We start from the raw sequence: 144,179 nt of genomic DNA, 5'->3' as shown, positions 1-144,179 counted from the left end.
GAAACAGTGTGAGAGAGCATTACCCGGGGACAGCCAAGATGTGCAGCTCTGTGAGAGTAACGTCCAGTGGCAGCGCCGCAGGGGCAGCATAAAGCAGGCAAAGCACTATGGAACAGCCTAAAATAACGCGCCAGCACTTTGGGATAGTGAAAGCTAGCCGCCCGTGGCACTGCATGAAGTTGAAACTCTGTGAAGGCAGTTTACCGTAGCAGCAATCTGGCAGCAGCAAAGAGCTGCACTATTGTTAGAAAAGCATAAAGTAGAAGCCGCCCCGGAGCAGTGAAAAGCAGCAGCAACTTGAGAGACTCAACCCTGGTTCCCCAGCTCCAAATTTGGCAGCTCAGGCCCTACGCCACGACAAACCTATCGCACTGTACATGGAGCTCTGCAGAAGAGGCGTGAACCCACTAAACTGCGCAGTCAGCTATTTTCTTTATTTTATGCATTTTTATATAGCTCAGACTTTACCCAAAGGTGTCAGAGCGCTTTACAATAGAACCAAGTATGATACATGAGGAGATTTACAAACAATAGAACCAAGTACGTTACATGAGGAGATTCACAAACTTACAAACGGGATAGTTGAAAAAGTAAAAGAAGAGATGCCAATCACAACAAAAAAGACACATACATTAGGATTAGGTAAGTGCAGGCATAGAATACATATTTACAACATTGTACGCACTTACAACATCTGGAGAATGCCAAGCGGCCTTGAGGGACATGAAAAGGGATGTATTAAGTCTGGAAATGTCTTTGGAAGAGACGATATTTGAGGTTTGCTTTGAACGTCCGGGTTTGAGGTGGTGATATGGAGAAATGTAGGAAGCGAGTTCCAGATTCTAACTGCATTGCCTGAGAAGGATTGAGCCATTGATCTTTCTCTTTTGAAGGGAGGGGGCTCAAGCAGTACGTTTTCAGCATTACGTGAAGGTCTAAAGCCTCCAGAGATTTTAAGTTTATTTGCCATGTATTGAGGAGAGGAAGTGTGCAAGGCTTTGTGGGTGATACAGGTAGTCTTGTAGAATGACCTTGGTCGATGGGAAGCCATCGAAGAGAAAACAGTATGGGTGTGATGTGGTCATTTCTTTTGGCCCCATAAACAAAACGAGCCACTGAATGGAGTACGGATTTAAGAGGGAAAATGTGCGATTTGGGGAGGCCAGCAAGGGGAGAGTTGCAATAGTCCAATCTAGAGAGAACCAGAGATTGGACCCAGATTTTTAGGCCTTGCTCCGGAAAGAAACGTTGAATACCCCAGTGAAGGCGCAGTTGGTAATGTGCATTCTATGCAATGGAATTGATGTGGGAGTGTAGATTGAGCCTTTTGTAAAGTATGACACAAATATATTTAGCGCTGTCAACAACAATAAGGTTGTTGTTAAGTAAATTCAGCTGATCCAACCAATATTGAACAGGAGGAGGAGAGAGTGTGGTAAAAAGAAGGAAGAATTTAGTTTTGGAAGGATTCAAAAAGAGTTGATAAGCTGACATCCAGTTTTGGATGGTAAGTAAGTAGTTTATTGTACAGTAAATTAAAACTCACAATTTAAAACTTTCAATCAATCAATCAGGAGTTTCTTAAAGCGCAACTACTCACCCGTAAGGGTTTCAAGGCGCTAGGGGTGGGGGGTGCAGGTTCCATTCCATCATGGAGAGGGTCTTCTGAAGAGCCAGGTTTTGAGGTTTCTTGCGAAGATGGGGAGTGATGTTGTCTGTCTGAGGTGGAGCGGAAGGGCGTTCCATGCTTTGGCCGCGAGGAAGGAGAAGGAGCGGCCTCCCGATCTGGTCTTTCTGGTGTGGGGGACCTCGGCGTAGGAGAGCTGGGCTGATCGTAGGGTCCTTCAGGGTGCGTGGAATTTGAGCCGGCTGTTCAGGTATGCTGGTCCGGTGCCGTGGAGGGCCTTGTGTGCGTGGGTGAGAATCTTAACGGTGATTCTCGCCTCGACGGGGAGCCAGCGGAGTGTGCACAGGTGCTGGGAGATGTGGCAGTGTTTTGGTAGGTTGAGGACCAGTCTTGAGGCGGCGTTCTGTAGCTTGCGGATAAGGTTTTTGTTTATTCCGACGTAGAGTGCGTTGCCATACGCAAGTCTGCTGGTGACCAGGGCGTGAGTGACTGTCTTTCGGTGTTCGAGGGGGATCCATTTGAAGGTCTTACGAAGGAGGCGGAAGGTGTGGAAGCAGGAAGATGAGACAGAGTTGATCTGGCGGTCCATTTTGAGCTCGGAGTCCAGGATGATTCCCAGGTTGCGTGCGTGGTCTGTGGGGGTTGGCGGGTTTCCGAGGGCGGTGGGCCACCAGGTGTCGCTCCAGGCGTCGGGGTTTGGGCCCATGATGAGTACTTCTGTTTTGTTGGTGTTTAGTTGTAGGCAGCTGTTTTTCATCCATTTGGCGACGGCTTCCATGCCTTTTCGAAAGTTGCGTCTGGCGGTGTTGGGCTCGTTAGATAGGGAGAGGATGAGCTGGGTGTCGTCTGCGTATGACACGATGTTGAGTCCGTAGGTTCTGACGATGGGGGCAAGTGGAGCCATGTAGACGTTGAAGAGCGTCGGGCTGAGGGAGGAGCCCTGGGGGACTCCGCAGGTGGTAGGTGTGGGGTCTGAGAGGAACGGGGGGAGTCTGACCCGTTGCGTCCTGCCGGAGAGGAAGGAGCAGATCCAGTCGAGGGTCTTGTCCTGGATTCCTGCGTCGTAGAGTCAGCGTATTAGGGTGCGGTGGGAGACTGTGTCGAACGCCGCTGATAGGTCTAGGAGGATGAGGGCTACTGTTTCTTCTTTGTCCAGTAGGGTGCGGATGTCGTCTGTTGCGGCGAGGAGGGCGGTTTCCGTACTGTGCTTTTTTCTGAAGCCGGATTGGGAGGAGTCGAGGATGTTGTGTTCTTCAATGAATGTGGCGAGTTGGCTGTTGATGGCTTTCTCGATGAATTTCGCTGGGAAAGGGATCAGGGAGATGGGTCTGTAGTTTTTGAGGTCGGTGGGGTCCGCTGAGGGTTTCTTCAGGATGGGGTTGACCTCGGCGTGTTTCCAGTCGTCGGGGAACGAGGCGGTCGCCAGGGATGGTGTGGCAGAGCATGGGTGCGATGGTGTCAGCGGCTCTGTTGAAGATGTGGTGGGGGCAGGGGTCTGTGGGGGCCCCTGAGAGGATTGACTTCTTTGTCTTCAGTGTATCTTTGGTGGTGAGGGCTGTCCAGTCATCAATCGCTGGTTTCCGGGTGTCGGGGGTGGTTCGTGAGGGTTCAGTGTGTTGGTTGTCTTCGCCGAAGTTGTCGTAGATGCTCTTGATTTCGTGGTGGAAAAAGGTGCTGAGTTTGTCGCAGAGGTCTTGTGAGGGAGGGATGTCAGTAGACTCGCTGGTGGGTTGGGCGAACTCCTTGATGATGCTGAAGAGTTCCTTGCTGTTGTGTGCGTGGGTGGAGATTCTGTCTTCAATCGCTTTTTTCCTCGTTTCTCAGATGAGTTGATGGTGAGCGTTGGTGGGGGGCTCTGAAGTTGTTGTGGGCTTCTGTGGATTTGGTGTTTCTCCAGGCCTTTTCGAGGCGGCGGCATGTGCGCCTGGACTCTCGAAGTTCGGTGGTATACCATCTGGCTTTCTTGGCACGGGTATTGTTGTTTTTCCTGAGGGGGGCTATGGTGTTGGTGCTGTCCGAGATCCATCTATTCAGGGTTTGGGCTATCTGAGCGTTAAAAGTACATAAAACAATCCTTGTCTCAATTTACACTTTAACATTTAAAATACAATCTTCCAAGCTCAGCTGGTTAATGTTATGCTATAGGTAGAGGTCATATCGAGTCTCGGTTTTATCATCTATTCAGTCCTTTTGAGGTGGATAAAAGCAGGGACAACATGATTGTACTTCAGAGTGCCTATTCCAACCTTTTGAAGTGGGTAAAAGCATGGATAAAGTGCTTGTGCTTCAAGGCGTAAACATGGGATGGACGAGACAGGACCACATGTATATTGGCTGTTAAAGTGCACAATATAAGTAATCTAGCTGCTTGCTTTTCTGCTGTCGCCTGTGGCTGGAGCTTGAGTCTTTCAGCCACTATATCAAAGTACTTTGTAAGTCGGCAGTTTAGCTGGATCTCTTCTGGATTAAAACACAATTTTGCAGCATGCCTACAGGTCCTGATGCCCTTCTGATTCAATATTGGTCGAAGTATGGCCATCAGGCTTGGGCAGATGCAAATAATATATATATATCAGGTCCTCATTTCCTGTTCCACAAAGACAACAGGACTGTTCTTCAGGTCTCCTTTTCCAAGGTGGCAGGTGAGGGAGAATTGGTAAAATGCCAAAGAGCAACTTACATTTTTTTATTTTATCTTCTGTTCTACTCCCGTTTTCCAATAAGCTTGTGGCATAAGAGCTTTATAATCATTAAGTACTATCCATCCGTGAGCTCTCTTGGCCAAAGTTTCCTTGTCTTCTGTTATGGATATAATTTTTGTTACTTTGGTTACAACCTTTTTAAAGCTCCTATGATCTATGGAGGATTCCCAGAGGTTGGTCAATTCAAGCCTTTCCAATGATTCGACCAGGTACTCTCTGGCAGGTGATTTCTCTCGATAATACAGCTCAGTCCATAGATGCGCATTTAGAGATCCTTGCTCAGCGCCTCTGATCTTGTGCCAGCTTTTTTTTATAGGCACCCCTTCTTTCACTGATTGCTTCTGAAGGCCGAATTCCAGGCACATTTGAGCAGGTGATAGTTAAAAGATTGCTCTATATGTGCTACCAATTATTTTATCTAAGACTATTTCATCTTTCCCTTGCGTTGGTTCGCTTCCATATGTGGGCATTGGCTGCAATCATGCTCAAATCCCCTGTAATAGGGGAATAGGGGATCTCATGTTCAGTCTGGTAGAACTTTCTTCAGGGGCCTCATTGCAAGGTAGCTCATGGTGCCCTTCCGATGCAGGGCCTTCAATTGGGGTTTGTACGAGCCTCTGCTATCAAGTAGACCTCCGCCGTACTTGTAATTGTTTACCCGGTCTAAGCTGCACCCATCCCGGTACCACGTGATTTTCTTGGTCTTATTGTAATTCACTGTCATGATTTTTGTTTTCTTTAATTTAATGCGTAATGCATTATATTGCGAGAATTTATTAGTGATTTCCAGCAGGTGTTGGAGACCTATTGTGGTCCGGTGGATTAAAACCAAATAATCCGCATATAGAAGATTGGACAGCAAGATTTTTTCCCAAGCTTGGGGCATGCAATATACTGTTGTCCAATTCCCCTGGAGGGTCTGCTAAAAAGAGGTTGATCAGCATGGGGGCTAGAACACACCCTTGTTTTAGGCCTTTGGAGGTGTTAATTCGCCTTGAGAGGTGACTCCCGGCTCCCAGCTTGCTAATGACCCGGGTGTCAGTGTGTAATAAGATCAACTGATTTAGGAGAGGCTTAGGTATTCCCCACTTTTCCAGCTTCTGCCATAGTTTGGCGCATTCTACGTGGTCAAATGCTGCACTATAATCTATGAAACATAAAAATAGCGAGTTCCTTGCTGCTTTGGCTGCGTCTATCAGCAGGGTTAGCGCCATGATGTTAGTCGTGGTACCTTGTCCTCTGCAGAACCCTGTTTGATTTGCAGGAAGGATGCATTTTGACGATGCCCAGGATATTAATTCCTCTAGGACTAGCCCCGCGTAATACTTTACCTCTATATCGATTAAGGTAACGAGTCGATAATTGTTAGGCTTACTCCTGTCGCCCTGCTTGTAAATTGAACTAATTATCGATCCTTTCCAGGATACCGGGCTTGTTCCTGTTTTCTGAATGCCCTTGAACACCGGGACCAGTGTTTTGTTCCAACATTCTGCATCATGTTTATACAATATTAGGGGTATTACTTTTGGACCAAGGGCTCCTGCCAGCTTCCCTTTAGATATTTGTGACTTGATCTAAGCTGCTGTTATTAAATTGCTAAATTATTTACTGTTTGATGATGGTCGAGAGCCCATTGTACCTGCCACCCAGAGGTCTTATTGTTTACATGGGATCTCGTTGTGTTTGGTGCACTCGGTGGTCCTTTGTCTAGTACTATCATTGTTGTTATCACTCATATTCCTCTTGGTGGTCCGCGGTTTTCCTTCAGCTGAATTCCCCTCTTGATTGTTGTCATTAAAGTGGTTGTAAAGATGGTTTGCCCAATCGGCTTCTTTTATGTGTGAATTTATTCCTTGATGGCAGGCCGTTGGAGGCTATGGATTGTCAGCTAGAACCTAGCACTGTTTTCAAGTTTTGAGTCGTGCTGTATCTTTGCCCAGAGTTCTTTGTTTGCTTTTCTTTTCTTTTCCCAGTTCATCTTTTTTAACATTGCATCCAGTTTCCATAGCTCGCTTTGCAGGACTAGATTTTGTGGTCATTTGTGAAGCTGTCTTAAAGCTTGATTTATTTTCCGTTTGAGGTTTTTTATCTCGGGTGAGATTGCCTTTCCTGGTAAAGGACCCCGTTTTGGATAGAGTTGAGAGTAGTGTTGAGGATTGAGATGTCTTGTACGGAATACACCTTAAGGTATATTTGGGTGTCATCAGCATAGAGGTGATAAAGGAAACCAGATTTACTTAAGAGATTTCCCAAAGGTTTCAAATAAAGATTGAACAAAGTGGGTGCGAGCATAGATCCTTGAGGGACGCCTTGACCTAACGCCATTGAAGAAGAAAGGCTGTTTGCTATTTTAATCACTTGAGATGTATCCGAGAGGAATGAAGCAAACCATTTAAGCACTCTGCCTTCCAAGCCAATTCTTTTTTAAAGTGTTTAGAAGAGTGTTGTGATTAACAGTGTCAGAGGCAGCAGAAAGGTCTAGAAGAATCAGAAGACAATACTCCCCTGAGTCAAGAACACGCAGGGCATCATCGATCACTTGCAGTAGGGCTGTTTCAGTGCTGCAGTCTTGCATGAAGCCAGAATGGAATTTGTCGAAGATTGTTATCTTTGATATGTAGGAAAAGTTGTTTAGCTACCTATCTTTCTGTGATTTTCGCAAGAAAAGAGAGGTTGGTGATGGTGCAGGAGTTGTTGAGTCATTCTAATCAGCGGAAGGTTTTTTAAGAAGTGGGGTAACCTGACCTGCATTAAGGGCAACAGGAAGGGATCCTTGGCTTAGCAAGAGGTTAACCAGTCTGGTCCAATAGGAAAGAGTGTGGGTGTAGAAGTAAATATCAATGTCACTAGCTATAATAAGATGCAGCCCTACTGCCTGTTTCTTTTCTTTTGAATGGGGAGGAGTGGGCAGCAGAAGTGACCCACAGAGGAAGCAGGTGTGCAGGCAGTGCACAAGATCACAGCGTTCTCCTTCTCACTAACATAGGACCTTCGAAGCAAATGCTCTGCTGGAACCCCAATGCGTTGCAGGGAGGTAAACAGGTTACTTATGTCTATTCTATACTCTCGTAAACGTACCAGCTATGTGACGGACGCCGCATTATCTGGACGTAGATCATCAGCCGACCGCCATCCGTTGGAGAATTTTCCTCGGGGGCTTTAGAAAACCCGTGGACTCGTGTTACCTTTTACTGCCGATATAGACGCGGTGTTTGGATAACGACGTATTACCTTTCAGAATTCTCGAGCCCTCTGGACTCTATGTATATACCGTCAACGTCGATCTGTTCAGGAAATTTGTTTTCCTGAAGTGACCCAGGAGTTGTTATATCTCTTCTTGAATTCGGCCGGGATCTTTTTCATCTTCAGTTGTCTGAACTTTCAGCTTCAGGATTGGTACTCGTCTTGAGCCCTCCGCTTTAATTATTGGAGCCATTGGCCCTTCTAGCGTGTTCAGACTCCGCATCTGCTGTTTTTCATCCTCGCTTCATTTGAACCGTATCTTAGGCATTGTCCTTGCCCAATTTATTTTTTGATGGAACGTCCTGATTTGGAACTCACCTTATTTGGGATCCGTGCCTGTCTCTGATTTATTGCCACTTTGAACTATTGCTGTTGTTTTGTGCTGTTTGCAAAAAAATGTTTTTTGTTCTCCCCACTTGAGGTCCTGAACTACAGAGAAGTGTATCTTTAGTGCCCTGAGGAAGGTGTTGGCTACGAGGTAGCCTTGGCACCGAAATGCGCGTCGGCTTCGTGCAGGACAGAGACATTTGGTCATGGACTTCCAGTAAATGCTCAGACTCTATTGCCCACTCATAGTATTTGATTGGGGTCTCTGTTCCTGTTCTGTTGTATATATGTACTAGCAGCCCGTCCCTACGTTGTCCGGGTATGAATTGCTGCCGGCCAGTAGTATATTGTTTTGTAGGATTTCGTTTTGATAGCATTTTCTATCTGTGACAGGCCTGTGAAACGCTCTGATTCGCAGTGCACTGCTGATGCACTTAAGAGTTGCGCGTTCAGTAGTGTGTGAACTCGAGTTTCCCTACTTTATTTTTCCTTGCAATATTATATAGCGCAAACTCGACAACATGGCGTGAGCACAATTTACATTACAGAAGAACACATTCATTTGTGGTAGGCACGGGGAGACAAAGCGATTTGCCTGGAATCACAGGATGTTGAGCTGATGCCGATATTCGAACGTAGCTCCCCAGCTCTAAAGTTCGCAATTCTAGAACTTGTGGCGGGAGGTGTCTAAAAGTGTATGTCGGTGCTGGCCATCAATGAGAGAGACCTGTGCATTTTTCAAATCGGTGGTGAAAAAGTATGAGTATGTTGCTGGAGATGTGGGCCGCCATGCCACCAATGTACTTACCTGGGGAGGGTAAACACCCATTATTCCACAGCTTTCTTTCCCCATACCATCACTCCGCATACTTTCATTACGAAAGTACCATGACTCCGCAATGCCATTATAACACATGGCATTACATTTTATATGCTTTTACCACGCATACATTTACAACGAAATTCTTTGTAAATGCATGAATGGCAAAAGCATGTTTTTTTTAAATGTTTGGATAAGGTAAGTATGGGTACAGGGGTATATGTTTTGGGATACTTTGGTATATGTTTTGGGGTGTTTGGGTATTTTAAGGGTTCAGTTATAGTTTTGGGTTATGGGGTACAATGGTAGTTTTAGGGTTTAGGGGTAGGTATGGGTTTTGGGGTACAGGGGTATTTTTAGGGTTCAGGGCTAGGTTTGGGTTTTGGGGTACAGGGGTATTTTTAGGGTTCAGGAGTAGGTTTGGGTTTTGGGGTACAGGGGGTAATTTAAGGGCTCAGGGCTAGGTTTGGGTTTTGGGGTACAGGGTTATTTTAAGGGTTCAGGGCTAGGTTTGGGTTTTGGGATACAGGGGTATTTTTAGGGTTCAGGGCTAGGTTTGGGGGTACAGGGGTATTTTTAGGGTTTAGGGATAGGTTTGTGTTTTGGGGTACAGGGTATATTTATAGGGTTAAGATGGGTTAGTGTTTAAGGGTGTTGGGGTATTTTAAGGAGTAAGGGTGGGTTATGATTATGGGGTGGAGGGGTATTTAAAGGGAGCAGGGTGGGATTAGCACACAATATGAGACATGGCATGAAGGGGGGAACGTACCACACGCCTCCAGCGTTTGTCACGCCCCCAGCACACGCCCACAGCACAACGCAGACACGCCCACAAGGGACTACTTTGCTGGCACGGTTCTTTTACCTTTTAAATGTATATGGTGGGCATCTGCATAGCCTATGTCCTTCTGCTGCAACTGCCCTTTCCAACGCTGTATCGGGTGTTGTGATTGGTGCTGTGGTTCCTGAGATTACTTGCCTCAAAGGTTTGGGCTCTCTCTTTATTATATTAGTATATATATATATTTATAGTGTAAATACTGAATGTGAGTGTTTCTGACTGAATGAGTAGCTAGATGAATGGGAGCTTTTTATGGGTATGTCTGAGATTTGCTTTCTATTGTCTGATATCTCTGTTTGTGGGTACATAATATTTTGATTTGTTTACGCAAAAAATCATTAAAACACTTGTGTGTGTTTCTTAGGATTTCTCTTTGTTGAGCACAACATAGGATTTTCGTATGCATCCTTATTTGAGTTATTGAAATATTTTTTTTTCTATTCACTTAGTATATTCATTGTATCTCTAATAAATTTTGCTTGATTTGTATTATTGATTTTTGTTTATTTGGCACCACATTCTCCCTGTTTTGGACACATGTAGACTTGTTGCGCTTTATTATTCCTGAGACGTTCTTATGCTCTATTACCATCAGTTGGCAGGTGACACCTTTTCCTCGCCTTTGCGAGGTAGAGTTTTCCTTGCAAACGCTCCCTCTGCCTGATCACAGCGCTCTCCTTCTTACTAACATAGCACCTACGAAGTGAACTCTCCCTCTGCATGTCTCACATCTTCAAAACAGCATCAGAGGTACCCCGGGGTTGATCGTAAAATGAGTGGCCTCTCCAGCAGTAATAGACATACGGTGATCCTGTGTGTGTGATTGTGTGCAGGGAGGGCCGAAGGGTTGAAGCAACATGAGGGAGGCGAGAGAAACATGGGCAAAACAGAGGAGTAGGGAAATTAGAGGGGCAGAGAACCATTGACGCGAGAGAGGGAAATACGGATGTGGGTTTCACAGAAACACACCGCCTCGTGGAGCGCGAGGGTTAACATAAAAAAAAGTGCAGACAGGACAAGGATACACCTAATAGGCCAATACTCCAGGGAGGAGCAAGACATAAGAAGGTGGGACATACAACGCTAAGCAACCATACAGCAACAAGCTTTTCAGAAGGACATACACTTTAACCAATCAGCAGCGAGGGCATGGTCAAAGCCCGTAGAATACAGAATGCCTTGCAGGGCAGCGCATGCGCAGTGCTAGACTCGACCTAAAAACAATTCTAGCTATCTCGTCAAGAATTTTACATTCCATTAAGGACACGTATGCGAGGTTTAGGCTTCTCTTTCTGTGTTGCCAAAATTACAGCAGCCAATCAAAACAAAGAAAAGCTTTAAACTGCATATCCAATGAACCACGATGGCCCTGATGCCATGTCTCTACCAATCAGAGGCTATCAGTACTTGTATAATTTCCTTATACAATGTTGTCCTCTTTCTTTGCAAACACGTAACAACTTCAGATGTGCATGAATGACCTATCTCCAACGTGGATACCAGGAACCAACTGCTACTTCTCACCAACGGGCGATCCCAACATTACACCTCAAGAGATGTAACATCAACAGTGATCTTTCCATCTTGATCTTTAACTGCTGGTGCCCGAATGTCATCTAAGCTGGTTTGATATCTGAACCTGCTGATAAGAAAAACAATCTTAAAATTATGCCTCACTATAAAGGTAGCTGAAACCAAAGGGTGGGTTAGAAGATAACATAATATCAAATAGAAAGCCCTCAAGGTAACAATACGAACAATATTCTTCATAATACACATTATTAATCATAACTTGGGGTGGGATAATCCTCGTCTCTGTTTCCTTAATAGAACTGAAAATGCTTGACGCAATAGCTAGAATTTTGTTATTCTATGTCAGAACCGAAGGCTTCAGATTATGCTAGTTTACAGATGTGCCACCACCAATGAAGTGACATCGACAATCGGTTTGTGATAAAACACATTACAGGTGGACAGTCTGCTGCTGCCATACTGTTCTCAAATCTAGAGCCCATGGAAAAAGCTTTAGATGCCATGGCACCTCAAACTGAATGAGCCCCGAAAGTGGCTACATCAATTCCCACTTCCGCCGAAAGCCATGTGACTCAATGAGCCAATGTTGTTGAGGTTACAGGACAAAAGGGTTTTTGCAGAGAAATAAGCAATTGACCTACTGGATCTCTGCGAAATTCACGGGTACAATCCTCATTAGCTCTAAGGCACCTTACTACACACAATTTATAGTTATCAGGAATAGCTTGATAAGTCACAGTACGTGAATCAGCGTTAGTTTGTTTGGCTATTCGGAAAGAAACTTCTGAGGGAGTAAATATCTGCTATATCCATAGCTTTCACGTCGGAAACTCGCCTACTAGAAATTAGGCACAGAAGCAAGGTCACTTTAGTTGACAGTTGTTCCTTTGTAAGGCCCTCATTTGCTGACCAAGCTCTTAAAAACCGAAAGACCGCATTTACATCCCACAAAACTGAATATTGCCACTGAGGGAGATGAACCAACTTGATACCCCTAAGGAGTATACCAATTAACAAATGCTCTCTTACAGAACTACCATCTACCCGTGGATGACCTGCACAAATAGCAGACCGAAAATTATGAACTGTTCTATTGGTTAAACCTTGTGTAGCCAACTCTGATAAGAAATTAACAATTACCGAAACACTTGCCCCCAAGGGATCAGTCTCCTGCTCACTACACCAATTAACCCATCTGTGCCAGAAGGCAACATATAGTTTGTGAGTACTGGGGGCCCAAGACTGGGATAAGAAGAACATAGCCTGCTCTGAAATGGCCAGCACTTTCCACTGTCTCCTGAAATCCTCCACACCACGAGGGACAAGCAGTCCTGGATAGCCAACTAGTGTGAGAGACCCAACAGATCCGCAAGAAGGTGCCGGGATGTTTGAATCTGAATTGGTGGGGCGCAAGATTGCGTCATCGCCACCCCGAACCAGGATTGAGCCTTCTAAAAGGTGGTCACAAGAATCAGATCCATGTTCTGACGACGAGTTTGAGATATAACCCTCTGGATCATCGAGAAAGGGGTAAATACATAAAGCACTTTCTCCGACCAAGATTGGAGAAAGGCATCTGAACTCACCACTTGAGAATCCGGCCTCCAACTGTAAAAAGTTGAAAGTTGTGTTGAGCCATAAAGCAAAAAGATCCACCTCGCAGGGCCCCATAGATTGTTGAGGGCTCTGAAAATGCATGTATGCAGAGTTCCAATCTGCCACCTCATTCGCCCGACCAGGAATGTATTCCGCTGTCACAGATATGTGATCTTGAAGCCAATAATGCTATAAGTCTTTGACAATCTCCACTAGGAGACGCAACCTTGTCTCCTCGAGCCTGTTTATGTAATGAACCATTGAAACATTGTCCATCCGAAGCAGGATGCAACATTTCACCTTGTGTGGAGTCAAAGTTCATACCACAGAGGCCCCCACCAGAAGCACCAGGAAATTGATATAAAGACTGAGCTCCTCTGGAGATCATCTGCCCCTCGTTTCTACTGGGCCTGATCTCACTCCCCAGCCCCATCTGCTGGCATCTGACTCTATTAAAATCTCCAGGACAGAGGCAAAAATGGCCTTACTGTGTAGGCATCCATATGGTCCAACCACCAGGAGATTTCTATTCTAGCGGCCTCCGACAACCCTACGTGTTTCAAATAGGATAAACCTTTCGGGAGATGTAGTATCTTGAGGCATTGTAACACTCTATAGTGAAGGGGACCTGGGAGAATGGCTGAAGAGAAGACGCAAGAAGGCCAGAAACCTGGCCAAAATCCTCAATGATAGAGTTGAGAAAGGCCCTTCCCTCTCAGACTATTTCTTCATGGATAGCATCTTGGCAAGGGGCAATTTGAGAGGAGCCAATACTGAATCCACTTAGAATCTGAAGAATTACCAACTCTGAGCTGGAATTAGGAGAGATATCTCCCCATTGATGATGAATCCCAAATCGTGGAGAAGTTGCAAGAAAGGTGGGTCAAGACTGTCTCCCTGCTTTGTGCCATAACGAAGATATCATCCAGGTAAATAGTCATATGCACTCTCTGGGGAATTGGACGTAGTATCTTGGTGAAACACCAAGGTACCAAAGATAGGCTGCAGGGCAGGGGGGTAAACTCATACCACTGGTGACACCAACAAAACTGCAGAAATAGCCGGTGTATGGAAAAAATAGGGATTGACTGATAGGCATCCTAGAGGTCAATCCGCACCATCAAATCTCCTTCCTGTAGGATGTTTTACAGAACATGGACGCCCTCCATTTTGAAATGCTAATATACCACCCAAGAACCGAATTGTTTGAGACTGAGCACAGGCAGAAACCTCAGCCACATTGTGTTATATGGCCGTTTAGGATCCGAGCGAAATTTACTGATTCATGCCCTTATATAGGTACAATTCATATTGCCCTTATATAGGCATAGAAATCATAACCATATTTGGACATAGCCCATGCTGTCCAAATACAGGCATGGCTACTTGCACTCGTTCCAAAAAGCCACAATGATTTCTTGGAAAACTCGGCTTGAGCAGTCAGGGACATCCCCTTGCTTGAATATTGATTTGTCCAAGAATTCATGGAGTTTTCAAAGAACTACCATTCCCTTGGGGTTCTTTGATGACGTTATTATGCCCGACTTTAAGTCAAACTAGGCACCTTCAAGGTATAAATATGCCTACACTTGCTCTAGCAAAGACACAGTGGTTCAGAGCAGCTCGACTATCTACTTGCCCGATGCAGCTCGCTACAGCAAGTGCCGAAGGAAGCCGACCCTCCAGCTGACGCACTGATCGAGAGGCTGCATTTCTCTCGGCGAGAATCCAGCTCCAGTGTTTCCAAGCTCCCCTCGCGGGGTGTTGGGAAATCAAGTCCCGAGACAAAGGTACCAGACCTCCTTCATTCTAAAACCAAGGTACGGAGCTGATAAGATCCTAAGAGAAATCTTGGATAGATTCTTGGCAAAGAAACTAAACCTATGCTACACCACACTTACTTCTTCCCTCGTACTAGACTTAGTTTAGGTACATTGGGGTAGGCGTATTTTAGAAGCACCAGTTGAGTACTTTTAGCCTTTGTTATTTATGTATGTATTTATCTATGGTTTAGAAACCATACAATGCTTCTACAGTATTATTTTATAATACTCTTCTTGCTGTACGCATTATACTTTGCAACCAGTATTACAATTGTAGCAGTTCACTTAAATTGCATGAGAAAGAAGACTGTTCAATAAATCCTTTTATTGAAAACGCCCGTCTCTCTATTTTCTCTGCACCTCTGGTGAAACGAAGCATGCACGATTGACTGGGGTAAAATATCTATTGATTGTTTTCAACGACTCTGAAGATACATTTATTCTTGAGGAAACAAAGTTGTCATGTTTATACGGTAGTCAGAAACTAACCCCTTCTTGTCTATTCGAGAAAGTTACTAGTGACCTCTGAGGTAGCTGGCACTCACAATTAAGTCTAATATATTCGATAGAGACCTAGTCGACCTAAGTCCTACGTCAAAACTATAGGATATATTATTCCAATGCGCAGGGCCTATAGGGAATATAGGAACTACACTCCAATTGGAATATTAGGAAAATTGTGCTTATGAAGTCTTGGGCGTGAGGGAGCGAGGTGCTATCCCCTCTATGGTGAGTAAGGCTTGGATTTCGACGTTGATAAAAAGATTCTCTGATTGGGAAAGAAGGAGAGGAGGAGGAATGTTCTCATGTGAAGTAGTCCCATAAAAGTCTAATTTGAACCCCTGCACTATTTCCAGGACCCAGGGGTCCTGAGTGATCGCCCGTCAATTGTGCTGGAAATACCTGACCCTGCTCCCAAATGCAACCTTCGAATAAGAAATTAGTTTTACTTGAATATGAAGCATCTCCTGATGTGTTTCTACCACGGTAGCCACCCTGTTGGGGCATCCTCTGCCTCTTCTACTTCGTGGCAGGTAGAAGTTATTAGATTCTGAGTAGGACGCTGCACCTCTGCCTCCGTGAGGGCATGCTCTGGAGAAGGTCTGTGAGTAACCTCATCCTGGAGCCGGACCTCTGAAGCATCTAGCCCTTGCAAAAATACCAGTGTGAAATACCTTTTTATAGAGGATTTAGCCTTGTCCATTGCTGAGAATGTGGAACGTACTTGTGCAGATCCTTCACGAACCTGTCACAAAACAGAAGGCCGTTTGCCGAAGGGCATGCTTCAGTAGACACCAGTTCGGTCAATTTAGGGTCGATTCTCATCAACAGGGATTTCTGGCGCTCAGCTGATATGGCACAATTTGTATAAGACAGAGAGCCCATTTAGACCATTCTAGTAATATGTTCGGATCAATAGTAGAATTCCAATCTTTGGCTTGTACAGCCAGCTTTAAAATCTTTGTAAGTGGGCCGGAGAGGTCTAATAATTTGTCCTAACAGCCATGTCAGGGACTATCAATCGCTTTAGCGAACTTCTTTAGGAATGTCGTCATATTTGGGTCTAGCTCCGGGGTGTCTGCGATCTGGCTTGTAAGCGACGGTCGTGGGCATTCAGAATGTAAGGTGTTGCGCACCTCCTTCTCAATCCCTTGCATAAATGAGCTTGGACAGTCTGCAACCTCAGGGAAGGGCACCCAGTCTGTAAAGCACGGATGAATGATGTAATCCGGGTTAAAGAATAGATTCAGACTCCAGGGTTCTGTTAAGGCAGTATTGGAATGACGTGCGCTTGCACTTTGAGGCTGGTTGAGACTCTCTTTGAGAGTGTTCACATGTCGAAGTGTTGAGAAGATTAAGAGGAAGAGTCCTCCATGCCTTAGTCCTTTCTATTGGGAATTCCAGAATGTCCCAGTGCTGATGAGGCCCCATAGTCACGGTCCAATTAAACCGAAGAGCTCATCTGCTTCCCGCCTCAATGAAGCTGTCCACAAGACCCTTTCCAGGTCTACCAGTGTTAGTGGTGTTCACCTCTAGAGGGGTGGGGACCCCAGAATGGCCAGTACTTAATTCCTTCTGCCATAGCTAATGAGAGGGTGTGTAAAGGGACGAAGTGCCTGAATCAAGGCTGTGTTCACAGAGTCTTGCATATGGTTGTCTAGTGCTCCGACCAACCTTCCCTTCCATCTGTTGTTCATATGAGATATCAGTATATTCCCCAAAGGTCTCATTCTCAATAAAATATTTGGACATATGGTGTTTTACACCATATAAGTTGATTTGAGACTAACAATGAAGGTGGAAGTTAGATAGGGGGAGTGGCACCACAGGGGAGTATCTGTTGGCAGTGATGACTGCCCATATCAGCCAATAAGTTAATGAGTGGAGGGAGCCACCTGTTCAACTCTTTTAGGGCAGGGCCATGATTGCGCTATTTTTGCCCTGTCTGACGTTCTTGGGGCAGCACAGAAAATGAGAGGCACTCGGTCAGCTCCCAAGCAGTTCAGCAAGCCGATTGAGAGGATTCAAGAACAGTGTGTTAACAACGCGCATGCGTGGGCTCCACATAGAAAAAGAACTGAATTCCTCGTTTCGGAGCCCGCGTGCACTCACGAAAGTCCCCACTCTCGCTCCACACATACACAAAATGGGGAAAAGGGGAGCATAGTCCCTCGCAACTGCGCCCAAAGGCCGATCCCTATAGATATAAAGATAACTGTCAGTATTTCACCTCACGTGCTACAACGTGCAAATAAATACTCCTTCAACTAGAATGCCCCAAAGACATTGGAAATATGTCGATTTTCAGTTGTCTCAGAGCCGTGGATCAATGGATGATGTGAAGCCATCTCAAATTGAATGCTGCCAAAACAGAAATACTCATGTGTGGTGACTGGAAACATTATGACCTGCTTGCTGCTCGGCCTGATGATCTGGGAACACCGCCTAAAGTATCGAAGGAAGCAAGAAACCTCAGAATAATCACGGACTCCAAGCTATCGATGAATGCCCAAGTGGAAAAACTAGCAAGATCAAGCTTTGTTATCATAAAACCTCTGCAACAAATCTTCCCCCATTTGAGATTTCCACATAAGGTCCAAGCTACCATCTTCCTTGTTCTGTCCAAACTCCATTATGTCAATAGCCTCTACCACAGATCACTTTTAACAACCATGAAAAGACTACAAAGGGTTCAGAACTCGTCTGCCTGGCTATTCTTACATATGAAACCACAAGACCACATCGCCCCTGCCTTGATAGCCGTGCATTGGTTACCGGTTGCCAGAAGTTCCACATTCAAGCTGATATGTATCCTCCACAGAGTGATACAGGGAACGGGACTGCTTTTCATCAGGATTAAAATCACCAAACACATTCAACAAAGGAACCTCGGCTCTAGAGTTGCACCTTGCCTCAAAGTCCCATGATACAAGAAAAAAAACATAGGTGGCTCATCTTTCTCTGTTCAAACAGCCAAATGAGGGAACTCTTTACCCTCAACATAAGATCCGCTGATAACCGCCTTATCTTCAGAAAACTACTCAAGAATTGAAAAGAAAAAGCACCATATGCTAACAGAAATATACTGCATATCGCTCTGTTTTTAAGCATTTATTTGTAATATAGACATGTACCTATATATATGTATTTCTTTGTATAAATGTGTAGAATAATTATGTTTTCAAAATATATAAATATTTATTCATTAGTTATGCAAAACAAATGTACATATTACTGATAGTTACATTATTCTATGTTTTTACCATTTATATAAGTGACTGCATAAATAAGAAAATCTTCTATCATAACTATTTATCTACTATTGCTTCACTATTGAATTACACATTTTTTTATATATAAACTAATAAATAAATTAATTTTAAGTACAACAACCCTTGAATTCTGGAGTTCCTTTAATGCATATTTAATCTACATATACTTACTTCCTTTATGCATCTATATACCTTCTATGTACTTATGAATCTATATATGTATTACTTTTCTTCTAATTCAGCATATCCAATGCACTACCCTATTTCTCACCCTATACCTCACTCAATAAATCCTCTACCTCAACTCTCTGTCTCATCTCAAACCTGTTTCTACTACTCTTTCCAATGCACTACCCTATTTCTCACCCTATACCTCTATCAATATATCCTCTACCTGCACTCTCTCATTCATCCCAACCCCCATACTACTACGATCCCCAAAATAACCCTCCCCAGACTCTTTCCTACTCTATCCCTACTTGCATCATCTCATAGCTCTTTTACTATTCAGATCTCCCAAAAAAGCCTTTCTAAACCCTTCCCTCTGACTCTTCCCCCTCCACACCCTTTCTACTCATCCAAAACCTCCTACTACTGCTATGATCTCCAAAATAAATGAACAAAAAACCCCCAAAAATGTTTAAATCAATCCCTCTTCTATACCTCTGCTATCCTTTTCAATCCAAATAACAGTCTCGCTAGAAAAGAGCTTCAACACCTCATCAGGGGTAGCAAGCGCTATATAAATGCAAGCCTTTTTCCCTCTTCTATCCCGCCGCTATCCTTCTCAATAAAAATAACTGACTGGGGAGCCTTCTGTGAACCGGAGAGCTGCCTACGGCCGGGCTTTGCTCCGCTGTCCTGTCTGTTGCTGTGGTGAGAGGAGGGCCGGGCTTTGCTCCGCTGGTGGCCTGGCCGGGCTTGGCTCCGCCGGGCCACGAACAAACCACAACCCCCAGCAGCCCCTTGCGGCAAGGACGCCGCCGCCGCCCTCGGAAGCAGGAAGTGCCTGGGGGCATAAAGGATCCCTTGCGAGGGAGTGCTGCGGGAGCCTCCTGTGAACCGGAGAGCTGCCTACGGCCGGGCTTTGTTCCGCTGTCCTGTCTGTTGCTGTGGTGAGAGGAGGGCCGGGCTTTGCTCCGCTGGTGGCCTGGCCGGGCTTGGCTCCACCGGGCCACGAACAAACCACAACCCCCAGCAGCCCCTTGCGGCAAGGACGCCGCCGCCGCCCTCGGAAGCAGGAAGTGCCTGGGGGCATAAAGGATCCCTTGCGATGGAGTGCTGCGGGAGCCTTCTGTGAACCGGAGAGCTGCCTACGGCCGGGCTTTGCTCCGCTGTCCTGTCTGTTGCTGTGGTGAGAGGAGGGCCGAGCTTTGCTCCGCTGGTGGCCTGTCCGGGCTTGGCTCCGCCGGGCCACGAACAAACCACAACCCCCAGCAGCCCCTTGCGGCAAGGACGCCGCCGCCGCCCTTGGAAGCCGGAAGTGCCTGGGGGCATAAAGGATCCCTTGCGAGGGAGTGCTGCGGGAGCCTTCTGTGAACTGGAGAGCTGCCTACGGCCGGGCTTTGCTCCGCTGTCCTGTCTGTTGCTGTGGTAAGAGGAGGGCCGGGCTTTGCTCCGCTGGTGGCCTGGCCGGGCTTGGCTCTGCCGGGCCACAAACAAACCACAACCCCCAGCAGCCCCTTGCGGCAAGGACGCCGCCGCCGCCCTCGGAAGCAGGAAGTGCCTGGGGGCATAAAGGATCCCTTGCGAGGGAGTGCTGCGGGAGCCTTCTGTGAACCGGAGAGCTGCCTACGGCCGGGCTTTGCTCCGCTGTCCTGTCTGTTGCTGTGGTGAGAGGAGGGCCGGGCTTTGCTCCGCTGGTGGCCTGGCCGGGCTTGGCTCCGCCGGGCCACGAACAAACCACAACCCCCAGCAGCCCCTTGCGGCAAGGACGCCGCCGCCGCCCTCGAAAGCAGAAAGTGCCTGGGGGCATAAAGGATCACTTGCTCCCACGTTCCGCGGGACGCGCGCGGGCACGCCCGGGAGAAGCCCGGGACAAGGGCGGGGCCGTCTGCGGCCGTGAGAGGCCATAGGAGGCCGGGCTGGGCCACGGACTTTGGTTCCTTATTTCAGGACTATGGACTTAGAGTAAGCCCTATTATTTTTAATCATTGTTTTACGTTTGTTTCAGTTATCTTGGTCTTATTGTCTTGATAGTTCTTCCCGCAATAACTGGCTTGGGTTTTGCCATTCTACATACCCTACTACCATCACCTGTAGGGCCCTATTATGTCCAAGCTTAGGTCGGCCAAACCAGCGGCAGTAAATGAGGTTCGGACAATGGATAATTATCTTGTTAAGGTAGTAAGCAAAATTAACAAAGACAGGAGACTATCACTAAGTAGGGGTAGTCCAGATAGTTCTCCTACAAAGTTGAGCGCACCTACCACACCGCTGCCTCATATAGACAGCGGTCTGCCCGCTCCAAATAATGATGACTCAAATAATGATGTATCCATTATAGTGCCAACAGAGGAGCGGGACATCGTAATTGAAGCTACCCCAAGTCAGAGATCGTCACCCTCCCCAAGGCCCTAACCACCTCAAACACCTGCACGGAGGATAGTGCGTGCTTGCAGGAAGGCACCTGTTAAAAGGGTGGTTGAAAGGAAGACCAAAAAGACAGGCCCAACATCACATAATAGGGAAGACAGCCCGAGCCTGCAAACACAGTGGGTGGGAGCACTTTACATCCAGCCCACATTGAACTCTTGGTCACCATCATTGAGACAAAACTAGAGGCTTTGATTAGACCATTGGTGGAAAAGTTAGATCTAGTTGCCAGTGAGGTCTCTAGACTTGGGGGTCTTTTAGATTCCCACATGACCCAGCTTCCTATCCAGATGAGTCCTCAAATTGGCCCACAAGGTCATTCGGGTAACATTACAGAGGGACCTGTAGCTCCAGTATCGGTTAGCTCTAGGGTTAGTGGCTTAGGGGTTACAGTTCAGGCCCCCACAGTTGTACATGCACCGAACATCCCAACTATAAACCCACCAATAGTGGCAACACCTATAGCACAAACTCCAGTACAACCCCAAGCAGCACTAAATGGTAGCCAAAATAACTTAGTAGGGGGAGACACTGCCGGGAGAAGTAGGATTAGGAGGAAGAACTCTGTCAACCTCCCACCGGAGTGTGTTCCATACACTGGGGTTTTAACAAATGTGCCTGAGGTTGACTCCTGCCTAACAGATCCTAGGCTAGAAACACATGCTGCCTTAAAAAATAAAACCCTTGCCTGGCTGAATAGGAACTGTGGCTTTCTGTATGCCTTTTCTAACGATATAATATCCACATGTAGCGTTAGTTGGATTGGCAATGGTAGGAAAAACACAAGTGGGGACTGTATAATTGTAAATTTTAAACATCCGCAACACGTTGCAACAGTCCTCCTTAGAGCTGCCTCCCTACCAAACCTTGAAAATTCAGTATGTGCTAGACCTCTTGGCTTTTTCTATAATCATTTGGACAACTCCCAACATCGAGCGCCTCATAACCAAAGGTATCCTGCACATGGGCACGGGAGGGGAATGGCTGGTTGTGTCTCGAATGCGCCCAGCCGGGCCACGGAGGGACACGATATAGGATCAAAGCGGAGCATTCTATAGACACAAATTGTGACAGGAGTGACTCCCCCCTGTGCCCCGAATCTCTGGACCTTCATATCTAGCGATGATTTTTTCGCTTCAACCAAGGCGCCTGTAATTGGCAGCCGTGCCTACTTCCTTTTTCCACACACTTTAGCGCGTGTGTTGGATATCAAAACACGTGGCCTTCCTTTTTGCCACTCACTCATCCTGGTCCTGAAGAAAGTCCCGTTCAGATCCCACAGGGACTGAAACATGTAGACCGCGACCATAAGACAACTGAGTAATCATAATTCTTTTACTACTAGTTGCATCACATAGTTTTTTATCCACACCCTGGGCCGCCACTAATAAATAATTTGGCAAGGATCCCCAGAGGTGTATTTTAACATTTCACTTTCACCTACTTCACATTATTGCACAACACCTGCTCCGCTGTAGTCAGGCGTCGAAGCACAACCAGGCGGCACTCTGCTGCCTGGTTGGACCCCGATGATGAAGCATGACACCAACCAGGTTGGTGTGTGAGGGGTTTCTAAACAAAGACGTTTTGTGCCTAGCTGATATAGCCACACTCACAGGTGACATGGGACACTAACTAGTTCCCATCTCTTCAATCCAGTGGGCTAGTCCTCGTTGTTTATTTGACTATACCTTAGGGGTAAGGACTCGCCCCTTAAAACCCTTGCTCTCCATCTTTGGTTACTCTACTAGAAACACATGCTGCCTTAAAAAATAAAACCCTTGCCTGGCTGAATAGGAACTGTGGCTTTCTGTATGCCTTTTCTAACAATATAATATCCACACGTAGGGTTAGTTGGATTGGCAATGGTAGGAAAAACACAAGTGGGGACTGTATAATTGTAAATTTTAAACATCCGCAACACGTTGCAACAGTCCTCCTTAGAGCTGCCTCCCTACCAAACCTTGAAAATTCAGTATGTGCTAGACCTCTTGGCTTTTTCTATAATCATTTGGACAACTCCCAACATCGAGCGCCTCATAACCAAAGGTATCCGGCACATGGGCACGGGAGGGGAATTGCTGGTTGTGTCTCGAATGCCCCTTTGAATGTACCCTTGCAACACAATAGAGCGGACTCCTACTATTATCAGGTGGCAAACAGGCAGTTTGATCATACTTTACCTCTCTATAATCGTTTTTCTGCCTTGTCATCATTAGAGGAAAATGACTGACTGCCCGTTGTCCCGGAGAACCCTAGCCAGATATCAACTCCGACTTTTAAAATTGTTACATGGAACATTGCTGGCCTAAAGAATAAAACTGGGAATGTTGATTGGCTAAAGTCTTTAAAATCCTATGATATCATTGCCCTACAAGAGACTTGGGACCAAACAAATAGTTTTCCTTTGGATGGATTTTGCCATTTTTTCAACCCAGCCAGTAGTAGTGTGGCAGGAAGATCTAAGGGGGGCCTGTTAACCCTTTTCAAATTGGACATAAAAGGAACCCTAACCCAATGTTCTTCGGGCTCGGAAAACTGCCTGATTGTCAAACTATCTATTCAGGACAAAACCAAGATTATTTTTGTTAACTTTTATAACTCACATGCAAATGAGCATACCAGTCAAAACTTGGAACTATTGGATACATTTTTGTCAACTTACAGTATTAATGTAGATGCCTTTGAATTGATATTATTAGGGGACTTTAACATCCACCCATGTACACTACCATGCATTATTCATGATACTGATGGTCCCCCCCTCTCCTCACCTGTCCATCTGGAACATACCAGGCGAGGTGAGCTCCTTGAAACATTCCTTGCAAGATGGAATCTACATGAGTCAGGATGTGGGGATGGAAAAGATAGGTCCCCTACCTTTAAGGGTAAAGACGTGGTACTATTATAGATTATATTTTTGTGTCTTCTTATTTGTTAAATAATGTGATAAAATATTACACAGAGGTGTCAGTTTTTAGCGATCATAACCCTGTTTTAATTGAAATGAAGCATACGGATTTAATTTCTCTAAAAACAGTACAAGTTAGAGGGGGACAAAATGTTATGGTAAAAGATCAAAACCATAGGCTGAAATGGGCAAAAATAGTCCCTGAAACTTTTCTTTGAGAGGTTTTGTCTAAAGTGGAGGATGAAGTTGCAATATGCTTAGCGAATAGAATAGAATGTAAGGATGTCATAGTAGCATTTGATAATATCTGTATAGAAATCAATCGTAGTCTGCAGAAAAAATCTAGGCAGCACCCGTTACTGGGTAAAAGATGGTTCGACAGGAAATGCTCGAAAGCGCATGGTGTGCTATTAAAAACTCTGAAAGCTATCCCTAAGAACCGTGCAGATATCACTAATGCCAGGATTGCTTATAAAAAAACTATCCTAGAAAGGAAGAGGGTCCTGAAAAACAACGCTTTGGCCCAACTTCTTGAACCAGAAACTCTAAAAGATAGTGGCCTTTTTTGGAAAATTATAAACCAGCCACTCTTTTCTGATGACGAACATACCCCCCTAGAGGCAAATATCCCAGATGAGGGCTGGATTGAACATTTTAGTCAAATATACTCGGAAGCTAGTAGTGTCACCACCTCTATTCCTATCTCAGAAGCTGAAGAAATGGTACCACGCACCACAGAGGATGCTGTCATCTTTGTGGCTGCAGAAGTGGGAAAGACGATAGATTTGACTCTAAAAAATAAGGCACCGGGTCCTTACGGGGTACCAGGGGATGTTTTTAAAAGTTCCCCGAAATTTTGGTCTAAGGTCTTATGTAATGTTTTTAATGCTCTTTCAACTGATAAAATCCCGGATTCCTGGAAAAAATCCATCATTATACCGGTCTTTAAAAAAGGTAACAGGCAAGACCCATCCTGTTACAGACCCATTTCATTGATAGATTCATCGGTGAAAATACTGGGCGGGGTTATTTTATCAAAACTGAATGACTGGTTAATAGAAAATAGGGTCCTATCAAACGTTCAGTATGGCTTTAGATCAAAAAGGAGCACAATAGATCAAGGCCTTAATTTGCACTTGTTGGTAGAAAAGTATACTAGGGCCAAAGAGGGGTCCATGTACTTAGGTTTCATGTATCTCTCGTCAGCTTTTGACCTGGTAAACCGTGCTAAATTATGGAAAATTCTGCTTGTTTGCCTTTTAGCAGACTTACACACTGACCTAATAGCCTCGGTCAGAGTTACCCAGGAGGGGCGGTGCACGAGCCACTTTAAATCAGAAAGGGGGGTTAGGCAGGGGTGTATTTTGGCCCCCCTTTCATTTACAGTCTATATAAATGCCCTGGAACCAGCACTTAAAGAGGCATCTATTGATATCCCACGTATAGGAGTACTTGGAATTCCAGTTCTCCTATACGCGGATGACGCGTCCTGCTTTCGCGTACTGGTGTTGGTCTCCAAAGACTATTAGATGCCTTTGAGGACTTTATGGGGTCGTTGGACCTAAAAATTAATGTAAAAAAGTCTCAAATAATGATACTGGGTAAGGGTACAAAAAATAAGCTCATAAAAACATTTACTTGTGGCAAACAAGAACTCTGCAGGGTTGCCACCTTCCCTTACCTAGGTATTACTTTTGATGACGGAGGCACTTGGGGCCCCCAGTTAAAAAATAGGAACATCTCCCTTGCCAGATCTTCTTCTGCATTGCAAGGCTTTTCAAAAAAATTGGGAGCAAGGCCAGTAGCAACTCTTTTAAAAATTTACAAAGCTAACTGTCTTGCCGTTGCTACATACGGAAGTGCTATATGGGGACATTGTCCCATGGAAAGTCTACAGATTAATGAGAACAACTTTTTAAGAGCCGTTCTCTCTGTACCACAGTCCACCTCAACTTATATTGTTCATACTGAACTTGGTTTAGGTTATATCTCAGACCTGACTAAAGTGGCCCCTGTTCTGGCTTGGTTAAAGATTTGGCTGAACCAAGAAATTCCCCTTAACCATATTATCCTAAAAGACTGCTTGCAGCTGGACAGAGTGAATAAAATCCAGTGGCTTGCCTACATCAAGAACTGTCTTGTCAAAGTGGGGAGACCAGATCTCTTTTTTTCCCCGGCCTCTATAACTGTTAAAGACATCGAGCTAATTAAAGGCCTGATGGGAGAAGTGTTAAGTCTGGAAAGGGAACAAGTAGAGCTCGAAAAACCAACTGTGCGGACTAGCATTATTCTGAGTACTCATGTAGGACCTGAATCAGACCTAATTATTGTAAATCAACGTTTTCATCGCTTTCTTTTAACGCGTTTTCGGTTTAATTTGATACATTTAACTCTCGGACATTTCCCAACCTGGAGCACCCCCGAAAATGCTATGCCGTGTTCCTGTGATAACTTTTCGACCCAGAACACTTTACATTTTCTAATGTTCTGTGATCACTACACGGCACCAAGAAGGAAATATTTGATCCCTATCTTAAAGGAGGCAGGTTTCATTCAGGTCAAGCCAGCGCTCCTGTTTTTACAGTTATTACAGACCCCCAGGACTATATTCCATGTTGCGAGTTTTTTAGTGGGGGCTGTTAGGATTAAGAAAAAGATTTTGTCTAATAATCCAACTAATATGATCCTATAAGAGATGAATTCAAACACTGGTCATAGGAAAATGTTTACCTCATGAATTAATATCCTGAAATGCAATATGTATATATGGTTTTTACTTACTGACCTCTTTTTAATACTTTTTAACCCCTTTGATGCTGATGACGAGCTCAGCTCGTCATCACCCACGGGTGTCGTGTGCTGATGACGAGCTGAGCTCGTCATGGTGCCACTAAAATGGCAATTTCCAGCACAGGGGGGGGGAAAACGCCTAGCAGCCAAGTGGTTAAAAAGTCTGTTAAATGATAATGTGTTTTTTATCTTTTTCTTTCCTGTAATAAGCTATAGAATGTAAATTAATTAAGATCTGATTTTGTATAATTATGTGATGTTGATTGTATAAAATTGTATTTGTGCCTATGCCTTTTTATGATATTAATTTATCGAAAATAAAGTATTTTGACTGACTGACTAACAAATCCACCACTCAAATTACTTACATATTTCCCTATACTAATTCACCCCTAATCCTTTATGGGTTCCGGAGTAGCATGCTACTCGCCGAAAAAGCGATTTGACGCCTTGTCAAGTGTAGTTAGTGCTATATTAATGCAATTACGATTAAATATTGCAGCACAGTAGAAGACCTTTTGCAGAGGTTGATTGGTCACCTTTCTGTTGCTCATTCCTATACTTTGGTATTAAACAAGTACCAATTACGTGCATCCAATGCCCAGTTTATGTTCACAAGTGTAAAAAGTGCAAAATAATGAAGTAATACGTTTAAAAAAGTACTGCATTGCACCGCATAATTTGTCATTTCTTGCCGCATAATTTGCTGAACCCTACGACGCAATTTGACCCTGTACTGTTGCATAATTCCAGTGGCCCTGCTCATTTGCAGTCAAAGAATGGCATCCTTGCTGCGCTACTGGGTCAAGACTGATTTGCATATAGCTGGGTCTGAACTGAGGGGGTTAAGTGAGCTAAAGAACGATGATGGACTCAACCCAGATCTGTGACTGGGGTGAGTGTCTGAAAAGTTTAATAAAACTCACCTCTTTTTCTATCTAACCTAAACCTCGACAAAAAAACCACACACACACACCCCGACTCCGCCCTTGAATCTTTTCCCCAACCATTATTTTTGCTACACCTTGTTGCTGCTTATTGGTTTGGGGTACGAGGCTGTACGCTGCCAGCAGAAAAGATGGAAAATTATACTGGCTACAAACAAAACAAAAGTTTGCAAATGGAAGATTGCATAACCAGTATGTGTTTTAATATTAATAAAACTGCGGCCAACAACGACCATCACTAATAACCGTTATTGTTGGCTGACATTATTTTGAGGAATGGCATGCGGGCATTCTGAGGGGAGGGAGAAGCCGGAGAGTTGAGTTGCGGTTGAGTACCCACGGAATAGGCACATGCGGGGGTTATTGCAGAGGCCGCCGCACCCCCCGCAGGGGGGGGAGGCTTGGAGGCCGGCGCCATAACCCACGCGGTGCCCACCGGTGGGGTAAACTGGTTCTGGGCGCCTGAAAGCGACCAGGAACCAGCGGAAGCGGAGTGCGCACCAGCCACTCCGACTGGAAGTGACCCGTGACCTGGGCGCCCCCAAAGGGTGGCCAATGGTCACCTAGGCTTTGTTTGAACCCCCCAATCAGGGGGGTTCACCTGAGGCCCCGATGGAGGGGTCACAAGGATTTAAGTCGCCGCCGCTCCCCAGCAAAGCACAACATCTTCGAGGAGCTGGGGGAGCGGCGCAACAGCAACGACGGTTGAAGCCCACCCACCCACACCTAAGGGACAGCAAAGTCGCAGTGCTGGACAATGGAAGGTGTTCCAGTAGTTGGTTGCCCACGCCTTCTGCGTGTCGTGGAGGGGAGCTTTTCTGTCTGGAGTTAGGTCCCCAGCTCGCTACCATTTGCGCCCTGCCGTCCGGCCGGGTCTGGGCCGCGAGTGCCGTCTCCTCCTGTTACTCCCCTCCTTGGTGCGGCCACGTCACCCTGCCGTGCGGCATTCAAAAGTGAGTGGCCCTCCTCCTACACACCGCCCGCCGGTGTGTTTCCTTAGCCAACCATTGTAGGATTTCCGCAAACGCCCCTTCCATTGTCCAGCACTGCGACTTTGCTGTCCCTTAGGTGTGGGTGGGTGGGCTTCAATCGTCGTTGCTGTTGCGCCGCTCCCCCAGCTCCTCGAAGACGTTGTGCTTTGCTGGGGAGCGGCGGCGACTTAAATCCTTGTGACCCCTCCATCGGGGCCTCAGGTGAACCCCCCTGATTGGGGGGTTCAAACAAAGCCTAGGTGACCATTGGCCACCCTTTGGGGGCGCCCAGGTCACGGGTCACTTCCGGTCGGAGTGGCTGGTGCGCACTCCGCTTCCGCTGGTTCCTGGTCGCTTTCAGGCGCCCAGAACCAGTTTACCCCACCGGTGGGCACCGCGTGGGTTATGGCGCCGGCCTCCAAGCCTCCCCCCCCTGCGGGGGGGTGCGGCGGCCTCTGCAATAAACCCCGTACGTGCCTATTCCGTGGGTACCCAACCGCAACTCAACTCTCCGGCTTCTCCCTCCCCTCAGAATGCCCGCATGCCATTCCTCAAAATAATGTCAGCCAACAATAACGGTTATTAGTGATGGTCGTTGTTGGCCGCAGTTTTATTAATATTAAAACACATACTGGTTATGCAATCTTCCATTTGCGAACTATACCCATCAATCCTACATGTCATATACAATCTATGACACCATCTTGTGATAACAGGTGTCAGTCTTTTGTGTACTCCTCAGTTCGTAAATGGCATTTGTACAAAACCAGTTCCTTGTCAGTCTATTGGTGTTCCAGTGGTTGGTTGCCCACGCCTTCATGCTTGTCGTGGAGGGGAGCTTTTCTGTCTGGAGTTAGGGCCCCAGCTCGCTACCATTTGCGCCCTGCCGTCCGGCCGGGTCTGGGCCACGAGTGCCGTCTCCTCCTGTTACTCCCCTCCTTGGTGCGGCCAGGTCACCCTGCCGTGCGGCATTCAAAAGTGAGTGGCCCTCCTCCTACACACCGCCCGCCGGTGTGTTTCCTTAGCCAACTATTGTAGGATTTCCGCCACGCCGCAGGGAGGCTCACGTCTTTCTGCGGCTCCCCCTCCTGCCCCTCGCTTCATGGCTCCCCCTCTTTTTTTTTATATACAATCTGCGAGCGCCATTGCACTCCACAGATTACCCCAGAAGACACTCATTCCCTTGTCGGAAAGGTGTACCCCGTCCTGGTCATAGAGCTCCGGGCGTCCCGGGTGGATGAGGCCGTGCCTGATTGACTCCAGGCCATTGGTGGAGCAAAACTTGTGCATTGCAATGTTCAATTTTCTCCTTGCATTATCCACCGCCTTGTTGGAGTCAGCACCTCTCCAGTGCCTCCTGCTGATCATTTCCGACCAGACCACCGTCGTGGGGACCAGCCATGTCGCCGCCTTGGTAAGGTCCCTTTGGATGGCTTGCCCCACCGCCTTGCGCCCTAGTTGCGTAAGGTTGTTGCCCCCGAGGTGAATGATCAGGACATCAGGCAGCCACGCCGAGTCTGCCATGAGGCTGTCCAACGTTGGCAGTAGTTGCTCCCATCTCATACCCGGTTGCCCTATCCAGCGGATGTACGTCGCTTTGGGCCTGCTTGCTTTGTGCCCCGACCGCCGCCACCAAGACTCCATTCTGGACACGAATGAATGTCCCACCACCCAGACCAGCGGCGGGCGTCTCCCTGCCAAGAGAAAGAATTCCGTTAAGGTGGCCTGCTGCGCACCGGGTTTGGCTGAGAGACAAGAGACCGGATATGGTGGCGTGCTGCGCACTGGGCTTGTTGCCGGTAGTGTGCGGGGGAGGGGGCATTCAGTAGGAGGGTGACCCCCCAAGCACCCTGCCGTGCGGCATCCCAAAGTGACTGCCCCCGACCCCCCCTTTTTCTTCTTGTTTTTCTTTTCTTTTTTTTTTTTTTTTTACCAGGTGTGGGCGTATGTATGACTTGTAGGCCCTGGATCGCCATCTGCCCATGGCCTGGATCCTGTCCTCAGGCATGCCATGCTGCGATGCCGAGGTCGCTGCGCCGATCCTGAAAGAGTGAGGGGCAAAAGACGCCGAGTGAAACCCGGCTTTTCCCAGACCCTGGCGCATCACTGCCGTGAATTGAAACTTGCTCAGGTTCCTTCCATCCTGGTGTTTAAAGAGGGGGCCCTCGCCAGCTGGGCGGGCCAACATGTACTTGAATAGCCAGCATACTGCACAAAGCCCAGCCTCTGGAATGCAATGGAGACGTATCCTCGCCCCCTTTCGTGCCCTGTCCGTCTTGGACTGCCTCAGTGTGAGTTCCACGGCCCTTGCCATCGGTTTGATGTCCCTAGCCTGTAGGCATCGTTGTGCTGGGCCTGTCTTGTTGGGCGCAACTATCTCGCTGATGTGGAACGCGCCGAAGAAGGCCGTGGTGAATGCCGCCCTAAATAGCAGTAGCTCATACTCATCTGAAATGATTCCTACTAAAACTCCCAGGAGCTGACCCAGTTTGTCAAAGTCAATGGGGCGCCTGTTGTCCTTCTTTGTCCCTTCAACCCTCCTCCAGCCCTTCAAGGCTGTCTTTAAATAGGAGGAGGCCGTGGGATCCTCCCCTGTGTGGAGCCTGGCAAAATGGGCAATGGCGGACAAGTGCGCCTGTGCCCAAGATCTTGTTTTCTTGGCGTTGAATGCCCATTGCATGAACTTCTCTACTGCTGTGCGTGTCACTGCTTTGTCTTCGAGTGATTTTATGCCCCCGACTCTCATTACTGTGCTTGCGTAGTTCCTGTATCTCCTCTTTGCTTCCGGGGTGAGTGAGTGCCCAATCAGTCTGGACAGGTCTACCCCCCCAGGTCCCAAAGGTATGCTGGAAAAGGGGTCATCTCCCTGTCTGCCCCAGGGACCAAATCTCTGAACCGCTTCATTTGGGACCGGGATAGTGCATCCGCTGCCGTGTTCTCTGCCCCTGGCACGTGGCGAGCCTTCAGCTCCAGGTTCCCTTCCAGCTGTAATTTAATTAACTGCCGCATTAGCCTCAACATGTCAGGGCATCTCGCTGCGCCTCTGTTAATGGCCTGCACTACTCCCTTATTATCTGACCATAGGGTGAGTTTCAGGTCTTTTATTTCCTCTTTCCAAATGGTCAGTGCCACTATTATTGGCAACAGCTCAAGGAATGTGATGTTCTTGGTGAGCCCCTGCGCATGCCACCTGTCTGGCCACTGGCTCGCACACCATCTTTTCCCCAGGACTGCCCCGAAACCCAGGCTCCCGGCTGCGTCCATGAAGATGGCTATCTGCTTGGCCGTCACCCACCCTTCTCTCCAGATCAGAACCCCGTTGAAATATTGAAGGAACTCATCCCACAACCGCAGGTCCTGTTTTACACCCGCACTCAACCGGATGTGGTGATGTCTGTGGGTGACGCCTGCTGTCAGCCCTGTCAGACGCCTAGAGAATACCCTGGCGGTGGGGATTACCCTGGCTGCAAAGTTCAGCCTTCCAATCACTCCTTGGATGTCCCGGAGAGTGGCTTTGTTCCGGCCCCGCAACTTGGCCACCTCTTCCCTGAATTCCTTTACTTTGTCTGCGGGCAGCCTGGCAGTCCCTGCAATGGAGTCCAGTTCTATGCCCAAGAACGTGAGTCTCGTGGTTGGGCCTGTCGTTTTTTCCGTTGCCAGGGGGACCCCAAGGGTCCTGGCCAAAACCTCAAAAGCTGCCAGCGTGCTAGCGCACATGGGGGATCCTGCCGGGCCTGTGAACAGGAAATCATCCAGGTAATGCAATTTGCCGCCTTCTTGGTGACCCTCATGAAGAGCCCATTCCAAAAAGGTAGCGAATTGCTCAAAATAGGCACACGATATGGCACAGCCCATGGGCATGACCTTATCGATAAACATGTCTCCCTCCCACTGGAAGCCCAGTAAATGAAAACAGGACGTGTGGACGGGCAGCAGGCGGAAAGCGAATTCGATGTCCGCTTTGGCCATGAGGGATCCCTTTCCTGGCGCTTTAACTGACTCAATTGCGTCCTCCACCGACGCATAACCCACTGAGCAGGCTTCGGGATCGATTCCGTCATTCACGGATGATCCTTCGGGAAATGATAGGTCAAGTCAAGTCAAGTCAAAGATTTATATAGCGCGCTACATACCCAGAGGGTCTCAAGGCGCTTGAAGAAGGGTGGGGAGTTACTTGTCGAATATCCACGTTTTGAGTTGTTTTCTGAATGCTAGGTGGTTCTGAGTAAGGCGAAGGTCAGTGGGAAGTGAGTTCCAAGTTTTAGCTGCTAGGTAGAAGAAGGATCTACCTCCCATGGTGGTTTTGTTGATGCGGGGTACAGTGGCAAGGGCTTGGTTGGAGGATCGTAGCTGGCGGGAGGGGGTGTAGAAGGATAGTCGTGTGTTGAGGCATTTGGGTCCGATTTCGTAGAGTGCTTTGTGTGCGTGGGTTAGGAGCCGTAAAGTGATCCTCTTATTGACGGGGAGCCAGTGGAGGTTTTTCAGGTGATCAGAGATGTGTTCTTTACGCGGGATGTCTAATATGAGCCTGGCTGAGGCGTTCTGGATGCGTTGTAGTTTTTTCTGGAGTTTTGCGGTGGTGCCGGCGTAGAGGGTGTTTCCGTAGTCCAGTCGGCTCGTGACCAGAGCGTGGGTGACTGTTTTTCTAGTTTCGGTAGGGATCCAGCTAAATGTTTTTTTGAGCATGCGAAGAATGTTGAAGCAAGATGAAGAAACGGCGTTGACTTGTCTGTTCATCGAGAGTGAGGAATCCAGGATGACGCCCAGGTTCCGTGCGTGGTCCGTTGGGATGGGTGCTTTTCCAAGGGCCTCTGGCCACCAAGAGTCGTCCCAGGCGGAGGGGGAGGAACCTAAGATGAGGACTTCTGTTTTGTCTGAGTTCAGTTTCAGACGGCTGTGCTTCATCCATTCGGCTACTTCTTTCATTCCTTCGTGTAGGTTGGTTTTGGCCGTGTTAGGGTCTCAGGTGAGTGATAGGATCAGTTGAGTGTCGTTGGCGTAGGAGATGATGTTGAGGTTATGTTGGCGTGCGATGGCCGCGAGGGGGCTCATGTAGACGTTGAAGAGGGTGGGACTGAGTGAGGACCCTTGAGGTACGCCGCAGATGACTTCAGTGGCCTCTGACTTGAATGGTGGAAGGCGGACTCTCTGCGTTCTTCCGGAGAGGAACGAGGTGATCCATTCCAGTGCTTTTCCTTGAATTCTGATGTTTTTGAGGCGCTGTAGAAGGGTGCTATGGCAGACTGTGTCGAAGGCTGCGGAGAGGTCGAGGAGGATGAGGGCGACTGTGTCTCCATTGTCCAGTAGAGTTCGAATGTCGTCTGTTGCTGCGATGAGGGCGGTTTCGGTGCTGTGCTTGGCTCGGACGCCGGACTGTGAGGAGTCGAGGGATTTGTTGGTTTCGAGGAATGCGGCGAGCTGGTTGTTGACAGCTTTCTCGATGACTTTGGCTGGGAATGGAAGGAGTGAGATAGGGCGATAGTTTTTGAGTTTGGTGGGGTCAGCTGTGGGTTTCTTCAGGAGGGCGCTGAGTTCGGCATGTTTCCAGCTTTCCGGGAAGGTTGCGGAGTTGAGGGAGCAGTTGATGACGTCTCGGAGGTGCGGTGCAATAATGGAGTCTGCTTTGTTAAAGATGTGGTGGGGGCAAGGGTCAGTGGGGGATCCTGAGTGGATAGAGTTCATCAGACGGATGGTGTCCTCAGTGGAGATTGGCTTCCAGTCATTAAGGATGTTCAGGGGGGGTGGGGTTCCTGCAGGGGATTGGGAGGGTTGGTCTCCGGGTTGGTTGTCGAAGCTGTTGTGGATGTCTGCAATTTTGTTGTGGAAGAATGAGGCTAGGGAGTTGCAGAGGGCTTGGGAGGGGGTGATGTCGTTGGAGTTGGCTGAGGGGTTGGTAAATTCCTTGACGATGTTGAATAATTCCTTGCTGTTGTGGGCGTTATTATCCAGACGGTCCTTGAAGGCTGCTTTCTTGGCATTTCGGATTAGTTGGTGGTGTATGCGGGTGGCGTTTTTGAAGGCGTCCTTGGTGCTGGTGGTTGGGTCTTTTTTCCAGGCCTTTGAGGGAGCGACAGAGTTTCTTGGATTTCTTAAGGTCATCGTTGAACCAGGAGGCCTTCTTGCTGCCTAGTTTGATTTGTCGTTTTTTCAGTGGTGCTAGGATGTCGGCGCTGTTGGATAACCATTGGGTGAGGTTGGTGGCTGCTTGGTCTGGGTTTGAGGAATGGGCGGGGGGCTTTTGAAGAAGCGATGAGGAGATCTGGTCGATGGTGATTTTGTTCCAGTTTCTTTGCAGAGTGGGTTGGGGGTGGTTGTTGGATGTGGGCTTGTTGTAGGTGAAGTGAACGCAGCTGTGGTCAGTCCAAAGGAGAGCTGTGGTGTGGCTGAAGGAAACATGTTTGCTGGAGGTGAAGATAGGGTCGAGTGTGTGACCTGCGTTGTGGGTGGAGGTAGTGACAAGTTGTTTAAGTCCGAGGTTTGCGAGGTTGTCCAAAAGGGTGGAGGTGTTGCGGTCGTTGTTCTTTTCAAGGTGAAAGTTGAGGTCTCCCAAAAGGATGTAGTCCTCGGAGGGGAGCGCGTGTGGAGTGATGAAGTCCGTGATGTCTTCACTAAATTGTGCGCGGGGTCCTGGTGGCCTGTAAAGGAGGGTGCCTCTGAGTGTGGTCTTGGGGTTGATGTGGATCTGGAAGTGAAGGTGTTCCGAGTTGGCGAGATTGATGTCTGAGCTGGTTGAGATGCGGATGGATTTCTTGTGGACGATAGCGATGCCTCCTCCTGTGTGGCCGGTGCGGTCCTTGCGAATGATCTTATAGCCTTTCGGGATGGCAATGGTGATGTCTGGGGCAGAAGTGGCGTTCATCCATGTTTCTGTTAGGAAGGCGACGTCCGGAGAGATGGTGTCGAGTAGATTCCAGAGGTCAATGGCGTGCCTGTGGACCGATCGGGTGTTGAGCAGGATGCATTGTAGGTGGTTGGGGTCGGATATCTGTTGTGTGTTCGTAGATGAGGAGTAGTTCTTGGTGGCGTCGAACTTGCAGGAGTTGCAGGAAAAGGGTCCATGGGTGTGGCCAGGAGCAGCTTGGACGCAGGTGAGGGATCGGCCGGGGTTGAGTGCTAGGAGGGTGGTGGCATCGTAAGTAATGCGGGAGGGGTGGACTTCACGAGGACCAGGGGGTCTGGCGCTGGGCGCGGTCCAGGCGCGGACGGGCGTCGACGGGCTTACCTTTGGCGCACCTTCGGCGTGGCCGTAGCGCGTGCGGACATCTGCCATAAATGGAGAGAGGATGGGGCGGAGCGTGGGAGGGGCAGCAGCTGGGAGGCGGTAGCAGGGAACACACAACAAGATGGAGGGTCAAAGGGAGAGTAAGGCAGGGGCAGCAGATGCACCAGGGCACCGGGGCACAAACCAGTTCCCAGCCTGATGCACAAGTAATAACAAAATCACTGCGCTAGGTAAATTACATACATGAAACACAGCGCGAGGCTATTTAAATAAATAAAACACAGCGCGAGGCTATTTAAATAAATAAAACACAGCGCGAGGCTATTTAAATAAATAAAACACAGCGCAAGGCTAAATTAAATAAATAAAACACAGCGCGAGGCTAAATTAAATAAATAAGCAGTTACAGCTCTGCAGTCTCGAAGCAGTACCACCAGCAGGCCAGATCGTCAACAGGAGCTGGGATCAGGGAGCGTGGGGGGAGCGACCGTGCTGGATGAGGTCCAGGTGATCACAGCGCGTCAGAGGAGGTAGGGAGCACTCTGTTCGTGGGTGGGAGGGGCAGCAGCTGGGAGGCGGTAGCAGGGAGGAGGGGCGGGCCAGGGAACACACAACAAGATGGAGGGTCAAAGGGAGAGTAAGGCAGGGGAGGCAGATGCACCAGGGCACCGGGGGCACAAACCAGTTCCCAGCCTGATGCACAAGTAATAACAAAATCACTGCGCTAGGTAAATTACATACATGAAACACAGCGCGAGGCTATTTAAATAAATAAAACACAGCGCGAGGCTATTTAAATAAATAAAACACAGCGCGAGGCTAAATTAAATAAATAAGCAGTTACAGCTCTGCAGTCTCGAAGCGGTACCACCAGCAGGCCAGATCGTCAACAGGAGCTGGGATCAGGGAGCGTGGGGGGAGCGACCGTGCTGGATGAGGTCCAGGTGATCACAGCGCGTCAGAGGAGGTAGGGAGCACTCTGTTCGTGGGTGGGAGGGGCAGCAGCTGGGAGGCGGTAGCAGGGAGGAGGGGCGGGCCAGGGAACACACAACAAGATGGAGGGTCAAAGGGAGAGTAAGGCAGGGGCAGCAGATGCACCAGGGCACCGGGGGCACAAACCAGTTCCCAGCCTGATGCACAAGTAATAACAAAATCACTGCGCTAGGTAAATTACATACATGAAACATAGCGCGAGGCTTTTTAAATAAATAAAACACAGCGCGAGGCTATTTAAATAAATAAAACACAGCGCGAGGCTAAATTAAATAAATAAAACACAGCGCGAGGCTAAATTAAATAAATAAGCAGTTACAGCTCTGCAGTCTCGAAGCGGTACCACCAGCAGGCCAGATCGTCAACAGGAGCTGGGATCAGGGAGCGTGGGGGGAGCGACCGTGCTGGATGAGGTCCAGTGTGTTTATTACAGAGACCTGGGCAGACTCTGCTTCTGGCCCGGATTTTAAAATAGCCACTCCTGGTGGCTATTATGTCACCCAACTAGATAGATCCTCTGGAAAAAGAGGGGGTGGTCTAGCTATCATACATCGTGCTAACCTGGCTCTAAAAACGGAGCCAATGATCCATGATTCCATGGAAGCCTTATGTTTCACCTTTACACTTTCTTCCACTCAAACCTTTAAAGGAACATTACTTTACCGACCTCCCACCTCACGCACATCTTTTTTAGAAGCTCTTAATCCTCTATTAGAACCAGTAGCCGCCTACACAGAATATACAATACTGGGTGATTTTAATTTTCATCTAGAAAATCATGCTGATAAAGATTCCATCAAGATTATCTCTGATTTTTAGGCTGCAGGCTTAGAACAACGAGTCTCCTCAGCCACTCACCAAGCTGGTCATACCTTGGACGGATTATTCACTAACAACTCATTTATGAATCAACCTACTGTGATTCCACTCACCTGGACTGATCACTCGGCAGTCATATTTTCTATACAAATCAGGAAACGCAAATACTGCGTGCCCTCTGCACGCTCACAGATCAAATGTCGTGACTGGAAAAATATTGACCACCATGTCTTTAATAATGCACTTAAAGCCACTAAACTTAAAGACTCAAATGACCCAGGTGAAGCATCCAATAACTATGTGCGCTGGTTGAATAATGCACTAGATTATGTGGCACCTGTCAAAAAACTGCAGCCTAACCGTAATAAACCTTCTGCTCCTTGGTTCTCCGAACTATTAAGGCTCGAGAGACAACGATGTCGTAACCTAGAGAGACGTTGGCGTAGGAATTACGACAATAACGATAGAGAGAGATATAAGACAGCCCTGCATAACTATAAAAAACTTATTACTAAGGAAAAATGTAATTTCTATACCACACAAATAGAATCAGCTCAAAATTTGAGCAAACAGTTATTCCAGGTGGTAAAAAAGCTATCCAACCCTACGGTTCCCGACTCCATAGAACCTTCTCAAGCCTTCTGCAATGAAATTGCGGATTTTTTTAAAGGAAAGGTCACAGACATTTTTAATAACTTCACGAAAAAAACTTCTGATGCCATAGCTGGCCCAGTTGCTCCTCATATACCCACCAGGCCAACCCTGGAAACATTCTCCTCACTCCCTCAGGCATCTATAGAGGAAATTATGAATACGGTCAAATCAGGATCTCCTACGGACCCTTGCCCCCCAAGTATTCTTAAATTAGCATCTGACCAGGTAGCCCCGGTGCTTACCCATATTTGCAATACGATGTTCCAGACAGGTGATTACCCTAAAGTCTGGAAGAAAGTCATCGTGAAGCCCCTTCTAAAAAAATCAACACTAAATCCAGCAGAGTTAAAAAGCTATCGATCCATCGCCTCGCTTCCATATCCTTCTAAGGTATTCGAGAAGGCAATTAATCTACAACTTTCAAGCTTTATTGATAACAACAACCTACTAGATGATACCCAATTTGGGTTTAGAAAGGGTCACGGCACCGAGACCGCCTTGATAAAAGCAGCCGAAGAAGTCAGAATAATTCTGGACCAAGGCGGTACAGCAATCTTAATACTCTTAGATCTATCGGCTGCCTTCGACACGGTCGATCACAACATCTTGATCGACCGTGTCGATGCCATGGGCATCCAAGGCAAAGCTAAGACTCTTCTGGCATCTTTTTTTATCAGACAGAGAACAGTCTGTGAAAATGGGTAGCTATTACTCGCCTGATTTCACCTTGCCTTGTGGAGTTCCTCAGGGCTCCTCGCTAAGTCCGACGCTCTTTAATATCTATGTATCGGACTTAGCGAGGGTGATCAAGTCATTCGGCATTGGAATAACATCATACGCCGATGACACTCAATTAGTCCTGGCTATTCACAGAAACGGAGCTGCAGTGGCCGCTAACTTCCAGGAAGGAATGAGAGCGATCTGCACCTGGATGGACCAGAACTGCTTAAAATTAAACTCCGACAAGACGGAGGTCATGCTTTTTGGTGACTTGACCCCGTCTTGGTCACCAGTCTGGTGGCCAGCAGAGCTGGGAGATCCGCCTCTCCCGGTGTCAAAAGTCAGGAATCTCGGAGTTTTATTCGATAATAAGCTTACCTTCCACAGCCATGCTAACGCAGTGGTTTCTTTTTAGTATGAAGGAGTTCGGTCCTTAGAATGGGGAAGGCTGGACCTGAAATACAGTTTTACATGAAAAAAGTGCCCGCCCACTACTTATTTAAACTAGCTTTTAATCATAAGCAACACATCTACTTGAGTTAGAGGTGTTTGGTATATTTATTTGTACCTTAGATTCATCAATTAGTCAAAACGTTCAAAAATTTGCATGTCAGGCAAAAAACACAACAAATATAACATATACATATACCAGTTTGAACACAATATTACAAATGAAAACGATGAGACAAATCAACAAGTCAACATGTGCATATACTATACACAGCCAAGCATTCACGTCTGTATTCAGACAATTCCACAAAAAATTACAGTAACCAGTAATGAAAAATTGTTATTTGGACAATAATGGACAAAATCACACATGAAAGGAGATATCACGACAAATAAATTGTAATAATCATTACAGAACACTAGTTCCTGGTCGTGTTAATTGTTTTTTATGGATGATTATGATTTCTATCCCCTTTCTTGCCGACGCGTTTCGAACTTCATACGTGAATTACGAGTTCTCTTCAGGGCCTTGTCAATACTATCTTCAGAGCCTTGCCATTACTATCTGCCTGTGTGTAAAGTAAAAAGATTCTTTCAGTGTCAAATAGTGTGCCTCATCTCTTAGGATCTTGTGCATTTTTAAGAAAAATTGTACCTGAATGGTAGCCAGAGGGTTCTCAATGTCTTGTTCTGAGAGAAGACGTGTCTCAGTCTAAAAAAACGTTAAAAACCAAAGTAACGATTTAGAGTCAAAGATCAGGAATGGCCCTACAGTCACATCGGCCGGGAGCATTGCGGGACATACCTTTAATTTTGTTTGGGGTGCGGAGGGGCGTCTCCCTATGGCACGGTGAGGCTTCACTTACCTGAGGGAGGGGGGAGGAGGGAATCAGTACCTGTACATTTTGCATTTTTGTCATGAGCCAAAAAGTTGGATTAAACAGGCTAAAAGGTTAGCCTTACCTCAAAGGGTGCCCCACGGGCTTCAGGAGAGGCTCACTTTCTGCCAAGCAGTTTTTGGGTCCACGTTATTCAGGAGTATCGCGTACTCGCGTTCAGTCACCCTCCGATCTCACGCGCTGGTAAAAGAGATCGGTTTCGGTTTTAGATACTAAGTTTGGCAACCTATTTTAATTCAGCCACACAAGCCCTCCGCTCACCTTTCCACAAGCGGTGCACTTTCCAAATGATTCGGTCTCGAGGGCGGCGGTCGGGTTGCCAAGCAACTAAGTACGGTCACATGACCGAAGGTTTTGTGGGAATTGTAGTGCTAGGTGCGCGCGGACCCATTACGTGGCTCACAGGTTTCAGGGGTTACAGTGTTCGAATTACACATCCTCCTCTTGTGTCCTTCTATCACGTGGGAGATCAAGGGCCCCCTTGGAGTCCCATACAACCTTAAATTATAATCTGGACACCTCGGACAGAGTGTTCAATCCAGTTTGTGCGCTATTAAATTTGAGGATCAAATATGCTTCTTTTCTTAACAGGGTTTCCTCAATATCAATCGGGCCCTTATTTCCTGATGGCACTACTGTGCACAATACGGTCCACTTGAAGTCCATTTCGCTGTGGTCTGAATCCAGAAAGTGTTGCACCATAGGGGCACTCTCCACTCTCTTTTTGATACGTGACCTGTGTTGGGTGATGCGACTGTTGACCTGTTGTGTCGTTTTGCCTATATATAGTTTTTGACAGGCACAGGTGATTGCATATACCACATTTTGGGTCTTGCAATTAGAGAATCCATTGTTTCGACATTTGATTCCCCTATGTTCAAATTCCGACCCTTCGATTGTAGATTCACATGATATACAGTTTCCACATCTGTGGTGCCCTATTATTGGCTTAAGGCCCCATATCGAGATCAAATCACTTTTGGGCTTAGGAGTCAATACATCAGCCCTAATCACGCTTTGGCCAATGCTCTTACTTTTCTTATAGGCAAATAACGGTCGCGGGAATGAACATTCAAGTTCCTCTAATAGATGCCAGTTCTTGAGTACCAATTGTCTTACTCGATGTGTGTCTGGCCCAAAAGTAGACACACATACCAGTCGGTCCATTTCTGGTTTTTGTGTTCGCTCGAGTAGACACTCCCTCGGAGTGTGGTGTGCCCTCTTTTTTGAGTTGCTGAGCAATTTCTTGGGGTACCCTCTGTTTTGCATTTCTTCACAAAACCTGGTCGCATGTTTGTCATATTCAGCCACTTCCGAGCAATTTCTTCGAATACGAAGAAGTTGCCCGTAGGGCAGATTGTCCCTCAGGCTTCTGGGATGAGCACTTCGATGATGAAGGATGGTATTTTTGTCCGTCTTTTTGCGAAAAAGAGTGGATTTCAAGTGTCCGTCTGTGCATGTTATTTCTAAGTCTAGAAATGTCATTTTTTGGTTGCTGGACTCCAGTGAAAATTTAATGTCACGGTGTCTCTCATTGATCCAACAGTGGAAAGCAATCAACTCCGCATGGCTCCCCTGCCACAAGAGCCACACGTCGTCGATGTATCTCCACCATTGTTTGATGTGTTTATTATAGGGATTATCGGAGTAGATGAATCTATTCTCATACTCTGCCATGTAGAGTATGGCCATCTCCGGCGCATATGGACAGCCCATGGCCGTACCTTTGACCTGCATGTAGAATTGGTCATTAAACCTGAAGTAATTCTTTTTGAGTGTAATTTCTGCCAATTTGAGGATAAACGAGGTAGGGACCTGGTGTGGCCTGTCCCTCTTCTCGAGATATAATTCCAACACTTCCAAAGCCTCATCTTGAGGAATTTGGGTATACAAGGACGTAACGTCCATTGTCACCATTAGTTCTGTAAGTGGATCGAACTGTGTTCCCTCAATTTTCACCAGGAAGTCAGTGGTGTCCTTCAAGTATGATTTGACGCCGCTGACAAAAGGCTTCAAAAAGAAGTCAATATATTTAGAGAGTGATTCCAAACAAGAATCGCACCCAGAGACAATGGGTCGTCCTGGGGGCTCTTTTGGATTTTTGTGAATTTTCGGCAAGAAGTAAAGGATGGGCGTTCTTGGAAATTTCTTTACCAAGAACTCACTCTCCTTCTGGCCCACGAATCCTGCCTCCACACCGCTCTTTATTATTTCACAAATTTGGCCCTGAATGGCCCGGACCGGGTCATCTGGGAGCTGTCTGTACCATTCTGTGTTGTTCACTTGTGTCAACCCTTCTTTCAAATAGTTCTCTTTTGACCAGATCACGACTGCTCCGCCTTTATCGGCGGGTTTAATTACAACAGACGAGTCATCTGAGAGATTTTTAATTGCTAGCCTTTGGCCTTTGGTGATGTTTGGTTTCACATACTTTTTGCTTTTTTCTAATTTGTTGATTGATGATAACATAATTTGTTCAAATGCCACAACCTGCTTCGGGATGTTCTGATACGGGATGAAGTTTGATTTATTCCTTAACCCTGTTGTTTCTGAGTCAGGAGCAGCTGGTTTATTGGCAAAAAAGGCTCGTAGGCGGATCTTTCTACAGAACGTAATTGTTTCCATTTTGAGTCTGGTGAAATCCGTTCGCTGACTTGGGACAAATTTTAAACCTAGGTTGAGGACCGATTCCTCATCCCTGGTTAATGTTTTGGTCGAAAGGTTCACTATTGTTGACGGGGTGGGCTCTAGGATTTGTAGAAGTTTCTGCGCGTGTGCATTTCCCATTGGGGTTTGAATCGGGTTTTGGCCTGTTGGCCTTTCTCTAAAAAAGGCCCTTTCTTGTTTGGATTGTTCGCTCTGTCCTCGGGACCAGATGAGTTCGAGGAGGATGATGTATCAGAAAAAGTCTTGAATCGATTTCTGGAACGTCCCTGAAAGTTGTAAAGGGCTCCACGTGACTCTGTCTGAGTATAATAATCCTCCTTGAGGAATGGGTAGGCCCTCTCTAGTGTAAAGGATTTGGAGTCCCTCTCGTATTGAGCAGATTTGGAATTAATGGTAATGTCTCTAAAGGTTTGTATATCTTTCTCAATCTTTTCGAGCAATGTCTTGGCGTCAGTGATTGCTGGGCTATCCTGAAGACTCTTTGTTAAGACCTCAATTTCTTCCAGCTCTTTAACACATAGTCGTTGGGCTGTTTCAATGGTATGGACCATGAGGTCCCGGCTACACTTAGTATTTATGCAACTAAATCCTTTTTTGTACTCACTATCCTCCGTAAATATCACAGGGACATTTTTAACCTGAAGTCCCCATGGGATGGTGCCACCCCTGAGGTGCTTCAGGAGGAAATGACCGTGGAGTTCTGTTCGAATGTGTTTTTTCTTGAGTCTAATAAGTTTATCTGACTCGTTCTGTTGTTGTGCGGAGTTACTAAGAGTAATGTTGTCAAAAGCTGATGAGGCACATAAGTTCTGTATATGTGCTTCTGAAAAGGACAACGTGTCTTTCTCTGCCATTAGCTCGGGAGGACCAAACGACCCCCCCGCGATTATGATGATTAGTAGTTAGGGCTCAATTTAAAATGCCTGTGTACTACTCTCGCGAGTATGCACCCGCCCTCAACTTTTTAGTATGAAGGAGTTCGGTCCTTAGAATGGGGAAGGCTGGACCTGAAATACAGTTTTACATGAAAAAAGTGCCCCCCCACTACTTATTTAAACTAGCTTTTAATCATAAGCAACACATCTACTTGAGTTAGAGGTGTTTGGTATATTTATTTGTACCTTAGATTCATCAATTAGCCAAACGTTCAAAAATGTGCATGTCAGACAAAAAACACAACAAATATAACATATACATATACCAGTTTGAACACAATATTACAAATGAAAACGATGAGACAAATCAACAAGTCAACATGTGCATATACTATACACAGCCAAGCATTCACGTCTGTATTCAGACAATTCCACAAAAAATTACAGTAACCAGTAATGAAAAAATGTTATTTGGACAATAATGGACAAAATCACACATGAAAGGAGATATCACGACAAATAAATTGTAATAATCATTACAGAACACTAGTTCCTGGTCGTGTTAATTGTTTTTTATGGATGATTATGATTTCTATCCCCTTTCTTGCCGACGCGTTTCGAACTTCATACGTGAATTACGAGTTCTCTTCAGGGCCTTGTCAATACTATCTTCAGAGCCTTGCCATTACTATCTGCCTGTGTGTAAAGTAAAAAGATTCTTTCAGTGTCAAATAGTGTGCCTCATCTCTTAGGATCTTGTGCATTTTTAAGAAAAATTGTACCTGAATGGTAGCCAGATGGTTCTCCATGTCTTGTTCTGAGAGAAGACGTGTTTCAGTCTAAAAAAACGTTAAAAACCAAAGTAACGATTTAGAGTCAAAGATCAGGAATGGCCCTACAGTCACATCGGCCGGGAGCATTGCGGTACATACCTTTAATTTTGTTTGGGGTGCGGAGGGGCGTCTCCCTATGGCACGGTGAGGCTTCAGTTACCTGAGGGAGGGGGGAGGAGGGAATCAGTACCTGTACATTTTGCATTTTTGTCATGAGCCAAAAAGTTGGATTAAACAGGCTAAAAGGTTAGCCTTACCTCAAAGGGTGCCCCACGGGCTTCAGGAGAGGCTCACTTTCTGCCAAGCAGTTTTTGGGTCCACGTTATTCAGGAGTATCGCGTACTCGCGTTCAGTCACCCTCCGATCTCACGCGCTGGTAAAAGAGATCGGTTTCGGTTTTAGATACTAAGTTTGGCAACCTATTTTAATTCAGCCACACAAGCCCTCCGCTCACCTTTCCACAAGCGGTGCGCTTTCCAAATGATTCGGTCTCGAGGGCGGCGGTCGGGTTGCCAAGCAACTAAGTACGGTCACATGACCGAAGGTTTTGTGGGAATTGTAGTGCTAGGTGCGCGCGGACCCAGTGGTTTCAGCGTCCTTTTATACCTTGAGAATGGTAAAGAAACTTCTCCTTTTCCTACCTCCAAACTCAGGTAAAACCCTAATGTCTACGCTAGTCCTTTCAAAGAATGATTATTGTAACGGACTATTTCTGAATGCACAGGAACAAGTCATGAATAAACTACAGCTAGTGCAAAACGCTGCTGCAAGAATTCTAACCGGTACACCCAAATTTTCACCCATATCTCCCATCATTCGCCAACTTCATTGGCTGCCCGTCAGAAGCCGCACAAAGTTTAAGGCTTTGTGCATCATTTATAAATCATTGAACAATACTGGACCGGACTTCTTCAAAAAATCCATTACTCTCTACAAACCCAATCGTTCCTTACGCTCTGCGGCATCTCAGCTACTTGATATCCCACGCACTAAGAAAGCAACATGGGGCGACAAACGCTTCACAGTTGCTGCCTCCAAAGTGTGGAACAAGCTCCCCCCGAATATTAAATCAAGCTCTTCCTTATTTATATTTTGGAAGCACATTAAAACGTGGCTTTTCAACCAGTAAGTCTTGTAGGAGCCCTCTGCAATCTCAACGAACTCTAGCGCCGAGACACCGGAAGGTATTTGTGCGCTCTAGAAATTTTATAAATAAATGTATTAGTCTAAATTGACCCTGCTCCTTCTTGGGGACCACCCCCAGCGGAGAGACCACTATGCCTCCGTGTAGTTCCTTTGGGAGGGGGCCATCGATTCTGCCCAAGCTCTTTTCCTTTGCTATTTTGGCGCTTACCACTTCCGGGTGCTGCATCGCTGATTTTAAGTTATTCGCCCCCTCTAGTGGTAATGGGCCCTGGAATGGGATGACAAAACCCTCCTCAAAACCTTCCACCAGCACCCTGGCGTCCACTCTGTTTGGATATTTGTTTGCTAATCTGCGCAGCTGTTGCGTATTAATGGGGGACCTGGCCAGCTGGCAATCTCGAATGTCTACCAGGTCACCGCTTCTACCTGCCTCGGGGCTAGTGCTTCCTGTTCTTCTCTTTTTTGTCGCCCTTTGACTCACGCTTGGCCCCCTTGCATGCCGCCGCGGCGTGCCTGCCTCCACAGCTGGAGCATGCGTGTTGGAATTTACAAGAAGAGCCCCATGAGCAATCCCCTGCATCATATCTCCAACAGATCGCTTTGGCTTTGGTTGGTGAGTAGGATCTCCCCGTGGTCTGCCTCTGATAAGTTCTGTTCCTACCTTTTTGGTAAGAACTCCGAAAGGACTGGTCGTTTCTACCTGCCCAAGATTTCACTTCTTTGGCTGTGAGCATTTTGTGGATGAACCCCGAGACATCCTCCTCATTCCACTCCATCTCCGGATGCCTCTGCATTTTTAATCTAAAACCTTTATCGTATTCCAGCCATGCCTCCCCAGGGAACTGCCTCTGTGCTAAATGGATATTGGCTTCGTATAGCCATAAATCAGCTGCGCAGTGGGGAAACTTCTCTACTATAATACATGCCATAATTCTGAATGCATCTAACCAATTCTCAAAATTACACTCCTTTCTGGCACCGCGCCTTTCTTTCCTGTCCTCTTCTTTCCTGTCGCACGTGGTGAGGTCGAGGCCCTCAAGCTGTATCGACAGTAGTGAAAATATATCTATGAATTCCTTGCGCCATATCCTTTCCTTCACCGCAAGGGGGATGAGGCATGCTAGGCCAGTGGCTTTTGTTGTCAAGGACGCCGGGCCGGGGGATGGCCTGGCGTAGGGGTCAGTGACTAGCCCACCCAGCGCTGGGGTCCCTGACGTGGGGCTGTACCCCCAACCTGATACCGGGGAAATTTGATCGCCCTGTGCTGACAGGCCCACCTGCTCCTGCACTCTTGCCTGTCGTGCCCACCCTGGGTCGACCATATGCCACGCCATGCCTACTGTTTCCTCTGCACGCTGCTCCCTAGGCCCCGCTACCCCCTGCCCTGTACCATTAAGCAATGCTGGCGCCAGTGACTTTAAGCACTCTTTTACGTTGGTACTGATATGCTCACCATTCACTGCTCCGCCAGTCGCCTCGCCCTGGTCCCCGTCGTCCAGCCTTGGCGGAGGGGGTTTCTGGCGCTCTCTCTTTGGGGGGTTCTTCTTGGATGCCTTCCTCAGCGGCGTGCCTTAGTGCTTCTTGGGTGCTGAAGGGCCTGGTTCCTCCTCTGCCTGGTCCTCTGGTCTGTTCTCCTTCCCCTTGTCCAAATGAGGCTGCAGCCAGTCGTCCCCGTGGATGGCTGATACCTCTCGGATCCTCTTCAGCAGCTCTGTAACCTCTTCGGGCTGACCCTCTGCCATGGTTCCTTCATGTAGCTGCAGTCACCCCTTGCCGGACGTTCAGCCTCTTTGTGGCTGTCTCTGACGTCTCAGCGCTCCTGCGTCAGGCCGTTTGCTGTGGCACCGCACGATGCGTGTGCTTTCACAGGGCTCTGAGCGTACTGCTCCCTTTCTGTCGAATGCTCCGCCTGATGCGTGGGCCGAGAGGAGGGGGCGGGCGCGTTCTTACTATGCGCTCCGCTCCCCGCGTGGTCGGCGGGGGTGTGTGTCCGGGAGTGCGGAGTCCCTGCGGGCTGTTTGCTCCGCCTGATGCGTGGGTTCCGGTCGCGAGGAGGGGGCGGGCGCGTTCTTACTATGTACTCCGCTCCCCACGTGGTCGGCGGGGGGTGTGTCCGGGAGTGCGGAGTCCCTGCGGGCTATTCCTGCGCCGCCAGCCGCTCGCCAAATCAAAGTAGAAGCCCTGGCCCGGGACTGCGGGGGAAAGGTATGCGCTCTGCTCGCCTCTTTTTATGCAGGGGGATGTCGCCGAGGCGGGAAGGGACACTGTGCCTACCGCTGCAGCCGGAGAGCGGGGCGTGCTGGCAACCGATCTCAGGCCCACCCGGATTTCGCCGCTCGTAGAGGTCCCCCCTTTGTCGTAGCGGCCCGGTGCGCGCTATGTCCAGGGTGGGGGGCCTGCGATAAATTCTTCGGCCCTTGCCTGGCTGCGATGATGTTCTGGATGCGACCTTTCGCGCTGCTGCCTCGAGGAGATGGGGATAAGTTCGGCGCACTGCACGGCTGTTATGTCCTCGTCGAAACCGCGACCTGGAGTTCGCCGACAGGGCCTCGCCTTCCTTCTGCTTCGGTTGTCCTTCAATCGTCGTTGCTGTTGCGCCGCTCCCCCAGCTCCTCGAAGACGTTGTGTTTTGCTGGGGAGCGGTGGCGACTTAAATCCTCTTGACCCCTCCATAGGGGCCTCAGGTGAACCCCCCTGATTGGGGGGTTCAAACAAAGCCTAGGTGACCATTGGCCGCCCTTTGGGGGCGCCCAGGTCACGGGTCACTTCCGGTCGGAGTGGCTGGTGCGCACTCCGCTTCCGCTGGTTCCTGGGCGCTTTCAGGCGCCCAGAACCAGTTTACCCCACCGGTGGGCACCGCGTGGGTTATGGCGCCGGCCTCTAAGCCTCCCCCCCCCCTGCGGGGGGTGCGGCGGACTCTGCAATAACGGCCACCCGAGCCCACAAGGAACAAATCCGGTTTGCGCAGGTTAGCACCACCAGGAATTGCCGTGTGGCGGAAAGGCGCCCGAGGCCCTCCCCAAGAACAAAGGGAAGAGGGGAGGGGGATATAAGGCGACGCTCCCCCTGGGCAGCTCACCTTCTTCATCAGGGAGCTGGGGGAGTGGCACCAACGAATTTTGAGTCTGCTGCGGCCCAGAAGCCACCACCTCCCCATGCAGCCACGAAGGATGAACGGACTCTCGCGGAACCGAGAGATGGAAGTGAAGGTACCCCCCTCCTCGCAGGACAGAGGAAGGACTTGCCACAGCAGCGAGCAGGAGGACCCCATCAAGAGCAGCGAGGACATCCAAGCTGCACTCGGCGAGAACCTGGTTCCAAGGGGTCGCGGACCAAAGACCAGCTGTGCGACAGGGCGAGCGGCAGAGCAGGGGGCCAGAACGGCTACCCGAATGCACCCGAGACCAGAACGGCAGTGCCCACGAGAACTCGCTCTCCACTCTCTCCTGGGGCACGGGGAGAGAGAGGTCGAACCCTCCCGACAGACCCACTCCCAGAGTGATACACAGGAAGCGGCTCGCCATATCAACCAGGCCGCCGGCAGGGCAGGTTCCACAAATGCACCCAAAGCCAGAACGGCAGTCCCAAGGGGGAGCTGCCATCCAGGAGTAAGACACTTCAACGTGGGGCGACTGGCGTCCGCTTTGTCCCGCTATATAGGCAGGAAGGTGCCCACGAGCCAGTAATGGCGAGGCAAGTTCGCGCTCATACGGGTAAGCGGTGGCTGTGTAGGATGGCAAAGAGGCTGCGTGGCACTAGGCCAAGGGTAGTGCGAGTCAGTACAGCATATGCGGTGCACAAGAGCAACGCCGCAAGTAGTGAAATGTCAAATATGTTAGAGGCGGCTTCGAGGGGTGCATTGTTTCTGTGAGGTCTGCACTGGGGTATCCGGTTCCTGCAGATGAAAGGAGGCACGCACATGATATTCCTTGGTAATTACACTCTGCCTCGAGCGTGGCTGGGTGCAAGAGGGAGGGCTAAAGTATCGACCAGGGCCTGGGGCGAGAGAATGCTGCAGGCTCCAAGGGGCGGGGGTGGGGGGATAAGACGGACTCGACCTCCTTTCAAATACGGTGGAGGCTGGTCAATTAGGTAATAGCCACACGCTTGATCTGCATGAGTGTCACATGTGTCACAGCGGTCCTTGCGAATGATCTTATAGCCTTTCGGGATGGCAATGGTGATGTCTAGGGCAGAAGTGGCGTTCATCCATGTTTCTGTTAGGAAGGCGACGTCCGGAGAGATGGTGTCGAGTAGATTCCAGAGGTCAATGGCGTGCCTGTGGACCGATCGGGTGTTGAGCAGGATGCATTGTAGGTGGTTGGGGTCGGATATCTGTTGTGTGTTCGTAGATGAGGAGTAGTTCTTGGTGGCGTCGAACTTGCAGGAGTTGCAGGAAAAGGGTCCATGGGTGTGGCCAGGAGCAGCTCGGACGCAGGTGAGGGATCGGCCGGGGTTGAGTGCTAGGAGGGTGGTGGCATCGCAAGTAATGCGGGAGGGGTGGACTTCACGAGGACCAGGGGGTCTGGCGCTGGGCGCGGTCCAGGCGCGGACGGGCGTAGACGGGCTTACCTTTGGCGCACCTTCGGCGTGGCCGTAGCGCGTGCGGACATCTGCCATAAATGGAGAGAGGATGGGGCGGAGCGTGGGAGGGGCAGCAGCTGGGAGGCGGTAGCAGGGAACACACAACAAGATGGAGGGTCAAAGGGAGAGTAAGGCAGGGGCAGCAGATGCACCAGGGCACCGGGGCACAAACCAGTTCCCAGCCTGATGCACAAGTAATAACAAAATCACTGCGCTAGGTAAATTACATACATGAAACACAGCGCGAGGCTATTTGAATAAATAAAACACAGCGCAAGGCTATTTAAATAAATAAAACAGCGCGAGGCTATTTAAATAAATAAAACACAGCGCGAGGCTAAATTAAATAAATAAAACACAGCGCGAGGCTAAATTAAATAAATAAGCAGTTACAGCTCTGCAGTCTCGAAGCAGTACCACCAGCAGGCCAGATCGTCAACAGGAGCTGGGATCAGGGAGCGTGGGGGGAGCGACCGTGCTGGATGAGGTTCAGGTGATCACAGCGCGTCAGAGGAGGTAGGGAGCACTCTGTTCGTGGGTGGGAGGGGCAGCAGCTGGGAGGCGGTAGCAGGGAGGAGGGGCGGGCCAGGGAACACACAACAAGATGGAGGGTCAAAGGGAGAGTAAGGCAGGGGCAGCAGATGCACCAGGGCACCGGGGGCACAAACCAGTTCCCAGCCTGATGCACAAGTAATAACAAAATCACTGCGCTAGGTAAATTACATACATGAAACACAGCGCAAGGCTATTTAAATAAATAAAACACAGCGCGAGGCTATTTAAATAAATAAAACACAGCGCGAGGCTAAATTAAATAAATAAGCAGTTACAGCTCTGCAGTCTCGAAGCGGTACCACCAGCAGGCCAGATCGTCAACAGGAGCTGGGATCAGGGAGCGTGGGGGGAGCGACCGTGCTGGATGAGGTCCAGGTGATCACAGCGCGTCAGAGGAGGTAGGGAGCACTCTGTTCGTGGGTGGGAGGGGCAGCAGCTGGGAGGCGGTAGCAGGGAGGAGGGGCGGGCCAGGGAACACACAACAAGATGGAGGGTCAAAGGGAGAGTAAGGCAGGGGCAGCAGATGCACCAGGGCACCGGGGGCACAAACCAGTTCCCAGCCTGATGCACAAGTAATAACAAAATCACTGCGCTAGGTAAATTACATACATGAAACATAGCGCGAGGCTTTTTAAATAAATAAAACACAGCGCGAGGCTATTTAAATAAATAAAACACAGCGCAAGGCTAAATTAAATAAATAAAACACAGCGCGAGGCTAAATTAAATAAATAAGCAGTTACAGCTCTGCAGTCTCGAAGCGGTACCACCAGCAGGCCAGATCGTCAACAGGAGCTGGGATCAGGGAGCGTGGGGGGAGCGACCGTGCTGGATGAGGTCCAGTGTGTTTATTACAGAGACCTGGGCAGACTCTGCTTCTGGCCCGGATTTTAAAATAGCCACTCCTGGTGGCTATTATGTCACCCAACTAGATAGATCCTCTGGAAAAAGAGGGGGTGGTCTAGCTATCATACATTGTGCTAACCTGGCTCTAAAAACGGAGCCAATGATCCATGATTCCATGGAAGCCTTATGTTTCACCTTTACACTTTCTTCCACTCAAACCTTTAAAGGAACATTACTTTACCGACCTCCCACCTCACGCACATCTTTTTTAGAAGCTCTTAATCCTCTATTAGAACCAGTAGCCGCCTACACAGAATATACAATACTGGGTGATTTTAATTTTCATCTAGAAAATCATGCTGATAAAGATTCCATCAAGATTATCTCTGATTTTTAGGCTGCAGGCTTAGAACAACGAGTCTCCTCAGCCACTCACCAAGCTGGTCATACCTTGGACGGATTATTCACTAACAACTCATTTATGAATCAACCTACTGTGATTCCACTCACCTGGACTGATCACTCGGCAGTCATATTTTCTATACAAATCAGGAAACGCAAATACTGCGTGCCCTCTGCACGCTCACAGATCAAATGTCGTGACTGGAAAAATATTGACCACCATGTCTTTAATAATGCACCTAAAGCCACTAAACTTAAAGACTCAAATGACCCAGGTGAAGCATCCAATAACTATGTGCGCTGGTTGAATAATGCACTAGATTATGTGGCACCTGTCAAAAAACTGCAGCCTAACCGTAATAAACCTTCTGCTCCTTGGTTCTCCGAACTATTAGGGCTCGAGAGACAACGATGTCGTAACCTAGAGAGACGTTGGCGTAGGAATTACGACAATAACGATAGAGAGAGATATAAGACAGCCCTGCATAACTATAAAAAACGTATTACTAAGGAAAAATGTAATTTCTATACCACACAAATAGAATCAGCTCAAAATTTGAGCAAACAGTTATTCCAGGTGGTAAAAAAGCTATCCAACCCTACGGTTCCCGACTCCATAGAACCTTCTCAAGCCTTCTGCAATGAAATTGCGGATTTTTTTAAAGGAAAGGTCACAGACATTTTTAATAACTTCACGAAAAAAACTTCTGATGCCATAGCTGGCCCAGTTGCTCCTCATATACCCACCAGGCCAACCCTGGAAACATTCTCCTCACTCCCTCAGGCGTCTATAGAGGAAATTATGAATACGGTCAAATCAGGATCTCCTACGGACCCTTGCCCCCCAAGTATTCTTAAATTAGCATCTGACCAGGTAGCCCCGGTGCTTACCCATATTTGCAATACGATGTTCCAGACAGGTGATTACCCTAAAGTCTGGAAGAAAGTCATCGTGAAGCCCCTTCTAAAAAAATCAACACTAAATCCAGCAGAGTTAAAAAGCTATCGACCCATCGCCTCGCTTCCATATCCTTCTAAGGTATTCGAGAAGGCAATTAATCTACAACTTTCAAGCTTTATTGATAACAACAACCTACTAGATGATACCCAATTTGGGTTTAGAAAGGGTCACAGCACCGAGACCGCCTTGATAAAAGCAGCCGAAGAAGTCAGAATAATTCTGGACCAAGGCGGTACAGCAATCTTAATACTCTTAGATCTATCGGCTGCCTTCGACACGGTCGATCACAACATCTTGATCGACCGTGTCGATGCCATGGGCATCCAAGGCAAAGCTAAGACTCTTCTGGCATCTTTTTTTATCAGACAGAGAACAGTCTGTGAAAATGGGTAGCTATTACTCGCCTGATTTCACCTTGCCTTGTGGAGTTCCTCAGGGCTCCTCGCTAAGTCCGACGCTCTTTAATATCTATGTATCGGACTTAGCGAGGGTGATCAAGTCATTCGGCATTGGAATAACATCATACACCGATGACACTCAATTAGTCCTGGCTATTCACAGAAACGGAGCTGCAGTGGCCGCTAACTTCCAGGAAGGAATGAGAGCGATCTGCACCTGGATGGACCAGAACTGCTTAAAATTAAACTCCGACAAGACGGAGGTCATGCTTTTTGGTGACTTGACCCCGTCTTGGTCACCAGTCTGGTGGCCAGCAGAGCTGGGAGATCCGCCTCTCCCGGTGTCAAAAGTCAGGAATCTCGGAGTTTTATTCGATAATAAGCTTACCTTCCACAGCCATGCTAACGCAGTGGTTTCTTTTTAGTATGAAGGAGTTCGGTCCTTAGAATGGGGAAGGCTGGACCTGAAATACAGTTTTACATGAAAAAAGTGCCCCCCCACTACTTATTTAAACTAGCTTTTAATCATAAGCAACACATCTACTTGAGTTAGAGGTGTTTGGTATATTTATTTGTACCTTAGATTCATCAATTAGTCAAAACGTTCAAAAATTTGCATGTCAGGCAAAAAACACAACAAATATAACATATACATATACCAGTTTGAACACAATATTACAAATGAAAACGATGAGACAAATCAACAAGTCAACATGTGCATATACTATACACAGCCAAGCATTCACGTCTGTATTCAGACAATTCCACAAAAAATTAAAGTAACCAGTAATGAAAAATTGTTATTTGGACAATAATGGACAAAATCACACATGAAAGGAGATATCACGACAAATAAATTGTAATAATCATTACAGAACACTAGTTCCTGGTCGTGTTAATTGTTTTTTATGGATGATTATGATTTCTATCCCCTTTCTTGCCGACGCGTTTCGAACTTCATACGTGAATTACGAGTTCTCTTCAGGGCCTTGTCAATACTATCTTCAGAGCCTTGCCATTACTATCTGCCTGTGTGTAAAGTAAAAAGATTCTTTCAGTGTCAAATAGTGTGCCTCATCTCTTAGGATCTTGTGCATTTTTAAGAAAAATTGTACCTGAACGGTAGCCAGATGGTTCTCAATGTCTTGTTCTGAGAGAAGACGTGTTTCAGTCTAAAAAAACGTTAAAAACCAAAGTAACGATTTAGAGTCAAAGATCAGGAATGGCCCTACAGTCACATCGGCCGGGAGCATTGCGGGACATACCTTTAATTTTGTTTGGGGTGCGGAGGGGCGTCTCCCTATGGCACGGTGAGGCTTCAGTTACCTGAGGGAGGGGGGAGGAGGGAATCAGTACCTGTACATTTTGCATTTTTGTCATGAGCCAAAAAGTTGGATTAAACAGGCTAAAAGGTTAGCCTTACCTCAAAGGGTGCCCCACGGGCTTCAGGAGAGGCTCACTTTCTGCCAAGCAGTTTTTGGGTCCACGTTATTCAGGAGTATCGCGTACTCGCGTTCAGTCACCCTCCGATCTCACGCGCTGGTAAAGAGATCGGTTTCGGTTTTAGATACTAAGTTTGGCAACCTATTTTAATTCAGCCACACAAGCCCTCCGCTCACCTTTCCACAAGCGGTGCGCTTTCCAAATGATTTGGTCTCGAGGGCGGCGGTCGGGTTGCCAAGCAACTAAGTACGGTCACATGACCGAAGGTTTTGTGGGAATTGTAGTGCTAGGTGCGCGCGGACCCATTACGTGGCTCACAGGTTTCAGGGGTTACAGTGTTCGAATTACACATCCTCCTCTTGTGTCCTTCTATCACGTGGGAGATCAAGGGCCCCCTTGGAGTCCCATACAACCTTAAATTATAATCTGGACCCCTCGGACAGAGTGTTCAATCCAGTTTGTGCGCTATTAAATTTGAGGATCAAATATGCTTCTTTTCTTAACAGGGTTTCCTCAATATCAATCGGGCCCTTATTTCCTGATGGCACTACTGTGCACAATACGGTCCACTTGAAGTCCATTTCGCTGTGGTCTGAATCCAGAAAGTGTTGCACCATAGGGGCACTCTCCACTCTCTTTTTGATACGTGACCTGTGTTGGGTGATGCGACTGTTGACCTGTTGTGTCGTTTTGCCTATATATAGTTTTTGACAGGCACAGGTGATTGCATATACCACATTTCGGGTCTTGCAATTAGAGAATCCATTGTTTCGACATTTGATTCCCCTATGTTCAAATTCCGACCCTTCGATTGTAGATTCACATGATATACAGTTTCCACATCTGTGGTGCCCTATTATTGGCTTAAGGCCCCATATCGAGATCAAATCACTTTTGGGCTTAGGAGTCAATACATCAGCCCTAATCACGCTTTGGCCAATGCTCTTACTTTTCTTATAGGCAAATAACGGTCGCGGGAATGAACATTCAAGTTCCTCTAATAGATGCCAGTTCTTGAGTACCAATTGTCTTACTCGATGTGTGTCTGGCCCAAAAGTAGACACACATACCAGTCGGTCCATTTCTGGTTTTTGTGTTCGCTCGAGTAGACACTCCCTCGGAGTGTGGTGTGCCCTCTTTTTTGAGTTGCTGAGCAATTTCTTGGGGTACCCTCTGTTTTGCATTTCTTCACAAAACCTGGTCGCATGTTTGTCATATTCAGCCACTTCCGAGCAATTTCTTCGAATACGAAGAAGTTGCCCGTAGGGCAGATTGTTCCTCAGGCTTCTGGGATGAGCACTTCGATGATGAAGGATGGTATTTTTGTCCGTCTTTTTGCGAAAAAGAGTGGATTTCAAGTGTCCGTCTGTGCATGTTATTTCTAAGTCTAGAATATTACAAATGAAAACGATGAGACAAATCAACAAGTCAACATGTGCATATACTATACACAGCCAAGCATTCACGTCTGTATTCAGACAATTCCACAAAAAATTACAGTAACCAGTAATGAAAAATTGTTATTTGGACAATAATGGACAAAATCACACATGAAAGGAGATATCACGACAAATAAATTGTAATAATCATTACAGAACACTAGTTCCTGGTCGTGTTAATTGTTTTTTATGGATGATTATGATTTCTATCCCCTTTCTTGCCGACGCGTTTCGAACTTCATACGTGAATTACGAGTTCTCTTCAGGGCCTTGTCAATACTATCTTCAGAGCCTTGCCATTACTATCTGCCTGTGTGTAAAGTAAAAAGATTCTTTCAGTGTCAAATAGTGTGCCTCATCTCTTAGGATCTTGTGCATTTTTAAGAAAAATTGTACCTGAATGGTAGCCAGATGGTTCTCAATGTCTTGTTCTGAGAGAAGACGTGTTTCAGTCTAAAGAAACGTTAAAAACCAAAGTAACGATTTAGAGTCAAAGATCAGGAATGGCCCTACAGTCACATCGGCCGGGAGCATTGCGGGACATACCTTTAATTTTGTTTGGGGTGCGGAGGGGCGTCTCCCTATGGCACGGTGAGGCTTCAGTTACCTGAGGGAAGGGGGAGGAGGGAATCAGTACCTGTACATTTTGCATTTTTGTCATGAGCCAAAAAGTTGGATTAAACAGGCTAAAAGGTTAGCCTTACCTCAAAGGGTGCCCCACGGGCTTCAGGAGAGGCTCACTTTCTGCCAAGCAGTTTTTGGGTCCACGTTATTCAGGAGTATCGCGTACTCGCGTTCAGTCACCGTCCGATCTCACGCGCTGGTAAAAGAGATCGGTTTCGGTTTTAGATACTAAGTTTGGCAACCTATTTTAATTCAGCCACACAAGCCCTCCGCTCACCTTTCCACAAGCGGTGCGCTTTCCAAATGATTCGGTCTCGAGGGCGGCGGTCGGGTTGCCAAGCAACTAAGTACGGTCACATGACCGAAGGTTTTGTGGGAATTGTAGTGCTAGGTGCGCGCGGACCCAGTGGTTTCAGCGTCCTTTTACACCTTGAGAATGGTAAAGAAACTTCTCCCTTTCCTACCTCCAAACTCAGGTAAAACCCTAATGTCTACGCTAGTCCTTTCAAAGAATGATTATTGTAACGGACTATTTCTGAATGCACAGGAACAAGTCATGAATAAACTACAGCTAGTGCAAAACGCTGCTGCAAGAATTCTAACCGGTACACCCAAATTTTCACCCATATCTCCCATCATTCGCCAACTTCATTGGCTGCCCGTCAGAAGCCGCACAAAGTTTAAGGCTTTGTGCATCATTTATAAAACATTGAACAATACTGGACCGGACTTCTTAAAAAAATCCATTACTCTCTACAAACCCAATCGTTCCTTACGCTCTGCGGCATCTCAGCTACTTGATATCCCACGCACTAAGAAAGCAACATGGGGCGACAAACGCTTCACAGTTGCTGCCTCCAAAGTGTGGAACAAGCTCCCCCCGAATATTAAATCAAGCTCTTCCTTATTTATATTTTGGAAGCACATTAAAACGTGGCTTTTCAACCAGTAAGTCTTGTAGGAGCCCTCTGCAATCTCAACGAACTCTAGCGCCGAGACACCGGAAGGTATTTGTGCGCTCTAGAAATTTTATAAATAAATGTATTAGTCTAAATTGACCCTGCTCCTTCTTGGGGACCACCCCCAGCGGAGAGACCACTATGCCTCCGTGTAGTTCCTTTGGGAGGGGGCCCTCGATTCTGCCCAAGCTCTTTTCCTTTGCTATTTTGGCGCTTACCACTTCCGGGTGCCGCATCGCTGATTTTAAGTTATTCGCCCCCTCTAGTGGTAATGGGCCCTGGAATGGGATGACAAAACCCTCCTCAAAACCTTCCACCAGCACCCTGGCGTCCACTCTGTTTGGATATTTGTTTGCTAATCTGCGCAGCTGTTGCGTATTAATGGGGGACCTGGCCAGCTGGCAATCTCGAATGTCTACCAGGTCACCGCTTCTACCTGCCTCGGGGCTAGTGCTTCCTGTTCTTCTCTTTTTTGTCGCCCTTTGACTCACGCTTGGGCCCCTTGCATGCCGCCGCGGCGTGCCTGCCTCCACAGCTGGAGCATGCGTGTTGGAATTTACAAAAAGAGCCCCATGAGCAATCCCCTGCATCATATCTCCAACAGATCGCTTTGGCTTTGGTTGGTAAGTAGGATCTCCCCGTGGTCTGCCTCTGATAAGTTCTGTTCCTACCTTTTTGGTAAGAACTCCGAAAGGACTGGTCGTTTCTACCTGCCCAAGATCTCACTTCTTTGGCTGTGAGCATTTTGTGGATGAACCCCGAGACATCCTCCTCATTCCACTCCATCTCCGGATGCCTCTGCATTTTTAATCTAAAACCTTTATCGTATTCCAGCCATGCCTCCCCAGGGAACTGCCTCTGTGCTAAATGGATATTGGCTTCGTATAGCCATAAATCAGCTGCGCAGTGGGGAAACTTCTCTACTATAATACATGCCATAATTCTGAATGCATCTAACCAATTCTCAAAATTACGCTCCTTTCTGGCACCGCGCCTTTCTTTCCTGTCCTCTTCTTTCCTGTCGCACGTGGTGAGGTCGAGGCCCTCAAGCTGTATCGACAGTAGTGAAAATATATCTATGAATTCCTTGCGCCATATCCTTACCTTCACCGCAAGGGGGATGAGGCATGCTAGGCCAGTGGCTTTTGTTGTCAAGGACGCCGGGCCGGGGGATGGCCTGGCGTAGGGGTCAGTGACTAGCCCACCCAGCGCTGGGGTCCCTGACGTGGGGCTGTACCCCCAACCTGATACCGGGGAAATTTGATCGCCCTGTGCTGACAGGCCCACCTGCTCCTGCACTCTTGCCTGTCGTGCCCACCCTGGGTCGACCATATGCCACGCCATGCCTACTGTTTCCTCTGCACGCTGCTCCCTAGGCCCCGCTACCCCCTGCCCTGTACCATTAAGCAATGCTGGCGCCAGTGACTTTAAGCACTCTTTTACGTTGGTACTGATATGCTCACCATTCACTGCTCCGCCAGTCGCCTCGCCCTGGTCCCCGTCGTCCAGCCTTGGCGGAGGGGGTTTCTGGCGCTCTCTCTTTGGGGGGTTCTTCTTGGACGCCTTCCTCAGCGGCGTGCCTTAGTGCTTCTTGGGTGCTGAAGGGCCTGGTTCCTCCTCTGCCTGGTCCTCTGGTCTGTTCTCCTTCCCCTTGTCTCAGCGCTCCTGCGTCAGGCCGTTTGCTGTGGCACCGCACGATGCGTGTGCTTTCACAGGGCTCTGAGCGTACTGCTCCCTTTCTGTCGAATGCTCCGCCTGATGCGTGGGCCGAGAGGAGGGGGCGGGCGCGTTCTTACTATGCGCTCCGCTCCCCGCGTGGTCGGCGGGGGTGTGTGTCCGGGAGTGCGGAGTCCCTGCGGGCTGTTTGCTCCGCCTGATGCGTGGGTTCCGGTCGCGAGGAGGGGGGCGGGCGCGTTCTTACTATGTACTCCGCTCCCCACGTGGTCGGCGGGGGGTGTGTCCGGGAGTGCGGAGTCCCTGCGGGCTATTCCTGCGCCGCCAGCCGCTCGCCAAATCAAAGTAGAAGCCCTGGCCCAGGACTGCGGGGGAAAGGTATGCGCTCTGCTCGCCTCTTTTTATGCAGGGGGATGTCGCCGAGGCGGGAAGGGACACTGTGCCTACCGCTGCAGCCGGAGAGCGGGGCGTGCTGGCAACCGATCTCAGGCCCACCCGGATTTCGCCGCTCGTAGAGGTCCCCCCCTTTGTCGTAGCGGCCCGGTGCGCGCTATGTCCAGGGTGGGGGGCCTGCGATAAATTCTTCGGCCCTTGCCTGGCTGCGATGATGTTCTGGATGCGACCTTTCGCGCTGCTGCCTCGAGGAGATGGGGATAAGTTCGGCGCACTGCACGGCTGTTATGTCCTCGTCGAAACCGCGACCTGGAGTTCGCCGACAGGGCCTCGCCTTCCTTCTGCTTCGGTTGTCCTTCAATCGTCGTTGCTGTTGCGCCGCTCCCCCAGCTCCTCGAAGACGTTGTGTTTTGCTGGGGAGCGGTGGCGACTTAAATCCTCTTGACCCCTCCATAGGGGCCTCAGGTGAACCCCCCTGATTGGGGGGTTCAAACAAAGCCTAGGTGACCATTGGCCGCCCTTTGGGGGCGCCCAGGTCACGGGTCACTTCCGGTCGGAGTGGCTGGTGCGCACTCCGCTTCCGCTGGTTCCTGGGCGCTTTCAGGCACCCAGAACCAGTTTACCCCACCGGTGGGCACCGCGTGGGTTATGGCGCCGGCCTCTAAGCCTCCCCCCCCCTTGCGGGGGGTGCGGCGGACTCTGCAATAACGGCCACCCGAGCCCACAGGAACAAATCCGGTTTGCGCAGGTTAGCACCACCAGGAATTGCCGTGTGGCGGAAAGGCGCCCGAGGCCCTCCCCAAGAACAAAGGGAAGAGGGGAGGGGGATATAAGGCGACGCTCCCCCTGGGCAGCTCACCTTCTTCATCAGGGAGCTGGGGGAGTGGCACCAACGAATTTTGAGTCTGCTGCGGCCCAGAAGCCACCACCTCCCCATGCAGCCACGAAGGATGAACGGACTCTCGCGGAACCGAGAGATGGAAGTGAAGGTACCCCCCTCCTCGCAGGACAGAGGAAGGACTTGCCACAGCAGCGAGCAGGAGGACCCCATCAAGAGCAGCGAGGACATCCAAGCTGCACTCGGCGGGAACCTGGTTCCAAGGGGTCGCGGACCAAAGACCAGCTGTGCGACAGGGCGAGCGGCAGAGCAGGGGGCCAGAACGGCTACCCGAATGCACCCGAGGCCAGAACGGCAGTGCCCACGAGAACTCGCTCTCCACTCTCTCCTGGGGCACGGGCAGAGAGAGGTCGAACCCTCCCGACAGACCCACTCCCAGAGCGATACACACGAAGCGGCTCGCCATATCAACCAGGCCGCCGGCAGGGCAGGTTCCACAAATGCACCCAAAGCCAGAACGGCAGTCCCAAGGGGGAGCTGCCATCCAGGAGTAAGACACTTCAACGTGGGGCGACTGGCGTCCGCTTTGTCCCGCTATATAGGCAGGAAGGTGCCCACGAGCCAGTAATGGCGAGGCAAGTTCGCGCTCATACGGGTAAGCGGTGGCTGTGTAGGATGGCAAAGAGGCTGCGTGGCACTAGGCCAAGGGTAGTGCGAGTCAGTACAGCATATGCGGTGCACAAGAGCAACGCCGCAAGTAGTGAAATGTCAAATATGTTAGAGGCGGCTTCGAGGGGTGCATTGTTTCTGTGAGGTCTGCACTGGGGTATCCGTTTCCTGCAGATGAAATGAGGCGCGCACATGATATTCCTTGGTAATTACACTCTGCCTCGAGCGTGGCTGGGTGCAAGAGGGAGGGCTAAAGTATCGACCAGGGCCTGGGGCGAGAGAATGCTGCAGGCTCCAAGGGGCGGGGGGGGGGGGATAAGACGGACTCGACCTCCTTTCAAATACGGTGGAGGCTGGTCAATTAGGTAATAGCCACACGCTTGATCTGCATGAGTGTCACATGAAGTGGTTTATGAGGGCATGTAGTCATCTTACAACGAGATATATTTCTCGGGGGCAGGTACTCAGCGGGCCTCGCCGGTTCCGTGTACAAGAGCAGTACGGTCACTTTGAGGTTGGGAGGCCCCTGGGTTTATATCACAACGTCTCTGTTGGTTTGCCCTGCCTATGTGACCACGACTGCCCCCACGCCCCGTCGATTCGCCTCCTATGTGACCGCGACTGCCCCCCACGCCCAGTTGATATGCCTCCTATGTGACCGCAACTGCCCCCACGTCGAGCGCAAGGCAGGGGGCAGCATACAAGGGACTGATTTCTCCTCAGTGGTAACACCAGGCTTTGGGAAGGGAGGCGTAAAACTGTAGGAGTAGCATAACCAGAGAATACCCTAGCCATCCCAGAGGATACGACCTGGGAGTGCGGGCCAGAGTTCAGGAAGTCATATTGTGCCTAATCGGTGCAAATTACATGTGTGTGTGCCGTGCTTGTCCCCGAGGAAAGCAGAGAGCTAACTAATCTATGGACCAGGATGGCTGCGCTGGGGTCCAGCAGAGACCAGGCCGACACCAGGCGACACTTGCAAGGGGCGGAGGTATTCGCAAGCAGGCAGCGCTAGATAAAACTTGGAGCAAGGTGCCTACAGGCAGCGCGGTGGCTCTTGTGGGGTGCTGGTGGCATGCAGTTGAGGAAGCGCCCCTTGCTGACCTCCTTCATAAGACCCCTCTCATGTCCAAAAAATACAACATTTTAGCCGCCGAATAGAGTAATGTATAAACTCCTACAACGACGGCCAGACCACCGCTGAGGTGCCTGGTCTCGTAGTCTAAAGCAGGGTCGGGCCAGGCTAGGATTGGATGAGAGACCGCCTGTAACGCCAAGCACGGTGAGCTCAAGCGGCCTGCTCTCATGCCCTTAGCAGCGTCAGTATGTCCTCCCAAATTAGCTGCTTGTTGATAGCAAACGCCGAGCAGCTGCTAAAAAACGAAACGAGAATCTGTGTGGCCTAATGATTCTGTGTTAAACAATAGGCAGTGGAAATAAAGCAGTTGGATTTGAATACACCCTGCAGTCTGGGCAGAAGCGGCCGGTCTACCAGCACGAATAGGGGGGAGAGAAATAATATTATGACAACAGTGTCCTCTAGCGTCGTCTGCCTTCAGCATACCTCATTATGTAGCGAGGTTGGGCAACTAACCTGCAGTGTAGATCTCGGTATAGCAAGACAGACCTAAACTGGGGCTGAAGTGGGCCAGATAATAAATATATATATCTAGACATATTTATAAAATAAATTGTCAGCCGAGACTGAAAGGGGCCAGGGTGCAGAGGGAGACAGATGTGTGCACTCTCATACGTAGCCCCCTGTGACAGTGGTAGTGCGTGTACTAGGGGGGGCTCGCACACCATGTGAGGGAATTGCGCCATTACACATGCCTAGACGGGCAGGACGGTAGAGGAAGTGAGATTTCCGCGTGGTCTCGCCAAATGCTCACATTGTATGTGCACTTGGAACCCTGGAGGGCGGCGCGGGCACGCCGATGCGCATATCACTGGACCTGAGAAGGGGGGCGGAGGGGGGGGGGGGGTCACCCAAATGCAATGGAGGCTATTCAGCAAAGCAGACCCTTTAACATCGCAGCCTGCAGTACAGACGGTAATTCAAACACTGACCCAGACCTCACCTGTCCTCAGCAGGAAATAATGACGGCACTGTGGACAGGAGGTGTAGTAAATATCCAATGGGAAAGTACCTCAATGGAATATACAGTTCCGCAGTGATAAGGTAGCCACTGCAGTAAAGAGGCAGCAGCACTAATAAAAAAAAAAAGTCAGCTGGGGTGAAGGGTGCCAGAGGCCAGAGGGGGATAGTATCCCACTCCCTCGCCCTTTGAAACGCAAGGGGAACACAGTTAGTATAAAAGCCAGAGCCTGGGCAGGCATCCGAGATTAATAAAATCAGTACCAGAGTGTGGGGGCAACAATAAGCATCTGTTATTCAGAGCAAATATATCCTGGGGGAACAGGAGTTTTACAAATATGACTGTTAGGTGCCTGCCACCCCGGTGGGGCCAACCTGTGATGCCATCCATCCAAGTAAGAAATAAGTACAGTTGATGGGTGGGGTAGCATGTAAGGAACAATGCCACATGTGGAAACACCACAATGAAATGCGCAAAGCAGCAAATGCAATTTCAAAAGTGTTTGGAAAAAAAACCAAGCATTTACAATGCAATGGTCTCGCCTTTGCAAAAGTTAGAGCTATTGGTATTGTGAATGACAAACTTTTTATTTATGTGTTGGTTTTGAAAACAGATAAATAAATGGCATTGTCATTTACAGCTCCTCCTGGCTGCCGGTCTGTCCAAGATGGCGGCTGACTGACCGCCACGAGAGAGCTGTTTCTGTGCCCCGCTCCTAACCCAGCTGTAATTGCGAAGGAAAGAAATGGGGCTGATCAATAATGGGGAATTATGATGAGAAATTCCCCTACCTGGTGAAATATAGGACCTCAGCATGGTCTGGAGTACTTTGATGGCTGGAGTGTCGGACTTTCTCTTTATTTGGAAACGCCACAGCATTGGTGGTGTCTGTGCGAGGGAAGCTGCTCACTGCCAGTGGCGCTGAGGCACAGCCGAGAGAGCAAAGGAGGCGGAACCAAAACACCGCTAATGGCCACTGGACAGATGGGCGCCGGAGTGTGACTGCGGGGGATCGCAGTGCGAAGCAGCCACTAATCACAGTTTTTCGCAAGGGACAGTGCAGGAAGTGGTGATTGAGGCGGATGATGCGTTCCTGCCTCGGGGTGACTCACTAGTGAAAGGCAATGCCGGTGCCGACTCTCAGGAATTTGCTGCTGTCTCTACAGCCATAATTGCACAGGATCAACAGGCAGAGCAGCTGGATAGCTCGGCTGGAAAAACACAGCTTGTCGGAAAGCAGGTGGAGCAGCCTATCGGGCAGTAGGGAAAACAGACTCAGACACTGAGTGAGCAGCTCTGGAAGCTGATGGAGGACAGCTTGCACATATGCCCAGGTAAAGATGCACTTTCTACAGATAGTGTGTTACCAAGTGTGCCTATGATGAAAGACACTGATCTCTCACTTAAAACTGTGGCAGGGGAAACAAGCACGAGCAGCAGCAGGGGGTTGGAGGGGGGCTGTGCGATTCACTTGCGGGAGCGATAATTGCTACCATATGGCAGCGCTCGCTCCCGCAAGTGAATCTCTACACGTGCACGCGTTGCCATTGAAGGCAATGGAACACGTGCGTGTGATTGGCGGAAAAGCCGAAGCGCTAGCAATAGGTCATTTTGCCTAATCAGCGCATGTGCGCTGCGTCAGCGAGACCAAAAAAGGCTTGATCCAACTCAATTAGTAAATCACCTAGGATGGAGATGCACCTCAAATAGGAACAATCTTAACCCCTGACCATATCGAGACTGCACAAGTCTGACCCCATTAAAATGACACATGGAAGTGAAAGTAAAGCAAACAGGAGACCGTGTCAATAAATAAATGAATAATTAGAATGGAAGGCCTCAAAGAGATACACAATTGGTGGATATTTGCTTATCAGAGCAGATGGCCCAGCATTTATTTCCAGCAAGTTTCAATCCAAGCACTCACACCAGAGTAAAAGTGAGACTGGGAGTACTCACTGATCAAGAGAACCAGTTACTTAAAAGGAAACTGGTTGCTTGAACAGCTTCCAGCTCTTGTTCAAAAGTGACTGTACCCATTCCACGACTCTTGCAGTCTTGGTCTTCTTTTATATCCGCTCGTTTCACAGTTCCTGCCATGCTAAACACCTCTTTCAGCTTCTTCCATCCAACTTTAAAATCAAGCTGAAAAACAAAACATATATTATGACCCTTTAAAAATGCTGCCCAAACTAACCTACTGCTGTGAGTGATATAGGAGGGTTGTGGGGGTGTGTGTGGTGGGGGGAGGATTTACAATGCAATAGGTCTCGCATTAATTAAATGCAGAGCTTTTGGCTTTGCAAGTGTAAAACAAATGCAGTGTCCCTATTTATTGACTTTTGCAGCAACAGGCGACATGTTGCGCTTTAAATGTTTAAAGCTAAAGTGTGGCACTCTTGCTACACAAGGCAATACATAGGAAAAAAATTATGCGGCAGCTGTATTGTCTAAATATTGACTATCAATTAGCTTATGTTTAAAGCTAAAGCACGGTGTGCAGCTATTGCCACAAAGCAGAAAAAGGTGTGCGCTGCACTTGAAAATGTTACCCTTGCACACAAATGCAACAGAAACCTGAAAACTGCGTTACAGCAGGGCATAGCTGTAGTGCCTGCAACCGCAGCCACGCCGAAGAAGTCATTAACTAAAGAGCGCTCACAAAGTGCAAATGAAATGTAACCTCCCTATGGACTGCCCCCATTTGTTTCTCGGTACAAGAGTAGGAAAAAAGGGACTAATAGGCAAAGTAACCAAACAATGAAGCATTTACAAAGCACAGTCACGAAAGCCAATTGAACACATGGGCGGGGTTTCAAGCCCATATCGTGTTCACAGCATGTCTCAAAGACAGGTGAAACTTAAAAATGTTAGTTTTTTTAAACGCACAGCCCATTAGCACAGGATGCCTGGGTGTTTGGAGTGGACATCTATACTAATATAATAAAGAGAGAGCCCAAACCTTTGAGGCGGGTAATCTTAGGAACCCCAGCACCAATCACAACACCCAATACAGCGTTGGAAAGGGCAGTTGCAGCAGAAGGACATAGGCTATGCAGATGTCCACCATATACATTTAAAAGGTAAAAGAACCGTGCCAGCAAAGTAGTCCCTTGTGGGCGTGTCTGCGTTGTGCTGTGGGCGTGTGCTGTGGGCGTGACAAACGCTGGGGGCGTGTGGTACGTTCCGCCCTTCATGCCATGTCTCATATCGTGTGCTGTGGGCGTGTGCGGGATTACGGAAAAAAAGCGAGAGTTGTGCCCAATATTTCATTGTATTTTCTTCCCAGGTTCTGTACATTCCAGCTCCGGGTGTCCACCCTGCTCCCTTTAAATACCCCTGCACCCCATAATCATAACCCCCCCTTACTCCTTAAAATACCCCAACACCCTTAAACACTAACCCATCTTAACCCTATAAATATACCCTGTACCCCAAAACCCAAACCTATCCCTAAACCCTAAAAATACCCCTGTACCCCAAAACCCAAACCTAGCCCCGAACCCTATAAATACCCCTGTACCTCAAAACCCAAACCTAGCCCTGAACCATAAAAATAACCCTGTACCCCAAAACCCAAACCTACCCCTGAACCCTAAAATACCCCTGTACCCCAAAACCCAAACCTAGCTGTGAACCCTAAAAATACCCCTGTACCCCAAAACCCAAACCTAGCATTGAACCCTTAAAATAACCATGTACCCCAAAACCCAAACCTACCCCTGAATCCTAAAAATACCCCTATACCCCAAAACCCATACCTATCCCTATACCCTAAAAATACCCCTGTACCCCAAAACCCAAACCTAGCCCCGAACCCTATAAATACCCCTGTACCTCAAAACCCAAACCTAGCCCTGAACCATAAAAATAACCCTGTACCCCAAAACCCAAACCTACCCCTGAACCCTAAAATACCCCTGTACCCCAAAACCCAAACCTAGCTGTGAACCCTAAAAATACCCCTGTACCCCAAAACCCAAACCTAGCATTGAACCCTTAAAATAACCATGTACCCCAAAACCCAAACCTACCCCTGAATCCTAAAAATACCCCTATACCCCAAAACCCATACCTATCCCTAAACCATAAAACTACCCCTGTACTCCATAACCCAAAACTATATCTGAACCCTTAAAATACCTAAACACCCCAAAACATATACCTCAGTACCCCAAAACATATACCCCTATACCCATACTTACCTTATCCAAACATTAAAAAAAAACATGCGTTTACCATTCAGGCATTTACAACGAATTTCGTTGTACATGTATGCGTGGTAAAAGCATATAAAATTTAATGCCATGCGTTATAATGGCATTGTGGAGTCATGGTACTTTCGTAATGAAAGTATGCGGAGTGATGGTATGCGGAAAGAAAGTTGCGGAATAATGGGTGTTTACCCTCCCTGGTAAGTACATTGGTGGCACGGCCGGCCACATCTCCAGCAACATACTCATTTTTTCACCACCGATTTGAAAAATGCACAGGTCTCTCTCATTGATGGCCAGCACCAACATACACTTTTAGACACACCTCCCGCCACAAGTTCTAGAATTGCGACCTTTAGAGCTGGGGAGCTACGTTCGAATCTCGGCATCAGCTCAACATCCTGTGATTCCAGGCAAATCGCTTTGTCTCCCTGTGCCTACCACAAATGAATGTGTTCTTCTGTAATGTAAATTGTGCTCATGCCATGTTGTCGAGTTCGCGCTATATAATATTGCAAGGAAAAATAAAGTAGGGAAACTTGAGTTCAACACACTACTGAACGCGCACTCTTAAGTGCATCAGCAGTGCACTGTGAATCGGAGTGTTTTACAGGCCTGTCACAGATAAGAAATGCTATCAAAACGAAATCCTACAAAACAATACACTACTGGCGGCAGCAATTCATACCCGAACAACGTCGGGACGGGCTGCTGGTATATGTATAAAACACAACAAAGAATATCCTGCTAAGCAGCACCATGGTCGCATTAACAGCATTGCAACCTCTTCAATTTTCAAAACTTGAGTCAAGAATGCAGGTCCTTCAACACAAGAGACACATTTGAGGACATTTATTATACCAGACTTACATTTGCAACAAAAACAGTGTTTCCGAGTTGACCAGCTTGCAACGAGTTAATGATCTCTGCGGGTATGTTGGGATGATTCACAATATTAGGAGGTAAATTCATCATCCCCTGTGAGATATCCGCACTGTGTCCAGCTGAGAATCCTCCACCACTGCGGCTTAAAGCACGGCGAGCATTTTCGCCTTAAAAATCATGGAAAGGGGGGTGGGGAATCACCAACAAGCAGTTGAAAATATCTACAATACTGCAAATGTGACAAGTCTTATCAAGAGTGCCTATTACTAGAATCGGATAACGTCTAAGGGAAGTTGGTTTAGATGAGTTATGTTCCTTCCAAGTACTCTTTTTTTCCCAAGTGGGACACGGAGCAAAAAATGAGTGATAAACTATCAAAATAACAGTTAAAGGCATGATTGAGCACAGCTTTGGAAAACCTGCTTTAGTGGCGTATCTTGACAAAATCAACAGCCTCACCTCTTTAATGTTCAAGGGTCTTCCACTAAGATCGTGCTTGGCCATAACTTCCACTGCTTTCTTGACAAATTCTGCATCGTTGATCTCAACCACACTGTAGAAAACAAAATGTTTATCAACCAATAGAACGCACAAATGTAAATAGATATACAAATATATATTTATATTGGTTACTTACCCACAACCCTACAGCAAGGGATATTTTCAAATACATGTAAATAAATAAAACAAATTGGTAAGCGAATATCGGCATACAGAATAGCTTGCAACAATGTATAGGCCTACACATCTGCCATGATGTCGCCTTTGGGAGTCAGAGTTCCGCAGGGCTTTGTGTTGAGCCCGACTCTTTTTAACATCTTTATGACCCCTTTGGCGGCGCTGGCTGAGTCTTTTGGGGCCCAGATCGTTTCCTACGCCGACGATACCCAGCTCCTCTTTACGTGCAGAAAAGGAGAATATTTTGATGGAGAGAGTATCCGTGAGTGCCTTGGGGCTGTTTTCCAATGGTTGCAGCTTAACTGCCTCATGTGAAACTCAGATAAATCTGAGGTACTCTTCTTCGGTTGTGCATCCGATCCAGATTGGCAGGAATGGTGGCCGGTCGGCATGTTCCCTCCAGCGGGCTCGTCCCAGCTGGCAAAGAACTTAGGGATCAAGATTGAGAATGGTCTGGCATTAAAATCTCAGATCCTTGGTCTTACGGGCACATGCTATGGCCTCCTCAGGATGCTCCGGAAGTTCCTTCCCCTGCTTTCTGAGGAGCACAGGAAGATGACGGTGCAGGCTTTAATAGGCTCAAGATTGGATTATTCCAATGTCCTTTATCTTGGCCTACCAGAATATCTCTTACAGCAGCTGCAGGTGGTCAGAACTCGGCCGCAAGGGCCATCTTCGGTCTGCACAGGCGAGCCAGAGTTTTTGGTCTTCTGCAGTCGTTGCATTGGCTGCCTATCCATAAGCGGATAATTTTTAAGGCTCTGACCCTGGCCCATAAGGCGCTTTACGCCTCGGGAGCCAAATATCTCCAGAAGAGGCTTGCTTTTTACCATCCCGCCAGATCTTTGAGGTCTGAAGCACTCTTCCTCGCTGTGGTCCCACGAGTAAAAAGGGCTCGGATTGGAGGTCGCTCTTTCAGGCTGCTGGCGCCACAGCTTTGGAATGCTCTGCTCTTAGCTCTGCGGAGCACCTCTAATCTGTTGAACTTTAGAAAGGGCCTTAAAACTTGGCTTTTTGCCCTTTAGGTTGCTTTTTCCTCCTCTGGCCTGGTCTGTTATTCTACTGTGTTGTGTTTTCTCTTTTGTTACTGGTTCGTTAATTAAAAACGCCGGGACACTCCATGGAGTAGCCGTGCGCTATAGAAAAACCAATATAACATAACATAACAATATAACATTTAATTAAGCTACTAACCCTGCCTGCTTAAAGCAGTCAGCTGCATGTAAACGGCTGTCAATATAGAGGTGGGCTGCCCTCTAAGTGGTAAACATATTCCAAAACACGTTCGTTTGCTGCATCCAGTTCACAGGTAACCTGGATGGCAGCTTACTGGCGAGCAAAGATGCAGGAGCAGCATATTAGTTTGACTTTTGAAAAAAAAAAGCTGTTCTGAGGAGAGTAGCATTTGTGTGTTATAAAGTCAATACAATACAATAATACAAAGATACTTTATTCGGTTTTACATATGTTAAAAAACATAAAAGCAACCTTACAAGGGCATTGAAAATGTAAAAAAGATAGGTAGCATGATCTTTACCCCATTTTATGTACAATCCATTTCATTTACAAGGATGTGTAAAATGTATCAATAAAATACAGAATTAGTACCACAATTAAACAAGCATTGGAAATGCAATTGGTCTCGCATTAGAAAAGTTGGAGCTATTGGTCTTGTAAATGACAAATATTTTATTTATGTGTTGGTTTTTAAAATAGCTAAATTGATAGCTTTGTCATTTACAATGCCAATAGTTATAACTTTCGCGAATGTGACACCTATAGCACCTGGTAGGGTGGAAGAGCAGAGGTGACGTGAAGAAATATGCTGACACCCAAGCCTGCACTGCATCATTGACCTATGGAACGGCTTACAGAATTTCTTCAAATTGCGAGTTTCAGGATCTTCACACTTTTTTATTTTTACTTTGACATTGAGGAATAAAAAAGTACAAGGATAAATGAAACAGAAATTAAGGACTAAGTTACCTGTTGGGGCCAGACCTTAGCTTCTGATAAAAATGAAAGAAACAAGTTAAATAAGGAGACACGGCCTGGCGGCTGTGAAACTGAAAGCACGGCCGGCCGGCCGTGAAAGCCTTTGATGCAGCAGGGGGTGGAGCGGGAAGAGCTGCTGGCGGCACAAGTTAAATAAGGAGACACGGCCTGGCGGCCGTGAAACTGAAAGCACGGCCTGCCGGCCGTGAAAGCCTTTGATGCAGCAGGGGGTGGAGCGGCACCAAGCTGGGCAGCGCCTGATTATCTTAAGTATGGAGTCTAAATGTCCTCTCCTAAATATGATGCATGTTTATAAAATACATCTCTATAATCAGGAATACTGCAGCAGCAGCTCCTGTAATTGCAAAAATGAACGGTGTTTCAAAATTGTGTCGGCCAGCTGTAGATGAAGACGAGGGAATGCTTTATGGATGACCACTGCTAGAGGGGCATCTCAGTACACAACTATACCCTCACTATCATACACAAGGCCTGCTAGGAAATCTACATGTGCGCAATTCTCATACTATATTAGACCTTCTGACATTAGTATGTTCTACTCAGAATAACCAAAGTACCGAGGGAGGAAATACGGCAACGCGGTCTACAGGCTGTAACAGGTTTGCATCTCTGTAAAATAGAGCGGCATGCGTACCTGTCGCAGTCAAACAATATGTAAAGCTGTTCACAAAGTTACTCTCTTCGGCCTAAACGTAAGTGATCAGTTACAAGCTGTATGCCGAACTTGTAAGAACGGATAAACAAAAATAAGTGGCCGAGCAGGTTGAATTACAAAGAATGCATCGCCTGGTCAAATAAATTACTAGGTTGGACAACCATTACGTTGAATCGATTCATATTTTATAAAGCAATTTTTTTGAAAAAATATTTTTCTTATGTCATCAAAAAACAACAATTTTTTTTTAACAGATACATACATACATTCAATACAATGAAATAAACATGTCAAACGAATCATTTTTTACACAAAGGAATTGTCACATAAAATCACATAGACAACTGTGCAATGCCTCAGAAGAATTAATTTTGAGGCACCAGTCCTGAATAATGATAAACAAGTGGACAAACTGATAGTTACATTCGCCTACTTGTCAACACCAACACAAGATACATATTGTAATTCATAATGGGGTGCTAGTAATAGGAATAACACATGAAGGACTAAGTAATTACGAGTGTATTATTTAATTCCTATACAGCCCCGTCTGTTTTGTATCTTGGATGGAAAGTCAACGCGTTTCGAACCCAATTTGATTCTACGGGTTCTCCTCAGGACACGGACTGGGGGGTCGCTGTCACTGTGAAGAATAATTAAAAAATTGGTATCAGTAAGAAAGCTGCCTCTAGGGACCTCACCTCTACCAGACTCATACACTCTTGTGGTCAGTTACCTTATTCATAGGGTGGCAATTAGAAATTCATGCGCCATTCCCCGTTAGCTGTTCTCTGTAAACAAATAAAATCAAAAATGTCTGTTTTAAATGCTGCCTTGCTGACCAAATTGCGTTCAACTGAAGCACTCCTGAGACCAAGACATACCTCATTAGTGAGCACTATGGGTGGGGGGCGGATGCCGGATCGTTTTTGGTGTGTGTTCAGTGTTTGTATCTTTTAAACTTCCGCACGACCGCTGCAGAGAAAGCAAGCCTGAAATTATTGCCTGTCTCAGTGCGCGGGTGGATAGATACAGACTTTGTAATCGGGCTTCCTACCTTAATGGTCGGAGGAAGATTGGCACGGCTGCACGCGCAGGGAAGCGGCAGCCGCCGCACGAGGTTGCTGACTGTAAACGCAAGGGACACGCTGTTAGAGACTTTCTGCATTTGGATTGTGGTAGTGATTCTAAAAATAAATCTTGACAGGGAGCTTACTTGTGAGCGGTTTTAAGACTGCTTCAAAAGATCGAAAAGATCGAGAAGGAATTAATAACATTTAAGGATCACACTATCAATTTAAAAACATCAAAATTTGAAAAGGATCAAAAAACCTTCAACCTAGAGACAGTGTTTCCTTACTTGAAAGAAGATTTTTACACCCGGCCCGAATCAACCAGACATCTCAATACGTATCAAGGCAGATCAAAAAAGAAGTTCCTCACTTTCTCGGAAACATCTTCATCAGAATAATCGACAGAGTCAGACCCCGGAGAGGGAGCATCCAACAGGAACCAACAGACGAAGCATTTTTTAGGACAAGGCCAACAACAATCACGGAGCAAATTCAAACCTCAACAATGGGAAATGACCACGCGCAAGCAGAACTACAAATCGTAGATAATTCCTCGATCATCAACCTCTCCAGTAGAATTCTTACAAAAGCTGAAGAAGAGGTACTGCAGCTGGGTCTTTCATATGTACCAGGTACTCACATAGATTTCACCAAAGTCAAGTTGGAGGTGATTGAATTCTTCAGGAAAATCAGACTGAGATGGTTCTTCAAGGATGCAGTGAACCAGCCATAGATCGAGGTTTCTGGTCTCAGAAATAAATCATCCTTCTGTCCGCCGAATAATAACATGGCCAAAAATATCATCACTTTCGAACATAAGGTTCTATCTTCACTAAATGTACTGGAGAAAAAGAGATCGTTCATACATACCAATCTCTCTAAAAGTCAAAGAGAAGCCATAAGCACACTAAGAAATCAGCAAGAGGCAGTCATCCGACCAGCAGATAAGGGAGGTGCTGTGGTACTGTGGTCCAAAGAATTATACAAAGCTGAAGGCAGGAGCCATGTGTACAATCAGAACTGGTATCGCCGTATAACGCAAGACCCTACAGCTGAGATTACCCACAAAATATCACGAATGGTGAAGGAGGCAAGGGAGATTGGAATACTGGGCCCGAAGGAAGCAGAATTCCTGGTAAAAAGATTTAACCGGGTGCCCCATTTATACTTTCTCCCAAAAGTACATAAAGACCCTAACACACCGCCAGGCCGGCCCATTGTGTCGGGATGCGACTCGGTGTTGGAACCGGTTTCCAAGTTTGTTGATGTGTTTTTGAAAGAATTTGTCGTAGAAGTACCTTCATATCTTTGAGACACAATGGAATTTATAAACAAGGTTGAGGGCTTGGAGTTTGACCCTACCTCACAACTCTTGGTCACAATGGACGTCACGTCCTTATACACGCAAATCCCACAGCAAGACGGAGTGGATGTCATCAAAATGTATCTGGACAAGAGACCTCGTCCCCACAGAGTACCCACTGAGCTGATTGTCAAATTTGCATCATTGGCTCTAAAAAAGAATTTCTTTGTGTTCGAAGAAGAGATGTTTTTGCAAATCAAGGGTTCAGCGATGGGCTGTCCCTTCGCACCGGAGATGGCAATACTATACATGGCCCAGTACGAGGAAAAATGTATGTACAACAATAACCCATACAATGCACACATCCGGCAATGGCTCAGGTATATAGATGATGTGTGGTGTATCTGGAATGGTACACCACAGTCTCTGGAAGAATTTCATGATTGGCTGAACAACCGCAATCCGGATATAAAATTCAGCCTGGCTTATGATTCCAAAACCATGTCGTTTTTGGACGTCGAGATCAAATCTACTTCGGAAGGTCTCATGTCATCTCTGTTCCAGAAGAAAACTGATAAAAACAATGCCTTATATTACAGAAGCTACCATCCTAAGAGCCTTAAAAACAACCTCCCCTAAGGACAATTCCTTAGGGTGAGGAGGAATTGTTCGAGAACGGAAGACTTTGTTACCCATGGTGACTCATTGGTCCAAAAGCTGAAAGAAAGAGGATATCCGAGTAAGCTCCTAAAACATTCTATGAAGAGGGCAAGATGGACACCCAGAGAGCATCTATTACAGAAGAAAGAGAAAGTCCCTACAGAACGCATGGTGTGTGTGTCCACCTTTGGACCACATACGAACCCAGTGCAGAAAATCATACGGAACAGTTGGCATCTAGTAGAAGAAGTCATTCCTGATATTGGCAAACCACTGTTCGCGCTGAAAAAGAATCGTAGTGTGGGCCAGCAGATTTCATCCACACGTCCCACAATGAAGAAAGAAACACAGAGCACATTGTTCAACATGAGTCCAGTGAAGGGACACCATAAATGTGGCACTTGCTCGGTGTGCAGCCTGACAATGGAAGGAACACATTTCACGGATGGCAAAAAACATTGGCGCCATGATGATTTTACAAACTGTAAAACCAGGTACGCGGTATATGCCGTAGTGTGTCCCTGCAAGAAAGTGTACATTGGGAAAACCACACAAGAGGTGCGCCAACTGATAATCCAACACAGATCTCAAATTAATAACAAAGTACTTACAGCGCCACTAGTGTCCCACTTCTTGACAAATAAGCACTCTGTCAGTGATTTGAAATGGACGATTTTATCAGTTGTCAAAAACATTGCTGGGGCTGGAGGTGATCCGGATGTACGACTGGCACAAAAGGAAGCGTATCTCATCTTGAAATTCGACAGTGCGATGTCAGGATTGAATGACCTCAAAGAACTAAGCAACCTTTAAGAATCTGGTCTGCTAAGGTATATTCTGCAACATATGTCTGCTGTGGCTTGCTGCTGCTTAAGTGACCATGAACATGCAATGTAATATGACCGACATGACCACTCCTGACAAGAAAGACACTAAAAAAAACCATGAAACTACATGTCCCAACATACATTGGTACTGCAGTTTCTTTAAATCAGAGCAGACACGCCCCAAGTGTAACCACGTGTCTCACTTGGAGAGAAGACGGATGCCGGACTGAAGCAGTCTTAAAACCGCTCACAAGTAAGCTCCCTGTCAAGATTTATTTTTAGAATCACTACCACAATCCGAATGCAGAAAGTCTGTAACAGCGTGTCCCTTGCGTTTACAGTCAGCAACCTCGTGCGGCGGCTGCCGCTTCCCTGCGCGTGCAGCCTTGCCGATCTTCCTCCGACCATTAAGGTAGGAAGCCCGATTACAAAGTCTGTATCTATCCACCCGCGCACTGAGACAGGCAATAATTTCAGGCTTGCTTTCTCTGCAGCGGTCATGCGGAAGTTTAAAAGATACGAACACTGAACACACACAAAAAACGATCCGGCATCCGCCCCCGCCCATAGTGCTCACTAATGAGGTATGTCTTGGTTTCAGGAGTGCTTCAGTTGAACGCAATTTGGTCAGCAAGGCAGCATTTAAAACAGACATTTTTGATTTTATTTGTTTACAGAGAACAGCTAACGGGGAATGGCACATGAATTTCTAATTGCCACCCTATGGATAAGGTAACTGACCACAAGAGTGTATGAGTCTGGTAGAGGTGAGGTCCCTAGAGGCAGCTTTCTTACTGATACCAATTTTTTAATTATTCTTCACAGTGACAGCGTCCCCCCAGTCCGTGCCCTGAGGAGAACCCGTAGAATCAAATTGGGTTCGAAACGCGTTGACTTTCCATCCAAGATACAAAACAGACAGGACTGTATAGGAATTAAATAATACACTCGTAATTACTTAGTCCATCATGTGTTATTCCTATTACTAGCACCCCATTATGAATTACAATATGTATCTTGTCTTGGTGTTGACAAGTAGGCGAATGTAACTATCAGTTTGTCCACTTGTTTATCATTATTCAGGACTGGTGCCTCAAAATTCATTCTTTTGAGGCATTGCACAGTTGTCTATGTGATTTTATGTGACAATTCCTTTGTGTAAAAAATTATTTGTTTGACATGTTTATTTCATTGTATTGAATGTATGTATGTATCTGTTAAAAAATTGTTTTTGTTGTTTTTTGATGACATAAGAAAAATGTTGTTTCAAAAAAATTGCTTTATAAAATATGAATCGATTCAACGTAATGGTTGTCCAAACTAGTAATTTATTTGACTAGGCGATGCATTATATGTAATTCAACCTGCTCGGCCACTTGTTTTTGTTTATCCAATAGTAGCGGTCCAGGCCGGTCAGTGATAGGACCCAAGCCTTTTTTGTATTCCTCGAACTTGTAAGAACGGCATGGACCGAGGTAATAAACCTCCCATCGTTGATACTATAATGTGTAGAAAAATACAGCGGTGGTGTAGCAAGCTCATCTGCTACCCTACTATAGAGTGGAACTGAAGTTTTTAAATCTTTAATCCAAAATGGGGACCATGACGCCCCTGTCTCAACGGCATCCACTAATAATGAACATGCATGTAAAGAGCACGCTCGCAACATTTTTATACAACAAAAACCAGAAATAAGTTCTCAGATAGTCATGCAAAGATGGTAGACGGTTTTCTGCACTATAACGTCTCAAAACACAGAGTAGGTGCTAACGAAAAACGAAACACTCACCTGTCAGTCAGTACCCCGGGCTGCACTGAGCCGTTGCCAGCGGTAACAATCAATAAGGATCAGATGGTATTTATTGCCGTCATTGATCGTTCAGAGTCATGGGACAGCCTTGTCATGGCGTCAATTTGGACGTGTGTTCACAAATAGGGTACCCGATTGGTGGAAAGGATATAAATACGGAAGTGGTAAATGTCTACTTGTTCCATATCTATTGATGAATATACATCTAACCACGTTGGTGTGTCTAGCCAAGCAGCTGATACCTCCAGCAATAGCACGCTCGCCGAGGCTCCAGCGAACAGGTTCGGGGCTGCGGGCGGTCATAATTGATTTTGTCAGTGTACTTGAATGTATTAAAAGGGTGCCCCCTTAATTATATTTTGATGGTTTTCAAGGAAAAGATTAAGAATTAGACAAGGAGTCTCTCTTGTTCATGTTGCACTTGAGTGTAAACTAGCAGTAAAAAAACTCGATTCCAAAGAAAGTGTAATACTGATAATAAAGCTCATATTAACTCGTGCTGGTAAAGTGATCTATGCATCTTATTCTGCTGGCAGACTCAAATCTCAACACACCAGTTTATAAAGAGAAAAAACGATAATGTGCATCTCTTTCAGAGGCTGACTAGCTGGCGGCACAAGTTAAATAAGGAGACACGGCCGGCCGGCCGTGAAACTGAAAGCACTGCTGGCCGGCCGTGAAAGCCTTTGATGCAGCAGGGGGTGGAGCGGCACAAAGCTGGGCAACAGATGGCTGGCGATTTGATGCTATGCACGCGCATTTTAGCTCAATGCGCTTGCGCATTGAGCTAAAAGCGCACCAGCACAGCATCAAATCGCCAGTGTAGTTAAAGTCTGTTTAAGCCCCTATAGTCTCGCTCCGCTCAATGCGCATGCGCATCGACAGGCGAGACCTAAAAAGGCTGTCAAGGTTCTCTTATGTTTCTGGATTTTAATGCTGATTTAAGAAATCCAACCGTATATAAAGTGTTTTCAGGTTTTAGCATTTGCAGGTAACAAAAGGGAGGGGCGGACCTGTTTAAAATTTAATTTTTTAAACAAGGGTTTCAGAAAAAATATCCGGGGAGTAATATAGAGGGGACAGATAAATAAAAAATGCACTAGGTCTTGCGGAGACGTATTTTCGCAGCCGCAAGGAGGTAACATCTGACCTCTATATGATCCCCTGGGTATGGCTAGTAAAAGATGATAGTAACCCAGCCGAAACCTTGTTAGGAGGAACCGCTCATGATTTGAGATGGGCGATAATAGATATGGCTCCATTAAGGATGTGGTTTTAAGCATTACAAATTTGGGTATGCTAGGTTTTGCCAGTTCCACCTCATCTCTAGCTAGTTTTTTCATTAGCAAAAAGTTTTTTTTAACAAACTCCACATCTGCGGTGACAATCAGGTCTGGATTTGAAAAAAGATATGGACGCCCCAGCCCAGTAAAACAGCTTTTTAAATATTTGAGCCAAGGTACATTAAGCATGTGATCCTGAGACAAGACTTCTCATAACAGCTGGTGATTAAGGGCCACGTCTTTATTTAACCAGCACTTCAACCAAAACAATAAAGGCCGTAGTGCTATAATATCGCCAATATAGGGTATTCCAGTTTCCTCGTGTGTTATTAGGTTAGCAGTTCCCTTAGGTACCCCTAGTAGCTGTTTCAAGAAAGTGTTCTCCCAGATACGCCAACCCTTAACGACGACACTGACACCTGAAACGGACGTCCCGGAGGCGTCCCCTCTCGAGGACAGACTACATGCCATCAAAGGTGGCATCACTGACGTATTGTAAGCGAATAAATATTTTACCTGACCCGACAGGGCCCTTACAGGAGAAATGGTCGCATGATTGTAGGGACATTGATGATTCAGAGTGGCAAGAGGTGATTGCGTCTCCGAAAGAAGTGGGCATCTTCTCGCGTTCCGCTTGGTGCAATTACGCATATTACATAGATCATATTACACTAGACACACACTGCATAAGAAGAGACAAATAGCACACCTATACTGCCTGTGGGGTTGTGGTGAAGAAGGGACCTTCTATCACACAATATGGGACTGCCCGAGAATTGCAAACTATTGGGCACAAGTGATGCGAACCATGTCTCAATCAGAGGGGGTTTCCATACTGCCAGACCCCTAGACATTGTATGTACCGAATGAGGTCGCACACTGCTCGTCCCATCAGCGTGTGACCCCGGAGCATGAAGGTCGATGTAGTCGGTATCAGCGGGTGCGCTTCTACCCGGGTCTTGGGTCTTCAGGGTATTCACTTGGTGTGCTTGCCATCCCTGGACACGTGTTTCGCGTTCATTAACGCTCATCAGCAGGGATTAGGCGTGTGTATGGGGTTGCAGCTTGGGCTGCCGAAAATGTTCGTAGGTCCAGATACCTCTTAAGGCGCGCAGATGCATTATCTCGAGGTCGTCACCTCCACCGGCTCAAGGGAGCCTGTATAAATAGTATGTACCGAATGAGGTCGCACACTGCTCGTCCCATCAGCGTGTGACCCCGGAGCATGATGGTCGATGTAGTCGGTATCAGCGGGTGTGCTTCTACCCGGGTCTTGGGTCTTCAGGGTATTCACTTGATGTGCTTGCCATCCCTGGACACGTGTTTCGCGTTCATTCACGTTCATCAGCAGGGATTAGGCGTGTGCACAGGGTTGCTGCGTGGGCTGCCGAAAATGTTCATAGGTCCAGATACCTCTTAAGGCGCGCAGATGTGTTATCTCGAGGTGGTCACCTCCACCGGCTCAAGGGAGCCTGTATAAATAGTATGTACCGAATGAGGTCGCACACTGCACGTCCCATCAGCGTGTGACCCCGGAGCATGATGGTCGATGTAGTCGGTATCAGCGGGTGCGCTTCTACCCGGGTCTTGGGTCTTCAGGGTATTCACTTGGTGTGCTTGCCATCCCTGGACACGTGTTTCGCGTTCATTCACGTTCATCAGCAGGGATTAGGCGTGTGCACAGGGTTGCTGCGTGGGCTGCCGAAAATGTTCATAGGTCCAGATACCTCTTAAGGCGCGCAGATGCATTATCTCGAGGTCGTCACCTCCACCGGCTCAAGGGAGCCTTTATAAATAGTATGTACCGAATGAGGTCGCGCACTGCTCGTCCCATTGTGCGACCTCATTCGGTACAGACCGTAGACGTTGCCTTTTGAATATATGGGAACCTAATGACCTCACACGTTCGGGACAGGGTTGGATGACACTGGGTATGCTGATGGCAAAGAGGAACATAGTACAGAAATGGGGTGGGACGGAGTCGCCGATACTAGCGGCTCGGAAACATGATATGGATGCAGCGATGATTTCAGAACGAGCAGTGTTTTGCAATAGGGGCTGTCCCCAAAAATGGAGTAAGATTTGGGGGGCATGGAATAAATATAGAGGGGACACACCCTCAGAAGATGATAGTTCCAGCTCTGATTCCGATTGATGCATTGGAAATAACGAACGTGCTGACAGCCTATGCCGTGGCTGCTGGATTCAGATATACTTGTACTTGTGACATCGCCATAATGGTTTCTGCTGAAAGAATACTGTGCACAATTTGCTCTGTATCTTTACTGAACACTGTATCGCATTGTTTTGAAAATACAAATAAAAATCTATTTTTTTTAAAAGGTGTTCTCCGCCACCTCAATGCTTTCAACTGGTGCGTACCCCCATAGTTCACTGCCATAGCTGCCCAGGGCGACACTTTTTGCCTGATATATTTTCAATAGAGCGGCTACTGGACGTTTTCCCATTTCAGCCATAAAGTTGCATATTGCTGAGTTCGCCCTTATTATCTCGCCTCTTTTCCTTTGCACCAACGGACCCCAACTTAGCTATTCATCAAACAGAACGCCCAGGTATGAGAATGATCTGGTTAATGGTACCTTCTCAGCATTTACTATGAAGGAATACTGTTTCTTTGGGCGCACTCCTATCTGCATTACATACGATTTAGTGCTATTTATGGCAAGATCTCGGTCAGCCATAAAGCCATGAAAGGCATTTAATAAAGATTGCAGACCTCTGGGGGTTCTTGCCTGGAGAACAGCATCGTCTGCGTATAGCAAGACAGGCAGACCCCTGCGCCCAACATACGGAAAATCAGCGTTGGTTTTTACCAGAGATGCGTCCAGCTCAATAATATATAAATTAAAAAGGAAGGGGGCCAATATATAACCCTGCCTTACTCCTCTCTCGACGGGAAAGTCCCTGGATACCCTAAGGTCTAGCGAGTATCTTACATTTGCCTTAGTGTCCTGATGGAGGCCCCTTAAAAAGTTGACCAAAGAAGGCTCCACCCCCATGGCACCCATGAGATCCCATAACTTCCCCCGGTTTACACAGTCGAACGCGGAGGAGAGATCTATGAACGCCATGTAGATGGTGCCCCATCGGGCCATAGTATACTTTCTAAGGACCATGAATAGATTTAGGCATTGTGCTAATGTGGAGTGGCCAGGGCGAAACCCGTATTGGATGTCCGATATTATCCTATTTTCCTCAGCCCAAGTTGACAGTCTGTTCAGGACCACCCCTCCCACAACCTTAACCACAGAGTCAATCAGGGAGATCGGTCTATAGCAAGTAGTGCTGTTCCGGTCTCCCTTCTTGAAGACCGGTACGACTGTGGATGTTCCCCAAGACCCAGGACAACCCAGGGTTGCTGCTGCGTTGAGTACTGCTGTAAGAACCGGCGCCCATAGTGCCATGTTTGACTTGTAGAGATCCGGCGGCATTGCGTCAGGGCCCGGTGCTTTATTACGTTTCAGCCACATAATGCCTCTCTCAATTTCACTTAAGGTGAAATGCGGTCGTAATACACTCTGCCCACCCTCACTCAGGTCTAACGGAGGGGTGTTGCCTTTAAATATGGAGCTAAAGTGCAGCACCCAATCATGTTCAGGGATATTAGTCAAGTCAAGTCAAGTCATAAAATTTGTATAGCGCACTACATACCCAGAGGGTTTCAAGGCGCTTAGGAAGGGGAGGAGGATTACTTGTCAAATATCCACGTTTTAAGCTGCTTTCTGAACGCTAGGTGGTTCTGGGTGCCCCGCCTACGTCAAACAGTGGTCTGTTGACTATGCCCCAAACTTTCTCGCTGTTATTCAAGGTACTGGGGTCTAAGAGTTCCCTCCAGATCATTTCTTTTAATTCAGCCTTACGCTTTACTAGCACGTTTTTGCATAATAGGCGTAGTGATCGAATCTGCAGGCAATCTCTCAGGGTTCCTTTCAGGGCTGACTTTAGCTCCCTGGCAGCCCTTGGACAGTTATGGTCAAAGCATTGTGGTACTGTAATTTCGGCGCCTGCTGTAACACCGGCTCCGGGGTCCAACACCCGTGTTCAAAATATCATCGTACCATGACGAATTTGGTATCTACGGACCGGTAATGATTAGGACATTATCCCTATGCATTTGCGTCACGATTGAGTGATGCTAACACCCTCAAATCGTAGTTTCCGTCCCGAACCCTCAGACTCCATTTTGTAAACGGCATCCATCTTAGGACTTGCCCTCATATAAGTCAATTGATTAAAGCCGAGTTTGATCTGAAAGGACACGTCCGCCGTAGCTGACTTCCTCATGACCTGGCCGAAGCTGACTCCACTGCCTCCAGCCAAGCTTGTTTGGGCAGCTCCTCGCCCAGTGGCAGAGCAAGATATCATCAAGGCACAACATGTCATAAACCATTCACTACATACAGACCATGTTTTCCATACACATACACCTGTCCATGCTTCTTGTTTATGACCCGTTTTATGATGGGAGGGTGCCCGACCTTACTGGTGTTACATCGATATCTGATGGGAATTCTGGATCTGGTAGAGTAATCCATCACAAACTGGACATCTGAAATATGTGCTGACCAGCATGACTTCGCTCTTTGTATTGTTACAAAAATATGTGTATAGCCATATCATAAACTCAAGAATTCTTGCCTACAGCTGTTATTTATGTATATAAGGGGAAGGCTGGTTCTGTAAAAACGAACAGTCTCCTGAGAACTTACGGCCCGTGCTGCCGTACTTCTAGGACACATGTTACTTGGTTGCAGCCAATAAAACTCGATCTCTGACCAGACCCCCCAGGATATAGCGGCATGGATTGGCAAATTTAGCGGCACAAAAATGAAAATTTAGCGGCACAAAAATGGAAATTTAGCGGCATTTAGCGGCATTTTATTTTGGGTTTTTTGCAACACCAAACACAGATATCGCTTCCCCCGGTCTCTCTGCCTTTGCAATCATTCACAAAGTAAAGACACTAGCTCAAATTAAGCACTGAATCACAATCAGACATCCCACAGTGGGTCAGGCCCTCCTGGAGAAGACCTGATAGCTTGCAGTTTCTCCCTGTACACCACAACCTATCTGAGCCGTGAAAGTGTCTGCTTTCAGCACTCACAGCCTCTTTAATTGATCGCAATCTGCACGTGGAAATTAAGTGTAAAAAAATAGAGAATATAGAGGAATACTTGAGTATATGTGGTTCAACATGCAATCCCACGCCCCTTTCAAGCCCCATAAATTACATCCAGCTCTTGCACATGCTCCACAGCCAGAAGTAAAGCACGTGCCATACGATGCTGGATGAATCACCACATTTGACTTGTTACAAGGAGCTATTCGTTACAAAACAGCAACACTGTGCAAGCGTTTGCATGACCTCCCTCACAGCATTATTTGTATGCCTTATAACAGACTATTAAAATATAACAAGTCATGAGGTGAATGTCAATAAAGGTGGCTGGTGTTCTTTCATGCAATTTGTCATGTTGGTGCACAGCGCAAAACTGTATTCATCCATTTTGGTCTGATGTATCTGATAGCACAAGAGCGAGTTTACTCTGTTTTTTGTAACAGAGTTTATTCGCTTTTCATCGGTATCAACAATGCAGCGAAGTTGAACAACCCTGAAAAACTCTTGTGCATTATTTATTCTCATACCGCACTAAGCTTTAAGTTTAATCGCGTCGACTGGCATATCTTGCATCTCGTAGAATTCAAGCAGCTGCTAATATTAGGTTTGATTGTGTGTTTGACAGCATGCTCTTATGAAATTTGAACAGTAAATGTCTGACTCACAGATGTAGGCAAATACAGACATTCTGGCAAAAGCGGTCGGCCACATCTCCACTGCCCCCCTCCCACCCGGGCAGCGCTCTCCCCTATGTGTGCGGTGGGCCCCCACCAGCGTAGGACGGACGTACCTGTCTTCTGTTCGCCGGCCGGCTTTCCTCCTTCTCCGAGCCCCAGTCTCTGAGGAAGAGTCTTCGTGTCGGTGCCGCTTCGTGCTCTCTCCCCCTCTTGGTGTGGTGCTGGTCTTCTCCCTCGCTCGGCCGCCGCCCTCGACCTCCTGGCCCCTTCTCTTCTCTCGCCGCAAATGAATCCTGGGTAAATCCTGGGGGGAATGGGAAAATGGGTGCCTCACGCCTTCTTTTAAGGCGGAAACGGGCGGAAAGACGGCGAATGGGCGGAAACGGCAAATTTCGCGGGCTTTATGCCAAATATTGCGGCATTTCCCGAGATCGGCCGATTTTGCGATTTTTTTGCAAATCGCGAAATCGCGATAAGCTGGAGGGTCTGTCTGACTTCAACTAGAAGACTCCGTGTTTCTGTGGTCCATAACAGGGAGAACTCAGAGGTCCCCGGGTGTTACCCCTGGCACCACCGGGTCCCTAAAAACCCGGCACCTCAGTTGGCGCCCAACTCGGGGCGGTATCAAGCGGTGACGGTCCAAGCCAGATGTTCGTGAGGAGCTTCGTGTGAAAATTCCGGAGGACGGCCAGCCACTTCAGCGACCCCTGCATGTCGACGTGGTTCCGAAGGTCTTTGCTGCGAGGTTCCCCGCGTCCCGACGGCTACGAAGGACTGCTGCCCTGACTATCGCCCTGTTTTGGACCCAGTGATCCTTGGTAGAGCGAAACGATAGAAAAGTCTTCTAGTGACGTCACCGATCTTCAATATTCAGTTAAGTATAAGTGGAGCGTCTCCCAGTCCTTAGTTTGGTTCTTAGTTTTGGTATCCTAGAGATACGGTTTGTATTGGTTCTTGGTTCTTAGTTTGGTATCCCAGCGATACGGTTCGTATTGGTTCTTGCAAGCACCAAAACCGAGGGATTCGTGTATTCACGATAAAATCATAATTAGATAATCCCTTGAAGTTTGAAGCTAGACTAGTGAGCAAAGATGCCTGGTCTTAGCAGACTTGGAAACTTGTTTTGTCTTGGTTGTAGTAAGGACTCCCGATTAGAGGATTCGTGTCCGGTTCCTCCGATTGGAACTCCAACATATGAGTTATATATAAAGCACGGAGTAGGTCCTATCACGTATAATGAGGTATGGATAAAATACACCCGCAAGGATGGTGTTTTAAAATGGCCCCAATATGGTAGTTTCGACTCGGAAATATTAGACAACCTCAAGGTCAAATTGTTCAAGAAGAAAGCCCGGCCGGCGATGTTTGACTCTTTTCGCCTATGGCGCAAAGAGGCCAAACAGAAGGAAATAAAATTAGCAAAGAAAAATAAAAGAGGTATGTCGATGGTACAAGCTGCCATCGCATACAGGGATAACGAGGAAGAGCAGGAAAGTGAACAAATGCTCAGAAGCAAGAAACTAGCAATAGATAAATGCTACCCGATGTTACCACATGGGGGACAAGACTCAAAGGGAACATCCGAGAAAGATCCATTAATATCCCATTTATTGAACTCACCACCCCCATATACATCGAGTATTGTTGGACCCCCAAGGCGTATTGTTATACAACGCCCTAGCGCACGAAAAGCAGCTCTTGCACAAGCACCAGCTCCTCTTCAGCTGGTTCCTACTTCTCCGGCGCAGCCTTCTCAAGGGCCGCCGCCTTTGCTACATACTCCATCTACTTCTATGACTTTGCCTACTGCTCCAACTACTTACTATGATACTACGTCTGCTACTGCCTCGACTTCCTCTGCTGTTGCTTCGACTTCCTCTTTACATCAGCCTGTCTTTTCCGGCGCATCTGCTCCGCCACAAGCTTCTCCTTCTGTCAGACAGAGAGTGACAAGTACTGTCACCGGTCTATTCTCACCCTTCTTTGGGTCGCCTAAAACGACCCCTAAGACAGAACGTAGACAGTTGCGTAGCCAACTACCAGACTACGAGGAAAGAGTGGTACTAAATGAGTTAGCACGCAAATGGGTTACTGACACTGCTAAATATGATGTTCAGTCCGTTATGGAAGTCTTCCGTCAGTGGGATGCACCCACTCAACGATACGTATTCGAAGAGATGTGCTTGTACCTCTAGGAAGATTTGCGAGACAATGACCCAAAGCGCAGAATGCTGGAGCTAGCCCGCATGCGATTCAAATTTTACGAAGGCATGATTATAGGTGCAGATGTTGAACGAGCAATAGATCTGCTGTTATCTTATAGGAGTACAGGAAATAGCTCTAGATCGTTTGATGAGGATGATGTGTCAGATAGGAAAAAGGCGCGACAGTATCCCATGAGAGAGGTTCCTCCAGTATGGAGAGAAGGTGATGCGAATGCACAACCACCTGTTCCACCACACTTCCAGCGCGTATGGGTACATGTCCCCTGGAAAGATCTGAAGTTTTAGCACTCAAACAGACACTACCTGATCCACGTAAAAACCCAGCAGGATATTATAAGGAGTTATCACAAACTGCCAGCTCGTGTGTAATGAATTTAGCAGATATAGACATGTTGTTTGGAAATGTTGTTCCGCATCCTTTATGGAGTAAAATCCGTCATGCAGATCATGATCAAGAACTAGGTGACTCATGGGCTAATATTACTGCTACAGATGCTAGACAAGTTGGTGGTTCTAAACCCGAGCCTTTAATAACAGAAGTTCCCGGTAGGATTATCGCGTACATGAAAACGCTAATGCCTGAATTACGCGTAAATTGGGACAAGCTATCCGCATGCAAACAGAAGAAAGATGAGAATGTGTCTGACTTTTTCACGAGATTTGAGGAGACTTTCACTGATCATAGTGATCAGGACATGGCTACCGAGGGTGGCCAAAGATTGTTTGTAGACAAATTTGTACAAAATCTGCTTCCTGAATTGTGCAATAAATTGAAAGATTCAGAGAGTGCTTGGGCTGTTTCCACGTCAGCGCAGATTTTAGCCACAGCCCAGTACTACGAAAATAGACGCAAAGACGAGCTAGATAAGTCAGACAAGAAGACTAAAGAACTAAAAACTAAAGTTCTTCTCCAACAAGGCTATCCGCCTCGCACTCCTAGTCAGCCCAACTATCAGCAACCACAGCAGTATTCGAGAAACGCACAAGGAAACGAGTTTTCCCACCAGCGTTCTCCGTATGGCCCGAATCAATGTGCCTATTGCAAAGAAGAGGGTCATTTCAAAAGTAATTGCCAAGCTCTTGCACGACGTTTGAACGGTGTCTCCGGCGCAAGAGGTAGAGGTGTTCAACAGGCTCCCAGAGGTAGGGGCCGTGGAAATTTCCACCAGAACACCAATTCTTTCCCGCCTCAGAATTCTATGAATAGCTTTGACCAACAGAATAATGCGTCCTCCAGGACAGCTCAGTACTATGCAGACAACTATTACGCAGAGAACGAGAATGAGGATCATAATTGCTAGGACAGCCATGGACAGAGAGAGGGAGTTGTTTCAGTTCCAGTAGATCAGAATGGACCTTATGTTGAGGTGATTACATCCGGAGTATCAGAGCCATTTCTGCTGGATACTGGTGCTACAAATAGTTCCATTATGCACTCAAAACTTCCTGGCGCACCTTTGTCCGGCGAAATGAATGTTTCAGTAGGTTTTTCTGGCGCCCCTGTTAGGAACCCGATCTCCAGTCCCATGCCCCTTTCTGTTGGCCCATGCGAATTAGTAGCACCCCTCATTCTTACAACAGGTTGTGGCGAAAATTTGTTAGGTTTGGATTTGTTGAAGAGATTATATGCTACTTTGTACTGTTCTCCTTCGGGAGTACAACTCACCCTTGGCAAGAAAGTGATTTCCCCGATGTATTTGTCAAAAGAAAGAATCCCAACTGAATTGTCATCTCTTCCAGATGTACTTTGGGCGAATGGTTCTAATGATGTGGGTCATTTGGAGATAGCACCGTATGTGATAACATTAAAAACCAATGTTAAGTTGCCACGTATTCCCCAATATCGAATATCCAACGAATGTGAAAAGGCTCTGTTAGCGATCGTCTACGATCTAATTGCGAAAGATGTCATCGAAGAGACTTCAGGCAATATTTGTAACAGTCCTGTTTTGCCTGTGTTAAAGCGTACGGATCCTTCACAGCCCCCTGTGTACCGATTTGTGATCGATCTAAGGGAAGTGAATAAGATCGTTGTACCACAGTTTCCAGTCGTCCCCGACATTACTGCCTTACTGACAATGATTCCAGCTTCAGCCACGTGGTTCTCAGTGATCGACCTGAAGAATGCCTTCTTCAGCATCCCGATTGCCGAGGAGAGCAGAGATATTTTTGGCTTCAATTTAGGAGGACGAAGCTTCCGCTTTAAACGCGCTCCTCAGGGCTACTGTGAGAGTCCATCAATATTCAGTCAGGCTCTGAAAACACAACTCGATACGATTGTTTTACCTGGTGGCGCGACTCTGATTCAGTATGTAGACGATTTGCTGATCGCTGCAGATACTGAAGAGGTCTGCAAGCAAGATACCTTGTCATTGTTGCGTCATCTATGCAACATGAATCATAAGGTCTCGCTTTCCAAATTGCAATTTTGCCGACAAGAAGTAACCTACTTAGGTCATATCTTGTCGAAGGAGGGAAGGAGACTGACCCCAGAAAGAATACAGGCAATTGCAGAATTGAGTGTCCCAAGGACACAAAGAGAAGTGCGTGCCTTCCTGGGCATTACATCGTACTGTAGACAATGGATACCGAACTTTTCACTGTTGGCCAAACCCTTGCTGGCATTAATGCGTAAAGACACACCCAATCCTTTGCCTTGGTCTGAAGATTGTCAGGCGAGTTTCCATGAGTTGCGTGATGCACTATGTTCGGCTCCTGTGTTGCGCAATCCCGACTACAGCAAGCCTTTTACATTATATGTCCACGAGAAGGAAGGTTGCGCATTATCAGTCTTGACGCAACGTTTTGGGGACAAGCAACGCCCATGTGCGTATTTCTCCGCGACTCTAGATCCTGTAGCCAAGGCATTACCAAGTTGCTTGAAGGCCACTGCCGCAGCGGCTGTCTGCATCCGACAGTCGGCTGGGTTAGTCATGAACAATACTCTGACCGTAATGGTCCCACATGCTGTAGATATCCCACTAAACAGAACGAGAACGCAACACCTAACTAGTGCTCGACTATCCAGCTATGAATTGGCCCTGTTAGCAAGTCACATTCACATAAAGAGGTGTGATACACTCAACCCTGCTACCTTATTACCCGTTCCAGCAGAGACAGATGAGGTCGACAAACATGATTGCTGTTTTAGGACAGAGGAAGAGACCAAAGGGAGAGTAGACTTACAGGACACTCCCCTCCCTGAATGTAATGATAACTTATGGGTTGATGGTTCATGTTTCAAGTTGCCGAATGGTGATACGACTGCAGCATATGCCGTGACAACATTACACACGATTGTCGAGACAGCTCGCATTCCCCAGAATTCTGCACAAGCAGCGGAGTTAGTCGCACTCACAAGAGCATGTGTGTTGGCGAAAGGAAAACGAGTAAATGTGTACACTGATAGTCAGTACGCCTTTGGCGTAGCCCACAGTTTTGGAAGATTGTGGCGTGAACGTGGATTCCTGACATCACACGGTGCGAGAATCCAACACGGACAGCTAGTACACGACCTTCTCGAGTCACTCACCTTGCCCCTACAGGTTGCGATTGTAAAGTGCAGCGCGCATAGAAAAATCCGGGATGATGTTGGTCGAGGGAATGCATTTGCCGATGAGGTCACGAAAGAGACTGCAAGGAACACAATGAGTCGGATGTATGTCGTAGGTCCTGCTAGATGGACCCCTGATGTGGGTATGTGTGAGGATACCATTGAAAGCGTGAAGTCTATACAAGCTGACGCTACCGAGAAAGAGGTGAATGAATGGAGAGAAAGCAAGGGTAGGTTAGACGCGAATGGTTGTTGGGTCGAACTGTCAGAACATCAGCTATGGTTGTTACCTAACGCCTTTGTGCTCGCAGTGGTAACAATGGCCCATGGAATGGCACACATCAGTGTGAAAGGAATATGTAAGCTGCTGGCCCCAGTATGGCAGAATAGTGGTATCCCAAAATGTGCAGAGAATCTGGTCAGAAATTGTATGGTATGTTTGAAGCACAATCCCGGTAAAGGAACCCCAACCCCAGCTGGTCATTTTGCACCCCCAGCGTATCCGTTTGAGGTCCTGCAACTCGATTTCATTCATATGGAGAGGTGCAATAACCTAAAATATGTCCTTGTTGTCGTTTGCGCTTTCTCCAGGTGGGTAGAAGCGTACCCCCTTAAGAACAACACTGCATTGTCAACTGCCAAAGCCCTTGTCAAGGAATTCTTCCCCAGATTCGGCATGCCTAGACTTGTCTGGAGTGATAACGGAAGTGAATTTGTGGGACGAGTGATGAAGAGAGTGTGTGAGTGTCTAGGCATCCACCAAAAATTTCACGCTGCGAATCATCCCCAATCGGCAGGATTGGTAGAGTGCTATAATGGCACATTAAAACTGAGACTGGCCAAGATCCAAGCCAGCACAGGTCTCAAGTGGCCAGACGCCCTGCCTTTAGCACTCCTGTCTACCAGGATGATTGTCCATTCTAGACTGGGACTTAGCCCGCACGAGATCGTGTTTGGGCGCCCAGCAAACATATGGGGAGTACCGAGGCCCAGAAAGCTCAAGGAAATAGAATACCCTGCACTGTTTGACTATTTGCACGAACTGACAACTAAACTGCATGCTTTACATCAACAGGTCCACAGCTCCTCTCCACCGGTGTCCGACGATCCGGGCCACTCCATCGAACCTGGCTCCTGGATCCTGGTTCGGAACTTCAGACGAACAAAGAACGAGGAGCCTCGCTGGACCGGACCTTTCCAGGTTTTGCTGTCTACCCGCTCTGCAGTACGTGTCCATGGGAAGAAACATTGGGTGCACGGCGCCCACTGTAAAAGGGTCGCGCTCCCCCTTCCATATGACCGATGGGTCCGGCAAGGAGTTGCTGACTCCGAAACTGAGTCTATACCTCGTTTTGTCCCCTTCAGCGATGCACGATTAAAGGGAACTGGTACCGACAAAGAGAGCGATTGTATCTGGCAAGGATCTGTGCCACCGTCGATGCAGTTGGACACTACAGAACCTGAAACATTATTTGAAGATCACACCTTGCCTGGAAAAGAACGATATAACCTGAGGCCAAGACCAAGGAACTGAAATAATCAAATTTGTGCGATTTTCCCCCTTTTTCCCCATGAACTATTTTTGATTCTCACAACTCTCTCGCCCAGGGAACTAGCTCATTTTTGATTTTCGAACCGCCATCGGGTTCTGCTGCTAAGGCCGCGGTTGAAGTCTGAGGAGTGCAGCCGGGGACGCCTAGGTCAACGGTTCTGGTCGATCTGAGGGAATTACCCCGGACCGGACAGAGCGCACATCTTGGCAGAAACAACCTCCCACCGTGGGCAGCAACCAGAGGATGGAGTTTCCGAGGGTAGAGAGACCTGCTAAAGACATGAACTTTAAAAGAAGAATATGTACTGTGATGGCCAGGAAGAAGTTCCTGACAATATGTATTTTGCTGATATGTAGCATAATGATGTTCTTGATTGGTTATACCTTATCCACGTTTCAAATCACCTTTGTAAACAACACTCATCCCACGCCTCCTCCAACTGTTTCTTTACACTCCTTTCACCCTCTACCTGAACACGAGTCTGCCAGAAGACTAGAATTTGTAAAGAACTCATTTATCCAGCTCCTACACCAGCACCAGTCTACAATGAACACCTCGAATTGTTGGATCTGTGGACTCATGCCACACACAACAGATAAGGGCATCCCATACTTCATCCTGCCATTCAGTTATTATGGTTCTCTGTGGGCTTTCCAGACCATGTTCCTGTTCGCCCTAGAACCATACCCGCCCCGTTCTGCGGAGAGCGATTCCAGCAACAAGGCACTAGTGGTAGGGATAAGAAATATGAGTAGGGATGTTGACACGTATCAAACGATTCCTAAAGAGGAACTCACTCCCTACAGCCGTTGGAATGTAACTAAATACGGGATCTCTTTGAATAAAAGCCAGAAAACGAAGAAATCCTCCCCAGTCTGGATAGTGCCCCACCGAGGTCACTTGTGTCTGCAAGGTATTGGCAGGGATCCCAAAGCGCAGTTGGGGAAGAGCATATGCACGGAGACGTATGTGTTTGCCTCCCGAACTTCCCCTCCATTCTTGGCAGCTAAAGGCACCTATTTAGTCTGCCATGACAAAGCCTACACACGGTTGCCCCCTGACTTCTCGGGCACATGTTTTATCTCGTTTCTGCTGCCACCCACCTACACGGCCGGGGCAGATTACCATCGGACAAGGACAGTTAGGGGTGTCATGAGTCAAGACGACACTGCGGGTCAGGAGTTTGGAGACTTCGCAAAGGGTTTTCTGCCATTTTGGGGGCCTATGGTGAACAGCAGGAACATCCGACAATTGACGAGAATAGTTGAATCCACGTGACTGAAACGGCCGGTGCCCTTAGCAACCTGACAGCTGAGCTTCAGTCGGATCGACTTATGACCCTTCAGAACAGGGTTGCCCTAGATGTCATACTTGCAGACCGTGGTGGTGTATGTAGAGTGATCCAGTCTAGTTGTTGCATTTTCATCCCCGATAATGCTCCGACAGTATATCAGGCCATCTCCAAATTGCACAAAATCTCTGATTCCCTTCACTTAGAGAAAGGGGATTGGTCCTTGATAGGGTGGTTCTGGGAACTGATCTCTGCCTGGTGATGGAAAACTCTGATCTTCATCGGGATGATCTTAGCCGTTCTGTTTATGTTCTGCCTGTTTATGCAGTGCGCTCCTGCAATATGTGGCCTCTGCGCCACGTCATGTGTAAGGAAGCCTGTGTCAAGGGACGAATTGAGCAACAGAATGATGCTACAGCAGCATCTCCATGAATTCATCAATACTGATTTGGACTCAGATTAGAGTGAGTTATTGCCTAATATGAGGGCAAAAGGAGGGCCTGTGGTACTGTAATTTCGGCGCCTGCTGTAACACCGGCTCCGGGGTCCAAAACCCGTGTTCAAAATATCGTCGTACCATGACGAATTTGGTATCTACGGACCGGTAATGATTAGGACATTATCCCTATGCATTTGCGTCACGATTGAGTGATGCTAACACCCTCAAATCGTAGTTTCCGTCCCGAACCCTCAGACTCTATTTTGTAAACGGCATCCATCTTAGGACTTGCCCTCATATAAGTCAATTGATTAAAGCCGAGTTTGATCTGAAAGGACACGTCCGCCGTAGCTGACTTCCTCATGACCTGGCCGAAGCTGACTCCACTGCCTCCAGCCAAGCTTGTTTGGGCAGCTCCTCGCCCAGTGGCCGAGCAAGATATCATCAAGGCACAACATGTCATAAACCATTCACTACATACAGACCATGTTTTCCATACACATACACCTGTCCATGCTTCTTGTTTATGACCCGTTTTATGATGGGAGGGTGCCCGACCTTACTGGTGTTACATCGATATCTGATGGGAATTCTGGATCTGGTAGAGTAACCCATCACAAACTGGACATCTGAAATATGTGTTGACCAGCATGACTTCGCTCTTTGTATTGTTACAAAAATATGTGTATAGCCATATCATAAACTCAAGAATTCTTGCCTACAGCTGTTATTTATGTATATAAGGGGAAGGCTGGTTCTGTAAAAACGAACAGTCTCCTGAGAACTTACGGCCCGTGCTGCCGTACTTCTAGGAAACATGTTACTTGGTTGCAGCCAATAAAACTCGATCTCTGACTTCAACTAGAAGACTCCGTGTTTCTGTGGTCCATAACAGGGAGAACTCAGAGGTCCCCGGGTGTTACCCCTGGCACCACTGGGTCCCTAAAAACCCGGCACCTCAGCATCTTGGGTCCCTAGGCTTCAGGGCTGTTTTAGGGGTGGACAACATTGTGCCCACTTTGATAGTGATTATCTCAAAGGCCCTAAGAATATCCGTAGGGGCAGAGGCAGGGGATACACAGGATACAAGTTCGGGAGCACATGTTTTATGAATTCCCTCGTAAAATGCATCCGGGTTTACTTTAGACCACTTGAAGTGGCACCTTCCATCTGTACATTTCAGCACCCCATCAGGTATGGACTTTTCCCGTAAAGACAATATATTCCCTGCCAGGTGAATACAAACAGGGTTGTGATCACTATATGTGCTGTCTAAAATACCGAAGCCCGATAAACGGTTCGTAAACCCTCCGTAATTAAAATGTGATCTATAAAGGGCCCTCCTAAGTGGCCCTTGAATGTGGGGACAACTAATTTGCTATCAACATCTACCACAGACATGGTGCTCATATTCATTCATTAAAAGGTTAAGGGCATCACCCCGACCGGAGTGTTCAAAGTGTATACCCCCCATTCTGCCACAACCCAATTCACCCATGGCAGTTTTTGCTGGGTTACCACAGGGGAGAATGTTAAAATCCCCCATTAGCATCATGCAATGTGAGGCTTTTCCCCAGTGTTGTTTAATAAATGCACACAGTTGGTCAATCTGACATGTCCCTGATGAGTTCACCGCATTGTAAAAATAGATCAAAAACACCCTCACATTCCCTCGCTTCAGAATGACTGCTTGGATATTACTGTCGGTACTAGTTATAGGGGTGATTAAGCATTTCAACGCTAAAGAGGTGTACATGACTAGACCACTTTTGGCTCTGCCGCTAGGTGAGCGTTCGGCCGGGACGAAAAAAGCCTTGTAGCCCTCTAAAAAGAGTTCACAATCCACCAACCAGGTCTCTTGTAAACAGATCACGGGAAAAGACCTAATGAACTCTAACCACTTTGGATCTTGGAATTTCCCTGCCAGACCTGCGATATTCCAGGAAATTACGTTATAAGCAATATGACTGCGCCCAAAACAATTTTGGGGCTCGCGACTTGGGAAACAATGTAATCTCCACCCCTGGGTTCACCTAAGTCACACTCTCTTGTGTGCTGAGGATCAATAGGCGATGTTGGCTCTTTTTGAAGGAGATGTTTCCTCCACCTGGAGTGCCATTGGAAGTAGTGTCTTGGTTCCTACACTCCCCCAATTTTTCTGTTCAAATCTCTGTGTCCTGACTGGCCAGGAAGGACCCATTCCTCGGCACCCGAAGATACCCATTACCCTTAAACTTCGTCTACCTTTGTCAAACTTATTTAAAGTGTGTGCCGCACTCCCATCCTATTGCTTTTTTACATATTCTTCTGGCCTACAACGTGCGAGCACCCATTCACAATGTCTTATGAAGAGATTGCCAGTACCACAGCGAATCGCGTTGAAACGTTTGGATTTTCTCTTGAAGAAACTAATCGTATATACTCTTTGATTCAGGAAATAGATCCATCCTCTACGAGCACTTTTTCTAACCCCAGCATGCTAAGACAGCTATTGTACACATCCAAAAGAGTCATCAACCAACGCTTACATGCCAGTACCCTCATAAGGTATCATAAAGATCAACATATCCAGAGAGGCTTGCGTATCGCCTAAAGCCTACTCTCTGCAGGAACAATCCGAAATTCACTGCTCTCAAGATGATATCAATATTCGTACTCCTGTGCTAGTGCAATTTCATTTCGCCGCCGGGCCTCCGGGATGCCGGCTGAAATGGCTGTGTAAATCATCAGGTTATCCTGTCTCAGTGATGTGTAGATACCGTGTAGTGTGTGTTTGTATGTGCATAAGTGGCAACATTGGCTTTACTGATAATAAAGGTCTTTATAAAAAAACAATCCGAAATTCACGGAACAATGGTACGCCATTCTTAATCGTTGTTCACTTGATTTAATTCTGCTAATAGTAGAAGAACTCTCGAAAGTCATCGACGATCTGGAAAAAGAAATTACTCAAATTCAACAAAACTTGGTTAAGAACATGTCCAAAGACGAATTGGAAAAGGCTTTGGCCGATATTAACATCCAATTGGATAAATACACAAAGGTAATAAATGACAGAAAGATCAGGAAATATAAACGGGACACCACGGACTACAAATTAGGGGAGGTCTACAGTTGGGCTGAGGTCTACGCTCAATGTAGACAACAAAGACCTTACAACAACCCCTCATCAGATGAGGGCAGTTCAACTGATGGTTCAACATCTCAAAGAGGGGGCACATCCCACATAAGACACCCCAGAAATGCTCCACCATCCAGAACCACCGAAAATGTTTCCCTGACCACTGCCGTATCATCTAGTGTCTCTTTTTTAGAGAAAGGCCCCGTTATCGTCATCGAACCCGGAGGAGCAGAAGTCACAAAAGAACCAGTAACATCTATAGCCCAGGCAACCAGGAGCAAAAAACCTTAGTCATCAACATTTCTAAAGTGGCTTAAACCAACTCTCAAATGACCACACTTGAACGAGGTACATCATTTGTCCCCACCTACAACTCTACTGAATTGGAAACTGAAGGGAGCCTATATAAATTCATGCGGAATTTGAGACTTCGTCACTTCTTTACCAATGTCAACCCTCCCATGGGTTCTCCCGTGGCATACACATGCAAAGACTTGAGAATAAAAAGTACCTTTCAGGCTCCTGTCAGTCACAAGATCTTTGATTCATACAAGACTATCACCATGAATGCCATTAAGGATTATTTCAGAAAACCAGCCCCCAAACGCAATAACTTCAACCGCAGGGAAGCCAGAGCGTTGAATCAAATTTCTTGCAATCAAAATATTGTTTGCTGCAAAGCCGATAAGGGGGGAGCATTAGTTATTCTGGACAATGACTATTATCAGAAAAGTGTGAATGAACACGTACACGATACCAATCTGTACATGAAGTTAACCCAAGATCCAACTGACACCTTCTCCACTATCTTGAAAATTATTTTGGACAAAGCGGTTATGATGGGAAGCATTACTGAGAAAGACCGCAAATACCTGACTCAACCTTATCCAAAATGTCCAAGCATACATATGCTACCGAAGATCCACAAAAATCTACACCAGCCTCCATTTCGTCCTATAGTATCTACTAAGAACTCTATACATGAGCCAACTGGCAAATTCATTGATTTATATCTTCAAACCATTGTCAAAAGCATGTCAACGTATGTACGTGATACCACAGACTTTTTAAATCGACTTCGACAAGTGAGCCTAGAACCTAACATCAAGTACACTCTGGTTACCATTGATGTATGCGCTTTGTATACATCTATACCCCACAACAGAGGCATTGAAGCTATATAATTCTTCCTGTTGACTCATCCTATCGACGATGACTTGAAAGTTCTACTACTAGAGTTGATACAATTCACTCTCTATCATAGCTACTTTTAATGGAATAATGACTACTACTGCAGCGCCCAGCTATGCTAACCTCTTTATGCATCACATGGAACTCAATCACATTCTGAACAACAACAAATGGATTAAAAACATCCACACTATGTGGCGGTATATCAATGACATTTTTTTAATTTGGAGTGGTCAACCAGATGAAATTGCAGAGTTTCTTTCTTACATCAGCAATCTAGATGACCACATACAATTTACTCACACTGTAAGTTCCACTAGCCTACCTTTTTTGGATGTTCAAGTTACCTTGCAGGACAACAAACTTGTGACTGACCTATTTGTAAAAGCAACAGACAGGAATAATGCTTTACTCTTCACCAGCTGTCATCCTACATCTCTTAAGAGACACTTGCCCCTACTCTCAGTTAATAAGGGCCAAAATAATCTGTTCTGATTCTGAATCATATGAAATCTCTGAGGAAAAGATTCTTCAGAAGTACAGAGACCGGAAATATCCTGAATCCACCTTACAAATAGACAAAACACGCATTTCGTCTAAGAACCGTGAGGATCTTTTGACTTCGCACACTGAACAAACTAGTAACCAAAGATCGGTTTTTGTGTCGAAATACTCCACCAGGAGCATGGCCATCAAAAACATCATTTTGAAAAACTGGGACATGATCCAATATGAACCTGACTTTCAAGGTATTTTCAACCACAGACCATTGTTTGCATACCATAGGTCTAAAAACATCAAAAATATTTTGGAGTCTCGACCCACCGAAACATCCACCTGTTTCACGGGCACCTGACCTTGTCAGTACTGTAGTCACTGCCGTAATATCATCAAAGGCAACACCGTAAGTCATCCATCTTCAGGCAAAACTATCAAACTCATGACCAATGCCACGTGTGACTCCAAAAATGTAGTCTATTTACTCAAATGCCCATGCTGACTCCCTTATGTAGGGAAAACTGAGAGAAAAATAAAAGTTTGTTTGACGGAACACAAGAGTACCATAAGGAACAAGACTATGAAAGCACCTCTAGCTGCCCACTTTACTGCACATCACCACAACGTCAGCCAACTACGGTTCCTTGTATTGGAGATTGTACCTTTGAGACCAGGCGTTGATAACAAAAAAAGACTCTTACAAAGAGAAATTGTTTGGATGAAAAGACTTGATACCTGTCAGCCGAAAGGCCTCAATGACCAAATTGAATACAGCTGTTTTCTTTAATGTTGATTTTTTTTATATATACACTGTTTACATTTCGTTTTCCTTGTTGTTCCCAATCTGTCTGCTCTTTTCACCTTTTTTCTCCATTTTTTTTATTGTTTTTACCCTCTTTACATTTACTTTACATATCTATCCTCGACACTAAACTTCTCTTTTGGTTATTCATACTTTTCTTCCTTCACCTTACTGTCCTGACTCGTTTCTTCCCCACCTAAGATGGCCGCCCCTATGTGTCTGTCCTTTATCTTTACTCTTTGTTTTTTGCACTGTAATATCAGATTCTTCGTATACCAATTTTTTACCCTGTACATGCTTTTCACAACCATTTGTTCATAATCATATTTAGTCAGTCTATATACTTATTACACCTCTTTGGGTTTTCTTGCAGACTTTCCATCTACGATAGTCCTTCGTTTGTTTCTAACCTCCCACGTCACACCGCCCACTCCTACTACTTACTTCCGCGTCTCGAACTCGGAATATTCACCCGCTTTACTGCATGAAACATGGCGTTCGGGACCACGCCGTTAAGATCTTATAGCCGTACCTTAGGCACGCTAGGAGAATAATTCACGCACTTTGCGGGGTGCACTGCTTATTATAGATTCCTCACCAGCCCACACTAACACAAAGCGCCGGGACACTCCTTGGAGTAGCCGTTGCGCTATAAAAGTCCCATTTTAACATAACATAACATAACATAACATCGTGCTGTCACTTCGATAATTTTGGTTAACTGAATTTTACATTTTCTTGAACGCCGTTTTTCATCCTGGGACCCTCGCATATTTTCCCGAACACCTCATGTTCGAATTTTGCTCTTGCATTCACCTGCCTTTTTTGTAATTATTTCCCCGCATGCACCCACTGCCATAGACTGCTGCTTTAAATTTTTCACCTTCGCTGTCATTCCTTCACAAATTCGGCATGTCGTAGTTTTAAGTTTCTTTTCACAGTATTACTCGCATTGATGTACTTCTCTCGTGGAGGTTCTTCCACTTCCTGATTCTGTGAATTTTCACTTACAGATTGCCAACTGTCCCCTGATGAAGGGACTTTGTCCCGAAATGCATAGGGATACCACTATTGCAATTGGATATTTTGGAATATGATGAATTTACATGTCAATTCGAATGAAGTCGCTATGATTACAATATGTGATTCTTCAAATAAATACATTATCATGAACAATTTATGAACAGTGATTTCTCATATACTACATTGGTTACACCACTAGAACCTTTTTGAAGGAGATGTTTCCTCCACCTGGAGTGCCATTGGAAGTAGTGTAGGTGGTTCCTATACTCCCCCAATTTTTCGGCTCTTCACGTGTGACAGGTCTATTTAGTCAGTCACAGTCCTCTAGAGTGGAGAGGGCTGCGAATCTATTACCTAAACTAGGTAGGCTATTGGGGTTCCCCTGGGGAACGTACTTAGCTGGCTGAAATGTATAATGCGTGGATCTGGTGTCGATAGATGACCCGTTTAGCTGCCAGCTAGAATGTGACTGTCGGATGTTTTTAGTTGAGTACTCTGGATGACAGAAAAAGCCAAGAGGGAGAATCTGGATTCCACTATTGATTTTAGGCATGCCAAGACCGTTTCCTCTGTGTAACCTCTCGACGGGCCTACGATCATTAAAGTTTACAACAATGCAGCCCCCCTCCCGGTTTTCTTGAGTTCCCCACCCATCCCACCCGACGGACCATTATGATGTTGCGATCTATTGTGGGACTCACTGATGCGTTATTATGGGTCAGTGAATCACTTTGTTCTTACGTTGCGAATAGTCCTCGGTAATACCTCGCAGAAGGGGCGGTACATTGCCCAAGATTACCACCAGGGGTGTGGATTGGGTAGGTAGATCTAATACAGTGGGATTTGGGTCGTAAATGGGCCTTATACACTGGGGCCTGCTACCGGTGGTTCTAGGGCCTTGAGGTGTGAGGTTGCGATTTAATGTTGACGGGGGCCTGGTTGATGATGAATGCTCGGTAGTTCCCCCGTCTGCTCTATCAATGCCTCAGCACACAAATCCCCCCCTTAGGGGCCCTAGAGTTAGGTGAATCGGTAATTAGGAGTTTCTCTAGTGTGTTTAGCCTAACTTCAATTGCTTCCAGCTTCTCCAACACAGGACTGATTATTGCTGATAGCCTCTCTTCCAAGTGTTTTAAGATATCCATTGGCCCCTAGGGATAATTGCGATCTAACACTCCCGCTGTCAGACTGGTGCTACCGCCACCCCCCTTGAGGGGGAGGGCTCAGCTGACTGCGCCTCCCGGCGCTGCTTGATGATGCGGCTCCCCCGCAGGGATTCTGGGGGATGTAGTCCCCTTGCAAAGTCCCGGCGTGGTGAAGAGTGGGCGTTGAGCCCAGGCAGCGGTCCCTCTTGTGGTGACGGTCTAGTGGTTCTGGCTAGTGCCGGAACCGGAACTCGGTCACAGGAACCGGAAGGCGGCCATTTTGTGTGGCGCCGATCGGGTTCCAGGCAAGCCGCGAGCCCCGGCGCTCCGGGGAATAAAGAAGCATAAACAACACAGCGTCTACGTCTTTTATTGAAAGGGGGCTCATACAATGGCGACGAGGGTTGGCACGGACCTGTGCAACAGCCTATGAAAAGAAAAAATAATAAAATAATAAAAATGACAATAGCACACGGAAAAACGGCAGAAAAGAGACTAAAAGAAGGACAAGGACACCCCACACACGGTCAGACGAACGCTATACCCGGAGCGCGGCAGAGGGCGAGTGGTGGAGCACCGGCACAGTTATTGTAGAGGGCCTACCACGTCCGGCAAGGCGGCGCCGGCCTGAAGTCAGAGGCATGGCCGCTCAGTGGATGAACCCGAGGAGGGAAAGGGTGGAGAAGGCACTGCGAGCCACGCGGTACTTACGCAGCAAGGTTTCGCTGCGCAGCAAGGCACAGGGGTGCAGCCCCACTCACGTTTGAATCCGGCCACTGCACGCTGGCGGGTCAACAGGGACGGGGTGAAGGGCCAAGCGCAGAGGGCAGAAGCGGACAGCGAGTACTCCCAGCGACGGAAGGGGCGACAGGAGGAGTAGCCAGCAGGGGGAACAGTGAGGAGGACGTAGGCGATAGACAGACACCAGGAAGCCTGCCCAGCCGCATAGTCCCTGCACAAACAGGCCCCAGAGGCAACAGAAGGATGGCGACACAATCCACTTCCCTCACCCAATTGGTGCCATTCCTCCCAAAAAGAGGTGAACCCACGATGCCCTGGGAAGATTGGAAGCGATACTTTCTAAATTATTTGGAGGCGTTGGAAGATGAAGGTTAGGCGGCGTACTCGAGCCCAAGAAGGAGGAAGATTTTGTTACACAACCTGGGCCCGGAGGGACTCAGAGTGTTCGACACCATCATCAAGAGCCCAAGGGACGGTACCGACACAGACGTGTTTAGACACACCATTGAGGACCTAGATGCGCACTACAGGCCTGTAGTGTGTGTGGCAATTGACAGGCACAACTTCTTCCAGAGGAAACAAGAGAGCGGAGAGACGGTCGATGAGTACGTGGCAGCGTTGCAGAAATTAGCACTGACGTGCAAGTTTGGGCCTCTCCACGATGACCTAATAAGGGACCAAATCATAATGCACACGTCCAGCACGCACGTGCAAGAGAAACTGTGAGTCAATGGTGACGCCCCCCTGAAGGAAGTTTGGGCACTAGTGATGAAGGCGGAGATGTCCAAACGGTGCGCCCAAGCAGCTCGGAAAGATGCAGGAGGCACACAGACGGTCTGCAGAGTCATGACGCACAATAAAAGCGACAGAACCAAGCTGAGGGATCCACCAAGGGGCCAAGAAACCAGAAGGAGCACACAAGCAGGAGGTGCAGCCCAGAAAACAGGAAGAGGAGGACGACCAAGCTGTTACAGATGTGGAAGTACGTCGCACATGGGAAACGACAAAGTGTGCCCAGCCTTCAGGGCGAAGTGTGCGTACTGTGGAGTTTTTGGACATTAGGAGAAGGTGTGCCGCCGGAAACCCAAAGGAACCACGGTCAGATACATAGACCAAGAAAACCCAGAAGAAGAAGACACACAAACGGCTGAAGATGAGTTGGAGGAAGTCCTCTACATTGATGTCCAAGTCCTGGAAGTAGGAGGTAAAGAGTCGGACAAACCGAGGCTCAACATGCACATAGGTGGAGTACCGATCGAAATAATAGCGGACTCGGGTGCACCCATCACCATAATACAAAGGCAGGTATGGGAAGAAAAGTTTGTGACCAAAATAAAGGATGAACTGCGTCCCATGGATGTAAGGCCGGTCACATACACGGGGCAGAGGATACCCATGTTGGGCTACTGCCCGTTGCTCTTCGAGTTCAAAGGCCGTTAAGCAAACTGCAAATTGTACGTTGCAGAAAAGGGGCCGTCGGTACTCAGCTGGAAGGACCAAGGAGCGTTAGGAATCCTATTGAACCCAGGGGGCATAGAAAAAGTGTTACTTATGAAGATGGAGGAAAGACAGGATGACGAGGCCTGGCACAGAAAATAACCCAAAGTGTTCAACGGACGAATAGGAGAGTTGACCAAGTACAAACACCTCATACAGCTGAAAGAGGGAGCAAAACCGGTCATCCACAAAGTGAGGAACATTCCCTTCCGGTGCAGAGAGGCAGTGCAAGCGGAACTCGACAGACTGGAGAAAAGCGGGAAGATACAGGCAAAAGAGAGCGCAGAATGGCTCTCTCCTTTGGTGGTAGCCCAGAAGCCGAATGGAAAGGTGAGACTATGTGTCGACCTCAGGGAACTTAACAAAAACATCCTGATCGACAAATTTCCACTCCCTCGCATAAATGAGATGCTGGCCAAGACAAAAGGGATCAAATGGTTCTCGACGGTGGACCTGTCATCAGCCTATCACCAGGTAAAACTCCATCCTTCCCGTAGTCACCTGACGTCATTCATAACACCTTTCGGGTGCTACAAATTTGTGAGGATGCCGTTTGGGTTGGCTTTGGCAGCCGCAGTATTCTAGAAATTGATGTACAGCCTCTTTCGAAAGATGGAAGGAGTTCAGTTCTTCCAGGACGACATCCTGGTCATGGGTACATCCAAACAGGAGCACAATGAGAAACTACACACAGTACTACGCACATTGCAAGAGAACGGGCTCACCGCAGAGTGGACCAAGTGCAAATTTGGGGTACCTTCCGTGACCTACCTCGGTCACGAAATTAGTGAAAAAGGAATAGAGCCAAAGAGCGCCAACATGAAGGCGATAGTGGACGCGCCAGCCCCAGGGAGAAAGGAAGACGCCAGGTCATTCCTGGGAATGGCCGAATACTATAGCAAATTCATTCCCAACTTTGCTACCAAGACACACTGTTTGCGCCAGTTACTGAAAGAAAGGAATGGCTTCAAGTGGAACAAGGAAGAGCAGGAGGAATTCGAGACATTGAAACAAGAAATGAGTGAAGCCATACCACTAAAAGGGTTTGACCCGGAGGCTGAGTCCATACTCACCACGGACGCTAGTGACAGGGGTCTGGGAGCGGTATTAATGCAAAAGTCAGACAACGGAGAGACGTCAACGGTCAGCTTTGCATCCAGATCCCCGGCACCCAACGAAGAAAGATTCAGCATCATCAAAAAGGAGATGCTAGCGGTGGTGTGGGCCATGGAACGCTTCAGGCAATACCTGTGGGGGCCAAGTTCTTGGTCCGAACAGACCATAAGCCCCTGATAAAGGTTCTAACATCGAATGGACGTGCCCATGCTACCCCGAGAATTGCCAAAATGACACTAAGATTGCTAGACTTCGTGTACGAGGTGGAACATATTCCGGGGCCACAGAACAAGGTAGCAGACTTCCTGAGTAGAGCGGCGGCCAAAGAAGAAGCGGACAAGCAGGAGACGCCGGGATGGGAAGGCTACATGGTGGTGACCGTACAGGACATGGAGAAGGTGATCAGTGCGCAAGATTGGGAAGAAGCCTACAAACTCGATGAAGACCTGGAAGTGATAAAGGGATATGTTGTCCATGGGTGGCCAGAGAAGAGACACCTGAAAGAGGCTTTGAGGAGATACTGGGAAGTAAGGGATGAACTGTCACTAGGGGAGAACCCCCTGTTCCTGCTCAGAGGGGACAAAGTCATCCCCCCCAGGGGATCATAGATCACTTGATGGCATTGTTGCATGAAGGACACCAGGGGATCACCAAGACCAAAGCCCTAGCTCGACCAGCGTATTGGTGGCCAGCAATCGATGCACAAGTAGAACGGTATGTAAGACTATGTGAATCCTGCTCAAAGCGGACAAATCCCAGGCTATGCTGAGACCACCATTAGGGAAGTTCCCGGTGCCGGAAGGACCTTGGGAGATGGTGTCTGTCGACATCATCGGACCCATCCTGAACATAGAAGGCATACAGAAGTACGCCATAGTTCTAGTCGACAGGTACTCCAAATGGCCAGAGGTGGAAGTGAAAGACACTGTGGATACAGAAACGGTAGTAACATTTTTGAATGCCATATTCATAAAGGAAGGTATTCCCAAAATCATCACATGCGACAATGGACCACAATTTACCTCAACAAAATGGGAGGCATTCTTGACCAGGAATGGTATTGAGGTCAAGCACACCCCCATATACCACCCCGCCGGGAACGGACAGGTGGAACATTTCAATAGGGTAATAATGGGCACAATACAAGCAGCTATAAACGATGGACTGGATTGGGAGAAGGAGTTGCCCAAGATACTGTGGGCCTACCGCATCACACCAGGATGCACAGGATACAGCCCCTTTAAGGTGTTGAGGGGGAGAGAACCATTTACAAAGGACAATATCGCATGGAGGGAAATGGTTGTACAGAGCAAATGGTCACCAGCCATTGTAAGGAGGAATCTGGAGAAAGCACAGGAGACGTACACTGAACATTTCAACAAGAGACGGAATGTGCAAGGAGTGTCACTTGAGAAGGGTGACTGGGTAAGAGTGAAAGTGACTACCATGAGCAGAAAAGGGGAAAGCAAGTTCACACCGCCCCTACGAGTGTTAGAGCCATATGCCAGATCAGCACTGCTCAGCGACGGCAAAGTATGGTCGCAGGACAGAATGGCGAAATGCAGCAAAATCCTGAAGTGGGAAACTCAGACAGGAGAAGAGGATGAGCATGATGAGAGAAGGAGAGAGGAACGTCAAGGAAACTCAGACAGGAGAAGAGGATGAGCATGATGAGAGGAGAGAGGAACGTCAACGAAGGAGACAAGGGCAAGTAGAAGAGGGCACGCAGCAAGTGGAAGAAGGAGACTTTGCCCGGGACGGGAGTATCAGAGAGAAAGAAGACGGAAGCGGTAGGAGCTGGAAGGAAACAGAGGAAGTGAGGCCAGGTGGCAGTGATGAAGGTACTGAAACAAGAGGCACGTTGCCGGTATCGGAAAGGCATGGTAGTGAAGGAGGCAGCGGAACGGTGAAAACGAGAGCGCGAAGAATCGTAAGAACCCCTGCGAGATTCAAGGACTTTGAGATGGACACTAAGTAAGAGAGTGAAATGTTGTTTTGTGGTTGGTTGCATGAAGGGGGGAGATATGTGGTGACGGTCTAGTGGTTCTGGCTAGTGCCGGAACCGGAACTCGGTCACAGGAACCGGAAGGCGGCCATTTTGTGTGGCGCCGATCGGGTTTCAGGCAAGACGCTAGCCCCGGCGCTCCGGGGAATAAAGAAGCATAAACAACACAGTGTCTCCGTCTTTTATTGAAAGGGGGCTCATACACCTCTCAGGGTCAGCACCTCGCTCGCAGGTGAGGCAAAACAGCAGCAAACTTCCCATTAAGTGGCAGCAGGTAGAAAGACAGTCCCCGTTATAAAGTCATGGAAATACTGTGCCAGATATACAAAGGGAAAATACCAAGAAACAATGCATTTAAAAACACCAGCATCTTTCTTTACTGTGCCCAATGCACAACTCTACAAAGAACCTACTTTTCACGAACAATGAAAACATACCAAATGTCAATCAATGGCTACATAATTCAGCCAAATTCGAAAACGTAGCAGCCACATACTCAATAGCAATACACAACTATAAACCAATTCATACTACAAAATCATATTTCGGCCACTACGAGTAATATTACAAAAGTCAGCGGCCATTTATCCTCAATTTAAAACAATTATATAGCACGTTTCATTGACGTGTCATCTCAAGCACAGCAGCTGTTTTAAGGTGACTTTCTACCTGAATGAATTTAATCTTGAAAAAAGTTTACCTTCAGTATAAAAACAAATTTACAAGCCAAATGTTCACAGAAGGCAACACTTACTAAAATTCGGTAATAAAAACCAGTCAAATAGTCATGTCACCTTACAGCAGATACACCAAGCACAATTTCTCACAGACCTGCCTTACACAATATACAGTTTTTTTTAACGTTGATAATGACCCAGTAAGTGGGACTTTATATAATTTAATTATTCTGCCAAGACTATGCAATGTGTAAACAAACAACAGCAGTAAGCAATTGTAGTTCGGTATCACTGGAGAGCGTATTGACAGTGTGCAATGCAGACAACTTGAATTCCAACGCCAAATGTACCACCAAGGAGGTACAAACAGTGTCGGAAGGACATCCATCGTTGTGCACACAAACACTAGATATTAGAATTGCCATTAAAAATTAACTACAGGAACCATTTTGGAAGCATGGCTGCATGCATGTGCCAATCTATGTAAGCAGTATTCAGCAGAAGAGCACTACATTTAACATTGCTCCTCAGCAATGCTGGTTGTCTCGAGGGAAAAGGGGAAGCAAAAAGAAATTAAAACCCTCAGCAAAAAAACGCAAGCATTTGCAATGCAATAGGTCTCGCATTAGGAAAGTTTGAGCTATTGGTATTGTAAATGACAATTTTTTTATTTATGTGTTGGTTTTGAAAATAGCGAAATTAATAGCTTTGTCATTTACAATGCCAATAGTTTTAACTTTCGCAAATGGGACACCTATAGCATTTGTAATACAGTATGTGTTGTATTTATGTGCCTTAGATGTATTGATATTACAAATAAAAATGGCTTTTATTTTTTTAATAATTAATACTTAAATAAAATTACTGTAATTTATAATGGCAATAGCTTTTGTAAATAACTTTTGTGAAGATTGTGTTCATTGTATTTTATTTGTGACGAAAATCCAAGAACAGAAGTGAAACATTAACATCTTTTTGAAAAATTTGTAATAAAACTTGAAACATTGAGAGAACATATTTGAACCAGTTGTTGTTGAATGGTTGCACAGATTGATGTTGTGGTGGCGCTGAGTGATGTTGTGGTGGCGACGAGTAATGCTGTGGCGTTCAGTGATGCTGTGGTAGCGCATAGTGATGCTGTGGTGCCCCTGAGTGATAATGTGGTGGTGCTGAGTGATGCTATGGTGATGCGATAGATAGAGTGAGGGCGAAAGATCGATAGACAGATAGAGTGAGGGCGATCAATAGATAGAGTGATGGCGATAGATAGAGTGAGTGCAATAGATAGACAGATAGAGTGAGGGGGATAGATAGATAGATAAAGTGTATCTATGTTGCACTGAGTAGAGTGTAAGTATGAGGTGTGTAATTGTATGGCACTGAGTGGTATTATGTGGAGTGTATTTACGTTGCATTGAGAAGAATGTAATTATGTGGCGTGTAATTATGTGCAACAGAGAGGTAATATGGGGAGTGTATGTTGTATTCAGTAGAGTGTAATTATGTGGCATGTAATTATGTGGCACTGAGTGGTATTTGGAGTGTATGTTGCATTGAGTGCAGTGTACTTATGTGGAGTGTAATTATGTGGCACTGAGTGTTATTTGGAGTGTATGTTGCATTGAGTGCAGTGTAATACGTGGTGTGTAATTATGTGGCACTGAGTGGTATTTGGAGTGTATGTTGCATTGATTGCAGTGTAATTATGTGGAGTGTAATTATGTGGCACTGAGTGGTATTTGGAATGTATGTTGCATTGAGTGCAGTGTAAATATGTGGCCCTGAGTGGTATTTGGAGTGTATGCTCCATTGCAGAGTGTGTGAGGGTGCAGAGTGTGTGAAGGTGCACAGAGTGTGAGGGTGCGCAGAGTGTGAGGGTGCGCAGAGTGTGAGGGTGCGCAGAGTGTGAAGGTGCGCAGAGTGTGAGGGTGCGCAGAGTGTGTGCGGGTGCAGTGTGTGTGAGCATGCAGTGTGGTGAGGGTGCAGAGTGTGAGGGTGCGGTGTGTGTAGTGTGTGTGTGGGTGCAGTGTGTGTGTGTGGGTGCAGTGTGTGTGAGGGTGCAGTGTGCGAGGGTGCAGTGTGTGTTAGGGTGCAGTGTGCGAGGGTGCAGTGTGTGAGGGTGCAGTGTGTGAGGGTGCAGTGTGGGCAGTGTGTGTGAGGGTGCAGTGTGTGTGGGTGCAGTGTGTGTGAGGGTGAAGTGTGCAGTGTGTGTGAGGGTGCAGTGTGTGCAGTGTGTGTGAGGGTGCAGCGTGTGCAGTGTGTGTGAGGGTGCAGTGTGTACAGTGTGTATGAGGGTGCAGTGTGTGTGTGTGAAGTGCCCACTATGAACTGAATGTATGCAAGCACAGGTGTACAGGATCTAGTAGTCCACAAGGCATGGCTCTTTGTCACAGAGAGGTTACTAGCCTAGGTAGGGGTCAGGCCAGTTTGCTAACAATTAATCATCCTTGGGCCCTAGAGAGCACACACGTCTAAACTGGAAAGTCGCGATTCAGCACATGAAGGATGATTTTCAAGGGGGATACTTGTGCGGGCTGGACCTCCTGAAGTGCAAAGTGCTTTTAGAAACTCTGAAGCCTCCTACCCTCTGAATACCTGCGAGTTCTAGGAAAAACAAGCGCACTGTTTGCCTCGTCTCCTACATTGCTTTCTGTCATGACCAAGCTGGACAGCCATTGCATTCCAAAGTGAGAGCGCACTCCACAAGAGCTATGTCCACTTCTATGGCTCTCTTTGCAGGGGCGCCAGTGACTTGACATTTGCAGGGCAGCAACATGGAAGTCGCCGCATACCTTCACTAGGCACTACTGCCTGGATACGGAGCTGATGAATGATGCAGCAGTGGGACAAACAGTGTTACGCCATCTATTTCAGTAAGGTGAGCCTTCCTCCGTCCCTCCATCCTACTCTGATATGCAAATTTTTTTACTAATACTTATTGTGGATTTCTAATGATGGTTCATGCTCACATGATGTGTATTATCTAAGGACTTGTATATGCTGTTCCACCAGAAATGTTTACTCTGCATTGCTTGCTACTCTAATTCAGGCATGTGAATCTATGAAAGACACCCATAATACTGGCTAAGAAATGCGTTACTTACCTGTAACTGCAGTTATCCAGTATTGGTGTCTTTCATAGATTCACATGCAACCCTCCCGCCTTCCCTGGAAGGACTCAACTAATTCTCTCAGTATCACGCCTACTTAGCTTAGTGCGTATGAAAATCTGAGGGACTGAGGCGCCTGACAGGAAGGTTCTCGAGGGAGGTGGCAGCTGATTGGCTCTTCGCTATAGTTTGTTCCTTTTTACAAAAGGACATGGATATGTTACTAAGGTGAGGCTTCTAGGCCTACTTTTCTATACATATGTCTATAGGACATTACTTTTTATGTACCGGGGACTCCCATCCCGACGACGGGGAATGATTCAGGCATGTGAATCTATGAAAGACACCCATAATACTGGATAATAAACCTTTTACCACAGCAGTAAGTCAAGGAGCCCAGTCTGAAAAGGACGAGGCTAAAAGAGAAACAAGACCTCTTCTCCAATGGCTGGCCACCGTTTAGGAGGCCAGCCAATGGAGAAGAGGGGCGGGGCTTAACCCTCGCTAGTGAAGTTCTCCTAAAAACATAAAATCTCGTGAGCTCGACTGCATATATGCATAGTACGCCATGCGAGACCTAAAAAAAAAAAGATTTAAAAATAAAATAAAATCGCACTATATTACAGTGGAGTAGGCGTCTACAAAGTTTAAGCAAATGTTGTGCCAAATGCAACTGAATAGGAAGGATTGCTGTATGTCCACAAAACAGGTCACAAGCAGCTTGCTGTAGTGTCCTGACCCCCGGGGACAGGGGTAAGAGTGCGAGCTGGGGCGGCCCAACATTAGATGTAATTGCGTCCATTCCACATGCGCAGATGTGCAGGAGGGAAGAGAAGTGAGATCTTCGCGAGGTCTTGTCACATGCTTAAACAAGCATTTACAATTCAATCGTCTCGTCTTTGTTAAAGTTAGAGCTATTTGCATTGCAAATGTTATTGTTTTCATAATTATTTTTTTTAAACCAATAAATATTTGGTATTGTCATTCACAATGGCAATAGCTTAATCTCTCGTAAATGCGAGACCTATTGCATTTGCACCCACACAATCAATCAATCAATCAGAGTACTTGTAAAGCGCGCTACTTACCCGTTAGGGTCTCAAGGCGCTATGGTGAAGGGGGGTGCTGCTACTGCTCAAAGAGCCAGGTCTTGAGGAGTCTTCTGAAGGCAAGTAGGTCTTGGGTCTGCCGTATGTGGGTGGGGATGGGGTTCTAGGTCTTGGCGGCGAGGTAGGAGAAGGATCTGCGGCCGGAGGTCGTTCGTTGGATGCGGGGGACAGCGGCGAGGGCGAGGCTGGCGAAGTGGAGCTGGCGGGTGGGGGTGTAGAAGCACACACACAGAGCCACACACACACACACACATAGATGTGGTGGTGGTGGATGTGGTGATGGATGTGGTGGTGAATGTGGTGGTGGATGTGGTGGTGGATGATGTGGTGGTGGATGATGTGGTGGTGGATGATGTGGTGGTGGATGTTGTGGTGTATGTGGTGGTGGTGGATGTGGTGGTGGTGGATGTGGTGGTGGATACGGCGGTGGATGTGGTGGTGGATGCGGTAGTGGTGGTAGAAGTGGTGGTGGATGTGGTGGTGGATATGGTGGATGTGGTGGTGGATGTGTTGGTGGTGGATGTGTTGGTGGTGGATGTGGTGGTGGTGGTGGATGTGGTGGTGGTGGTGGATGTGGATGTGGTGGTGGTGAATGTGGTGGTGGTGGATGTGGTGGTGGATGTGGTGGTGGTGGATGTGGTGGTGGTGGATGTGGTGGTGGATGTGGTGGTGGTGGTGGATGTGGTGGTGGTGGATGTGGTGGTGGATGTGGTGGTGGTGGATGTGGTGGTGGTGGATGTGGTGGTGGTGGATGTGGTGGTGGTGGATGTGGTGGTGGATGTGGTGGTGGTGGATGTGGTGGTGGTGGTGGAAGGTCCCAGAAGCAAGCATTAATTGGACAGTAGGTTTCCTACCTAGGCCATAAATCATGCCCCCTGCTCTGCTGTCACACTGGAGGTGAGTGGGACGCTGCCCTTATTAGGAGCTCTCCTTTCCAGGTGGCGAGCCAGCCCAGCGCCTCCGGTAAGCCCTGATGACAGGCTCGTCCTCAAGCGGATGTGCCTTTCTCTATAAACACATCTTAATGTTGTCGTTAAACCCAGCACTCAGTTATGCTTCTGTGCCTTTTGAAGAAGGCATCTTACTCGACTACAAAATAACAGCCGTTCCTGACTGGTCATTCTGGCGCCACGAAAATGCCTCGCGGCTTTAGTTAGAACGTCACATACAGCACCAGTCTGAAAGGGACGGCCTTGAAAAGTAGAACAAACTAAAAAAACATACCCCCAACTCGAAAAGGACGGGCTTACAACCAAAGAATGACGTAACCAGGAATAAAGTTAACGGTAAACATTGTACTACTAAAATACAGCGTCTTCTCAGATTAAACCAGTAACCTGTCAAATATCATGTGTAATCCTAGGAGAGATTAGACGCAGAGATAATTAGGTCATTTGCTGCACTTTTCCTTCCTGCTCCTAATTAGTTATTGATTGACGTGAGTTATCCTCAGACATGCACTTCTATAAATGTCAGTTATGTCAACTGGTCCAAGCAGCAGGGGATGCAATAACAGCGATGAAAGGGGCGTCTGGGAACAAACCGTAAGGGACCCTGCCGATGACGGGGACGGCAGGGGGCGCGAGACATGCTGCTTCGAGCCAGGGCAGTGTCTGTGCTGTGTAGCAGAGGTCAGAGAGTTGTGGCTGTCTGCTGTAGACATTAAACACACACCGCTCTCTCGGTGTACGGCAGCGTGAGCAAACGTTTGAAGGATGCTACTTAGTAAACATTATCTTTCCTGGGCTGGGGTTCTTTGTGTCCAGGCAGATTACAGTGCAGTGGCAGATGCGCACCGACTGCGCATGCTCTGCCCGTGAGGGCAATGAAACCTCTCCTTCATTCGAGTTACAGTAATATTCGCAGAGCCGCCGATGTAGTTTTGTCTGCATTTATGTTTTCTGAAAAGCTCTGGGCAGCAAACTACCGAGTACAAAACCATTCAAATACTGTCCACTGGATTCAGCAAAAGAAAACGTTATTTTCCCCCCAAGGTTTACAGTTTTCACCACCAAGCTCAAGATAAATGCACAACACTGAACGAAACTCACACTGAACGAAACTCGGGCATTTTCTGCGGTTGTGCATTTCATAGGGAAATGCACATGGCTCACTTCTTTCGGCAAGAGCTGAACAAGGCACTGGTGACGGAGACAAATGGTTACCTTTCCTGGGCTGGGGTTCTTTCTCTCCAGGCAGACTACAATGCAGTGGCAGAGGCGCGCCGACTGCGCATGCTCCACCCGTGAGGGAAACGAAACCTCTCCTGCCCTCGAGTTACAGTAATATTCGCAGAGCCGTCAATGTAGTTTTGTCTGCATTTATTTTTTCTGAAAAACTCTGGGCAGAAAACTAGCGAGTACAAAACCATTCAAATATTGTCCACTCGATTCAGCAAAAGAAAACGTTCTTTCCCCCCCAAGGTCGTCGCTTTACAGTTTTTACTACCAAGCTCAAGAAAAATGCACGACACTGAACGAAACTTGGGCATTTACCGCGGTTGTGCATTTCATAGGAAAATGCATATGGCTCACTTCTTTCGGCAAGAGCTGAACAAGGCACTGGTGATGGAGACAAATGGTTCTTTTTCCATCTAAGCCCCGTTCTTTTCAGACTGGGGGGCGTGTTTTTTTGTTGATTGACTGAGTACGTCACTAAGAGAAAGAAACGAAAAAACATACCACTCAATCCGAAAAAGACGGGGCTTAAATGGAAACACAAATCTCTTCTCCAATGGCTGGCCGCCATTTAGGAAGCCAACCAATGGAGAAGAGGGGTGGGTTCAAGCCCCACTACTAGAAACATAAAATCTCGCAAGCGAGACTGCGCAAGCGCAGCCTACACTAGCCGAGACCTAAAACTGTATACAGGAATATAAAAAGCAGTACCATGGAGTTGGGTAACAATAAACAGCAGAGAGTCAGCGCTAGGACCCCCCAGCAGCGCCAGCTCAGGTTTTCATCCTTCCAAAAACAGGCAGATTTTGATGGGGTAGTATTTAAAAGGAAAAGTCCAAGGTGACAGAAGGTACTACAAGGAATTGCGCAAGTACGTGGTACACTGGAAATTAAAAGCTAAAAAATTCATTAAAAAAAATGCACTTCCCAGAGTGAAGTAGTACGAGGAAAATAGTCGGAAAATAGCGCATTTGATTGGGGCGCGCTTACGAAGCTTAAGCTAAAATTTTCATATGCAAATTTGATAAGAGAGAGGATTTTACGGCCCCTATCAAGAATATATGATGGTTATGTCCCCCACTGCAAAAGTGCCACAACAAAATGCACAGTTATGTGGTAAAATAATGTGTCAGGGATAATGTGATACTAATGAGGGTGGAGGTCCTGTAAGTAACGTGTGTTGTATCAGGCCTCCACAAGCGGCATCCGACTGTGTCCCAATTTCTAATTTCATGTATGACCCATGGTGAGAGGAGACGGTGCTATAAGACTCCAACTGGGACACAAGTGTGCTACGCAGGATGACAAAGATGGAGCAGAACACACCATGGCATTTGTGGGGAAGATTGCCATCAGAGCTTATCGAACGTCAGCCTCCCGGGTATACAGCTAGAGGTGGGTACCCCAGGGCTCGAGTGCTACAACAGCATGGGCAGGCCCTCAGAAAGAGGAGCAGAGGCGCGAAGAGATGACACAGGGTAGGGGGAGCCGCAGGAAGACGGAAGCCTCCCTAGCGGCGTGGCGGAAACAAAAGGTGTATTGGTTTGGTTATGGAAACACACCGACAGGGCGGTGTGTAGGAGGAGGGCCGCTCACTGTCAGACCCCTCACGGCTGGGTGAGTACGCCTGATGAAAAATCGGGGTAACAAAGGCAGACGGCACTCGCAGCCAAGCCCCCGCCAGACGGCCAGGAGTAGAAGAGACTAGCAAGGTAGCGAGTTGGGCCTGGGTCCGGGAAAAGGCTACCCCCCACACGCAAAGGTGTGTGGAAAACAACAAAGAACAATCTACAAGCTGTCAGGGTGATTTACGACCCTAGGATATGCAAATGAGTAAAAGACAAACCAGTGATTTATGGTCAGCCGATGATTTATGGCTGATGATTTATGATTTCTTGTAAAGGTAAATACCCAGGCAGGCTAGAAATACAAGAGCTGGCTGACTATGGAGACAATATTCAAATACACAAAATATGTAATAAAAATGATTACTGCAATGGACTGAAATGATATCAAAAAAGATATACTTTAATATAAATATATAAGATAGACGTATACATAAAATTAAATAAATTACACAATAGACATATTATATCATGAAGTTCATTTGATTGTTCTCAGAATATATGAAAGACTTCACAGAATATAAAAAAGGTTCTTTTTCTTCAATAATATTCTCTGATTGTGGAGAATATGGCTGTGTGTCGTGTGTCAACGCGTTTCGACAAACTCATTTGTCTTCATCAGGACAAAAACGGATGTTCAGCCAATTTTTCTAGACAAAAAGATATATACAATGATGATATTTAAATGAGTTTAAAATCACAGTGCATTGCTTTCTTATAAACAGTAAAATTATTCTTAAAATTAATCAAGTTTCTCAGCCAGACTAATGTAGTGATACAAAACACATTTAGGAAAGTAGTTGGAGAAGAACATACATATTTCATCTATCACAATTACTAAAAACAGGACTCTATCCTTAGCATTTAAATTGCAGACATGTGCTGTAACTTCATAGAAGTTGGTGTGTCATTCATAAAGTCTAATATTCTAGGACGGTCACTCTAACTCTTATTGAGAACTATTTAGTCCCAGACCTATTTTATTATTCCCTATGTATTTTATCTAACAATTCATTTTGGTTAGTCTGAGCATAAAGGAAGACCTATATAGAATTATGTCCAGTTTTTGTTACTTAACCAAGTTATATAAAGACAAGTTTAGGATATAGGTAGTATGGAGTAGGCGGTTGTTTAGGGAGACGCATCTATTTATCCAAGGGGTTAAAAAGGATAACAAATCAATATTTCAAAGTTGCTGTAGCGCTAGTAACTCACTGAGTTCATAAAGATTTAAGTTGATATCTAATAGGAGATCAGACAAAAGCATGTTTTTTGCACTTTATTAGGCTATGCCATTTTCAATAGCTCTTCTTACCTAAAATGATTAATAACCAGAAGGATACAAAGTAGTTGTAGGGAGTAAGGCACCTTTCCTTCTTAAAGTTCGGAATCGGTATGTGATAACTATTCAAAAGGAAGCAACATATTTAAATTACTATTGCAGTTCACCTAGGATACACATGATTCTTTCTTTTTCAATTTATTGATTATGTCAGGTACCAATCTCACCTGTTTAGTCAGTGTTCACTGCCTCCATCTTACTACCACCTATCGCTACTCTTCGTCATCTCTTTTTAAAACAAGGGAGGGAAATCTCAAGCGTTCAGATCCATTTCAGTTGTCGTATAGCGGTTGGCACACAAAGATATTTATAGCTAAAAATGAAATCATGATTGTAAATTTAGTGTGCTCTGGGAATGACATTCTATTGGTCTACAGATCTCGGTTAAATTAATGGTGTTTAAGCTTTGTCTCTTACATTTGTCATTTGTCACAACAGGCGTGATCCTAAACAGCTACTGATGGTGGTTTGAACGTAACGCGGCAATGGAAGCCCTTGCGTGTTTTTTAAAATCGCTCGTGTTCCTCGGGGGCTGTTGTTGTGCGCCTCTGTTGTTTGTTTCGGTCAGAGTACGGCCCCTAAAGATAGAGAGGTATGCCAAAAAAAGGGGGAAACCAGAATTAGCAGGTCTCAGACGGACTTAGAAGAGAAATGGAACAGCTAAAAGTTTACGTTCTGCAAACGGGTCTTAGCAGAAAACGGAGGGGAGCTCAACAAAAGGCTCCATACTATCGAATGCGGGTTGCGGAGTAACGTTTAAGCTAGTCTGGGGTTTCCGCGTAGTGAGCCGAGGTCTTACCTTGGTTACGGTTCTGTGGCGCTTCGATCTCCCTCGACTCCTCGTTTCGGCAGGAATGATTAGCTATAGTGCAACTGACGGCACTCTTTTATTTCCTGAATAGGCTCCGCCTATCTGAAACATCCTGAGTTTGTACCGCCCATTCTTAAAGCGATACTCTGTCTATGAATGCTATGACTATGGGCGCTAGGGTAGGACTGCTGTGTGCATAACAACAAGTCGGGCATCAAGGTCACTAATTCGGGTTATGGACGGCGGAGGACACAGAGATAGTCTTCTACCCTAAAGGCCACTCGTAAATGACATTTTAGCATAAGGATATTAGTTCATCTATCTAGATCCTGCTTATTATTGTTAAAGTTATAATGGTATTAAATTATCGCGTTCTCCCACGGCAATTCATGATTCAGTCCATGACTGAAGGTCCCGAGAGTAAAGATCCAAAAGACCTCTCTCTTTTTACGAATTTTATCTCCACCTTGGTTCTTTTGCAACTGTATCCTTTCTAAAATACGCCATTTCAGTTCTTCCGGTTTATGGTTGTATTCTAGAAAGTGGTTCACTAAAGGTGCGGTGGTTCTCCTAGTTTTGATGGCTGACCTATGCTCCGTTAATCTGGTTTTTATCGCACGGGATGTCTCGCCTACGTATCCGAGATTACAAGGGCAAACAAGTAGATACACAACGTTCTTTGTGTTACAGTTCCAGAGTTCCTTAGCTCTAATTTCTGTTTTGTTAAACTCCATTGTTTCGCCTGCAATGATGGTCTCGCAGGACTGACAGGAACCACAGCGAGACGTGCCTTTGATAGCATTTGTTCCGTTGATTGATTTTTGGATGAAAGGGGTACTTCTAATGTTGCCCTTGTGGCGAGAGTGAACTATTTGATCTTTTAGGTTCTTGTTTCGCTTATGGGCAAACATAGGTTTCTGTAATTTTTGTTCGTTTTCACTTATCATCAACATTTAATAGGTGCCAATTTGAGTTGATTATTTGCCTTATCATGGAATCCATAGTAGAGTGTTTGGTGATGCATACTAATTTCGGATCTGTCTTCTGTTTCTGTGAGTGTAACAGAGTATCCCGATCGTAGAATCGGGCTCTCTTGTATGCTCCTCTAACTAGCCTATGTGGATATCCTCTTTCAATGAACTTACGCTTCATAATTTCAGCTTGGGTGTCAAAATCCTGTATGCTGGTACAGTTCCGCCTTACTCTCAGGAACTGAGAGAAGGGGATGCTGTCTTTCTGACAACGCGGATGGTAGCTTTTGAAATGCAGAAGGGTGTTACGAGCAGTGGGCTTTGTATACAGGTCCACTTCAAGAACCCCCTCTCTATTTTTGATGTTTATGTCGAGAAACTCAACTTTTGATTCACTGGTATGTGCAGTGAATTTGAGATTCTCATCCGTTAAGTTCAGCCACAAAAGAAATTCATCTAGAGTCTGTCTCCCATCGGTCCACACAATGAAAATATCATCGATATAGCGATACCAATGGGAAACAGACTCAAAGAATGGTGCGATCTCATTGTAGATGAACTTACTTTCAAACAAGATCATATAGATGTTGGCTATTGATGGGGCCATAGAAGCCCCCATGCTTACACCCTTGATTTGCAGGAACAGTTCTTCGCCAAATTCAAAGAAATTTTCTTTCAACACCAAAGTCAAGCAATCTTTGACGAATGGCTTGGAGCAAGGAATTTTGTGCTGATCGATAAACCACATTGTGGCATCTATTGCTTCTGCCTGAGGTATATTACTATATAATGATTCCACATCTAGAGTCACGAGGATATCATTACCTTCATTAAAAGCTAAATTCTCAACTTTTATGATCATGTCTCCAGTATCTTTTACATATGATTTTGATAGTGAGATCGACAGGGCTTCCAAAGGGGTACCAATTGTAGAGACAATTGGTCGATATGGTGGAACCGGAACACACCTCCCGTGCAGTTAAAAGAACACTTCACTGATGTTGCCAGGTGCTTGTCAATCCTTCCGGTAGCTGTGACTGAGCCTGTGCAAAGTACTCCTTGTGTGTAGAGTAGGTGTGGGCGGACGCTTTCCTTCCCGCTGGAGGACGCCGAGTGCAGGTGTGGGCGGACGCTTTCCTTCCCGCTGGAGGACGCCGAGTGCAGGTGTGGGCGGACGCTTTCCTTCCCGCTGTAGGACTCCGAGTGCGGGTGAGAGCGGACGTTTTCCTTCCCGCTGGAGGACGCCGTGGAACCAAAGACTGAACTTCGCGGACGTTCTATTTCCCGTGATAACGAGGTAAGACCTCTTACGAAAGCACGGCCGTGCTAGCATTGTTGTTGGGTCCTTCCTGATCCTTATCCTTTGACCCTGGTAGAACTCTATTATATATATTTCCTGTTGACTGTGGAACACTTCGAACCTTGTTTGCCTGTAGTGACTTCAACTACTTGGGAGTGTGGAACTCTATCCTGTATTTCTATTGGTTTGTGCTGTGGTGGAACAGCTACATACCCTCTGAAACCTACGAAAGAAACGACAACGAATACCAGGCTATCATAGCGTGGGCTTTCAGTAAGTGTTCTCTTTACCGTCAGATACCAGACATAAGGGGCGTATTCGCAACACTTATTCTAATCAGTGGCTCTTGTGTTTTCTAGAACTGTTGTGAATTCGAAGACCTCCGAGACCTTTGACCAGACCTTGAGGGGTGTCTTCTCAACAACCTCCCTGATTAACTAACCCTTCCCCCTTCCCGGAGTACTACCTGTCCCTGGTGTGTAAGCTCACACAGGATGGGTCTGTGCTATTGGGTATTGGGAAGAATATCGTCACGCTAGGGTCCCCGCTGGCTAGATACCTCAGGTTAGTGGCTTGTGTGTTCTCTTCTTGGGTTTTATGTTTGCTGCTAACCGCGACAGATTGACAAGCCCAAGGAAAGAAGCCTAGCCTGGACCATGGACACGAGTGCGGCTTTGGCCTCACTGCTTGAGAGCTTCAGCGTACTACAGCAGGAAGTTCATGCATCCCGAGTGGAGAATCAGGAACTTAGAAAGGACATGAATACCATGCGCAGGGAAGTCGCTGGCATGTCACGTAAAAGTCTTGGAGCAGGGTCCTACATTAGGGAAGCCACACTCCCCCCTCCCGGTCATACAGTATCACAACCTTCAACCCCGATGGCAACCGGGGGTGGGTTCTTTTCCCCTTCCGCCATGCCTTCGTCCTCCACTGACCACTCCCCAACGGTGCACGTGATACAGAATACTGGAATTCCTCTGGCTCCTCCTGAACGGTTTTATGGGGATCCCAAGAAATTCGAGACTTTCTTGAACCAGTGCCGTCTCCACTTTCTGTGTAAACCTACTGTGTTCCAGGACGACGCGGCTAAGACAGCTTTTATGATGTCTTACATGGGCGGGAACGCCGCAAGCTGGACAATACCCTTAATGGAAAAGAACGATCCAGTTCTACATCAGTTCACTGATTTCTGTTCGGCCTTAAGGAAACTGTTTGACAGAAAGACACATATGTTGTCCTTGGACAAAGAACTCCTTACGCTGCGCCAGGGGTCACAAGACCTATTGTCCTATATCACGTCCTTTAACCGACTCATAGCCAAAACCGATTGGCCGCAAGAGAAACGGACTTCCCTGTTCTATCAAGGACTAAGAAGCGAGTTGAAGGACGTCTTATCGCAGGTAGTCCAACTGCCGGCGACTTGTGAGGAACTAATTGACCTCACGGTGCAATTAGACCATCGCCTGTTGGAGAGAAGAGGAGATCGGAACAGGAATAAAGGCAGAGGATGGTACCTCAAACCGAAACTCCCGCTGGAGGACAGCACCAAAGGCACAGACGGGATCGAACCAAGGCAAATCGGAGGAATCCGAGGTCTCCTGTCCTCTGAGGAACGAGATCGACGACGCAAGAGGAAAATATGTTTGTACTGCGGCAAAGGAGGACATTTCATAAGGCAATGTAGGGCGAGGGCCCAACAATCAGAAAGAAGTCCGGCTCCTCGAAAGTCTGCCGTCATGGGAACCAGAGAGACGTCGGAAAACTAGAACGTCCGAACCAGGTGGAGGTTACTGGGGTGGACGTACGACAGACATCGATCTCCTCGCTTCTTGCAAACACTATGATGCCCGTAGTGGCTCATATAGACATGACAGTGTCCTTGTGGACAACGGAGGACAAGGTCACCCATATGGATGCTTTACTGGACTCCGGAGCTACAGGCAATTATATGGATATCGACTATGCAACCTCCCTAGGAATAGCATGGGAGAAGAAGGACGGACCTGAACATGTGAAGGCTGTGGATGGTTCCGCCTTAACTTCTGGACCTGTTATAAAGCATACTCTCCCTTTGCGCATGCAGCATGAAGAACACTCAGAGTATATTCAATTCGATTTGATTGCGGCTCCTCAGTTTCGCCTTATACTAGGTATGCCCTGGCTAACGCTGCATGACCCTGTTGTGAGCTGGTCCGCACGCACAGTGTCATTGAACTCGTCCTACTGTGAGGAACATTGTCACAGTCATCCCTCTTTGGCAACTGAAGGCGAAGCGTTTCCTGGTGCTCGCCATCTGGCTATGTCATGTACAGGGGAACACATCTGCAGCGCTACCAGCCTGCCCGAGGTCTATGAGGGGTTTCGTTCCCTTTTTGACAAACAGAAGGCTACCCGGTTACCCCCGCATAGGGTATACGATTGCTGCATTGACCTACTCCCAGGGGCGGCCATTCCATGTAGTCGTGTCTATGCCCTTACCGAACATGAAAACCTGTATTTAAAGAACTACATCGAGGAGAATCTGGCTTCAGGGTTCATAAGCCATTCCACTTCTCCAGCTTCGTCGCCCTTGTTTTTCATACCGAAAAAAGACTGTGCCGAGCTGAGACCGTGTATCGATTATAGGGCTTTGAATAACATCACGGTCAAGAATCGATACCCCCTTCCTTTAATCTCGGTATTGATGGACCAGATAAAAGGAGCTCGTTACTTTACCAAGCTGGATCTCCGTGGGGCCTATCATTTAGTCCGGGTCAAGCGGGCGATGAGTGGAAGACGGTGTTCCGAACTAAGTTCGGCCTATTCGAGTATAAAGTCATGCCCTTTGGACTCTGCTACGCCCTGCGGCATTCCAATACTTTATGGACGAAGTGCTCAGGGGCCTACTGGATACCGTATGCATGGTTTACATCGACGACATCCTCGTCTACTTGCGTACCCTCCAAGAACATGAGCAACATGTCACGGACGTATTAAGTCGTTTACAACAACACGAATTGTACGCCAAACTGGAAAAGTGCCTTTTTCATGCAACCGAAGTGTCCTTTCTGGGGTACGTGATAAACACCAACGGCTTTCAGATGGAGAATGGAAAAGTCGAGGCCATCACGAACTGGAAAACCCCGCAAAGCGTCAAATCTGTGCAAAGCTTTCTAGGCTTTGCGAACTATTATAGGCACTTCATAAAGGACTTCTCCAAGATTATCCACCCCATATCCAGTCTACTAAAGAAAAACGTTCCATTTGTATGGGGTGAGGAAGCTGAACAGTCTTTTCGGATCCTCGAAGAACGGTTCACCCAAGCCCCCATCTTGCGTCACCCGGACACCCAGCTTCCGTTCATTTTGGAAACCGATGCATCACAATATGCATTGGGAGGGGTGCTATCACAACGCCATCCTACAACGGGGCAGATCCACCGGTGGCCTTCTACTCCAAGAAACTCAATCCGAGTGAGGTCAATTATTCCATAACCGACAAAGAGCTGCTTGCCATCAAAAGGGGATGTGAGGAATGGCGACACTACCTGTTGGGAGCCCGGCATACCATCGAAATCTTCACAGACCACAGGAACCTGTTGTTCCTGAAAACAGCAAAGGCCCTCACACCCCGACAACTCAGATGGACTCTTTTTTTCTCGGAGTATGATTTTGTCATCAAATACCGTCCCGGCCCACAAAACGGAAAGGCCGATGCCCTCTCTCGGAATCAAGACACCCAAGACACTCAGTCAGTAGTCCCCGTGGAACCACCATCTATCCTGCCTGATGGGTCCTTTCCCGAAAGCACCATTGCCTTGCTCACATCCACAGACTTCATCGAAGACATCAGGGTGGCATTAACGGAGGTCGATGCCCAGGCCTGGCTCCAGGATGAGCCCCAATGGCGGTCACAAACTGACGAACTCTTGTACTACCGCCATACTTTGTATGTACCTGACCCTGGTTTACAAATGCAGGTGCTTAATTGGGCACATGATTCTGTGTTAGGGGGACACTGGGGTGTGTACAAAACAATAGCCACCATCGAGCGATCGTTCTGGTGGCCTACCTTACGAAACGACATCAAGAAATACATCAGGAACTGTTCGGTGTGCACCCAGAGTAAAGATAAACATACCAGACCTACAGGTCTACTCCGTCCTATTCCTGTACCCCCTAAACCGTGGCACACGGTCTCCATGGACTTTATAGTGGAGATGCCATTATGTCTAGGAAAAACAACAATCCTGGTACTTATTGATCACTTGACCAAAATGGGCCATTTCGTGCCATTGGATGGACTACCAACGTCAGCTGAACTGGTAATGGTGATACTTCAGCATCTCATCAGAGCACATGGCATTCCAAGGGTCTTCATTACGGACAGAGGATCACAATTCACGTCCCGGTTTTGGAAGGCTCTTTGCAAATCCTTAGCCATCGATGCCAGGCTTTCAACAAGTTACCATCCGCAGACGGATGGCAAAACGGAAAGGCTCAACCAGACCATAGAACAATACCTGCGTTGTTTTACCTTACAAAACTCGACGGACTGGGTCACCCTCCTGTGGTTAGCGGAATTCACATATAACAACTCCGACCATTCCACCTTGGGTTGCTCCCCTTTCTTCTGCCTTCTTGGGTATCACCCGAATATTCTCCCCTTCGACTGGCCAGTGACTTCTAATCTGACCAGCATCCAGGAACATCATGCGCATCTCCAGGCTGTTCGAATAGATGTGATGCGTCATTTGTTGGATGCTCAAGCCTCGCAAAAACGCTATGCTGACAAGGAACGCAGTCCTGAACCGGTCTACCAGGTGGGGGACAAGGTATGGCTCTCCACTAAAAACATACATCTCCGGGGTATTAACAAACTAAAGCCTAAATACATTGGTCCCTATAGTGTAGAGGAGGTCATCAACCCTGTGGCACTGAAATTGGCTATCCCCCGTTCTTGGCAGATCCACCCTGTTTTTCATGTATCCCTACTCCTACCCTGTCCCGTGGACAATAGATTGCCTGTTCATCCTCCCCCGGTGCTTATGGAGGGGTTGGAAGAATATGAGGTTGAGGAGTTGTTGGATTCTAGACTATACCGGGGTAGAGTCCAGTACCTGGTGGGTTGGAAAGGTTTTGGGGTTGAGGAGAGAACCTGGGAACCGGAGCAGAATCTCCATTGCCCTGACTTGGTAGCGCAGTTCCATCAGTTGCATCCAGGGAAGCCTGGACGACCGCCGGGTCGGCGATCCTTGAGAGGGGGTTCTCAATCAATCAATCAATCAGTGACACTTATAGAGCACGCTACATACCCGTAGGGTCTCAAGGCGCTGGGGGACGAAGGGGGTGCCGCTACTGCTCGAACAGCCAGGTCTTCAGCTTCTTCCTGAAGGAGAGGTGGTCTTGGGTCAGGCGCAGGTCGGCCGGGAGGGAGTTCCAGGTCTTGGCGGCCAGGTAGGAGAAGGACCTTCCTCCTGTAGTCGCTCTTCGGATGCGGGGGACGGCGGCGAGGGCGTGGTTGGCTGATCGGAGGTGGCGTTTGGGAGCGTAGAAGTTGATCCGGCTGTTGAGGTAGCTCGGGCCTTGGTCGTGTAGGGCTTTGTCTGCGTGGGTGAGGAGGCGGAAGGTGATTCTTTTGTTGACAGGGAGCCAGTGAAGGTCTCTCAGTTGTCCGGAGATGTGGCTGGTTCGTGGGATGTCGAGGATGAGTCTGGCTGAGGCGTTCTGGATCCGCTGGAGTCTCTTCTGGAGCTTGGCGGTGGTACCGGTGTAGAGGGCGTTGCCGTAGTCCAGTCGGCTGGTGACGAGGGCCTGGGTGACGGTCTTCCTGGTCTCGGTGGGGATCCACCAGAAGATCTTCCGTAGCATGCGTAGGATGTTGAAGCACGCCGAGGAGACGTTGTTGACTTGCCTGGTCATGGAGAGGGAGGAGTCCAGGATGAAGCCCAGGTTGCGTGCATGGTCTGTCGGTTTGGGTGCGGTGCCCAGGGCGGGAGGCCACCAGGAGTCGTCCCAGGCGGAGGGTGAAGAGCCCAGGATGAGGACCTCCGTCTTGTCAGAGTTCAGTTTCAGGCGGCTGGTCGTCATCCACTCGGCTACCTCTTTCATCCCTTCGTGTAGGTTGGCTCTGGCGGTGGCGGGGTCGTTGGTCAGGGAGAGGATCAGCTGGGTTCAGCTGGGTTCTGTAGCGATTACCAGCAGATGCAAATACAGAGGGAGAATAGGTCGACATTATTGAGGCACTACAACTCCCAGAACGCCCTGGGTCCTGGTGAACCGGAACACACCTCCCGTGCAGCAATAAGAACACTTCCCTGATGTTGCCGGGTGCTTGTCAATCCTTCCGGTAGCTGTGACTGAGCCTGTGCAAAGTACTCCTTGTGTGTAGAGTAGGTGTGGGCGGACGCTTTCCTTCCCGCTGGAGGACGTCGAGTGCAGGTGTGGGCGGACGCTTTCCTTCCCGCTGGAGGACGCCGAGTGCAGGTGTGGGCGGACGCTTTCCTTCCCGCTGGAGCACGCGAGTGCGGGTGAGAGCGGACGCTTTCCTTCCCGCTGGAGGACGCCGTGGAACCAAAGACTGAACTTCGCGGACGTTCTATTTCCCGTGATAACGAGGTAGGACCTCTTACGAAAGCACGGCCGTGCTAGCATTGTTGTTGGGTTCTTCCTGATCCTTATCCTTTGACCCTGGTAGAACTCTATTATATATATTTCCTGTTGACTGTGGAACACTTCGAACCTTGTTTGCCTGTAGTGACTTCAACTACTTGGGAGTGTGGAACGCTATCCTGTATTTCTATTGGTTTGTGCTGTGATGGAACAGCTACATACCCTCTGAAACCCACGAAAGAAACGACAACGAATACCAGGCTATCATAGCGTGGGCTTTCAGTAAGTGTTCTCTTTACCATCAGATACCAGACATAAGGGCGTATTCGCAACACTTATTCTAATCAGTGGCTCTTGTGTTTTCTAGAACTGTTGTGAATTCGAAGACCTCCGAGACCTTTGACCAGACCTTGAGGGGTGTCTTCTCAACAACCTCCCAGATAAACTAACCCTTCCCCCTTCCCGAAGTACTACCTGTCCCTGGTGTGTAAGCTCACACAGGGAGGGTCTGTGCTATTGGGTATTGGGAAGAATATCGTCACGCTGTGGTCCCCGCTGGATAGATACCTCAGGTTAGTGGCTTGTGTGTTCTCTTCTTGGGTTTCATTTCCGCTGCTAACCGCGACAAGAGTACATAATGCCACGGTTTTTGTTCTTTCATTTTTTAAAAATATAATTCTTTGTATTGGTGTTTCATGCTTATCAGGAATAGGCACCATAACAAACATAACGATGTAAAGAATACACAAGAAAAAGTAAACATCGGTTCAGATAACCCAAATTTCGTCCTGGTTGTTTATGGCTACTACTTGCATATATTCCGTTTTTGTTCTTTCCAATCAACGTAAATACTAGACTTCGGAAGGATGAAGGAACGTGTCCAGGAACGATCCGGGAACGTGTGCTGTCTGCAACTAATAGACGGGTGTAGTAAAGGAAGATGCACAGTCCAACTGTGTAGGTTAGATAATCCTTTCTTGTAGATTCCTTATAGGACAGATGAATAGGAGAAGATAGGAAGATAGGAAGTATAGGTAAAACCCCACCAGGAGCAAACTCTAAGCAGCTCAGCCTGAGTTGATCAACTGCCAGAGAGAGGCACTGTGAACCAGTGAGTCACCCAGGCATTCTATGATGTCATGAACATTCTATTCAGTGAAGAACAGCAGAGAAGTAATTTACTACACATCCTCTTTCCTTAGGGAATGACAGAAGAATAGAAAGAAAGATAGGCAAGATACCTCAAACATGACATTTGTATGAAAGTATAAAATGAAGTACACAAAAGAAATAATGCACGACATGTACAGCATGAGGTATCATTAGCATGAGGAGAAACACAATAAGATGCTAAATTTTAGATGGACAGAAAAGACAACTAAATATTGCTACTATATGCCTCATCCCCTTCCCTTAGGGTAACAGCATGGTTTAGATGAATGAAGACCAAAGTAGCAAAGAAAGGTGGTCACCCTCACAACCTGCCCACAGGGTAAACACCCTGGTAAACAAAGACGAGCGTAGACACAGACCCTTGAGAGAGATACAACAGGGTAAAATTCACTCTAGACAACTGGAAAAGTGTAAACCACATGACAAAAATTCACCAGAGAAAAGTTCCTCTGATAAAAGTATGTTGACAATGAAACATATGATAAAGCTCCTCACTCAAAGTCCTACCAACATGAAAACCTTGGCCACGAATTCCAAGCAGGTAGACTTTGACAGATGCAGGGTGTCAAAATGAAACGATGTTCAAACAATCTCCACCAAAAATAGGGAACAACGCAGGGTACTAACCCTGTAAAATCACAACCTCCCCTAAGTAGGGTACACCACAGGCTAGTCATCCTGGAAACTAAAATGGGCATTGACTACCCACAAATACACAACCTCCCCTAAATAGGGTACACCACAGAATAATAAAGCTGGGAACTAAAATGGGGCATTGACTACCCACAAATACACAACCTCCTCTAAATAGGGTACACCACAGGATAATCAACATGGGAACTGAAATGGGGCATTGACTACCCACAAATACACAACCTCCCCTAAATAGGGTACACCACAGGATAATAAAGCTGGGAACTAAAATGAGGCATTGACTACCCACAAATTCACAACCTCCCCTAAATAGGGTACACCACAGGATAATCAACCTGAGAACTGAAATGGGAAATAGACTACCCGCAAATACACAACCTCCCCTAAATAGGGTACACCACAGGATAGTCAGGATAGTCACCTTGGGAACTGAAATGGGCATTGACTACCCACAAACACTACAGCGTCACCAAATAAGAGTACAAAACAGGATACATTACTCACCCTTGAAGCCCAAAACTACAACATCCCCTACATAAGGTACACCATAGATACAACATGACCCTAGAGAACAAAATAGTGCTTTGACTGGCACCACAACGTCCCCAAATAAGGGTACACCGTAGAGAAACAAACTGCTCATGGTAGGGTACAACACAAAGTATTAAACAACCTAGAGAGAGAATTCCATGTAAACTCTTTCCATTAGAGTACCGCACATTTTCAAATAAAAAAACACACACAACTTTCAAAACTGAAATGAAGCTCTCCTCAAGCACACACAACAGGGTGAATTCCCCCATCCAAAAAAAAAATGTAACACCAAGAAGACACTATGCCAAACAAGCGCACACTCGATCATGAAATAGGATGCTAACAGCTACAAATATAAATAAATTAATTGAGCAGGCACACACTCAAAACATGAACAGGGATGTTAAGTACAACAAAAAATAAATAAATAACTTGTGCTCCGGTGAGTGATCTCTCACCCGAGACCTTTTGTGAAACAGTCCGTCAGTTCCAAGAAAAAGACATATTGTGGCGAGAGAAGATCAAAGTGATGGACCTGGAATCCTCTCCGAAATAAACTGAAGGCTCCGATGATGACAGGAAGGCTGTTCTCAAAGGCTTCGCCGAAAGCTGGAAGACAGTGCACAGTGTTGACACCTGCGCCAGTGAGAGTGAAAATCCGAGACCTGCATGAAGAAACACCTCCACACGAGGACTCCAAATTGAGACTGCTCAAAATCTCAAACTTTATTGAAAACGACATTGTGGTTGGCAGGGCATGCGTACTATAAATGAAGAGCTGACTTCCCGCTAACTTGGAGGGACACGACAATCCCAAGATGGAGGCGCGTTCAAGTAATGTACACCGAGTGGCTCTAGGCGCGCGCTTGCGCCAAAAACGTCCAAAGTCAGCAAAGCAGGCAATAATCAAGACAGACGTCATAGAGGTTTGCACAGGAGCCGCTTTGAAAGAGATAAGAGGCGCGCGCAACGCATGGCGTTTTGAAAAGCTGCTTGACGGTTTAACAGTGAAGCTGTAAAAGTCACTTACACACGACAGCAAGGCCCATGCAATGTTAAAGTACGCCATAACACAGGAAACAAATGGTGTAGACAAACACAGCAACACAGTGCCCATGTACATACTACTGCAAACGTAACGTTGTTGTCTGAAAACCCCTCCACCTCACCGCAGTCGCCAGTGGCTTCTCAGAATACTAGCACCCACACAGTGCTGACTGCAGCGCTATCCTCCTCAAGTGCAGGCTGACGCAATCAGCCAATAACTCCAGACTTAATTGGAGACACTGTGGAAAATTCAGGCAGACTCTGCTGGATGCTGATGTAGATCCAGATACCACAGTAATTCACAGAGGAAGTATAGAAAACCAACTGCTATACCACGACGCTTCCATTTAGAATGGAGGCCAGATGAAATAGATAAACACCACAGGCCTCAAGGAAGATAGTTGCTGGAGAGACTTTTTCCAGACAGCAGCAGGATGATTGCAGGCTTATGAGTAACAGATGCCCAGGTTGCAGGCTGTCAGATGGTATAGTACACTGGTGGGGTTTGCCAGGGCGTTACCTTTAAGTTTCAATTGACTTGTAGAAAGTCCTTAATGTCTTTGGCTCTTTTCCTTATGATTCCTTGGTTCCTTAGTTTGCCTTTCTCCTTAATTTACGCGTAGGTTCATCCTGTTGACAATCGTCGCCAAATTGTAGTAAAGGAAGATGCACAGTCCAACTGTGCAGGTTAGATAATCCTTTCTTGTAGATTCCTTCTAGGATAGATGAATAGGAGAAGATAGGAAGTATAGGTAAAACCCCACCAGGAGCAAGCTCTAAGCAGCTCAGCCTGAGTTGATCAACTGACACTGTGAGCCAGAGAGAGGCACTGTGAACCAGAGAGTCACCCAGGCATTCTATGATGTCATAAACATTCTATTCAGTGAAGAACAGCAGAGAAGTAATTTACTACAACGGGCAAACCGGAAATCAATGATTTGTAGGAAGACAGTGTCTCTCTCTAGTGATCTGCAGTGAGGTTGTCACCTTACTGGCACCACATTTACATTGTCATTAGGGGGCAGCCAAAAGCAGTGTCCGGGCTCACAAATATGTAGAAAGGTCTTTGCGCCTTAAATAATCACACAGTAGCCTTCGTATTTAGTAAGTATCTGTTTATTCCTCGGAGCGCCGGGGAAACGCTCACGCTCTCTCGGGGTACGGCCGCTAACCTAAAATGGCCGCCCTTCCGGTTCCGGTCTCCTCCTACCTGGCACACTAGACCGTCGCCACATATCTCCCCCCTTTAGTACCCTCAACAGTATGCAACAGTTCAATAGAACTGTCTTACTTGCATTGCATTGCATTGCATTGCTCACCAGGCTCTCTGGAAAATGGGCCCAGAAATCAACTGTTCCTTGATTTCCCCTTACCTGCCCAACAAGGTGCTTCGATCCTCGTCTGCATCCCTGGCCAAGATTCCTAGAATCTTTAGAGCCAGAGCAGGAGGACGTTCCTTCTCTTATAATGTGTCAAGATTGTGGAACACCCTCCCTTTGCACATGAGAGGCAACCCCAACTTAACCAGTTTCCGGAAACAGCTTAAAACCTTTTTGTTTCAGTAACCAGAAGCTTCTTGTTCATCTGAGGGCATTTTTGTTTAGTCACAGCGCCTGGATGCCTGAGGGCAGCTGTAGCGCTTTACAAATGTTATTTTCATTTCATTTCATTTCATTACTTGATGCTCATCGTAAAGTCCTCGAACTTCTTCGGAACTCTTACAACTCTGCCGGCTCTGGTTCTCACCACGTCCATCTCTCTCGCACCACCATTAAATCTCATGGCGGTGTTCTGCCCATCTCTCTCTCTATTGCTTCCTTCCTCCGATTCTCCATTACCCTTGTCGTCTCCTTCCTACTTTTCTTCTGAGTAGTCTCTTTTCCTGTTCCTTTGTCTTCACCGTCCCAGATGTTGCCATTCTCACTCTCTTCCCTTTGCTCTTCTTCTCCTCTTCCACTTTCGTGCCCTTGCACATCTTCTCCCTGGTCCAGTGCTCCTTCCGAAGCCGTTTCCCATTTCAGGATCTTGTTACATTTAGCCATCCGGTCTTGTGACCATACTTTGCCATTGCTTAGCAGTGCTGATCGGGCGTATGGTTCAATGACTTTGAGTGGTGGCGTGAACTTACTTTCTCCCTTCTTTTTCAACATCGCCACTTTCACTCTCACCCAGTCTCCTTTCTCTAAGGTCACTCCTTGCACGTTGCGCCTTTTGTTCTAATGTTCTGTGTATACCTCCTGTGCTATCTCCAGGTTCCTTTTTACCACTGCAGGGGACCATTTGCTTTGCACTACCATATGCTTCCACGCTAGGTTGTCCTTTGTGAACGGTTCTCTTCCTTTCAACACTTTGAATGGACTGTAACCTGTGCTTCCCGGAGTGATGCGGTATGCCCATAGCATTTTGGGTAGTTCCTTTTCCCAATCTTGACCTGCACTGATTGCTGCTTGGATAGTTCCCATTATCACTCTGTTAAACCGTTCGGCCAATCCATTCCCAGCCGGGTGGTAGATGGGAGTGTGCTTCACCTCTATTCCGTTTCGGGCCATGAAAGCCTCCCATTTGGTTGACACGAACTGCGGGCCATTGTCGCAGGTTATCACCTTGGGGATCCCTTCCTTCACAAATATCACATTCAGAAATGACAGCACCGCTTCCGTGTCCACTGTTTCAGTTACTTCCACCTCCTGACACTTTGAGTACCTGCCTACCATCACAATGGTGTATTTCTGCACTCCATCGATGTTGAGGATAGGCCCTATGATGTCAATGGATACCATTTCCCATGGGTTGCTAGGTACAGGAAATTTTCCCAACTGAGGCCTTATCAAGGTTTGCGATTTGTCCGCCCTGGAACATGATTCGCACATCCTCACATACTTCTCCACTTGGGTATCAATCGCAGGCCACCAGTATGCTTGCCTCGCCAACGCCTTGGTCTTTGTGATACGTTGGTGTCCTTCATGCAGAATCGCCAACAGGTGTTCCACCAACTGCTGGGGAGGAATGACTTTGTCCCCCCTTAGCAGGAACGTGGGATTCTCCCCTATCGACAGTTCTTCTCTCACCTCCCAATACTTCCTGTTCGTCTGCTCCCTCCTTAGCTGCTGCTCTGCTTAAGAAGTCGGCGACTCTATTCCTGGGGCCTGGTATGTACTCCACCTCGTATACATAATCCAGCAGTCTCAGTGTCATCTTCGCTATCCGCGGTGTGGCATGTGCGTGTCCATTCGAGGTTAGTACTTTTATCAGAGGTTTGTGGTCTGTGCGCACCAGAAACTTAGCCCCCCATAGGAATGGCCTGAAACGTTCCATTGCCCACACTACAGCCAACATCTCCTTTTCTATTACACTAAACTTTTCTTCATTTGAGGATAGGGATCTGGATGCGAAGCAGACCGTGGAGACCTCCCCAGTACTTGATTTTTGCATCAGCACCGCCCCCAGACCTCGGTCACTGGCGTCTGTGGTTAGTATGGATGCAGCTGACTGATCAAAACCTTTGAGAGGTATGGCCTCGCTCATCTCCTTTTTCAACGCCTCAAACTCTTCTTGTTCTTCCGTGTCCCATTTGAATCCGTTTCTCTCCTTCAGTAGTTGTCGTAGATGGTGTGTTTTTGTAGCAAAGTGTGGAATGAACTTGCTGTAGAATTCAGCCATGCCTAGAAATGACCCGACATCTTCCTTTCTGGAGGGGGCTGGTGCTTCTTTTATTGCCGCCAAGTTGGCCTTCTTGGGCTCGATACCTTTCTCGCTGATTTCATGTCCTAGGTATGTCACCGATGGTACTCCAAACTTGCATTTTCCCCACTCCGTTGTGAGTCTGTTGTTCTTTAGTATCCCCAGTACTGCATGTAACTTGTCATTGTGCTCAGGTTTAGACTTTCCCATTACAAGTATATCGTCCTGGAAGTACTGTACTCCTTCCACCTTTTGGAACATTTTATGAATCAGTTTCTGAAATATTGCCGCCGCTGACGCAAGTCAAAACGGCATCCTCACGAATTTGTAACAACCAAACGGTTTTATGAAGGATGTGAGGTGGCTGCATGCGGGGTGCAATGCTACTTGATGGTATGTCGAGGATAGGTCCACTGTGGAAAACCACTTTATTCCTTTTGATTTCATGAGCATCTCATTAATGCGTGGCAAGGGGAATTTGTCAACCAGTATGTTCTTGTTGAGCTCTCTGAGGTCCACGCACAATCTCACTTTCCCATTGGGTTTTTGTGCAACCACCAAGGGCGACAGCCATTCCGCACTTTCTATGGCTTTTATTATGCCTCCTTTCTCCAACCTTTCTAGTTCTTCCTGTACTGCTTCTCTGCATCGGAACGGTATGTTTCGGGCTTTGTGGCTCACGGGTTTTGCTCCTGCCTTCAAGTGTATCATGTGCGTGAATTTTGTTAATTTTCCTATCTGCCCGCTGAACACTTCAGGATATGCTCTCTTCCATGCCTCTCCCTCGTATCCTTGTTCCGTGTCCGTTAGCATCACCTTCTCCACTCCTCCTGGATTGAGTTGAATGCCCAAGGCACCTTGATCTTTCCATCCGAGCACCGAAGCCCCCTTTTCCGACACATATAGCTTACAGTAGGCTTGGCGTCCCTTGAATTCAAACATTTAAGGACAAAATCCCAACATTGGTATCCTTTGTCCTGCGTAGGTGACTGGTCTCAAATCCATGGGGTGTAGCTCCTTCCTTAGTACCTCTAGGAATTCTTCTTCCCATAACTTTCTCTGCACAATCGTGATGTGAGATCCTGAGTCTGCCACTATGTCGATCATTACTCCTCCTATGTTCATATTTAGTACCGGTTTGCTGGAACCTTTGCAGTCCACGTCCAGAACTTGGTCCGCTATGTAGAGAACTTCTTCATGGTACTCTTCACCTCCTTGCTCCTCTTCTTCATCTGGGCTCCCTTGGTCGATGTACTTGACTGCTGCTCCCCTGGGTTTCCGTCTACAGACTTTTTCGTAATGGCCAAATATGCCGCAGAATGCACACTTCGCTCTGAATGCTGGACACACTTTGTCATTGCCCACGTGTGATGTGCTACCACACCTGTAACAACTTGTCCTCTTTTCCCCACTTGTCTTCTGGGATGCTCCCGCATTCTGCTGGTTTCTTTTCACGTATTGACTTCTGGGTGGTCCCGATTGTTTGGATTTGTCCCCTTTGTTATTCACCATCACTCTGCATACTGTCTGTTTGCTCCCTGTGTCCTTCCGAGCTGCTTCCGCACACCTTTTGGACAACTCAGCTTTCTTCACCAAGGCCCATACCTCCTTGAGGGGCGCATCTCCGTTTACCCACAACTTTTCTTGTACTGTAGTGTTTGACGTATGCATGATGATTTGATCTCTCACTAGTTCATCATGTAGCTTACCGAACTTGCATGTTAAGGCCAATTTTTGTAGTGCTGCTACGTATTCGTCTATAGTCTCTCCGCTCTCCTGCTTCCTCTGGAAGAAATTGCACGATCTATGGCTACACACACCACTGATCTATAGTGCGTGTATAGATCTTCTATCGCGTGTTGGAACACGTCTGGGTCCGTCGCTTGCCTTGTTTTCTTCACTATGTGGTAGTAAACTCTAATACCTACCGGCCCTACATTGTGCAGGAGTATCTTCTTCCTCCTTGTACTGGAGTATTCTGCGTTGCCTTCTTCCTCCAGTGCGACAAATAATTGAGGAAGTACCTCTTCCAGTCCTCCCACGGCATCGTGGGTTCTCCTCTTTTTGGCAGAAAGGGCACCATGCTGGTGAGTGATGTGGAGGGTGTTGCCATCTTTTCGTTGCCCCTTGGATTAGCTTGGGCTTGACCGTTGCCACTAGGCGGGCTGCCAGGTGCTTGCCTTTCTTCTGTGCTCCTCACCTGGTTCTGGCCGCCATCGTCGCCTCCTGCTGCCCCTCGGGGTTCCAGGTTTGCTCTCTGCCTTTCCTTTTCTAGTCTGCGGTGTCCTCTCCCCCTTGAGTGGTCTACTCTCAGTGCCCTCGAGCCTGTTCTGCAAGAGCAGCGTTATGGCTGTGTCCTCCCAGCCCTCTGGGCGTCTTGCGTGGGGTTAGGCCTTGTGCAGCGATTCCTTGCCTCAGGTGCCGCCCTCGCGTCCTGCACGTGCTCCCTGCTCGGGCTGATCTTCTCCCCTTTATTTTCCACTCACCGGCTCCATTTGTGCCCAGCTCGGTGTTTCGCCGCTGCGTGGTGTCTGTTCAGGCCCTCCGTGCTGTCCTGTGACACCGTATGATTCTCGCGCTCTGCCACGCTCCGAGGTCAACGTTCGCTTATTTCAACTTTATTTTCCGCTTTGACTGTGTGCTGTCTGTGGGTCCTCGTTATTTTCCGGATCCCGCCTCGTCGCCATTTGTAGAAAGGTCTTTGCGCCTTAAATAATCACACAGTAGCCTTCGTATTTAGTAAGTATCTGTTTATTCCTCGGAGCGCCGGGGAAACGCTCGGGTACGGCCGCTAACCTAAAATGCCCGCCCTTCCGGTTCCGGTCTCCGCCTACCTGGCACACTAGACCGTCACCACAAAATAAGCGAAACAAAGACGAAAGGAAGCAAACGAGATACAACACATTCATTGTTCCACAGTTTGACATTGATAGCCTAGTGCTCTGAAGCCAGTAAACCTGGCATGACACGCTGTCTACTTAGCATTCTCGATTTGGCTGAAGAAAAAAGCTAATTTCGGTGAGTTTTGCAATCCGTAAAATAGACTGAGGATGGGGAAACACTGGAGGCAGAGATTCTGGCTGTAAAGGACGCTTCTGTGGAAAGACGCGGTGGAGTCATAACAGCGACAATAAAAAGAACGGGATGGAGGCCTAAAAAGACGTGTTGGGGAAAAAGAGGCATTTAAACAGTGGAACTGGAGGTCTAGGAGACAGGAAAGCGATGAATCGGCAAATATCCATCATATGTCTAAGGCAGAGGTCTTCAAACTTTTGTCAGCCGAGCCCCACATCTAAACCTTTTTGCACGTCGAGGTCCACCCTCCCCCCCTCCCCCACCGCCGCCACCACCACCTGACGAAAAAGTTCTGGAAGCTGGCACTCTGCATCATTGATGGCCATTCCCTCCTGCAGAGCCCAGGTCATATAGGGCAAATAATATTAAATAAAGGTAGAGTGTATAGTAAACTGAAGTTTTTGGTAGTCCATGTGCTTATTCTAAAGTTCAAATGAAAAAGTCTCCAAGAAAATTTAGCACAAAAAAATACATTGGTACATTATTTTTCACATAAAACACAAAATTTAGGCTAGATTAGCAAAAACACTCCCAAAACACAGGTGTGGGAGTGCATGTTTTTCTCCACAGAATGGATGTGGATGGATTCTTGCTTCTGCCATCCTTAGGTTGAGCTCCAGTTCCAGTCTTGAGCAGTGCCTTGAAACCGGAGTGCTCACAAAATGTTGTAATATATTTTTTGCAGTTTTATACAGTGCGAACATGACCCAAAGGTATTGGAGCGCTTTACAGGAGCATATTTTACATTACACAAGCACACATTCATTTTTTGAAAGCACAGGGAAATTAAGTGATTTGCCCAGAATCACAGGATGTTGAGCAGACATCAAGAATTGAACCTGGTTTCCCAGCTCCACAGTCATCAGCTCTGGCAGTTGTGCCACATCCTTGCCCCTAAGCAAGATATCAGAAATAGAAGTTCCACAAAACATGCTTTCTGACACAATTGAAAAATCCATGATTACGTGAAGTACGGCCAGGTGTTGCCATGCTTCCGGTTTCAGACGTCACATGGCTCAAGGAGAGCTCCAGTGGGCAGTCTCCCCTGTGAGCTGTCCCATTTCAATCTCTGCCTTCCCTGCAAGTTTCAACAGCAGCTAGGGCCGTGGGGTCTGATTGCATTGCTAAACACTGATAATCCGTAGTCCCCCTTTGTCACTCACCTCCACACAGGCATGGATGAAGAGCATGGGTACATGAGGCAGGACACAACAGTAAGATATGTTATGGACATGGATTTTATCATCATGTGAGAATTGACAGTATCTGAATCAGTGACGGCAGCCATGTCAAAGGCCTTAAAAAACATACAGGACCTCCTGTGTGACCAGTTTCGACTTGCAAAGGGTCGCAGTTCGGACACACCCTGTGAGTGCAGGATGGTCCCCAAAGTGTGGATCAGAGATAAGAGAAATCCGGAACAAAGGCATACTCTTTTGACAAGTTTCAGTTGCAAAGACCAGAGGGTTGAGGTAGCTGCTGGGCCCAATGGTGTATTTTGACCAGATAAGGGTGCCGTCCATAAAGGGGCTTCTGACTGAGACCTGGGGTATGCAAATGCCTTCACATCAGGTGTGCAACGCCCATAGGGCTCAAAGGGCATGTGTGTCAGCCTTGGATGAGACAGCTTCCCGGGCACACATACAGACAGTTTTGGAGCTGCCAGCCGCACCTGAGTACTTCACACAAACATGATCGTTCGCCATCACAGACTACCAGGGCCGGACTGGGAACAGAAACCGGCCCTGGCACACTGCTCGACCAGCCCCCCCTGGGGTGAGGGAGTGCAGCAAAGCAGTGTGCGAGGGCCGGTTTCGGCCGATTTTGTTACTGGGGGCCGATATTGCCGACCCCCGGTAACAAAAAAACAGCACCCCAGGGGTCCAAAATCGGCCCTCACCCTAGCGGTCCACCGGGGAAACGCCTGGTGCCCGCTATGGCCAGTCCGGCCCTGCAGACTACTACTGCAGGGCTAAGCTACAATCCAAATCTGTGCAATTCAGAAGCTGGTCTTTAAAAGACCATTTCGTGTTAACAAGGCTTTGTTTTCTTTCACCCCTTCTTAGAGCCCCTGCATGTCTACTCTTCCTATTGCTGGAAGAATTAGCCCCCCCACCCCCCTCCCCAACTGTTGCGCTTCTGGCCTCTGACCTGTGACTCCAGACACCCTCAGCCCATGGCTTGGCCAAAGCAAGTTAATTTAAAATGACTTTTCTATGACCACATTGTTCTGACCGACTTTTTCGGCCCTCCTTTGAGGGAGGATGATTGGATATGACTCTAGTCTATTATCATTCTAGTATAGGGATTAGAACCACAGACAGGGCCTATTCATAGGGCACAATAATGCACTTTCGTACCCTTTTCCTTAGATCAGGGCTTATAAACTTATGTTAGGGGATAGATTCATTAGTATTAGTGATAATCCGTCCTTTTGCAAGAGTGTTAGTATACCTTCTATGGAGTTATGCTTATTTCGGGCCTTGTAGGCCTCAAACGGGAGAGACTCCATCTTGCTTTCTGCCCCGGCAGCTTGAGATGCTTCTAGGTCAAGTGTAATGTTTTAGTTTCGAAGTGTTGTTCGCTTGGAGAGAACCGGCTCAGGCTGGCCCTTATCGAAAGACTGTATTTTTCTCCACTCCGAAGACACAACATCAGGCCGGCCGGCTGGGAACGTGTCCTTGGTACGGGGAGGTACAGGAATTTGGTGGGCGGCAGGTTACTGGCCGTAACTTTCCATGAAAGGACAAGCTTCCATATTAGCGAAAGCGTTAGGCTGTGAGTCAGTCAGTCTGTAGGCGGCAGCTAGCCGTTAGCACCAATGTCATTAATTATTTCCAGGCAGACAGTCGCCATTTTGAAGTCCGAGAAAGATCATGAAGCTGATACTCTCTGAGAAAGATTGAAGAGGAAAGAGGAGTAGTGCAGAACGACCAGAGACAGAGAGAGAGACAGCAGCTAATAAAAGAGGAAGGTTCCAGTGACTTGGAGGAAAGCAGAGAAGACAGAGCATAGCTGTGCAGACCTGTACTCGTGACTGCTGAGGTGTGATTCTAAGACGAGCCAAGACACAGACGAGAAGGGAACCTAGATGACTGCCGAACCCCGACTTCGTATCCATAAGGTGACGTCAGCCCATATTTCATAGTGTGCACATTCTAACCTTTTACTTTTCCTTGCAGGATATATGTTATAGTATAGTATTGTGTTTTTATAATCATTGTAATAAAATACCCCAGTTCTTAGTGAACCTACATGTGCCTTGTATTCTTGTTCAATCAGGGTAACCTGGTCTTCTAGTCAGACATCGTTTTCATGAACGGATGTAATTCCCGGTCAGGTAAGAGGTGACTGAACAATGAGGGAGAGAGGGACCATTTGATGTTGAGAACAGAGGGTACATGATTCAATTTGGCAAGTTGTGACAATTCCTGTTATTGTAGTATCATCCCGAGTAGTTAATGAGAGATTCCTTCCAAAGGTATTCATAGGAGAGTGATCGTCGTTGGTAAGCGGCGTTAATGAGAACACCAGGTGGGGCACTGGTGCATAGATCCGCCGGATTGCGGATCGGGCTGTGAGTGAGAGAACACTGTGGGGGACACCAGTGCTTAGGTCCGCCAGATTGTGGACCGGATTGTGAGGAAGAGAGCACTAGGGCTGCATCCTAGTGTATAGGCACGCAGGATTGCGACTTGCCGAGTGAGCACTGATGGTGATCAGTGTGTAATGGTAACTAATCAGAACTGCCCCAGGGTAGATTAGTCTGGGCCTAAGTCGCCGTGAGACTAAGTGGTATGAGTGGGATACTGTAGAAAACCTATGCATGTACATTGCTATTTCCCCATCCTTAGGCACGAGACATATACATACCTATTGTAAATACGTTCTAAGGAGGGAGGTGATTACGTTCCGACTGGGTTGGAGGTGCTCTGGCGAGCTGATCCCATCTGGTTCGAGAATCCGGTCGTTACATCTGGCGTCACGAACTGTTTACGAAGCCTGTGTGCGCTGTATTGTTTGCATCTTGTTGGTTTGCGCTCGGCTCATACGTGTTTTTCTTTGTTAATAATTGTGTATATATTTTTTGTGTGTCAAAATGTTTTCGCGAAAATCGAAATCTACTTTCAAATTGCCTGTTGAAATTCCCGGCTGGGAGTCAACGCCTTATGAGGCCCTGGCCCGTGAGTGGGCCGATTCTACTGGTTTGAGTAAGAATTGGACTTCTTGTTTGGAGCAGGCGGAGCCTGCTGATGTGGTTTCTTGCTTGCAGAAGGCACCTGTAGTGAAGGGTGATGAGCTTCCTATTTTAGGACGCAGAGGTTGGATTGTTCTGACTGCATACAGAATTCTTCATGAGAAATTTGTGAAATTACAGCAACGTTTTGTGGATATGGAGGAGAAGTTTGTTGAGGTGCAAAATGCGCATACTCTTTTACGATGTCAAAATAAATTGCTTGCCGACAAACTTGAAACTTATCAAACTATTGCCGAAAGGGCTGCTGTTCGCATTGTTAAATACAAGTATAGACACCGTTGCGGTCGTGTTTGTAAACGAAAGGTGTGTCTGGTCGTGGCGAAGGCCGGACTGTATTGGAACCCCGACGAGTGGGATGGTAATATCTGGGACTCGAATGATTCTGGCTCCTCGGCTGAGGAGGGTGACAAGCGCGAGTCTTCTCGCTCCGGACGTGATTGTAAATATGCTTCTTGTGATAAAAATGATGATTCTAGCGGCCGTGGTCGCTCTTCCCATTCTGATGACGTATCTCATCCTGATTGTTCTAAATCTATGGATCGGGCTTCTTCGGAGGCTCGTCCGGAGGTTTCTGCGCACCCGTTTTTTCGGCGTAAATTACAACAGGCTCCTGGTAATCCTAATGGTATTCATATGGATAGTATTGAAGATTTTACTCAACAGGAAGTTAGTGACATTTTGCAACAATTTCGACAACGGCCTGGTGAGGCCTTACTTACTTGGATGGTGCGCCTTTATGAATTGGGCGCTGCAGGTATCATGTTAGATGCAGGCGATGCCTTGAGATTTTGCTCTTTGAGTTCTGATTCTACTGTACAAGATCATTTTCGGAATTTTAATGGTGTTGGCCAAATAAGTCTACTCCAGCTAGCGACTGATGGCTGTAATCACAAATACCCTACTGAATCTGACTGGCCTGTCAATGACAAGCCGTGGTATACTTTGCGCGATGCGTCGTAACGCTTGAAAGAGGAGGTAATGAAAACTGCAATTTTTCTCAGTACTGCTGACAGGTTGTTGGATGGCTTATTGACATCTTCTGTGCGGAATCGCATTATCCGTTCTTCCCCTGTTGCTTATAAGCAGGTTATGATGACTTTGTTGATTAATCAAACTGGCAATCCTTTGTCTATGGTGCTTGAATCTGTCCGTCAGCTTGGTGAGTTGGGTGACTGGTTTAAACCTGAGAGACAATCTCGACCGGAGGGTCGTACTGCTGGAGATTATAAATTCTTTAGACGTGATATGTTTCTTGCACTGTTGGCTGATGGTGTGAAAAAGGAGGACATCTCTGGCCACGCCCCCCGCCGAGCTTAAATAGCGCTGAATGCGAGCGCACTTGTAAGTCTCCCACTCCTGAGGCGGATAGCCGGGAGCTGTATTCCTGCACATCTTTTAAACTTTTAAACCTTTGAGTGTGATTACAATTGTGTTTTTAACCTGACATAGACAAACCTTCAGTCCTGTTGACACTATTCTTGGAGCCTGCTGATCACGAGCAGCGCCTCCCTCGCCAAAAACGCCCTCTGGCCGCCGCCATTGACGGCGTGCAACGAGGCCACGCCCCCTCTCTGGCCACGCCCCCCGCCGAGCTTAAATAGCGCTGAATGCGAGCGCACTTGTAAGTCTCCCACTCCTGAGGCGGATAGCCGGGAGCTGTATTCCTGCACATCTTTTAAACTTTTAAACCTCTGAGTGTGATTACAATTGTGTTTCTAACCTGACATAGACAAACCTTCAGTCCTGTTGACACTATTCTTGGAGCCTGCTGATCACGAGCAGCGCCTCCCTCGCCAAAAACGCCCTCTGGCCGCCGCCATTGACGGCGTGCAACGAGGCCACGCCCCCTCTCTGGCCACGCCCCCCGCCGAGCTTAAATAGCGCTGAATGCGAGCGCACTTGTAAGTCTCCCACTCCTGAGGCGGATAGCCGGGAGCTGTATTCCTGCACATCTTTTAAACTTTTAAACCTTTGAGTGTGATTACAATTGTGTTTTTAACCTGAAATAGACAAACCTTCAGTCCTGTTGACACTATTCTTGGAGCCTGCTGATCACGAGCAGCGCCTCCCTCGCCAAAAACGCCCTCTGGCCGCCGCCATTGACGGCGTGCAACGAGGCCACGCCCCCTCTCTGGCCACGCCCCCCGCCGAGCTTAAATAGCGCTGAATGCGAGCGCACTTGTAAGTCTCCCACTCCTGAGGCGGATAGCCGGGAGCTGTATTCCTGCACATCTTTTAAACTTTTAAACCTCTGAGTGTGATTACAATTGTGTTTCTAACCTGACATAGACAAACCTTCAGTCCTGTTGACACTATTCTTGGAGCCTGCTGATCACGAGCAGCGCCTCCCTCGCCAAAAACGCCCTCTGGCCGCCGCCATTGACGGCGTGCAACGGGGCCACGCCCCCTCTCTGGCCACGCCCCCCGCCGAGCTTAAATAGCGCTGAATGCGAGCGCACTTGTAAGTCTCCCACTCCTGAGGCGGATAGCCGGGAGCTGTATTCCTGCACATCTTTTAAACTTTTAAACCTTTGAGTGTGATTACAATTGTGTTTTTAACCTGACATAGACAAACCTTCAGTCCTGTTGACACTATTCTTGGAGCCTGCTGATCACGAGCAGCGCCTCCCTCGCCAAAAACGCCCTCTGGCCGCCGCCATTGACGGCGTGCAACGAGGCCACGCCCCCTCTCTGGCCACGCCCCCCGCCGAGCTTAAATAGCGCTGAATGCGAGCGCACTTGTAAGTCTCCCACTCCTGAGGCGGATAGCCGGGAGCTGTATTCCTGCACATCTTTTAAACTTTTAAACCTCTGAGTGTGATTACAATTGTGTTTCTAACCTGACATAGACAAACCTTCAGTCCTGTTGACACTATTCTTGGAGCCTGCTGATCACGAGCAGCGCCTCCCTCGCCAAAAACGCCCTCTGGCCGCCGCCATTGACGGCGTGCAACGAGGCCACG

This window comes from Lissotriton vulgaris, chromosome 6 (genome assembly GCF_964263255.1).
Source record: "Lissotriton vulgaris chromosome 6, aLisVul1.2, whole genome shotgun sequence".
NCBI classification, from domain to species: Eukaryota; Metazoa; Chordata; class Amphibia; order Caudata; family Salamandridae; genus Lissotriton; species Lissotriton vulgaris.
Note: the sequence above shows the minus strand (reverse complement) of the source record.